General features: G+C 33.7%; 1 long non-coding RNA gene and 1 pseudogene across 1 annotated transcript in view; one reads left to right on the top strand and one right to left on the bottom strand.

Moving 5' to 3' along the window:
• Positions 1-22,613: 22,613 nt before the first annotated feature.
• LOC132027481 (ectonucleoside triphosphate diphosphohydrolase 6-like) lies at positions 22,614-62,526 on the top strand (annotated as a pseudogene).
• A 56,121-nt stretch (positions 62,527-118,647) lies between these two features.
• LOC132027739 (uncharacterized) overlaps positions 118,648-128,078 on the bottom strand; it is a 39,499-nt gene continuing 30,068 nt past the window's right edge. Inside the window, exon 3 of the long non-coding RNA XR_009407181.1 lies at positions 118,648-118,683. This is a non-coding gene — a long non-coding RNA (uncharacterized LOC132027739). The remainder of the gene's footprint in view (positions 118,684-128,078) is intronic.

Genomic DNA, 128,078 nt, shown 5'->3' on the forward strand with positions numbered 1-128,078 from the left:
TAAGTGACTCTTAATCTCACAAAACAAACTGAGGGTTGCCGGGGGGAGGGGGTTTGGGAGAAGGGGGTGGGATTATGGACATTGGGAAGGGTATGTGCTTTGTGAGTGCTGTGAAGTGTGTAAACCTGGTGATTCACAGACCTGTACCCCTGGGGATAAAAATATATGTTTATAAAAAATAAAAAATTTAATAAAAATAAAAACAAGAATGGAAAAGACCCATGTTTATTCAGACTATGAGAACAACTCTGAGAACATATGCTTATTCCATTTTTGGTGTTGGAAATCAATGTTTGCTCTAAGTCATTTCCCCCTAATTGTTGTTTTATATCAAGTCTATAAGTAAGAGTGACTGATATTTTCCGATATAAGAAAAAAAAGAAATTAAGGCCCATGAGTAAATTCTGATTTTAAACATTTTTATTAATAGCATGTTATCTCTGTACAGGAAAAAACAAGTATTTCATTGTATTTGTATGGTAAGCTTAAAACATTTAAATTTAGATGTAAGTTTTTCTTTTCAAGATTTTATTTATTTGAGACAGAGAGAGAGAGAGATCTGAGGGGTGGAGCAGAGGGAGAGGCAGACTCTCTACTAAAGTGGGTCTCCATCTCAGGACCTTGAGATCATGAAGGTCAAAGGTCTGAGTCAAAGGCAGATGCTTAGCTTAACTGAATGAGACACCCAGGCATCCCTAGATGGAAGTCTTTAAAACATAAAATAAACTTGTTAAATTACTACATGTGTGGGTTTAAGTAATGATGAAGCAAATTGTAAGTTTTGTCAACATTTTTAATAATATAAGATTCTTGTTTATTTTATTGATTAATATATGCATGTATACAATCCAAATTTATTTTGAACCTTAATTTTACTGCTTTCTCTCATCCTTTTTCTGTCTTTTGCAATATATTGTGTCATAAATACACACACACACATACACACACACACACGATTTTATGATTGGACCAGATATGCCTACATATTTGATAGTATTCTTTGGGAAGATTGACAAAAAATTAATTTTGCGATATTGTGCAATTTTCCTAGAAAACCCTTACATGAGGATTTTTTTTTTAAGAGCAAAGCATTTTGGGTTTAAAAAAGCAATGTGAAAATGCCATTGAATCTCAGATTTGGACAATTTTATAAAAACAAAATGGAATAGATTGGATCTCTTAATCCCAAAATATCTATTTTTTTCATATACTTAGTAATTTCTTGTATTTTAAGTTTTTGCTAAATAAAAGTAATTTTAGATAGCTTTACTGTTCTTTGAGCATGGATAATCTAGACATGAGAAGTAACATTTATCAAGAGTTCTCTTGATAATATAAAATGCAACTATTCTACTTTTATCGACATTCTTCCTTTTTTTCCCCCAAGACCCAAAAAATGCCAAAGGATGTCACCTGAAGCATAGATCTATAAAAGTTAAGTGCTGATAGCACTATAAATCCATACTTAAAAAAATCTTCATTACTAAAATTAGTTTTCACTGAGTTCTTAATCTCACTATAATGAATGTCATTTAATTATTTTTCAAAACAATATTTAGTCAGTTCTCAAAAAAATGGCATGAAACCAAAAGAGGATTTTATATTTTGCATAAAATTTAAAAGATTCAATATTCCCAATATGTGAACAGAAAAATTCATAGTAGAAGAGCTAAAAAACAAAGAACAGAAAGACAAGAAAAATGAAACACTGTTACTGAAAATTTTAATATGATGATAATGTTCTTTCAGAGATGTAAGGAGACTGTTTGAAAATTTTTGTATATTTTTAGATAATAGTGTATTAAATAGCTATCAGTATTACAAACCACAAAGAAAAATTCATGGTTATAATTATATTACCATATACTTTATAATTACATATCTCTAACTGATGCTTTTAATCACCTGCTGTGGTTGAACTACACCTGAGAAAAGGTTATACTCTGACTTCCAGTACTAATTGTAAGGTGTATTGAATTGCAGAACTGAGTGCAACGTTGATAGAATAAATAACAATTTTGTGAAAGTAATTTCAAAGTTCTAAAGCTATAATTCTTAATTTTTGCAGTATTATCCCAATAACATCAAAGTCTTAAAATTGAAAGGGGATGATTTAGGACTTCCCTGTATAAAAATATACACATTTATATACACATGTATAAAAATATGCATGTTGTCTAACTTTCTATTTTAAATGTTTCTTTAGAAGAATGTGATCACAATGTCTGTCCAATTTATTTGATCTCCTAAATAGTAATTACTTGAAAATGGTAGATTGTTACAGTAGTTTTAATCCAAGTAATACATCCTCCAAATTAAGTCTAGAGAGAATTTTCTAAAACTCACATCTGGGAATGTCATAAAAATTATCAAAAAGCTTCCCATAGTTATAAGGAAAAAAATTCTTGGATTAGTTGGCATCAATCCAAACAATACCAACTCTAATTATAGGTTTCAGCTATTCACCATATATACCCATCACCCCACATATATCAGTTCAGAACTCTCTATATGTCTCCAAACACCTGTTTAAACCAATCTATTCTATTGGTTAATTCTTACTTATTTGTTTTTTCTTTAAGTTCAAGACTTATTTTCTCTGAGCAGTGTTTTAGAACCCTTGTCTCTGCCTTAGCATCTTGTATTGTTACCTCTATTATGTGGCACAGCATCATATTAAACTCTATTTTAATTTATGACATATAGGTGAGCTCTTTGAGCTCTAAATGACCTCTATGGGTGAGACAAGGCCTATCTTTGACTACTTATAAGAGCATGTCAGAATTTCCTTGTATACTTTAAAACATGTTTAAGATAGTTAAACAGAATTATTGAAGACAAATCGAAGTCTTTCTTTGATTTAGCATTTTCTCCACATTCTTAGAAGTAATAATCTTCTCTCCTTTGTTAAAGGTAATAATCTTCCAATGTGACAAGATTTAAAATGAAGCAATACATTAGATAAATAATCATGATATAAGCATATAAAGTTTTGGTAAATTTGTTCAACACATAAATCACAGTTTTTGTCATACATCGAATCTAGCTATTAAAAACAATACCCTTTCGGGGTGCCTGGGTGGCTCAGTGGGTTAAGCCTCTGCCTTCGGCCTAGGCCATGATCTCAGGCCCTGGGATCTGGTCCTACATTGGGCTCTCTGCTCAGCAGGGAGCCTGCTTCCCTCTCTCTCTCTCTCTCTCTGCCTACTTGTGATCGCTCTGTCCAATAAATAAATAAAACTTTAAAAAACAAAACAAAACAAAAAATACACTTTCATTTTCATTGGCATTAATTTTAAACCACTATGTATTAACTAAGTAAACATTATCTAGGAAGCCCTGCGGAGACAGCCAAGCTGGAGTCCCAGTTGAGAGGTCTGGTAGAAACGTCCTCCCCTCAAGCAACAATTCCAACTGACCATCCTCATAAGAGCTGCATTTATAGGACAAATGATGGGTGTCTGAAGTTAAACATTCATTTGCCTACATGCAGTTTGGAGCAAGTTGCATTTCTATGTTAGACTGGGATAGGTGTCCTTGGCTCTCCTCCCAGATTCCACCATCCTGGAGGTCCAACCTGGAGCCAGAGGGGATGTAGGCAAGATTTATAGCTCTTGGTGTCCAGCCCATAAAGGCCAGTTCTGACCCGGAGGCCCCTAATGTCAACTAATCATTCTCCCAAGGTCACTTATGCAGCACAATCTCACAAGAACAGTCTTCAGCCTGCCTGCCTACGTGCAGGTTGGAGTGGTTGGTTTTGCAGAACAGATCACAGAAGCCTCCACCCATACAATACATCTATACAATATAATACAACTGAAATAATCAGTTGATCTAACTAAAAGATATTTTGGGGGGGACAATTTGTTACGAAGCAGAATGTATTTATGACAATTTTTAACTAAACAAATATAATCAATTCAGGTATTTTTAACAATTCACTCAACATGTTAGATCCCATGAAATAAGGCCTTAACTCATAGAATGATAAGACATGAAAACTCAAAAATAATTTTTTAGTAAAAATTTTAAATATAAAAACATAATAAGATGGGCACTGAATCAATTAATAAGATTAAAAAAAAAAACCGGTATCCAATCACTTGATCAAAGCTCCTTTCCAAAGCAGGGCATATATGAAATTCCCATATACAATCATTACCAATTTCCCAGAAGGCAGATTTATTGACTAGGCAATTCAGAACCTAATTCTTGTACACAGAGGGGGACTGGTTAGGAAGAGTTGCAAGTGTTGGAAATATTTAGAAAAAGTACTATTTTCTAATTGTCTTGGATTTTGTCTAAGAAAGAGAATTCTGGAAAAAGTGAGAAACACTGATTTTTTAATGTTTTTATATGTTATACAAAGAAGGAATTTTAATAGGGTAAGATTTAAATTGAGCTTATAAATAAAAAAATACTCTGCCCTAAATGCCAAATCTAGACTCAAACCAAGAAATTTAAATTGTTTGCAAGAGATCGGTTACTTATATTTCATAGGTTTAGAAAAATTCTATTACATCTTGCTGTTCAAAAAAAATATCAAGGTTAGAGTGTCTGGGTGGCTCATTTGGTTAAGTGTCTTCCTCTGGCTCAGGTCATGATTTCAGGGTTCTGGGATTGAGCCTTACATCAGTGTCCTTGTTCAGTGGGAAGTCTGCTTCTCTTTCTGCCTCTCCACCCTGCTCATGCTCTCTTGCTCTCTCTCTCAAATCAATCAATCAATTTCTCTTAAAAAAAAAAAAAAAGACTCACATGTTCTACCAAGTAAACCAGCCAGGCACCCTTATTCAGAAACACTGGGCACCTGGATTACTCACTCTCTCAAGCATCTGCTTTCAACTTAGGTCGTGATCCCAGGATCCTGGGATAGAGCCCTGCATCAGGCTCCCTGCTCAGTTTGATGCAAGAGCTCCTTATGCTTTCTCTGCCAAATAAATAAATAAAATCTTAAGAAAATGAAAAAAATAAGTTTAAAAAAATATCAAGGCAGTTTACTTCCTGAAGAAAGAGGTGTTATTGTGAACACCCAAAACCGTTGGAAACTTGAAATAGTTTTATTGTCACCAAACAGTTTAAATGACTTAGTTGTTCTTCCTCACCCTTTGCTAGAAAGTCTAAGAAACTTTGTTCTGGGAATGATTATGTCAAACCATGGGAAGAAGAGAGAAACATCGACCATTTACTGGAGGGAAACAAAAGCAACAGCAAATATACATGCTTGCTATGGATAAGCTCTCAGTAAAACCATAGACTCCAAGTTTAAAATAATTTAAATATAGCCAAATACATATGTCATTTAAAAGTTATGATTAACTTCTTTCAGTCATAATTTGGTTACATATCTAGCAAGCGTCGATAAAATAGATAATCTCCAAACATAAAATTGGAATAAGATTAAAAAAAAAAACAACCCTAGCTACTCTTCTTTTGGGGCACTTTTAAAAGCATTATTGTGTCTTGGATTTCTCCCTTTTAAATATAACTATCCAACTGTTATCTAATTAAGGATCTGGTTTTCCATACCTGTGGAGAAAATTGTCATGGCATTTTAATGACGTAATAGAACTTGAGGAAATGGAGGCTAGTGTGAATGTGAGTAATGATTATTTCAATCTAGTGCCAAAGCTGTCAATTTCCAATTAAGGGATGTGTTTGTTCCTCAACAATGTAGTACCACAGATTGGGAGTTATGACATTGTTAATTCATCTTTTGCCACCTGATAGAAATAAATCAAATGGCTCCCAGTAATCTCTTCCCTAATAGAGAATTACTGAAGTTAGGCACTGTTGGATATCAAGTTTAAAACCAAAGAAATTATTTTCAGTAATAGAAATATGTGAGAAAAAGAAAGAAAAAATAGTAATCTTTGGTAACATGCCCATGTTATGGTAAAATTGAATGTTAATGAATGTCAGAGCATGTAGTTGTAAGCATTGAATGTTTTACCCTAGAGGAAATTATGATATTTCTTATGTAAATAGAATAGAAAGAAAATGAAGAATTATTATTATTATTATTATTATTATTATTTTAGTGTCCAGTGACAAGAAATCTTTAGCAATAAAATATAAAGTAAATATAAAATTCTTCTCCCAATTAAGCATCAGTCTATGTATTATTTCCTATATAGACATGGGATAGAAAGTTGGAAGGAGTGTTAGTGAAAATATGAAAATGTTGGATCAATAACAAAAAGGAGAAATTTTAATTTATACTTATAACTAAAGAAGCATTATATCTGCTCTATTTAGTAGTAATAAGTACTACTTGTGAATATCACATAATAATAAATAAGTTTTAAGATATGGAACCAACAAAATATATGGAGAAGAATGGATATATTTATCACACCAAAATTATATTTCAGAATATAGTAAAATAATAATAGCTCTTATTTATTAACTGTTACCTATGTGTTGAAGATTGGGATAGGTTAATTTTCACATATTTTATTTAACCCCATGCATATAAATAATGCATATAAATAATCCCACATATTTTATTTAATTCCCATGCAATTTGATTTTATTATTATTTTTCCATTTTACAGATGATAAAAATGATATTAAGAAAAATTAAGTGAAATACCAAAGGTAGCAAACTTAGGAAGGACTAGGGGCATCTGGGTGGGCAATCAGTAAGGGCCTTTCTTCAGCTCAGGTCATGATCCCAGGGTCCTGGGATCAAGTCCCACATGGGGCTCCTTGCTCCATGGGAAGCTTGTTTCTCCTCCCACTCCCTCTGCTTGTATTCCCTCTCTCACTGTGTCTCTGTCAAATAAATAAATAAAATCTTAAAAAAAAAAAAAAAAACACCACAACTTGGGAAGGACTAGGTTCTCAAAAGAACCCTTGTCCTCTGATACAAAAGCCCATGCTCATTTGTGTCAAGACTTTCTAACATTCCTTAAGGTGTTGATACTTTTTATTAATGCATGATGATTCACCTGCAAAGGTCATATTATATGACTGATAATGTTATCTGCTATCTGTTGTCAGTATAACAAACTCATCTTGAATCTTAATGGCTTAAGGTTTTGCAAGTCAGGTCGAGCTTAGTGGAGGTGGTTCACAGCTCCTGCTCTACTTAGCCTGAGCTGGTAGAGCTTGATCTGGGCTGCAGCAAACACTTCCAAGATGGACAACTCACTTTGTTAGCAAGTTGGTATTGGCTAAGGTAGCTTTGGTGGGGCATCGACCACGTATCTGTGCAATGTCTTTCCATGTGATAGCTTGATCTTCCTTATAACATCACAGTCAAGTTCCAAGAAAGAACACTTCCAGAAGACAAACCCTAATGGGAAGCCCAGGGAGCCTCTCCTTTCATCATATTTGTTCGTGCTGCATTCACCAAGCACAGTCACAGAAACAATCCTATTTTCAAAGTGTGAGGTGACTACCCAAGAGCATTAACACTGCGAGGTTTGGATCACTGTCAGCACCAAAATAACGGTTCATCTGAATACGATTCAAGCAACTCTGGTATGAACGTGGAAGACAAAAACCTTTATTTCCTTTATTTGTGGAGTGGAATTAAAGAAGAATGGACCAAATTCCTCCCTTTCATTGTAGTACAAAATAGGCATTTAATAATTTGATTTAGCATCACTAATATTGAAAAGGAACATTTTAAAAATGTATAATCATAAGTTTTAAAAATCAAAGGTTTCTATGTAGCAACAGACTGAGGGCCTTTATTGATAGTCTTACAGGAAAACAAGAAAAACAAGAAAAAAATGAAAGATAAAAATATTTTTAACTTATTTAAGTGTAATTAATGAAATGGCAAAAGAATAAAAAAATGCTTATATATCAAAACTAGTAAAATTAAGCATTCTAAATCTGACTTTTTTTGTTAAAGATATTTACAAATGATGTAAACTTGAGTTCCACTTTTCTTGGCCTTGAGGAACACAGGGGCAGTGGGCAAAACCTTATATATGTTAAGAGGGAAAATCCAATTGGAGGTAATCCATAAAAAGCGAGAAGCCAATTTTTTTTTTTTTTTTTTTTTTTTTGACAGAGAAAGACACAACAAGAGAAGGGAATACAAGCATGCAGAGTGGGAGAGGGAGAAGCAGGCTTCCCGCTGAGCAGGGAGCCTGATGTGGGGCTTGATCCCAGGACTCTGGGATCATGACCTGAGCTGAAGGCAGCCCCTCAATGACTAGTCACCCAGGCAGCCCTAGTAGCCAACATTTCTAACCCTTCAGTATATGAATGTATCACATTACCAGCAAATTGCAAGAAAATGCTCTGGTTGGCAATTGGGGAAGTAAGTGATAATAAAATAATATCTCCTTGATAATTCATAACCATGTGTTTTAAATGTAATATTTATAAGACAAATTTACATCTAAATTTGAATTCACTCCCTGGAAAATCAGAAAGAGTCTTAATACCTGCATTGTGAAAGCACGATTATGCACGTAACAACTCTTGAGTATCTGAGTGAGTGAAAAAAATCTCCATAGAAATGGAATAACTAACATCAAATTAGAGAAAATACATCAGAGACCAAACCAAAAAAAAAAAAAAAAAAAAAAAAAGAAGTAAGTTAACAATTGCTCTTCATGGGAATTGTGGGGCTGGTTTGTATCCAGTTAGCGTTCTTTACTCCTCCATTCTTCAGCATTGTTTACACAAGGGGTTAGTCTAAGTACAGTACAGTCTAGGAATGAGGCATGCCTGCCAATTCTGGGGTTCACTTAGCTGACCCATTTGGGGAGCCATGCTCTCCACAACCATTTTGTGGACTTCCATCTGTTATTTATTTGCTTTCTTTGTTATTTAGACACCAGGTGCAGAGGAGGAATTCTATTAATTAAAGGACCCCTCAGAGACTACAGTAACATTATTAACATCAAAACAATATTAAAATAGTTTTAAATTGAATTTATTATACTAAATTGAATTTATTATTATTTATTACATATAGACTTATCTATGCTTAAGATAGATTATCCATCGATTTGTCAGTTTACATATTACAATATAATAAACAGTTTTAAACCTGTGCAATTTATTTATAGGCATATTGAGATTATTGATGAAGTATTTAAATAGCAAATGTCATATTTTTTATTATCAGCTTAAGAAAAACTTCCGTTTAAATAATTCATATGATAACTTCAAATACTGAAAATAAACTAATGAATTTACCTTTGAAATTTAAATCTTCTAAAAACGTTCACAAAACTGCTTGGTAAAAATAAGATCATTGACTATCTTGTTAGAGTATAAACACTCAGAAATAAGTGATAATAGGTATACGTTTTTCTACTCTTTGTGAAGTTTTTATTTTGTTGCTCTTAGCTTGGTTGATTGAGTTGTTGATTTATTCTTTCATTAAGCATGTGTATCTTTGAGGTCAGAAAGAATGATTGAAAAACTAAAAGAAGACTAGGCATGTTTTCTTCAACTACATGTCACAGTTAAGATCTGAATCAGGAGGTCCTTTGAAAATCAGTGTAGCCTGTTCTGGGCAGGAGATTTGCATCAGAGACATTTTGAAACACTTCCTGGTACCTTCACTTTCCTTGTGATTCAGGTCAAGTACTTCAACCTTTTTTTTTCCTGTTCCTTCATATGTGAAATGGGATAATGTTGCTAAGGAATACATATGTGGAACTAAAATTGAGTAAGACATTTCATATTTAGCTATCACAATTTTTTTTTTATGTTCTTGTATGTGTCCCTTGTCTTAATGAGTGTAACACTTTCATTTTGTCTGAGGGAAGATTAGGAGCCCAGAAATGCAAAAAGAAAAAAAGATGTAGATGAAATTGGGTTATATTCCGAGACTTATGGCCTTCTTAGTCTGGAAAAGATTTTCGGTATCTGTATCTCTTAACTGTAGAGCATAGATAATTCAGAATAGGGCAAACAGGAAATGCATTCAATCTAAGTTGGATGTGAAGGGGCATTCTGATGGAAAACAGAAATACATGTGAGTCGAAAAGGCCAGGTATCAGATGTCCATGCTCCCTCCTCTTTAATAGTGGAAATTCCACTCAATGATACTAAAGCAATTAATTAAGTAAATCACATATTACTTTGTATATTTTTATCCGGTAAATGTGAACATTATTTCTTTCTGGTGGAAAGGAGAACTCCCCAAGTTTATTGCCCTAGTAGGTATTAGTCAGTTTTGCATTCAACAAAGCAATCTTATCGTTCTCTTATTAAGTTCCTGCTTAGTATGTAGCTCCCCAAATGCTTTCTTTGATGTTAGAATGTCAAATGAAAATTTCCATCTAATATATTCCAAAGGACAGAGCAGGAGGAACACATATTCTGAAAACAAATCTTCACTCTATAAAAATACATTAAGCTTTATTTGAGACAAATTAATTTATTTTGTGAAAAGAACAAAGGAGAGAATCGACTAAATCAAAAAGATTAAATGTTAATTCACTTGATACTTAAAAGGAAATTCTCTGCACCACATTTCTCCAGTGGTCTTATTAACACCACTTCAGGCCAAATACAATATACATGCATCATCAAAGAATTTACAAGCATATTCAGTTCTCTGATTTATCAACCACATTTACCACGGAATACTCATTTTTTCATTACACATATGAATTAGTTGTAAGTTAATGTTTATTTTATTTGTCTTTTATTCCAATTAGTGTCCTGATAATTGTTACTTTGATTGCCTATGACACATCTGCTCTGGAAAGTGATAAATAGCTCAAGGTTTTTATAGAGATGGTGATGTTATTTTCCACACCTTGTGATTTCAATCATTACAATTATTAAATTTGTCAAACTTATACACCCTTGTAAAGAGACAGCCAGTTTTATAAGGGTTGTTAAGAAAAAAAAAAAAAACGCAGTCAATGGCCTTCATTTCCCTTCTTCATTTTTTCTTCCCCAGGTAACTATTTTCAAATCTGTTAGCTGAGTTTTTGTGATTTACTTCCATATCTCCAGAGATTGTGCTTGATTGATCCTTTAGGCATTTTCTATTGACTTCCCACCACAGAAGTTGAAGACTAAGCTTTCTTTCCCCAAATCCCAACACATAGACATATATTTCCCCTCTATCATCCCCCAAAAATAAATACATCATTATATTGGTGAGGTCAGTATGGAGTGGTTACATTATCATAAAGAAAATGAATTCTATTCCCAAATGAGTCATACAGTAGACATGCTTACTTACATACTCGTATCTATCTTACTGGATATAGACTCACTTTTCTGAAATACTGTGTTATTATGTGTATCCATGAGAGAGAAGATTGACCCCTAAGAAGGGATAAATCTGACTATGAAAACACATAGGGCTTTGGTTTAAGGTTATAGTTTATCCAATAACATTGGATGATTACAAGAATGGAGAAAAATGGGTTTTAAACTTGTCCAAGTAAGAGATAATGATTTCGTTGAGTAATGTAATAGTAGAGGAATGGGAGAAAAGGAAGTATCCTAGATAATTTAGGAGTTAGAACTGGCAATTTTAATAATTGTTGGAAGGTGAAGAAGAATTCCAAGAAAAATCACGATATTACCACAAGACTAGGAAAGAAAAATATTCACTGTAGACCACAAGTACATTGACAAAATAATCTTACATATAAATGAAACCATTAAACTTGGGGAAATATTTGCTAGGAAAATGTAACTACTTTTAATGAATACATTAAAATACTTTGAGCATATGTACACATTTTAATAAAATACAACATAGAGAAACCCTTCAGAAAGTATTATGTTAATATACCTGTTGAACAATATAATTTAAATACTTAGTACATTAGTTTAGTATAATAATGAAGCATTTTGCTCTTGTAAAAAGGATGAATTATAAGTGGGTGCTGTATAAATATTTGTTTCCAACAAAAATAGATTGAAAGAATAATTTCTTTTGCTCTAGTATGTTTCTAACAATCGGGGAAGGTATAATAATAAATTAGAACACAAAATTCATTATAGGACTTAAGTATAATACAGTAGTTAAGTAAGTGGTTATTATTGTACATATCAATTATGATTATCATAGATACTGAATAATAAATTATTTCCTATGTAGTACTTACTGAACTCACTTGAAATTCTAAACATGTCTCAATGAATAAATTAAAATGTTCAAATTACTCTCAAAATAACAGAGAAATGAAGTTTGAAAGCTGTATTTTTTGTTTAACAGAAGAAATCGGTCAGTTTATGATTACTTAAATAAAAAGATTTGAGGAAGTTTGATTCAATGAGACATTTTGAAAGCCAGTTTCTAGGTGGATGTGTGTGTGTGTGTGTGTGTGTGTGTGTGTTGTTTAAACTTATATGCATTATTTATTGAGTTTCACTATGATACAGAAGAGAAGAAAGACTTAGTGAAATAATCTGTATTAGAACATCTACTCTTATTCTCCATTCCAGCTATGGCCATCTCCTTATCTAGAGAACTCCATAATTTTTCACACACCTCATTATTTAGACAAAAATTCAAGTCGTTTGAAAGGAATAATTAGAAATTATTATCATGCACAATGGTAGATATTGCTAACTTTTCTTTCTGGAGACTATATACTTATCTCTAGGGAATTAGATATTTTCAAACTAATATCAAATACTACTACTACATGAATCAAACACAAACACAATTCATTGGATAAAATTATTTATGTTTACTGTTTATTTCTCTGTCTGTCTCATATTTAACATAGTGAATGAAAGTACAAGTCAGAATTTAAAATGACAAAACAGGGTATATTGATTTGTATGATTATACATTTATATTATATAGAATTATTGGTAGTAGTATTCTATTTCCATTGATACCTTGACATTTCAGGTTTTCAGATAATTGTGCAGAGTAGGGTAAATTCTCAAAATAAGATGTTATTCTTCTAAATGTAAAAGTTTCATTATCCTCCCAAGAAATATTTTCTCTGTAGTTATATATCCCTTTTATAATCATATGTTGAACTTACAACAATTAAGCATTTAAATTTAAATGACTTCTGATATGACTTCAGAAAAAATATAGTAGGATTATGTTTCTGTATAATATGTTGGTATAATATACATTATAACCAAAATTACATTGAACCTATTCTTAGTCGGCCATTACACCAGATAACACACACACACACATGCACACACACACATGCACACACACACAAGTATTTAATATTTGCATATGCACAAAACAAGAAAATATATAGTCCTATCTTTAAATTACCAACAAGGCCACAATGTATTTTAAAGAAGTTAAATTTTTACTTGCATCAAGAAATATTTTTCAGAAAAATAGGACAATAATGAAAATTTGTTAACTACCCTTTTCTGAAACACACCCCCTATACAAAAACAAGTGTTCAACTACATGAGGATGGGGAATAGCAATGACTTCATATGTAAATGAACACTATAATTTATACAGAATAATTTGAACAAAATTTAAAGACATGAAAATTTAACTATTATGTCACATTTAATGTTTCCCATGATATAGAATTCAAAGAAAAAATTTGAAAGTCTCAGTTATTTGCAACCCTGTTGGAAGGATTTGTACTTATTGTCTGGTCTTGCAAAATGTCAATGTAAATGAGAAGAAGAGACTAGAAAAAATTTATTCATGTTAATATTTGAGGATTGCAAACTTGGGGAGAGCTGTCTGTGCTTAAGGATGAGTAAACCAAGGACATGAATCAACCTACAAAGAGGAAACATGTTAACTTTACATAGTTGATCAGAAAAGCAGTGTACTAGAGATAGCAGAAGCATAAACTTTGAAAGGAAATATTCAGTGGAGAAAACGATCTTTATACTTTCAAAGAAGGTGAAGTAAATAATGGAAGTATAGTGAAAGGAAAAAAGTTTTATGTTGTGTTCTAGATTTAGAAAAGTTACAAGAAGTACTTTTAATTTAATTCAGTATTGTAAAATGCTACAGCAGAAAAACTGACTTGTCTCAAATACCAAAAAATTATAGTTTTTTTAATTGAACTACAATTGGCATATAATGGCATTAATTATACTAATTTCAAGTGTGTATTTATTTTTTATGGCGTGTAATAAAAAAAGTTGAGCTGTGAGTAATAAATAGAAAAAAATAATTCAACAAGTAAAATTTAAATTCAGCTAAACCTGAAATGATTGACAATACGTGAAATCTGTGAAACATTACCCATCATGATTTTGACTTCCTATAATTACCTTAAATACATTCAGAAATGATAGCATCTATACAAGATAGGGTAATGTTTCATATCAGTAAAGATGGGTTATGTCACAAAATTATTTGACATGATCCAGAACCCATTATCATTGAATACCACAAGTGTAAGAAAACCTCCTTTACTCACAGTAGAGAAAACAACAAAATCACATATAAATTTCTTTATACTATTACCTCTCCTTAGCTATTTTTTAAAAAATATAATTTTTGTTTAGATGCCTAAAACATATCCTATAGTGTTCTAATCAGCACAGGGACAAATTCAAAACACAGTAATAGGCCAGGTCAATTAATTTTAAGCTCAAGGTGAATCCTTTTGTGATTTTCTTCCTTTCTTTTGTTTCTTTCTTTCTCTCTACTGAAAATTCTACCATAATGTTAAGCAGATATCTTTAATTATTCATTTTATTTTCTTAAACAGGTTCATTATTATTTGGCTTATTCAGTATGACGCTGAAAATATATATAATAAAACACATAAATGAGGAAAGGTGATTTGGCAGAGTTAGTGAAAGAATTGAAAAGAAAATTAAGGAACATTTTAAATGTATGTTAAAAGCATTGTTTAAAAAAAAAAATGATCATGAGACTAGCCTGATAAAGCTATAGTGAATACCAAATACAATAATCCACCCTGGCTAGAATTTAGGTAAAGAAAATAGTTTTCTTTAAAGTTGTTTTTCAAAGATTTCCTTAGTACTTTTAGCTGTGAGGAAACAAGAGAAAAACTTTTCCTCAATCATTTGCTAGAACTAGTAAGTGACTTAAGAACTTCATATAATATGAAGTTAATGTATAAATATTGATTTTATATGTTATTATATATTATATAATTGTAATATATAATTATATTATGCATTTATATATTATGTATACTAAACACATATATGTGTTTATGGTTATATTATATATAATTAATAATTTCAATATTCTAACAAAATGAAATCAAATATGCAAGTATCTGATAAGGAGATTCACAGTGACAGTAATTTTGAGGTTGAATAAACAATTGACCCAAAAATACTATATATGAAATAAAAACTCTATTATAGTCAACATTTGAGTGGTCTCATAGAAGATACATTTAACTGTATTAATCATGTATTAAGTTATGTATATTAGGTTATATTTTTATTTATGAATAGGATACCAAGATATGCTGGTCTGATCAGGTGAACTATGACATCATTTTCTGACAGAGCCTTAGCCACCTCATGATTGTACATCCTTCCTAGACATCATAATTTTTAAATAAGCAATATTTACCAGCTTTGCCTCATTGGTTTCTACTGGTATATTTCTGAAAGCAAAATTCTGAAGAATCTAGCCACCAAATGCCAGCAAGCTTCATGGAATTTGGTATTATGGACTCCCCCACAAAAATATTGCTTTTTCTGTTTACCTGACTCTTGTAAGATTGCCAGCCACGGTCCCCAAATATCTTCTGTGCAGATCTCAGGTACTGGTGCAATTCTGTCCTCAGGATTTAGCTTCTGGATGACCAAGTCTTCTATGTCACGAGCATAATAACAGCTTGGAGATGGGTTAGAATATTAGGATTTGGGTATCTTCTGGAATGTGTCATTTAGGATACTTTGGGTCAATTAACAGGAAAATAGAAATAATTAGAAATGTATTAAAATAAGGCAAATGTATTGTTCCAATTAAAAAAGATTAAGAGAGAAGGCAATTTTAAGTTTAATTAATGAAGGAACTCAAAAATCATCAAGGAACAGATTTTCCTAATTCTTCCCCTCTGCCAACTTCAGCACACTGGCTTTTGCTTCCAGATTTGACTTCTCATGTTAAAAAATAGGCAAAACCATTTTAACAATTCTGTCTCACACAGGAAAATCTAAAACCACAGGAGAAGAGAACATGTCCTCTTTCAGAGAAAAGTTTTTTAGAAGTTTCTCACACCCCAGCAAATAATTTCAACTATTAACAATGCCTGTCAAAATCTACGGAGATATGCAAAATGCCCATAATATGAGAGCATACAGGGTATATGTGTAATATGCTTTTAAATTAGGATAATAGTAATTTTTCAACCATTGAGATATTTTTAAATATGAAAAGATTGAATGTACTCAAAACAATATTTTAGGCCTTTTGTTACATTGACAAGAGCAAAGAAATTCATTCTTTGCGTTTGACATTTTTAACTCCTGTTGTGAATTCTTGTTTCATAATGGTATTTTAAAAGGATGTCAGTTTTAAGTTATCTTTTATTGATTTAATTCAAACCTTCAAGCACTTATCTTTTATATTTGTTGTTCTCTTTTTATATTATATATAATGATGACACTTTATGCTGCTATAGATAACACATTTTGTGTACCCAAAACAGAATAAAAAAACAAAAAAGTTGGTGAATCATTTATTATTATAAATATCCAATCCAATTAAACTCTGTATATTTGATTTTTAAGTGAATTTATAGAAGAGTGACTATGTCATTCAATGATACTGTTCAATTTTATGAATCATATATGATTGGCTAATGTTTAGGTAACTGTTTCAATTTAGCAGGCCCTGGTATGAAATCTGAGAGGTCAGTTCTGCCACGACTTAGAAGCTCCTTTTGTCAATATCTAAGTAATTCTTAAATTAGAAATTTTTGACTATTAATGTATGCTCTTTAGGAAGAATCCAAGAACTCTATGAAATAATAATACATAATAATAGCAAAAATATCACATGGCTATAATGCAACACATGTCCTAAATGTCCTTTATGTATCATCTCAAATAATTTTCCAAAAAGATTCATGCCATGGCTCTTATCTTTATTCTCTTCACAAATGAGGAAACTTGTATGAGGCATTAGGGATTTCTCAGGTGGCTATGCAGGTGGCTCTGTCCACAGGAGGATTTCCCATCACCTGAGTCCTCTGGGGACATTCCATAAAGAAACTGTAGTGATTAGCTGTCCACTTCTAGTAGAAGGTGCCTGCATATAACTCAGAACTCCCTGTAAACCAGGATCCAGTTTTGTCTACCACTGGGAATCCCTAATGAAGCCACAGGTACAGTCTGGAGAGATAAGTTGATATAGCAGAAGTGGGAGACACTGGTAATTTTTCCACTTGCATTTCCTAGTTACTTGTGTCTCTGAGACCAGCTGGAGCCTTATATATTATCTAGCACTTCCATTTAATAATGAAGTATTGCTGGACATGATGATTTATATAACTTGTTTCATCAGACAACATGCTATTCATAATAAGCAACTTAACTTTCAGTCTCTGCTAAATCCCAGTAGCAAACTAAAACCTGTTTCTTAATTGTGATGAAACCACCAGGGCCTGCCATGGGCTCCCCACAGAACTCCTACCACTGACACTGCAAGCATCATTTGATCTGCTATATCATAGGGCCAGGTAGCTAAAATATTTTGCAGACCAGCCAGCCTAAGCCTGTTGCAGAGCCTCCTCTTTTTGGGGGGCCCCACTCAAAGCTAAAAGCTTTTCAGGTCATCCAATAAGTGGATCAGAATGGAACATCCAAGTGAGGAGTATGTTGCCTCCAAAATCCAAAGATACTGCACTAGTAGTGCAACAATTTTTCTTTTGCATTAAAAGAGAGAGGTCTCAACATAGTCCATACCACTGGGCCCTAATATATTTTACAGAGGTGGAAAGACCTTGAATTTTAGTAGGATATATTTTTCGTCTTCTGTACAAAAAACATCTTATGAATGTGTATGGAGATAGTTACTACTTTTCTGCTAAGTCCAATCAACAAAATACCATCAATAACTGGACAAGTGTGATGTCTTATGGAAGGGAAAGGTAATCAAGAGCCCCATGAACTAAATTATTAGGTTGGGCTGGAGAGTTGGTCTAACTCCAGGGAAAGACAGTCAGCACGTACCGCTGGCCTTGCCACTTCAAAAAACCCTACATCTTGTGGCAATTACTATTACTTATGGGGGGGGGGTCACCACATGAACTATTACATATCATATGAAGATGTATTAATTTGCTCAAGCAACAAAATCATATCTGTAAGACAGACACATTAGAAAGTCTGAGTAAGTTTACAATAATCCACAGTCACTTTTCAAGATCCATTTCTTTTCTTTACAGACTAAATAGGCAAGTTAAATGAGGATATGGCGGGAATAATCCCCACTCCCATCTTCCAAGTCTTAAGTGTACTACAATCCATCCTAGAAGGCAGGGGTGCTTTGAGTTAACTATTGTCGTATATAGACACAGTCTTAAGGGCTTCCACTAGGTTTCCTACCACAACATCCTTTCTTTGGGTCAGGGAGCCAATGTGGTGATCTGGCCAGTTGCTGAGTACATGCATTCTGAGTATCTGTGTTCTGGAACAGGAAATAATCATGCAATGGGCTTGGGGACCTAAGCTAAAACCCCATTATCATTGGGCTTCTAGAAGCCTTTACTCTGTCTGGTGGATCATGTTAATGTTCTGGGTCTTCTGAATTAGCGTCGGTTCAGAGCTGTCATCCAGTAATCACTGAAAGATCTGATAATTTTACTTTCCCCAATGACTGTCATCCCAATAATGGCCATGGCTCCCTTTGGAGAGGCTCAGAAAGATTATCAGTATAAATTTGTTTGGGGAATTTGAGTTAGTCTCCTGTTCTAGAACAGACTATTTTCTGGATATAGAATTTAGAATAGCACCCATCTTTCATTTTCCTAGATACAACATCACCAACCAGCCATTGCCACAGGTTTCCGCACTGTCCCCAGCTTTATCACGATCTGTCCACTTGTCCCAATTATAATTTTAGGATCTCTTTCTTCCTGAATCAGTGCCCTTGCTTTAACAGAAGACACCCTGCAAAGCAAAAATAGAATTTGTATTGTAATTCAGCCACTTGTAAGATTAGACTCTAACTTTCAGAAATCTCAGCCCTGTGCCTAAAGAATTACAGGGTTTATTACAGAGGAGATAAAGAATTTTTTTAGGCCAGTCATGTAGAACTTGAGCAAGGAAATTGAGTCTCTGAGATCATTTCCTTTTTTCACGTTGTTCACTTCAATTAGTAGCAACCAGCCAAACGTGTTATATTTATTATTAGTTTGACAAAAATGTTTTGGGGTGCCTGAGTGGCTCAGTTACCTAAGCATCCAACTCGGTTTCACCTTAGGTCATGATCCCAGGGTTGTGGGATAGAATCCTTCAACCGGCTCCATGCTTAGCAGGGAGTCTTCTTAAAGATTCTTTCCCTGCCCCCCACCCCTCTCAAATAAATTAATCAATTAAAAAATGTTCTATGGTACCAAATACATGGTCAGCCAGGATTTTGTATCATGTATGTGTTTATTTTGGAGTATCCAATGGTGATATTTTATGTATATATTTTTCCTATTATGCCATAGGCTACCATTATTCTCTTCCCCACTAAAAATAGAGTAACTGGCATCTCTAAATCTAATGAAATTAAAGAACCAATTTTGTGTCTCACAAAGCCAATTCAGAAAACTTATTGTTAAGATTCTATTCCTCTAAAACTACTCTCAGTACTAAAATCTTTTTCAGTCAAGGTTCTCTGAAGAATCAGAATAACTAGGTAATATATACTAAGATTTTTACTGTAAAAAAAATGGCTTATACAGTTGTGGGAGCTAGGTGTCAAAGTCTACAGGGCATACCATCAGGAAAGGCATGCTTGAGCTTGGGATGTAGGTTGAAAGGGCTGCCCCACTCCTGGGTGGCTCAGATGGTTAAACACCTGGCTTTGGCTTAGGTCATGATCCCAGGGTCCTGGGGTCAAGCCCTGCATTGGGCTCCCTGCTGGAGAGGGAGCCTGTTTCTCCCTCTCCCTCTGCCTGCCACTCCCTCTGCTTGTGCTCTCTATCAAATAAATAAATAAAATCAAGAAAGAAAGAAAGAAGAAAGAGAGAGAGAGAGAGAGAAAGAAAGAGAGAGAGAGATTGAAAGAAAGAAAGAAAGAAAGAAAGAAAGAAAGAAGAAAGGGCTGTCCTTGGCAGAATTTCTCCTTCTTCAAGGAAGCCTCAACTCTGCTTGTAAAGCCTTTCAACCAAATGAATCATACTCACTTACATCATCCAGAATAAAGGATTGTAATGATGTGATTATGGAGTTTAATCACATCAACAAGATACCTTCAAAGAAACACCAAGTTTTTATCTGAAGAGAATTATCTGAGGAGAATTAAGCCTCAGCAGGCAGATGCATCAAAATGGAATCACATTAACAAAACAAACAAACAAACAAAATTACATATAAGTTATAGGCATAGATCAGAAAATGAAGAAATTTGTGTTCCTGTTAAGGAGTATAGGTTTTATCCTATAAAAAATGAGGAGATGTAAAAAATTAAATTTTATCAAGATTTATCAAATTTTATCAAGATTTGAGCTTATTTTATAGTAATTACTTTGGGTCCATTGTGAGCAATGATAGGAGACTTCTTTAGGAAACAGTCTTCTGATACACAGGCAAGAGAGTCACCAGAATGGTAGGAGGTGTGTGCAATCAGGAGTGAGTGAGTAACATCACTCATTAAAGTATATGCCGTGAGAGTAATTAAAATCACTCATTATTCATTTTATTTAAAATTATATAAAATCACTTTTCTGGAGTGCCTAGAATATATTCAGAACTAGGAAATTTATAGTACTAACTTTATGAAAATCTGCTCTTGTCCACAGGACCTCAAATTTTAGAGATACTGAACATGTAAAGAGAAGATGGTCAAAAACTGGATATGAAGGGTTGGAGATATGCCTGAAGTGGTATGAGTATGGGGGAGAGATGCCTCTCTGTGTGGACCAGAAGGAGCAGTACACGGAAAAAATAAGATGACCTGGAGTGGGAACGCTCTTAAGCAAAATAGACAAAATCAAAGAAATTGAAATTCAATATTTAACTTGAACGCCCAAAGGAATGGAGAAAAAATTTGTAGAGAATAGTGTCACAGAAACTAAAGATGCCATTTTCAAGAATAAATTAATGGACCACAAATTAAAAAGTGCAGTGAGGTCAAGTGAGTCAGGAACTGAAAAGGATTCATTATGTTTTGGAACTAAGTGGTAATTTGTAAACTAGGGGAAACACAGTTTTATTAGAAATATGAAGGGTAGAAGCTCTTGTACAGTAGGTTGAGGAGTTAATGGAGGTCAGAAAAATGACTAATATTTTCAGGCTATGGAAGTTTGACTTAAAATAAAATATCTTAGACTGTTAGAGAAGAATAGAGACGTGGGGTATTTTTGTTTTGTTTATGGGCAGTAATTTAACACATTTTATGGTAGGGAAAAATAATCCCATGGTTTGGAAAAGATTAAAAGAGCAGAAAAGCATCCATTTTAACAAAAGCTCCAAAAGGACAAAGAGTTTCCATTTATTTAGTTTACTGCCATATCATATGTACAGTAGTTAATCAAAAATATTTGCCGAATGAATGAATTAAACAAACCTATAAATGTAGGAGGGAAAATTTCCACTGTCCAAAAATGGCTAATGGGAGACGATTCTCATTGTCATCATGTAAGAAGACAACTACTATCCAGGTAAGAAATTGGAGAGAAAATTATGCTTGTAGTTTTTACCCATTTGCTATATTCTGATATATCTTCTCATTTACTTTGGCTCTTGCAAAGTCATTTTATTTAAATATTATTTTTTCATAATCACAAACCTAAAACTGAGGTTTAGAGAATTTCATACACTGGAGAATCCAGAATTTGAATCCAAGTCATTCTAATTTCATGGCCTGTGTAATAGATGATTCCTATATACTGTATAAAATGTACTCTACTATTCCCCCTCATTCTTTTAGGTGGGAAAAAAAAAGTATTGTTATTGTTAAAGGAGTAAAATCAAATTATAATTGTGTCGACAATTTGTTCTGGTTTTGAGGTTATCATAAATCATTACATTGACATACATGTTAAATACTATTGAGTAACCTTCTTTAGATAACCTGCTTTAGATAATGACCTGTCGCTTCCTCTGAGAAACTTTCTCTGACCATCACAGTAGAGTAAGTAATACTTAACATGATCCATAGCACAATTTCATGGAGGGATTGTCTCAGAGAGAGAGAGAGAGAAAAAATGATTCCTTGCCCTTGTGTCTTATATTCAGTTTTCTTTGAAGATTGAGCCAAGACAAGGCTTAAGTATGAATGATTTCTTGGCTGAATTGTTTGAAGAGCAGAAAGAGTGAGGGAAACAGAGACAGGTAGAGAAAGAAGAGAAGCCAGGATTTCACATCAACCTATAGAGAATTTTAGAGAGTTGTGGTACATCCATTTCTTTCCATCATGCAATGTCTTCCAGGAGGCCATACCAAAAACTACCTCCAAACTGACCATGGTAGGAAATAAAGGAGAATAGGCTGTTTCCCGCTTCCCTTACCTCTCATGGAGGAACTCCATGATTCTCCATGAGGAGTTAATTGTCACCGCCATGACCACACCCACCAGAGCCCCCCATCTTTTGCAGCCTTGGGGGAAGCCAAATCCCATGGACCGAGTAATGTTTTGTTGTTTTGTTTTAAAGATTTTATTAATTTATCAGAAAAAGAGCACACAAGCACAAGCAGCAGGAGCAGCAGCGGGAGAGGGAGAAGCAGGCTTCTCACTGAACAAGGATCCTGATACAGGACTCAATCCCAGGACCCTGGGATCATGACCTGAGCCAAAGGCAGATGCTTAACCAACTGACGCACCCAGACGTCCAGATTGAGTAATGTTTTAACCAAATTCCAGCCCAGACCTTTATCGTATTGGCTTCAGATGGGGGATCATGTGGATATGCACAGTGACCTGCACTGCTCATCCTGTGAAGAGAGAGAAAGTGACAAAGAGGCAGGAGACAGAGGAGGGGAGTGAAACCAAGGAAGAGCATAAAATACTTAAAATATAATGTGTCTGGTGTATTTCATCAGCAGTTGTACTGTGTTTTTTTCTGGTCAGAGGAAATATGAGAGAAACAGGCAGATGAATAGACTTCTTGCTGCGAAAGAAAGTACGCTATTAATTTCCAGAAAATAAAAGCACAAACAGATGCAATTAGTTTATAAGGTATTATTTTGTGTTTACCCATTCAAAAGGAAGAAATAGATCTATAGAAAACATTAAAATTGCATAAGAATTTTATTTTGAAATAATTTTCCTTTGCAAAAGCAAAGTGTGTATAAACAATTTAAATACTGAAGCGCTAGAAGGCCAGTCAATGTTCTCTGGACCAAAACGGCCACAGAAGGGATTAAATGCAACCAGGCCACAAGTCACAGTTTATGATTGAAAATTAGATAAACACTCACCCTCTCATATATTTATCTTGGAGGTGAGAATTTGAGATGAAGAGAATATTTTTCCCTTTTAACACAATAAAAGATTAGGGAGAAGGGGAAAGGCACATCACTATTTACATCCTTATTTTTAACTGCATATAATAAACCAGGCTTTTAAAATTTTCCTGCTCTTATTCAAATTAAATAGACCATACAACTGAGGAAGAAGTGAATAAAATAATATATTTTTTCACACCTTTTGCTAACTTTGAGGTTATACTCACAAGATGACACTCCACACTTTTCTCATGTGGTAGGCTGGATACTTTCCGACTTGAAAGAGTTATGGAAACAGAGACATGACAGCTGTCAGGTTCTTTGTTCAAATTTAATCAGGAATCAGCCAGAAAGAAATGTCCTAATCCATCAACACCTGCTTGGGATAAGCAGTAAACCCACCAGAGACAGAGCCAAATATAGTGACTTAATTAATTGAAAGGTTTTGGCAACACATCAACATGTGGTGTTTCAGCTCAAGCTCTGGGCCTCAGCTAATGTGGAGGAGAGTCTGTGTGTTAAGTTCTCTCTAAATTTGATATTTAATATATCAGAAGTTGTTTTTTTTTTAAAATACCAGTTAATTTGGGAAGATTTCAAAGTTCCATGAAAAAACAGAAAAGAAAGCCTTCTTGATTTTTTTATTAAATTGGTATTAATGTCTCATAACTTTTAGATGGCAAGTTATTAAAAATATGTGGAGTTTGGTACAGAGCTATACTTGGGTACAAGCAGCATTCTTATATAGCTAATACGGTGCTGAATCAATTGAGGAGTGAGTGCTCTAGGACAAAGTGATGTTAGTAGCTCTTGTTCTGGAATGCATATGCAATAGTATTAAGAAAATCATTTCACCATTAGTTAAGCCATAAGAATGGAATGTACTGAAGAGGTTTTCTGGGGGGTGACTTTTTTCACTTAACATGCTGCTTTCAAGGTTCACCCATATTGTAGCATATACCATACTTCATTCATTGTTCTTGCTCATAATATATTATACCTATAACATTTCTTTTAATTTTAAAGTGTATTTTGTCAGATATTGTAATCATTCCGGTTTCCTTATTTTTGATGTTTGCATAATGAAGATTTTTCCATCCTTTTACTTTTAACTTATCTGTATCATTGATTTGTGTCTCTAGTAGAAAGCATATAGTTCAATCTTACTTTTATTATCCCAGGTGTCTTTTGATTGGGTAGTTTAATCCATTCATATGTAATGTTATTATTGGCTTTTTTTTTTTTTTAAATAGGCCCTCCAATCACCATCCAAAAGACTAGAAAAAAAGTTAGTTAAGAAGGGGACATGGATTGAAACACTAATATGAGAATTATCCAAATCAGAAGCCTTTTTTATAAAATCAGCAGTCTCTGGGAATTAGTTGAAATAACACATAAGCAATCATTTTTACATGATTTACTGGTTTACATGATACAAACTTTCATTATCATAATTTTGGATGGAAGATTTTTCCAAACTAAATCATACTTCCATTTCTTTTAAAGTAAATCATATTGAAAAAAAAATTCACCAGTAACTTTCCCCAATAGGAATGGTTATATAGAATGATACTAAGAATGTGTAGATTCTTTTAAGGACCCTCCAAGAACTAAGCACACTTCCTCCTGAACAAGATCCTGACAAATTGAGTAAGAAAGCAGAGACACAAAAGAAAGGCTAAAATATCAAACTTATGATGAATCACTGATAAAGTATCTGATGTCAGTTTGTGTGAGAGCCAGTCGGGTCTGCTTTCAGAACCCCAGAATGAGGCATGCTTAATAACTCTCTCAACTAGTATTTTCTGTAGAGTTTCAATGCTCCCAGTGGAAAAGACACTGGAGAAAAGGACAAAACTGAATCCAACGTGGTAAAATATTCTTCCCCAATTTACCAATGGGTAACTGCTGGAAAATAATTCTCCATGGATTTTTCATGTACCTGCATGGTTAGGGTCTCCTCAGCAAAGATGTGTTTGAATAACAAACAGTTTTGGAAGCCAGAGGTTCATCCGGAGGAATCTGAGGACATACCTCCCCAGGAACATTCTAAGATAATAATTACAATCCCCTCTCTTTCCCCTTCCCAGAGACGTTTGTTTTCATCCGAGGGTGATGAATATTCTCTCTTAAGAGCTAAGAAGGGTAGATGTGTTGGCAGCCTCCAGAAAGCTGAGCCTCCTAACATTGGAATTCTGCTCCTGGGTTACAGCCACCATATGCGTAGGTAATACTTGGCCTTCATCACAAAGCCCTTTGGGTATGGGGATCCCATCCATGCAAGACACTGCTCTGGATGTTCTTCTCTCTGTAATAAATGGTCTCTTTCACAAACTCGAATTTCAGTCCTTAGAGGTGACAACCTTGGACTTGCACATAGCCACCTGGGACAGCACAATTTCCCCAGTGTTTCCTTTGAATATATCTATCTCTGATATATCTGTTAATGGACCTACTCCTGTTGATATCACATCCAGCTATTAGACTCCACTAATTGCTAGCTGATTTTCTCTATTGTTTTTGACAATGCCCTCAGGTATAAATTGTTGCACCGTCTGATCAAATTAAATTAGGCTCTCTTTTCAAGGGTATTCCCAAGAAGGGCTGTCATTAGCAATCTCTTTTTCCCTAGTTCTCTCTGGTAAATCTATATAGTTTATGTAGAGTTTAACTTGTTGCCTCATGGAGTTACCAGCCTTCTCATAATTTCTTACCACCGAAATCTCCATTGTGTTCTGAGGTACTCTTGAGCTTGATCTTTCCAAAACCCTATTCCAAATAAAGTCAGTTCTTTTGAGACTGCTTCAGAGAATCCCCCGGACAAAAATCCTGTACCAGGGCCTCAGACCTGAACATGGATATAGTGGCCTACTTTTCCTGGAATGACACCCCTTCCATAAAAGTGGGACTACTCAGCAAAGGCAGTAGCCTATGGTGTTTGGGGCTTGCCTCTCCATCCTTGAAATCTCAAACCCTACTATTGGACTGCAGCGAATTGGGCCCCCATATTCTCAGCCTGACACAGGTGAAGTGGAGCTTCAACATTACAACTGTGTCTAGACAGAAGTAGAAAACTTCAGCTTTCTCAACTGCTCTTGCCTGGCACAGAGCTTCTGCAAAGTGAAGTGGGGGTGGATGAAAAATGCTGGTGGTACATTCCTCTGGAAAGTTACTGTAGTCTTTGGCCAGTTCCTTGAGGTATAAGAAGCCCTGTGATCTTGGCTGTACATGCAAGAGTTTCTGTCATTCTGAGTTTGTGGATAGAGGAGAGAGTCATGGCTCAAATACCATAGATTTTCATTGTTCTTACCAAAATTTGTTAGAATTACTTGATAAATGCCTTTTCATTTACTGTATGCCCTTAGGATAATTTATGGAGACAAAAATTGTGGTAATTTACAATTCTCATCCATTATATTTATTTCACTAGGGTGTGCATATTCAGAAATTTTTATGACATCATTCCAAAAACACTTGTGAAGCTTTCATAAGATTTAAAAATGCATTAAAACTGTTTACTTGAGTGAAGGGTATTTACTGATTTTTAAACATCATATAAAACTAGATTGTGATTTAAAAAAAAAAAAAAGATTATTTATTTGAGAGAGAGAGCAAGAATCTCAAATATGCTCCCTTCTGAAAGGCAGAGCCTGATGTGGGGCTAGATCTCACAACCCATGAGATCATGACCTTAGTAGAAAACAAGTGTTGGATGGTTAATTAACTGAGTTACTCAGGTACCCCAAGATTTTCACTTTTTTTATTGTTGTATCCAATACAACAGTGGTAATCTGCAGATTCTGTACTACATGGAGTGAGGGTCAGAAAATGCTTCACCTAGAAAATGGCACCTGTCTTCCTGTGTTACTCTCAGCTTTCCTGCTAAATAGTTTGTGAAAAGATAAGTGTAATTCTACAGATGCTTCTATATTTCTAGGATGAAGGATACAAATGGTCCCCAACAAATACATGGAGCATTTAAAGAAGATATCTTCTGAGAAATGAAAACTGCATTATTTTATTGAGTTATTTTATTAAAATATTTAAGAATTGACCTTATACTACCATATACAGTCTTTCTAGTACTCCCAAAGTAAATCTATATAAAATATTGTCTATCTAGTTTATTGAAATTCTATTTATAAAATGTAATGACTAATTCTGTATCACCAGTGGGATATAATTTTGTGCTATCTACAAATTTAGAGGATATAAATCTAAGCACATTATTACACAGATTGGTAAACTGAGGTTCACAAAAATGAATTATTTTGCTTAAAGTGGCATAACTAGTTAGTAACTGGAAATATGACCTCATGAATCTGGGTTATGTTCTTTTCCCACTTCATCATTCTGCTTTACCAAAATGTAGAACCACTTCTCTTTCCAAAGAACAAAAAATAATTCTGTCATTGTTGCCTTTTAGAAAATATATGGCTAGCACTAGGTCTAATTTGTGGGCCAAAGACAGTAATCCATCATTAAAAGAAAAGAATCATTTAGCTTCTTGCGATACACATATAGTGATCAATAGCTACTAGCTACTTTCTTTCTTTCACTTTTATTGCCCGGAGAATTACTAGAGAAGTCAAAAGATTGTAATTTATTGGAACAGAGGCGGGACACACCATTCTGCATCTCTTGGTAGTTTATTATGGTATACTATATAACTGAGTTTGGTGAGTTTGAGGGAATTTTAGAAGGAGTAATTAAGTGCTTATGTGCCACTGCCTTTTAAAAGAATCTAGAGGTAAGAATTTGACTATAACTATATTTTCTTTATAGATTTATCCTCATAGACACAACAGTGACTGCCCTATAATAGTTTAATAATATAATTTGTTAAATTATATAATGTGTTGAAATGTTTATATAATTTAGTATATCTGTACCCTGTTGCTTTCTTCATCTTAAGAGGGAGAATCCTAATTTCTTATCCAAATTGAATTTTTAAAAAATCTAATAACAATTCAGTTTCTTGTTACTCTTGCATACTATATCTTGTTAGTCTTCCTCATACACATGCTTGGACTTTTGTCCTCCCAGTAGCACAACATTAAACATCTCCTCTACTTTGATTTCCAAGTCCATTAAGTACCCTTCTTTTTTTTTTTTTCTTTTTTTTTTTTTTCAGTGTTCCAAGATTATTTGTTTATGGACCACAGTGCTTCCTACCACACTTCATGTTTAGGATAAATGCCAAATTTAAAATGATTTTCACTGCTCTACAATATATTTGTTGAGTAAAATCACTTTTGCAACAAGATCAGTACAATGGGTGGAAATATTCCTGAAAGTCAGAAATGAATGTGAACTACATAAATATATAACACTAAATCCAAACTTGATGTGTCTTTTAGCCATCTGCACTTTATAGAGATATCAAAAATGCTTGAGACCATTTCAACACCATCTGACACCAGGAAATAGTGACTGTGGGGGAAAACATTGACAGAGAGAAATAACAATGTTAGTTAATTGCAGATTAAAATAAGTCATTTAAAAATTTTTACAAAAACCACAGGCCCATGTGAAGACATTATTATGCTACTCATGGATCCAGACAAGAGAGTGGTCTTAAAACCTAATTTGCGTTAGCTTCCCGGTAAACCTTTGTTTTGTTTTGTTTGTTTTTGTTCTTGTTTTTTGCTTCCATTTCTTCCTGACACATTGGAAGAAACAGATCTGTCTCATCCCAACCCATCCTATGGAGGATGGAGTCTATCTTCTTTCATCTACTCTTGGATTCTGGCTTCTTCAATTGTTTCCAATCTTACTATATAACCATTCATTCTATTGTTTATTGAAACAATGTATATACTATGTCATATATTGTATCATTTCCTCAAATATATTTTCCAATGTCTTCTGTTGCTAGCAAAAAAAAAAAAAAAAAAAAAAAAAAATGAAGAAAAGAAAAAGGAAAAGGAAAATCTTAAGTCTCTATAAGGGTTTATAAAAGCTTGTGCATGATAATTGGTTTGTCCTCTCCCTACAACCAAATCTAGCTAACGTATCCCTTATTAACTATTCCACTTCCATTAGTCTTATTTTAGTCCTTGAAAACCCTACACATGTTCCAGTTCCTGGGTTTCCATACTTTTTTTTTCTTCCACATCCCATGAAAGCTTTCCCCAGTTATTTACAAAGCAGGCTTCCACCTGTAGTTTATATTTATGCCTACATGTCCACCAGGCAAAGCTTTCTCTGAGCACTCCACTTTCATTATCTTCTACACATTTATTTTAAATAATGCTTATCACAAATTAAAGTGACCTAAGTAGATAATTTCCAGTATACATAAATATATATATTTATATGTGAATATAGAATAGATTCTGTAGGCACCTTATAGTTGTGACTTGAATGAATAATTAATAAATTGCTAAGGCTATTTAGAAGATGAATGGTTAGAAAAAAGATGTACTACTTGGAGAAAATGAGTTGGAAAATGTTAACATAGTTGAGAAAATACTGGACTTTTAAGGCAAAGGGAAGGAGAAATGGATCCTATAAAGGGTATGTATAAATATACTCGATTTTTAAAATGGTAGTTAAATAACATAACCAAAATTTGATATCTTCACCATTTTTAAGTTCAATAGTGTCATATATATATATATATATATATATATATATGATTGTTTAGAATTCTTTTTATCTTGCAAAACTGAACCTCAATACTCATAAATATCAACTTTTGATCCCCCCATCACCTTAGCGTCTGGCAACCACTATTGTTCTGTCTGTGAATATGACATGTAAGTGGAATCATGGAGTATTTATCTTTCTATGACTGTCTCTTTTCACTTAGCATAATGTCCTCAAGGGTTATTTATATTAATTATTGCATGTGTCAGAACATCCTTTTCTTTTAAGGTTGAATAATATTCCACTGGGCATTGTGAATAATGCTGCTATGAATATGGGTATACAAATATATTAAGAGATACTGCTTTCAATATTTTTGAGAGATCATATGGTAATTTTCATTCTATTTTGTAATACAGAGATTGTATATAACAATGTGCTGAACTCACCAATTACAATAATTTTATGCAAAGGATTCTTTTGGATTTTGTTACACAATCATATCATCTGAGAATAAAATAACCTTTTTTTTCTTATTTTCCAATTAATATGTTTTTTTTTTTTTTTTACATATTAATGTGCTGACATCCAGTATAATGTTTAATAAAATTGATGGGAAATAGAAGATCCTTTTCTTTTTTCCCCTCAAAATCTAAGGGAATGCTTTCTTTCTTTCTTTCTTTCTTTAAGATTTTATTTATTTATTTGACAGATCACAAGTAAGCAGAGAGGCAGGCAGAGCGAGGGGGAAGCAGGCTCCCCACTGAGCAGAGAGCTTGATGCTGGGCCTGATCCCAGGATCCTGAGATCATGATCTGAGCCAAAGGCAGAGACTTAACACACTGAGTCACCCGTGTGCCCCTAGGGGAATGCTTTCAATGTATTACTATAGTTAAAAAAAAAAAAAAAAAAAAAAAGATTTATGTATATATTTGAGAGAATGAGAGAACAAGGGGAGGGGCACAGAGAGAGGGAGAGAAATCTTCAAGCATACTCCCCACTGAGCTCAGAACCTAAAGTGGGGCTCGAATCCAGGGCTGTGAGATTATGACCTGAGCCAAAATCAAGAATCAGATGTTTAATGACTATGCCACCCAGGCACCCCTATCATAGTTTTATTGTACATATCTTTATTAGTTTACAAAAATTAACTTTTAATCCTAATTTCTTATTCTTTTTCCCCTAAAAAGTATATTGGGCTTTATAAAAAGACTTTTTCTCTACATTTATTATAATAATTATATGATATGTTTCTTAATTCAATAAAATGATAAATTGTAATGATTCACTTTTGAATTTCAAGCAAAACTTGCATAAAAATCAAGTTGGCCTTCTCAAAAAATCAAACTGGATTGATATTTTTAAAAGTTTATTTCTAGATGGTTTTATTCAAAATTTTTTATTATATGTATTTACCTTCCTTCCTTCTTTCTTTCCTTCCCTCCTTCCTTCTGGTACAATGTTGAATAGGTTTAGCCATCTTTTCCTTTTTTTTTTCAATCGTCCAATAAAAACCTTTAGTCATTCTTCATTAGGCATGATGTTAAAAGTAGATTTATGTTATAGTCAAGTATATCCCCTCCTAATCCTTGTTTAATGAATGTTTTTATTGTGCATGGATGTTGCATTTTTGCAAAATGCTTTTCTGTGTCAATTGATATAAATTCCTGGAATAAACCACTCTAGGTTATGGTGTATTCATTTTATATACTGATAAATTAAATTTGCTAATATGTTTTGAGAAATTTTGCATGCATGTTCATGAAAGACATTAATCTGCTATTTTCTTTTTTCTGCTATCTTTCTCTGATTTTCAAATTAGGGTAATACCAGCCTCAGTAGATGGCCTGTAAAATGTTTTGATATTCTATATTCTGAAAGGACTTTTAAAGAGTTGGTGTTATTTTTTATTTGGATGTTGGGTAGAATTTGCCAGTAAAACCATCTGGACCTGAACTTCTACATTTTTTTTTTAATTATAATTTCAAATTCTTAATAGGAGACTACAGAAATGAGCTATTTCATCTTGAATAAGTTTGAGTATTTTGTAGATTTGAAGATACTTGTCTGTTTCATCTATGAGACCAAAATTATTTATGTAGGTTTCTTCATAATATTCCCTCATTCTCTTGATGTCTATGATATCTTTAGTAATACCCTCCCTTTCATTCCCGATTTTGGTTATATGATGTTGGTCATTCTCCTTATATTGTCAGTCTTGGTAAGCACTTATCAATTGTGGTGACCTCTATCAATAGAAAAATACTAGGTATTTTGTTTTTCTTTAATGCAGTTTTGTTTTCTAATTTTACTTGAATTAGCATATGTTTATTATATCCTTTATTTTGCCCTTGGTTTATTTTGCTCAAACTTTTATGCTTCTTTAGAAGGAGCAGATTTTATTTTTGACTCTTCTTCAAATCAGTGGTGAGCTAAGGAGTTCATAAAAAAATTTTTAGTGAGATCAGTTTTCTGAGACTTTCCCTTCTTTAGATCTCTCTAGTAGTTTTTAGTTCCCATGGTTCCATAATTTATTCTTCTGACCATAAAAGTAGAGCTTGAGTTCTTTTGCTCTGCCATTCACCTCAGCAACTAAGACTCTATCCAGTAAGTGATAGAAGGTCAGTGGGAAAAGAAAAGCAGAGGAGGTTGGCTTATCCTCCTGGACTACCACCCAAAATATTAAAGATGTTTCCAGTTCCTCTAAATTTTAATTTCTGCAGGATCCCACCACAGCCACTGACATAGCTATAAGTTTATTAGAAAACTGATTCCCAGACAATGGAGAAAATGAAAAACCAACTAACAAACCAACAAATAGAATGAATGATTTCTGTATAATCTCTGATGTTAGGAGTTCTCTTTCCCATTCCACAAGGGGAAACTTGGAGAAATCTGGGACATCATTTCTGGAAATTAGAAAGCAGATATAGTCAAAATTTGAATCATGTTGAGTATTTATCTCTAACACAAATATAGTAAATATAAGAAAGACGTTTTGAAACTTGAAAGAAAACAAAATAAATAAATGCATAATAAAGTGGTCTAAGAATAAATTTCGAAAGTGGGTATGTCTTTAAACAGTTAATAGATATGTGACATTAATGTCTACAAATGACATTCAACTTCTACTTAACTAGTGCCCCACATTCCAGACACATAAAAGAGGAAATGTAATCCTAGCATATTATAATTTTCAGCATAGAAAAAATGTGTATTAAGTCAAGGCACTGTACTGTTGGGGGTTTAAAATTTTAGTTCCCTTTGATGAATAAAAACAGAAGACTTGTTTGTAAAGCAAAACTGGACACCTTTGAAATCATAAAAATAAAAATACATTGAATTTAGAGCCCAGTGTGGTAAGGGATTACAAGATCAGGAAAGGTATAAAAAGGATTTATATATATGAATTTGGTATAAAAGTATCATCAGATTTGTAAAAACATGGAATGATGCAAATCATATCAGAAATAAATTTAAACTATCATCAACAGAGAAAAGTACAAACTCAAACAAGAAAAACTGTTAATGTTGTGAAAGAACCTTTGAAACCTAAGATATTCTCCTTAACTTAATAGACAATTATAATGATATATTTTGCAATGTTTAAATTAACACCTGAATGTCAAAAATGCATAGCATCTCAATATACAAAGAGTTCACTCCTAATAAAATCCAAAAACCAAACCAAACAAAAACAAAATAAAACAAAACAAAAAACAATCCCTAGCCACTAACAGGACATTTCAATGATTTACTAATGGAAGCAAATATCCTGAGGTGAAATAGACATGGATATGAAAATGAAAGTAGCTCATTTATAATTATGGTAAAAATTAATGGGAAGAGAGAGTATCTAACTATACCACTAAAAATGCTGAATTTCAAAAGTCACCATAGTCTCTTGCAATCATCTTCAAAAAAAAAAAAAAAGTAGATACTTATAAGAGAAAGTGTAAAAGAAGCTGTGTCCTTAGAGGTCTCAACTCAACAAACCACAGCCATAAAGTGCAGTAATAGAAACAATACCACCACCACCAATAAAAACTTGTTGAATAGTTCAGAACCTTGGGGAGAAAGAAAAATTTCTGAGATGCTCAACAAGTAGAAATCCACCATTCTTAGTGATTTCTTGAAAAATATTATCAAGCCATATCTGGTTAAATTAGAGATGAATAAAAATAATCACAAATGGGAAACTTTAGATTTAAAAAGACCAAGCCATGATAGCAGCTCTCTTAGGCTACAAGACAAATATGCATAGGGTTTAGTAGAGGGAGTGCAGCACAGAAATATCATAGAAGTTGAGGTGCTCCAAAGGCTCATGTGCATGGTCATACCTCAACTGGTTTACTGTGCTTGGGATTGGTGTCTTCAGGAATCTCACCTCCACCAAATTCTGCATATGCTCCAAATTCTGCATCTCCTTAGTGCTGCAGCTGGACTTTAGTTCCACCAGATCCCCTTGTATAGCTTCCTCAACTCCTTGCAAGGTTCATTCGTGGTTCTGTGGTAGAACATACCAGATCTTCTGCAACTTGCAGGCATCAATGAGGTTGAAGGATAGAAGTGATCAAAGGAAAACATGGATTCCAATTAATTTGGTGGATTTCAGCTTACTCTGGAGGGGTCCAGTTTGCCTGGCTACCCACCTGTATGTTCATCTTCCCTTCCTGACTGCCAGATCTGCTCACTTCAGGACCTGTAGTAGATGCTATGTTAACAGATTTATATGGTGGACCTAACTCAGTCTCACAAGTACGTAAGATCATATCAGCAAAATATATCCCTTTTATCACTCATGCTGGCTTTGCTTCTTTGATGAAACCCTGAAAGATATATTTTCCTAAAGTCAAATGGCAATATCATTGTTCTTGAATAGAAAGAATATAATAATGGTTTGTCTAATAATAATAATAATAATAAACTATCCAAATTCCCAGAATAAGCTAACAGAAAGCATACAGCAGGAGAGAATGTAGTGGTAAGATCTAAAATATTTTCCTCAATTTATACGGAGAAAGAATAACATGTAAATACAAATATTAAAAATGATTATCTAAACCATAAGTCATGTAAGGTTTCTGAGAAAGTATAATCTTCCATACCAAGAGAGCTTGGAGAAATCTTTCTGGTGTTTTGACTAGAGCTTAAGAGAGAATAAAGAACATTTAAGTAAGATGATTTGCATAAGGAAATAAAAAGATGGATTGGGTTGGTTAAGAATGCTATCTTTTTAATAGTAGGGAGGGAATAAGATCTCCTGGTTTACATTGATGCTGCTTCAGCAAGACAGATTTGTGCTATGGCAATGTTTTCACTGGTAGCAAGTAATCCATTCTGGGTTGATGAAAAACATAGAGCTGTATATATATATATATATATATATATATATATATATATATATATGTCATATATATCTCATATATATATATCTCAAGAAACACAACAACACATCAAGTAGGTACTTTGAAAATTTCAACATGATTTTTTTTCTGAAATTTAATGAACTAACTTCCCCCAGCAAAAATGCAATATGTTCAATAGAAGAAGAAGGAGGAATTTTGGTATTTTACTAGCTTTGACTTTAATAATGTCATGCAAATGACATTATTTCCTGACACTAATTCCTCAATCCAAATTAAAAAGTAATGCATATCTATTCCTTGATACTTTTATTCATCTTTCAATAGAGAAGGCTTTAAGAAATATGTTCTGCTTACTGTACTTTGTAAATGAGATGAAATATTTAAATTTCAAATTTTTATTTGTTGTTGCCTTTGAGTTAAATGTGTGTGGATAGTTTCAATAAGAAATGTGGTGAGTAATATTTTGGCTCCTCACAGATAAGAGAAGCTCATACCTAAATCCTTCTTATAAACTAAGTTGAACTGTAAAAATACTAGGAAAATACACTTGACTGTAGATGTCTATGGGCAAACTAGCATAAGACAGAGGGTAGTAGAAGAAATAAATTCCAATTAGTATAAAGAGCCAACCTTAGAGATGGGATAAAATGAGTCCAGGGTTTATACACTAACAAAAAGAAATAATGACACATGAATGAGTGAAAAAATCTGTTTCTTAAAATGGTTATTGAGAAGAGTTTCAGAAAATTCAACATCAATTTGCACCATTTTTGTCAGCTGTAAAATCATATGGCAATCAAAGCTTATCTAAAATAGTTCTTTTTTTTTTTTAATCAATCACAGAAAATTTAACTTGCAATGGGCTTTTTGATTTAACAACTTCAGTTATGGTTGTTAGATATATAAAATATAACTTAATAATGAAACATAGGAAAAAGGGAATGCAGTGTTTAAGTCTAATTTTTAAAAAGTTAAAAGTGTGATTCTTATATAAGTATGCTATGAACATGTGTCAAATATTTATTCACTCTTCAATGAGGAAATCAAGAAAATGATAAAGCTGATTCAAAGAACATTTTGAGAAACTGAGCATTAATAGTCAGTTTGAAAAAAATATTAAAAGATGTTAAAATAATGTAGCTAAGATAGATATAAAACTAGTAAACCTCCTTGAGGGCAATAAAACCATCAATTCTGGGGTTGTCTTCTGTCAAGCAAAAATCTGCATGTTAGCATGCACTTTGCATTGTCTGGCTTTAACCCAATAACAAATAGCAAAGGCACCACAGGTTCCTTTTCATAGATAATTAAATAATCATAAGGGGTTCTTGTTAAACAATATCTGGTATGACATTGAAATCATACTGCACATTATTTTGCCTTATTTTCAAATTTTGGATATTTTTCTTTGTAGTTCATTAACAACAAAAGTTACTGGGCGGGACATTTTAATTATTATAATAAATATAATGAAACTATTTGAGTTTATATGTAATTAAAACTGAAGTTACAACTAATGATAATACATACACAAAACTAAATTATAAATTATTAAATAACTTAAATTTCTGTCTTTATATAATAAAGAAAAGCTATGTATTGTTTTATAATGATGACCATTTCATTCCTATATCATATTCTTTACTTAGAGAAACCTAAGTGGTGGTTTTAAAAAGTAAGTTAATATCAACTTTGTAAATGGTTGCAATGTTAACCGTTGCTTTTTATTGTTATCTTGATTCTCCAGTTAAATATTCATTTATAATTCAGTTGTGTTTTTGTCAGTTTAGTTTTTTGGTGTTTGTTTTATTTGTTTTTTTGTTTGAATTAACCTACAGATCATATTGTCAAGAAAAAGAATAGTGACAAAAGAATTGTCAAGAAAAAGAAGTGTGTTAAAAAGGGATAGAGACAGAAACTAAGGTATGTTCCTATAGAAGATAAACTTTTAAGTCAGTAATAATTGGTATGGAAGATGCCAAAAGAATATTAATCTAGGCTTGAACATATGGATATAATGGTTAATAATTTTACAACCCAATTGTAGACATTAGCATAGCTCCACTTGAAGCCAGTTTTGTAAGTTATTTAACAATAAATATAAAGTTGATTTTTAAAGGATTAATTTGGGAAGCTAAGCAGTTTCAGCTACAGCATTTGACATCTGCTGCTTAGCAAGTAATAACATTAATAAAGGAATGCAATTTTCTACAATGAATGGAGTGGATGGTCTAGTAAATCACTGGATAACTTTATCCATCACTCTTTTCTTGCTCAAGGCTGGGGCATGACTGAAAACAAGAATGAAAAAGAAAATAAACAGAAGGCTTTTCAAGGGAGTGGAACATACAAGTGAAGTAAATTTTCCTATTTGGATAGAAGACAAATGTTTCCAAGTCAGGAAAAACTACTCATTCTGAAACCATAGACTTTGGTCCGTTTTCCATTCTTCTTCATAGTGGAACACTTTAGATTGTGACTCTGTGAATTGATACCCAAGGCTAAAAGCAAAAGGAAACATTTGCTCTCAAATGTCTTGATGTGTCTTAAATTTTATCACTGCTGGATTATAGGAGATGGATATCATAGCCACACCCATGTCAGGGCAAGAAAGACGTGATAATGTCTCCAAGTGACATTATTAGTTCACAGACTGAAGACAGATCAGTTTAGAGACTAGCTAGCACAGAAAACATACCAAAGACAACAGTAGAACCAACATGAGTGAGAAACACTCCTTCCACACGTCCTATTTAGAGAATCTTAAGTATTTAAGTTGGGAACCATAATGTTGGGAAATTTTTAGCAATCTTTATATACACAGCTCCCTTGCTATGAAAGACTGAGCTAAGGGACTACATTATGTTATGAATTCTCATTAATTCCTTAGCAGCGTATGTTAAATTCATATAAAATGGTTTGAAGACAAGATAGATTAGCATGCATTAAATATCCATAATAATATTCAAAATTGTCAAAGAGATATTATGAAATAAAGATGACATATGAAAAAGTTCAGAGAATTTCCCTGGTGTCAGTAAATAAATCTCAGCTTTTAAGGTTCATGGGCTCCAATTAAAATGTTATTCAAAGGAACCAAGTGTCAAGTTCAATAGAAATAAGAAAAAAAGATTAATCATGGCAGAAAAAGCATTTTCTTACATTTGAATAAATATTTCTGCAAAATCTTAATAATGTCACTTTCTATTAATGTAATTTTATTTCACTACAGAATAATAAGTTAACTGATTATATCTCCTTGAACCATATATAGAATAACAACCACTTTGTTATGTATGTATATTTCATGATTCTTCCCTCAGTATCAGTAACATTTTAAAAATGAATTATAAAAAACAATTAAAGTAATTATCTCAAATCAAAAAATGATCTCTACATTAAAAATGCAAACAGTTTGGGGTGGGAGAAACAATCTTGAAATGAGCTTGTTTGCCATTTTAATTATTTCTCTATCAAGTGGCCTCCTATGTTTAAATGAAATCAGAATTTTATTCAAACAAATCAATGAACAGTCATTTAATATATTTTCTAAGTAATCACTTAAGTTTATGTTTGCTTCATGCCCTTCTTTTCTTATTTATAATCACAGAAAGGTTAGGCAGTTTGTGGGTGGTCCCAGAAAAGGCACTTCTTATTGCACTTGAATTTCCATTCCTTGGATTCACACTGCATCTCCGTTCTAGCTCACCAGTCCTTCAGCCTCCTGCAGATGGTATCAGGCTCTTCACTGGTGTATCAGGTTTACTGAAGAGTGTGGGATATATGGACCATGTTCAAGTGGAACAGAAGAGCAGTGCAGTCATCTTTGCAGGGAGGTATCATCAACTCAATTAACGTGAAACTTCCTGACCTTTGCGAGACTACCAAAAATCTTAAGAAAATCAACGTTCGGGTTTTTAAACTCAACAGTCTTCCTTAAAACTTCCCTTTATGGGGGACACCTGGGTGGCTCAGTGGGTTAAGCCCCTGCCTTTGGCTCAGGTCATGATCTCAGGGTCCTGGGATCGAGTCCTGATCAGGCTCTCTGCTCAGCAGGGAGCCTGCTTCCCTCTCTCCCTCTCTCTCTCTCTCTCTGCCTGCCTCTCCATCTGCTTGTGAAATCTCTCTGTCAAATAAATAAATAAAATATTAAAAAAAAAAAAAACCCAAAAACTTCCCTTTATGGGAACTCATCTGCTGATCTTTCTACCTACAATTTTACAATTGTCCGTTCTAGCATATTTCTGGTATATTTGGAAACTTACCATGGGACAATCACCTGAGGGTAAAAAAGGCCAGCATACCAAACAGAGGGACATTTAAAATAGAGTATTTAACTGATAAAGGTATTGAAATAAATGGGAAATGCCAAGTCCTGCACCATTCCTTTTAAAACCAGTTGTTGATGTTCTGAGCATAATGGATGGAAAACAAAATTCAGTTCTCATCTAGTAGCTTATTAAAAATAAATTTTATTATAAGTCACTTTTGTCATATTAAGTCAGGAAGTGTACAAGGAGTTGAGTGACATCACTATAAAAAAATTGCCACTTCCATTTACTTTTTTATATCAATAAACTTTCTGAGTCCAGGGCTATAAAAATGAAGACTCTTGGATAATGTTTCATTCCAGCAAATATTAGTATCTCTGTGTGTACATAATAATTTGATAAGCATCTTCTATCAAGTTAAGGAATATATAAACCACAAAATAATATTTTAATAAATATCAAAAGTTAAATATATACATGTACACATTGTTTTGGTAACCATGTACTGATAATAATTTTGTAAAACCAATTGAGGAAAAAACAATTTAAAACTTTAGAGACTTAGGACAACAGGATATTTTGTGAATAGACTTCAAGTTATGTATATACTGTTGTAAGAAACTCTGATTAAGTAGTGAAATACAAAATATTTTCAAGAATAAAATATATTACATTAAGATGTATTTTTTAGGGAAAATTGGAGTGAAGTAGAGTACAATGAAAAATATTTAAACTTTCCATTGAATATTGTAAAGAAAAAATGAACAAATCACTCAAGAACTAGAAAAACATCAGCATTACTGAGGACCTCTTTGTGCTTCTTTCCCATCACCAACCCACTTACCCCAAGTTAAGCCTTATCTTGATTCCCAACACAAAAGAGGGGTTTTTCCTGCCCTAAATTTGGTTTGCACTGAAGATGCTTCTGAATCTGCTCCTCTTACCAACATGTACTGTGATACTCTTTCCTATTTTTGTACATAGTTAAAGTTTGTCCATTTTAATTAGTAAATAACATGTTATTTATTAGTTCATTCATGTTATTATTTTCTTCATGATACTATTGAAGTTTGTTCATTCTAATTAGTAAATAACATGTTATTATGTAACAAAACTCCATTCTAGTATTGATGGGTATTTGAGTAGTTTCTATTCCGGATTCTAACAAATAGTGCCTTCAGGAACATTCTTGTATGTATATTCTTGTAACAGTATTAACTCATTGCTATTGGATTATTTACCTGGGAGTGAAATTGCTTAGTTATAATGTATGCATGTGTTCACTTTTCCAGTTTTTCTATTAATGTCCTCTTCCAACAGCATATTATGATATTTCAAGCAGTTCAAGATATCCCTAACATCTTGGCGTTTTTTAAGATTTTATTTATTTATTTGACAGAGAGAGAGAGACAGACAGACAGACAGACATGCAGGGCAAGAGGCAGGCAGAGGGAGAGGGAGAAGCAGACTCCCCCCTGAGCAAAGACTCCAATGCAGGCTTCCATCCAAAGCCATCCACCACCCACAATATCTTATTTTATTTCTTTTTGGTATATTAGCCATTTTGATGGGTGCATAGTGTCATCTGAAAATGATGGCAACCATCTCTTCCTTTCCAAAGTACATGCCTTTAATTTCTTAAATATGCTTGTGATACTATGTCATAATATCTGACCTTCCATTGTATTGTTTTGGTTTGATTTGGCTTTGGCATGTTGTTCTGGTGTGGCCTATTCCTGTAAAATGTTTTATAGTATTGGTAATGTAAGCACCCTTGCCTCACCTAGATCCCACTGTTAAATTTTTCACATTTTATTATTATTTATCATGTTGTAAATTTTGGGGGTAGAGCTCTTTGTTGAAATAAAAAAAGGTTACTCTATTTTTACTTTACTAGAGTTTATATCATAAATGAATTGATTATTTTATCAATTGAATTTTCCATATCTGTAGAAATAGCACAATATTTTATTTCTGTTAATATTAAAAATTATATTGAATGCTTTGTGGATGCTAAAATCACTGATGTTTTAGGAATTATCATACTTTGTTCAATGTATTTATCCCTTTGTTTACTGCTTGATTTCTTTTGCTAGAATTTTGTTTATAATTATTAAATATTTGCTCATAAAGATGATGGTTCTGTATTTTCTTTCTTGAAATATATTTGTATGCTGTTGATATCAAGGTTACTGAGATCTTATACTGGGTCACCTTGGTGACTCAGTCAGTTAAGCACCTGCCTTTGGCTCAGATCATGATCTTAGGGTCTTGAGAGCCCCAAACATGGAGCCACACTAGGAGCCCTTAGCTCCACATTCAGTGTGGAATCTGCTTCTCCTTCTCCCACTGCCCTACCCCCCAGTCATGCTCTCTTTCTCTCAGATAAATAAAATCTTTTAAAAAAATAAACTAAGATATACAAACAAAAACCCCAAAAAACAAAGTTACTGAGGCTTTATAAAAATAATGCTATGTTTTCCTTGTTTCCCATTAACTAGAGAATTTTGCATAAGATTGCTGTAATTCTTTTTTTTTTTTTTATATTTGGAAGAATTCTGAGAAAGCCATATGGGCATAAGTTTGTATATTATATTTTGTAGGTTTTTTAAAATAATAAACTTTATTTCTTTAGTAGACTTCAGACTTTTATATTATCTATTGCTTCCTTTATTTGTTTTGGTACATTGTATTTTTTTTTAATTACTACTTTCACACAAATTGTCAAATTTAATTGGCATAAAGTTGTTTTTAATGTGTTCTATTTGTCTTCTGAATATCTGTGCAGACTTCTTCCAGGCTAAGAAGAAATAGTATTAGTGAAACTATGATGTGAGATCACAAAAATCATGTTTTGGAAACAAAAACAAGCAAAGCAATAAAATGCATAGAACATATTCTTAAGTGAAAAAAATTTTAAAGTGTTCTGAAATCTTTACTAATTAGATAATTTGTATATAGAAAGAGTAAAATAGATTGAAGCATATACATGCAAAGTACACACACTTAAATCACAACAAAGTTATCACAGGGAAATGAGATACAAGTGCCTATCATTTTGTCCTTAAAGACTTTTCCCTGCAATTTACATGGTTAATATGAACATGAATTGCTTACACAGTGAGAACAATGTTTCAAACTCAAACAGAAGCTTGTAATTTTGTTAGATCTCAATCAAAACTAATTTAATTTTCTAAACCATATCTATAATCACATAAATGTAATTATTTTATGTATTCCAAAGTCCTATTAAATTTATACACATACTTTCACTCAAAAACTTTTTTTGGAAGGTACTATTTCTCCAAATCTGTATTTACTTTTACTCTAGTATTTACTCTTACTAGAAAATATATTCAACTCTATTTATAGAGATAATGACAAGTGCACATTGTCATTTCTCATGATGATGATTTATTAACATAAATCAATTGGTGAGAGTTAGAAAAAAGCATAGACAAACCACTCTTTGTTTCTGCATACTTTACTGAAATTACTGTAAATGAACAGACATAGTATCAGTATCTGTTACATAAATGAAATATACCCAAGTAATACCAGAAAATGGCTATGACATAAAGAGGAGACCTATGTGTACTTCTGAATCTAATTCAATTGGCTGAAATTATTTGAATGTGTTATATCCAGATTCCCTAGGACCACATCAGTTTCAGTGATCCTATAGAAGGTCTCACAATCCTAAAACATGGTTATATGGATGGTCATAGTTTATAATAACAAAATTATACAAATCATAATCAGCAAGGACACCTGGTGACTCAGTCAGGTAAGTGTCTGCCTTTGTCTCAGGTCATGGTCCTGGGGTCCTGGGACTGAGTCATGCATCAGGATCCTTGTTATGTGTACTCAGTTCATCAGTACACACACTTAAATCATAACAAAGTTATGATTTAAGTACACTGAGTACACTGTTTTTACAAGGACTGGTGTAGTCAACTCTGGTTTGATAAGAACCTACAGAGCAGGATGACCCTTACACAAAACTTGGGTTTTATGTCAAGACTGATGGCAGCACATACCCCCCCCACACACACAAAACATGCACACACACACGCACACGCACATGCACACACACCAAGAAAAGTTTATACTCACAAACTGAGAATTTTGGGGGTAAGAAGTACGAGCAAAGTGGGGTCATACCCAAAAGTTCCTGTACAGGAGACTGGCTTGGGGTTTTTATGGTGTTTAGATGATGCACTTCTAGGTGTTTAGAAGAGGGTTGCATAGTTTGCCTCTCCTGCCAGCACTAATAAAGGGAACACCATGCTTTCTTATTAGCTTACCCAAATGTGAGACAACAGAGTAAGAGTGACAGACTTACTCTTAAAAGAGTAAGTTTAAAAGCTGTCTGCCAACCTCAAAATATTGAGCTAGATAACTTACTGCACCTTACTGAAAACAGCCAAAATGCCAGACTCCTAGGTGAAAGCTAATGTTGACCATCAACTACAGTTCTAGCAGAGTAAACCAGTCATGTCATTGAGGAAAGTTTTCTCCTAGAGTATGGAGCTATTCATCCATCAAGCTCCTAAGCACCAGCCAAGGACCAAGGATGTTTCCTAGGATGGGCATCTCCGGCCTGCGACATAAACTCTTTTCTTCACAAGTGCGCCCTGAAGTTCATGTAAACTACCTGACCACTTCAATGTCACAAGATTTCATAGTAGCCTTTTGCAGGATTATTGTCTCAGCTTTGTTCTTCTGTAACATACAGTTAATAGGACATACTCTAATAGAAATGTTGCAGTACAGAGAAAACCAACAAAAAATAATTCTCAAATAGGATGTGATGCACACTATTTTGTCTACTTGCATTCTGAGCTTTTCAGCTGCGCATCAGTTTGTTGAACATTTTCTGCTAACCTTCTGAGCTGTAGAGTATGACTGCTCCATCAAATGATAAAAGTCTGCTTTAGGCAGCAGACCTCCTCTATTGCCAAGGTATGATGTCTTTAATAACAACCAAATAGAGAGTGTGTAAAATAGATTCTCACCTTGGTTTCCTCTCCAACCTGAGTGGTTGGTGTCTGTAGTCCTCTGTAGAAGTAATCTAATTTCTTTTCATGTTCTCTGCCCCAAGAACTACTACATATATTTATAAGATATAGTATCATATAATAGCTATTATCCTAGTAACTATTGTATATATATATATATGTATATATATATATAATTTATTCCACATATTCTTTAGTTTATACTTTTTTAAAATTTATTTTTTATTTATTTTCAGCATAACAGTATTCATTATTTTTGCACCACACCCAGTGCTTCATGTAATCTGTGCCCTCTATAATACCCATCACCTGGTACCCCAACCTCCCACCCCCCACCCCTTCAAAACCCTCAGATTTCAGAGTCCATAGTCTCTCATGGTTCACCTCCCCTTCGAATTTCCCCCAATTCCCTTCTCCTCTCTATCTCCCCATGTCCTCCATGCTATTTGTTAGGCTCCACAAATAAGTGAAACCATATGATAATTGACTCTCTCTGCTTGACTTATTTCACACAGCATAATCTCTTCCAGTCCCGTCCATGTTGCTACAAAAGTTGGGTATTTGTCCTTTCTGATGGAGGCATAATACTCCATAGTGTATATGGACCATATCTTCTTTATCCATTCGTCTGTTGAAGGGAATCTTGGTTCTTTACACAGTTTGGCAACCATGTCCATTGCTGCTATAAACATTGGGGTACAGATGGTCCTTCTTTTCACTACATCTGTATCCTTGGGGTAAATACCCAGTAGTGCAATTGCAGGGTCATAGGGAAGTTCTATTTTTAATTTCTTAAGGAATCTCCACACTGTTCTCCAAAGAGGCTGCACCAACTTGCATTCCCACCAACAGTGAAAGAGGATTCCCCTTTCTCTACATCCTCTCCAACACATGTTGTTTCCTCTCTTGCTAATTTTGGCCATTCTAACTGGTGTAAGGTGATATCTCAATGTGGTTTTAATTTGAATCTTCCTGATGGCTAGTGATGATGAACTTAGTTTATACTTTTGATGAGAAATTAATTAATGAAATTTTAGAGTAAACCACATACAACATGAAGACCATTTTATTAACTTAGATCTGTGTATTTAGTAAGTATATCAATAGGCTTTCAAAGCTGTTAATACCTTTCCATTTAAGTGTCATAGTTTTTAAAATTCAATTATCTTCTGATATGGAAGAATCAAGTTTTTTTTTTTTGTTGTGTAGCATAGTTACAATTCTTGTAATGAATAAGAGATTGAAACTATATGCAAGGTATGGCACATTTATTAAAGTAATTATACTCTGAATATTTAGCTACAAATTTCATACCTCCTGGCTGAGGAGTAAAATTGAAATAGCAAACATGCCATAGTTCAATTTACAATATAATTAGCTGTTGGTAGCATTATGTATTTCAAGTAGTTCCATTATTAAACATTTATAATTTACATAATCACACTAATAATTTAATGAGGTTGATATAGGAGAAATTTTTCCTACATAAAATGAAAGACTACTTACAAATAGAAGTAATGGCCAATTTTAAATATTGAAAATAGTTGAGATATTTAATAGAAATACAATAGAAAGATGCATTTTAAGCACATGTTTGCTTCTTTTATTATTATTGTAAAATATTGTCAGTAAAATGACAAAACAAAATGTTTTTTATAGTTTCATCATTTGATCTATAATATATTGGATATTTATCATAACATAATATAGTATTTAACATACTAATTAGAAATATCTTATAAAGGTTATTTTGCATTTTTTGGAGTTGTCAAAGTTTCAGAATTTTAAAAATTATTTGGTTCCTTCTTACTGTATATGTATAGGTATATCACTGAATTTTGACTGTTATTATCATACTAAAGTTGAGACTTATCTGGGAACATAAGAAACAAAATCAGTAGGTTTAATAGAAATATCTTTATAGAGGAAGAGAGACCCCTACCAGAAGGAAACTCATAGAGATTAGACTAGTCCCTAAAAGCTTGATTCAGTGAGGAGACTTCTAATTTAGAAATAGAATTCAGATGACAAGCAACTGTCTGACACTGGCTTTTTGTTTTCTTTAATTTTCTGACACAATTTGAGGTCAAATTGGGGCTGAAATTACTATATCATGTGAACCTTAAGCAAAACATAAAGTATGTTAGGAACGTTATTCCATTGTCTGGGAACCCTTGTAATTGAATGAACATAATTTAATTTAATGACACCTCAAGAAGGGTTTCCTTGTGCATTGGCTTTAAGACTAAAGTTACAGAGGAAACAATTTCCCCACACAAAATTGGTAAATAAGGGGTCTGGTGCTTTTTGTTCAAGTTGTAACTGAAATATTTTAAGATTCTCACAGAAACAATTGTTCAACACTTTCTAGTAGTCTGAGGTAAAAAGGAGGGACCACAATTCAAGGGGACTGTCGTTTTAGTTAATATCATCTTTCAGTTTGATGTTATCTTCTTTTATTCCTTTTCTGGTGCACCTCTGTTTGGTAGATCTTTTGAGTTAATTCACAGTACTTTGCATATCTCTTATAAGCTTAGCCAACATTTGTTTTATCTACTAAATTATCACCTTGAGTGAGGATCTATAAACCGGGGCCTGTGGGCCAAATCCAACCCACAGCCTATTTTCATACTATCCTACCCACCGCATATGAAGAATTGTTTGTATTATTCTAAAAAAGGCTATTTAAAAGAAGAATATGCAACAGAGACTGTGCATAGACTGTAAAGTCTAAAATATTTATTTCTTGACTATTAAGAGGAAAAAATGTCCACTCTTGATCCAGAGCAGTGCTTTCAAGAGAACTTCCAGTGATGATGGAAATATTAGCACTTTCCAATAGAGTATTTTTTTATTAATTTCTTTTCAGCGTAACAGAATTCATTGTTTATGTACAACACCCAGTGCTCCATGCCATATGTGCCCTCCATAATACCCACCACCTGGCTCCCCCAACCTCCCACCCCCGCCCCTTCAAAACCCTCAGATTGTTTTTCAGAGTCTATAGTCTCCAATAGAGTATTAAACAAAATCTTAATCATTCTAATAAAAAAAAAAATACTTCTTTTAAGCTACTCCAACATTAAGGATAAATTCATTTGGGTAAAAATTTTAAGAAAGGAATTGGAGGCTTAGTATAAAAGAACATATTCTGAAGTTAGGTATGGGTAAAAGTTGAGTGAGCCTCATTAAGAAGTAGCTATTACCCTGTTAAGAAGCTTTGAAGCAGAAGCCAGATACCCACCACCAGTAGTGAAGTTGAGAGCTGCCTGGACTACAAGTGAATGTCTCTTCTAACTGTGCTGTTCAGTGAGTCAATGTGGAATTAACCGGCTCTATCTAAACATTTTAAATGGAGTCCATGAAAATGAATATTCACGCAAAGCAAAGCTATTTAGCTTCTTAAAGGACACTGGGTAAGATTTCAGCAACAATGAAGAATACAAAAATGTTATAAAGTGTGAGAAAGATCCGTGAATAACAGCTTGCCTGGATAACTTGAATGCATTGTTTGTCAAATAATGGCAGGGATCGTCTCCCGCCCCCCCCCCCACTTATGATATAAAGCAAACAAAAGCAGGCTTTCCTCCTAGAGAGAGAGACAGATAGTGACTGAGAGAGGGAAAAAAGAAGCATTTGCAGTAACAAAGCGGTGATTGGTGGTTATTTGTTTTCAGAGTCTTGTATAATTAAATATGCTCAGGAACCTCAATGATCAGCTGAAAACCAATTTTAAAAAAGAAGTTCCTCTGGAGTGTTCAATTTGGTAGACAAAAGTCTTTTAAGCACATTAGGAGTTTAGAAAATCAAATAATATGCAGTAATAACAATACAAAAAAGAAAGGGAGACGTGTTATTTTTGAAAAGTAATGACACCTAATGAAAACACTCTAGAGGACCCAGGACCATTAGCTGTGATAAGTTTCACACACAATAGCACAATTCTTTTACTTCATTGTTTCTTTCTCTTTCAATTTTTATTTTATAACAATGTGGGAACAATAGAAGGAAAAAAATTCATTTTCCAGAACTCAAAATCTAGAAATCTTTGTGTAGCATTAAACGAATGAAAATACGGGGAGAATAAATTATCTTTAGTTCTCAGGGCTCTTGAGAGACAGTGCATGGTAAAATGGGCAGACAGAACCTTAAGGTACACAGCCAGCTCCCATAACAAGCAATAAATACTTACTAAACATATTTTTGTACCAGATATTATGAATGGTGCTCAGTTGAATATAAAAAACAGGATTGCGCAATATTTTCTGACGATATGTTTGTAGTAAAGGGGCAAATGACAAAGTAATCAGACTTGCTATGATAGGCACAGTGCTTACATTAAAGTTAATGCTAATCGAATCTCATAAGACAGATATTATTATTTCTATATTACAAATGAAGAAACTGAAATATAGAGAGGTGTTATTTATCCAGCTCCTAGGTTAATAACTGCTAGAATTTGTTTCCAAATTTAAATATGTCTTACCCTAGACTTAGAATTTTTCGCCGTTGAACAGATTAAAAGTGCTCTAAGAAGGAAGTGATGAGTGGTAAATGAGTGTTGTAAGCCGCGTTGGAATATAGAGAAGACATAACTCTGAATGTGAATGAGCCAGAAAGTTCTCATGCAGAATGGAAAACAGTATTTCCTCTTTGAGAGATAAGAATGATTTAGATGAACTGAGAAGGAGTGGGGTGGAATTTTAAGAATTTATAGAATTTACTGAAACACATATATACAAAAAACAACCATCTGCCAGATCAGTCACAACATTGTTGTAAACATGAAACCTGATTGAACGATATTGCCTTTCATCAATGCTCAGACAGCACAGTAGAAAAGGCTTCCATCTCTATATTCAACAAAACCACCTACTTTCTTCAGACATAGAAATAAAATAACTTTAAAGTTTTGCTTCTCTCACGCAGCTCTTCATTTTACCTGGAAGTACTCTTGTGTATGTTACAAGGAAGGATTACAAATTTGTGTATTTTTGCCCACATAAATAAAGAGAATTTTAAATGTTCCTGCTGTTATAGCATGGGTCTGAGAATCATTGTACGAATAACAGGACACACCTTGGAACATAAGTAGGCCTCATTCTTTGAAAAGAGATGAAAATAGATCTTTGGCTCTTACAAATGATGCATCATGGTTTCCAAAGACAGGCAGTGCTAGGTTTGTATTTGCAAAAACTTAAATTAATTCCTACAGCTTTGAAACAATAATGATCATAACCTTGTTCAATCACTATTAAAATGTATATAATTTGATCCCAGCACCCTAGTATTAAAATTACCCATTGCCTTTATTTATTAAATACTGATGGCTAACAGAGACATAAAAAAATATTCATCATCATTAGCCATGAGGGAGATTCAAATCAAAACCACATTGAGATACCAGCTTACACTAGTTAAAATTAACAAGACAGTAAACAATAAGTGTTGGAGAGGATGTGGAGAAAGTGGAACCCTCTTACACTGTTGGTGGGAATGCAAGTTAGTGCAGCTACTTTGAAAACAGTGCAGAGATTCCTTAAGAAATTAAAAATAGAGCTGCCTTATGACCCTGCAATTTCACTACTGGGTATTTACCCCAAAGATACAGGTGTAGTGAAAAGAAGGGCCATCTGTACCCCAATGTTCATAGCAACAATGGCCACAGTCACCAAACTGTGGAAAGTACCAAGATGCCCTTCAGCGGACGAATGGACCATAAAGATATGGTCCCATTATGCCTCCTTCAGAAAGGATGAATAAATACCCTTTAAAAAAAAAAGGAAGGATGAATACCCAACTTTTGTATCAACATGGACAGGACTGGAAGAGATTATGCTGAGCGAAATAAGTCAAGCAGAGAGAGTCAGTTATCATATGGTTTCACTTACTTGTGGAGCATAAGGAATAACACAGAGGACATTGGGAGATGGAGAGAAGTGAGTTGGGGTAAATTGGAGGGGGATTTAGTAAGTTCATATTTTTTTACTTATTCTGTTAAATCCAGTTTTCTTTTTAAATTTTTATTTAAATGCCCATTAACATACAGTATAATATTAGTTTCAGGTTTTCAAAATAGTGATTTAACACTTCCATACAACATCCTATGCTCATCTCAGCAGATGCACTCCTTAATCCCCATCACCTATTTTAGCCATCCTGTTTTCTCATATCATTATGATGATTACATTGGTGATTATGAAGGTAATCATGATAATTATGTATAAATAATTAATACATGTTAGGTTTAATAATTTTCAGTTATTGTCTTAATACTTATATATATTAATTCAGTTTATCTGCACAAGAACCCTCTGAACAAAACCTATCATTATTATCCTATTCTATAGGTAAGAAAACTGAGGCACATAGATATTAAGTGGTACCTCAAGATTACAAACCCATCACCCAGAACTATTTATTTTAAATATCTGTCCTTTGTTTACTGATCTGCAGAACAATCTCAATTAAATATCATGTCCATATAATGTGGTCTATTTCTGAGGTCTCTTTCCTATTGCTTTGATATATTTTCTTATGATACACTGATGTAGTATTTTTATTATCTGGTATAATTCTTTCTTAATTAGCGTAACTTTATGACAAGCCCTGTAGTTAGGAAAAGTCCATCAACCCTGTTAATCTTCTTTAATAGTACCTTGAATACTCTTGGCTATTTGTTTTTCTAAACAAATTCTAGAAGATTTTGTTAAGTAACAAAAGACATTTTGAAAAATGGCATTTTGAAAAAAATGAGATTTCAATTTATATATTCTTGAATCTATATCTGAATTTGGAGATATCTTTTTTTTTTTTAATTTGGAGATATCTTAACAGTTTTAGGTCTTCTAATCTATGAATATAGGACATCTGTTAATCCATTTGAGATTTTAACCATGATTTGTCCATTTCCCTTGAAATTATTTATGAAACTATTGAGAATAACTAGTCCAAAGATTATGTGTGTTGTAGACATCTAGGTGAATTGACCTTTGAACTGATAATATGATGTGATCTTGGCTTTCGGATCCATGTTAGAATTTGCTTTGGGTTTCAGCTTCTTAGGGAATTCCTCACTCATTAGACCTCCTGCTCTACTATGAACAACTTTTATTTCAATTTTCTTTCTTTATTTTTCTTGTTTTTAAAGATTTTATTTATTTACTTGACAGAGATCACAAGTAGGCAGAGAGGCAGGCAGAGAGAGAGAGAGAGAGGGATAGGAGAAAGCAGGCTCCCCAAGGAGTGGAGAGCCCAATGTGGCTCAATCCCAGGACCCTGGGATCATGACCTGAGCCGAAGGCAAAGGTTTTAACCCACTGAGCCACCCAGGCGCCCCTCAATCTTCTTTAAACGAGAAAGTAGGAAAAGTTGTAGATTCAGTTCTCACTTTCATGAAGATTAGAGCCCCATGGGATTGCAGTTTTCTAGAAGAATGGTCTTGAGCTCAATTTGGACAGGTGTTGAGACTGTGTCCTCATCTTTTTGATGTATACTGATTGTTGATGAGCCAGTACCGGTCAAGTTCATCATTTTGTGTCAATGTCTCCAGAAAAAATCTATCTGATACTGGATTCCCACTTTCATTTAGATAGTCTAGCCAACTCACCAATGGTCTTAAGAATACTTTTATAAATGGGGTTCCTGAGTGGCTCAGTTGGTTAAGAATTCTGCCTTTGGCTCAGGTTGTGATTCCAGGGTCCTGAGATAGAATCCCCTGTGGTGGGCTCTCTTCTTGGCATGGAGTCTGCTTCTCCCTCAGACTTCCTCCTTCTGCCCCTTCCTCCCCCTCCTCAAGCTCCAGAGCCCATGCTCTTTTTCGGCCTCTCTCAAATAAGTATTTTTTTGGGGAAAAAAAAAGAATACTTTTATAAATAGCTTACATACTATTTATTTTTAAGATTTTATTTATTTATTTGACAGAGAGATCACAAGTAGGCAGAGAGGCAGGCAGAGAGAGAGAGGAGGAAGCAGGCTCCCCGCTGAGCAGAGAGCCCGATGTGAGGCTCGATCCCAGGACCCTGAGATCATGACCTGAGCGGAAGGCAGAGGCTTAACCCACTGAGTCACCCAGGCGCCCCTTATATACTATTTTTTAAATAGATTTTATTTATTTATTTGCCAGAGAGAGGGAGAGAGTGTGCACACACACAAGCAGGGGAAGCAGCAGGCAGAGGGAGAAGCAGGGTCTCCCCCCCAACCAGGCTCAGCAAGGAGCCTGATGTGGGACTGATCCAAAGACACTGGGATCACGACCTGACTTGGAGGCCAGACCCTTAACCAGCTGATCCAGCCAGGCATCCCAGTCATTTACAGACCCTTAACTGCTGCATTTTTAGTTGTTTTCTGGATACTTAGCCACTCCTTTACTATAAACAGAGCTCAATTTTATTTATTTAAGTAGCTTATAGTTATTACTGCCTGCTCCTCTTGAATATCTTGTTACAGTTTTCCTTTTATCAACCATGTGCTTGGGATATGACATGTGTTTATAAAACATAATAATTTTACTATTTATCCTTTTTAGGGACATCCTAAGTACTGATAAAGTATTGATATTTTTGTTTAATATAAAAGGTTTTGAGAAAATCAGAAAGATATGACTATGGGTATGAAAGCTGATTTTTAGTAATAGAAAAAAATACATATGGTTTATAATACATGTAAGGAGGAAGCCTAAAAACAGAAACATACTATTCATTCAATGTTTTTTTTTTTAATGAATTAAGAGGCACAGTCTGAAGTCTTTGTTGCAAAAACAAACAAAAGTGAACGACTCCTGCTTTTAATATTTTCAAGGCCAAAGTTTAGTTGAATCATCACATATAAAAATTAAAAAAAAATCAATATACAGGTTGATAATTAAAGAGCAAGCCACTTAGTCTCTCAGAATTTAGAGAGATTGAAGAGCTTACAGAATTGAAAAATGAAGAAAATATTCTGGGTTTTAGGACTGTAGGCAAAGCTACAGTTATTTCAAATATGATGCAGAACAACTTAATAAAAATATATTTTTTTGCCAGCTGTTTGCTGATTTTCTAAATTACAGCAAATGAGTTTTAAAAGCCATGTGCCAGATGGAAAAAGGCTCATATTTCCTAAAGTGTTAATGAAGTTTAGTTATAGCAAGTTAGATACAGGAAAAAAAAAATTGGTATAAGACATAAGAATTTTGTCAAGCCAGCAGCTGTCACAATAAACTAGTCATTTGCCTATATTTGGACATATTTCCCATATTTGTTACCATATTTATTATATAATGAAATACTGAAAAATGTTCACTTTTGATGCAAGTCAGATTTAATGGTTACCATTTATGTATAAAAATAATTCTAATATAATGTGACATTGTATGATTACAATAATTCTAATAATGCATAAATGGTTTTATGGGCGATTTTTTTCCCTTTTTTTAATTTTATTTTTTAAGTTTTTATTTAAATTCCAATTAGTTAAAATACAGTGTAATATTAGTTTTAGGTGTACAATATAGTGATTCAACACTTCCATACAATACCCAGTAGTCATAACAAGTGCTCCTTAATCCCCATCACCTTTTTTTTTTATTAATTAAATTTATTTATTTTCAGCATAGCAGTATTCATTATTTTTGCACCACACCCAGTGCTCCATGCAATCTGTGCCCTCCTTAATACCCACCACTTGGTACCCCAACCTCCCACCCCTCCCCCACTTCATTCCCCTCAGATTGTTTTTCAGAGTCCATAGTCTCTCATGGTTCACCTCCCCTTCCAATTTCCCCCAAATCCCTTCTCCTCTCCAACTCCCCATGTTCCCCATCACCTTTTTGACCTATCCCCAAACTCACCTCCACTCTGGTAATGATCAGTTTGTACTCTATAGTTAAGAGCCTGTTTCTTGGTTTGCCATTCTCTCTCTCTCTCTTTTTCCCTCTTTGTTTGTTTGTTTTGTTTCTTAAATTCCACATATGAGTGAAACTGATTTTGTTTTCACAAATTTTTATTCACACTGATGAAACAGGATCATGATTTAAAAATATTTAAAAGATTCACATAGAAGAACATACACAGAATTCTATTCATTTTTTGTGATATCAGTGTGTTATTTATTTTAATGAGCAAACATTTGAGAAATTAGATGATTTATTACTCAAAAGTAGAAAATTAGTCATTGATAATATTAATATATCCAGAAATTCTATTTCTCATTTTATTTTTAAAGATTTATGCATTTATTTGAGAGAGAGCACACGCAGTCTCACTTGCTCATGGGGGGAGGGTGGGAGTGGGATAGGAGGTGGGCGGAGGGGCAGAGGGAGAAAGAGAATCTCAAACTGACTCCCCACAAAGTACAGAGCCCAACAGGGGCTCAAGCTCACCACCAGGGATCATAAGTCAGTTCCTTGACTGACTGAGCCACCCAGGCACTCTTCTAATTCTCATTTTAAAGTTATAAAAAGTTGTCTTCACAAATACACTATTTTCTTATCTTAAAAATTGATAAGCAAAAATGTCTTTCTGAAACATAAAATGGTCTCTAGTAATGTTTGTAATAAACAGGTTATAATATTTTGAATAAACTTTGAAACATGTAATTATTAATTTTAGTTTTGAAAACATGAAAGAAATAAAAGATATTTTGAATTCTAGTAGAAAAAGTCACATTAATGATAGCATATGAAGAAATGTGTTAAGTTTTGTCGTAATGTTAGTACAAGGGAAAAACTGCTTTTATGCATTCACTTAATATGATGCAAAACCTTTATTAGATCTCATGAATATAGTGTGATTCAAACACTGGCCAAATAGGGTAAGAAACTGGACCAAACTATGTGATTGGGTGTAAACATAGTAATGAGGACTACATGAAGATGATATGGAAACTAGAATATGTTTTCAAAAACCAAGCATAGTAGGATGTTTAAAGTGCTACTGTTAAGCAATTTATCTATGTTATATAATCACTGAATACATGAAATTGATGAATCAAGGGCATTCTGTAATTAGAGAAAAGCACCATTGACTACTGTCAGTAAGATATAAGAATGTTCTTGAGCTTGAGTATTGAGAAAGATAGATTCATAAATCTTGTTTATTTAATATAATTATAAATATATTAATTCAGAGAAATTTGTTAATTTTTTATTTCTATTTTTTAAATCTACTAGAAACACTGAAATTTATTATGAAATGTATGTTTTAACTGAAAACTAAGGATTATACTAGATAAATGATAATTTGTTTTTACTTTTTAAATATATGTTTATGTGAAATATGGCAATCTCTTGAATTCCACATATGTCATCAACCATATAGAAAAAATAATTTTCCAAGGATAAGAGTATATTAAGACAAGAAATGAGGTCAAATCTTGGCACACCCCCCAGAATATATTGTTTGAAATGTGTGATATCTAAATGGGGTACTCTTCTTTTCCTCAAATATTGAGGGAAGAGATTTTATCCAAATTGACTCTTTATCCTCTTTTGGCTGGGTATGGTATAAGGGAATTTAAGAATTATTTAAATCCACTGAAATGCCTAATTCAAAACAATGTTGGTTACATGGGAGACATTCAGAAGTTTCAGTTTTAATTAATGATATACTAGATAGATGATAAACTGTATCTATGATGACGTAGACATCAGAATACCTAAAAATTTCTTGTTTAATAGACTAGTAGGATTTTTGAGAAAAGCTGATGGATTCTGTAGATTAACTGCAGACCCTCAAGTATTCAGTAAAGGGATGCCTATAATACCAACAGCTGTACCTGATAAGTTACTAATTAACTCCATTAAGGAAGAATGGTATTTGTGATAACCTTAACTAACACTATTTCAGAAACACATCAGAGACAATTTGCTTTGATTTGAAATAGAGTGAATTACACATTTATTGTTCTCCTTCAGGGACATTTAAATTTTTGTGTGTATTGACACCACCTTGTAAAACTTAGGTTTGATTTGATTGAAAACTATTGTTTTCATTATATTGATAATATAATGTTGATATCTTAACCCGAACATTAAGGAGAGAATGAATTAAAATACCTGATTATTGATATAACTACTAGGGAGACTGGTTAATGCAAGTGAATTACAGGACCCAGGACAAATAGTAATGTTCTTATTTATTACTTGGGCTACAACAATTAGATTTTTCAATTAGTCAAAAATAAATGATTACTTTTCTTTTCCAGTTCCCAAATCAAAAGAGGATGCAGAAAGATTGGCCCAACTATCTGGTTTCCAGATATCTAGGTATTATTTTAGGGCCAATCCACAAAACTGCAAAAGATCTGAATTTAAATGATGACTTAAGTGACACTAGGTTTCCTGGATGTTCAGAGAGCCATTACTCCACTGATCTTTCGGTAACGTAGCTGGCAGAATCTTATTTCATGTCGAATGATCTCCACCTCCTAGTATTTATGCCCTTTTATAATCTCTCTCCTTTAGATGGAGACTGTGGTTTGCTTCTTATCAATAAAATATGGCAAAAAAGCCTATCACTTAGGCTGTATAACCTCAAGACTTCTGCCTCTTCTCTCTCCTTTGTTGGATTTGACAGAGTGAGTGGCCATGTTGGTGAGGCAATGCAACAAGTTGATGAGAGAAGCCTATGGCCAACAGCCAGCAGGGGACTGAGGGTCTGATTCCAGCAGTTTACAAGGATTTGAATTTTGCTAACAATGACACGGACATGAAAGCAGACCCTTCCCAGATGAGACTTCATTTGAGACTCCCACCTGAGCCAATATCTTAATTACAGTCTTACGAGATACCCTGCACAGAGAACCCGGTAGTAGCAAGGTTCTTGACCCACAGAAGCTGTGATATAATAATTGTGTGTTGTTTTCAGCAACTCTGTTTGTGATCATTTGTTGGATAGTAATAGATAAACAATGCAAGACCATATACAATACTGACAATCAGAAGATATTAGAGGTATCAGCAATACACACTTATGCTGACTGGAGCCTTTAGCAAAGGCCTATTAAGTACCATCTAGTTGTGATGACTGGAAAAATTATCCGAGGCTGACTCCAGGTGTACTCTCTTTGAGAATATAAGGAAAGGCACATTATAACACTTTTTAAGGGCTTAAGTAGTGTCTGAAATACTCATCACCTCAGGGCTTACATCAGAATAGTATTGTAATAGAGAAGATTCACCTCATCAGGTGGAAATGACATATTTAAGAATGTGCATCAGGGATGATCCCTAATAATAGTGGTCACATAAGGAGTTAACATGCCCTTGGCCCGACATTAATTCTTTCTTAGAAGTTACCTGATCCCATTAGGATCCCAAAAGGAGTTAAAACAAATAAACAAACAGCAACAATAACAACAACAACAAAAGCCCCTTTTCTTTATAATCAGTTATTAGAGAAGTCCCAACGAATATCATGGCTAAAGTTGAGAACCAACATTCAATCTGGAAGGCGACTACATTGTGACCTGTGATAGGTTTATTTGGCTGAAAAACAAAAACAAACAAACAAACAAAAAATATGTCCCTTAAACGAACAGAATTAAGAATGATAATTTCTCCCTTTATCAGAAGTATAAATAGTAATGACAATGGTAAGATATGGATTTATATAGCTCCTTTATTTATATAGTAGTTAAGGAACTGGCTATATGATAAGGAAAATAGACTCTAGATGACTAGAGGATGAAAGGAAACCTACACTAGGCCCTGTGTTATTAAGAGGGGGTTTCAAAGCGGGACAAACTTGTATTCATCAAAACAAAGTCCTTACAAAGTCAACAGCAACCAGGAATAAACAAGCAAGGGCTGTTATTCACTACTTGGAAGTGATCTCTTAGCTACATTAGAGGAGCTGTAATAGAGGCATTCAGGTACTACAAACAGGGGGACTGGGGGAAGGGATCCCTTTCTCAAAACCTCACTATCAAGCATGTGCCTTGACTCCTTTCTCATTGCCTTCTGTGGGACAATTGCTGACCTATCAAAAACTTCAACCAGTGGCATAACCTGGAGTTTTATTCCCTCTAAACATATTTTAAAAAATATCTTCCAACCAAAACTATTGTTTTCTCTATTTTAAAGGCATATTTTTAGATGTTTAATTTTGAATAAAAATAATTCTAGGGGTGCTTGCGTGGCTCAGTTGGTTAAGCAGCTGCCTTTGGCTCAGGCCATGGTTCCAGGGTCCTGGGATCAAGCCCCACATGGGGCTTCCTGTTCAGCAGAGAGCCTGCTTCTCTCTCTCCCTCTGCCTGCTGCTCTGCTTACTTGTGCTCTCTATCTCTCTGTCAAATAAATAAATAAAATCTTAAAAAAAAATCCTAAGTTTTAGATGAAAAAATCCTGTATTTTAGATAAAAGAAATTACACTGAAAGTTCTGATATCAGTGGTACCACCCCTGCTATTACTACTATTAGCTCCCATTAATTTAATATTTGTGGTGAATTCAATTTGTTTAATCACTTCACATGAATTCCCTTTAACTCAATTTCACAATTTTTTAAAAGAATATTGTTAATATCAACAGCATAAGTTAACCGACTTTCCCAAGGTACACACCTGGTAAGTGAGAAAGTATATGAACCTAGGCAAGCTGCTTTCAGAAATGGCATTCTAAAGCACTTTGTTATATCAGATTCCATAATACAGAGACATAATTCCTCTATATCTAGGTCACAGAAAATATAATATCATATATTATTATAAGCTTCTCAAGTATCTATGTGTGATTTTGGTCTGAATTTTTTCAGTAGGCATACATAGAAATTATTTCTTTTTAGAATTAGCTGGCCCATGAGGTCATTCCTGAGTATATACCTCTACCTCCAAACATGCAATCCTGCTTAATGCTTAGAAATAAATTTCAAAATGTCATTGTTTCTAATGCCTGCTATCCAATGAACTCTGCAGGAAAATATTCTACATTTTTTCCATGTGCTACAGTGTTTCCAAAAATATTTCCAGGAGACAATTCTAGCTTCACTGGCAGAGAGTGTTGGAGCCAACTTTTCTATAGTGTTTGGATGGCTTACCATATGAGTGTGAACTGATTTTGTTTCTCAGTTTTTATAGTAGAAGATCACAAAAGTAGTTTTTAATTTATTTTTGGCTATGAGTAAGTGGTTGTATAATAACAAATTTGGCTGGCCTTTGTCCCAGTTTCTGGGAAGAAACCTCTACATCGTTGGAACGTCCTTGGTGATAGGATTGTCTTTGTGATTTATGGTGGACTTCAAGCACACCTGATGGCTTATGCTGAGGTGGTTCAGGGTGTACTGGGCCCAGCATAGTTTGTGGTAAGGAGATAACTCAGAATAGAGGTTGGCCATGCCAGAAAGGAAGACCAATCATGTGAGGCTTAGGGCTTTGTGTTACATGGTATCAGTCAGATCTCTAGACAGCCAAGAAGAGCTTGAATTTCAGTTCAATAGCATGACTAATGATTCCATCAGCAATCTACAAGTAATGAAACTCCAACAAAAACCTTAGACAATACAGCCTGGGTGAATGTTTCCGGTTGGCAATGCTGTGTGTTATCACATAGTGATGTGCTGAGAGGTTTGTTACCTGACTCCACAGGAGGACAACAGAAGTTTTGTGTTTGGAATCCTCTAGGACCTTGCACTATGTTCTCTGCCTTTGGCTGGTTCTGATTTGTATCCTTTTGCTATAATAAAACTGTAATCGTAAGTTTAGTTCTTCCTGAGTTCTGTAAATTGTTTTAGAAAATTATCCAACATGAAGAGGTGGTGAAAACTCTCCGATTTATAGCCAGCTGGTCAGAACTGGTTGTTGCCCAGGGACCCTCAGACTTGCAGTTGTTGTTGAAAGTGAGAGCTTGTAGAAGATGATGCATTTAATCTATGAAGCCTGGCCTAAGTTTGGATAGTTAAAGGTAGAATTCTTTGCAACAGAAGAAGAGTGAATTAAAACATATGATTTTACTTTATAATTTAAAAATTTGTCGATAAAACATAGTGAGATATTTAAGATTACTAAACTTTGGTATATTATCTACTATGAGTTTATGTGTGGTGTTTCAATATTGGAATTGTATTAACATTATACACAAAAATGTGTCTATTATGTTAAAATATTTCCATATGTTAAAATGTTGTCAAAATGTATCTTTAATTTAAGGATAATTTGCTTCATTTAAAATTTAGTGTACTTAGGGAATGTAGCAGGAGAACCGGAAGCAGCCTCCACCTCCTTGCACCAAGGGAATGACACGGACAACCGTGGATGGCACAAAGGAGGTCATGCAGGGCTCTTGTGGAAAACCAGAGATCTGAACAACTATTAGGTAAAGAAATTTGGAAGTACCTCTGCTACGACTGAATTCTTTCAAAAGGCTTTGGAAACAATAGTGAAAATGAAACGATAAAGTGCATTTGAATTAGAGAAAGAAGCTGTGAACTCATGTGGACTCTGTCATGTACTAGGTATGCCATCTTAACTAAGGCACCCTTGGGAGCCTGAAGATGATGAAGAAAGCATCACCTCTGGGCCTGTTTGTGTGTCTGTTTATGGATGTGGTGTACCTCAGGAGACAGTGGTCTCTGTCATCCGGGGCTTCTTCAGCATCATCAAGGTGGCTGTGGGGGCAGGGGGGTCCAGTGCACCCACACCAATCTCCCCACAGCTGGAAGTGGTCATGAAGTTCTCTACAGGGTCATGTCTGGCATGGGAATTATTGTACCCACACATTCATCTTCCAGTTTGCACAGTGGCCCAGAGAAGCTCCCAATTTGACCCATAAAAACTTCAAAGCACTGAAGTTAGGCCTTTCTGCTTATTCTCATAATCTTGGGAGAGCAACAGAGATAACATTAAACAGGAAATTCATTTTATCTTCCAGAAGGTCACCTCTTTGTTTCTCGTGAGAACAGCAAATTTATACCTATTACTAGGAGAAAAGGCTCAGAAGCAACCGCCAGAGACCCATGGTGAAAGAAGTGTTGGAGGTGTCTCCTTCCCTATAGGAGATGGCTATGTTTCCATCGTGAATGGGATAGGTGAAGGTATTTCAACATAGATCACAGTTTCTTAGCATTTTAAAGCCCCCAGGAAGAAGTAATACAAGCATGCTGGATTTGGGGGCAAGATCCACTTGGGTCATCTTACTTCTAAGAGTTAAGGGAACCCTTCTGACATGCCCAGTTGGTAGCACAACAGCATTCCAGATGTTTAACACAACCTATAATCTCCATTTCTACATGTACAGGGTCTTGTATCAATGTTGGTAAGAGGTTGGGAGGTTATAAAAAAGAATCTACTAAAGGTAGAAAGGAGTTGGTCAGCCCTGGTTTGTCTCCAGTTTCAAAGGAGAACAGGAACATGCTGAAACAACATATGGACTGTGAGGACAGAAGGTGGGTTAGCCTCCAATAGTTGTGTGTGGACAGAAGGGCAGAAACCCTTTAAAACAAAGTGAGCAAAATGGAAGAAGTAAAGAACTTCAATTTTTATGCATTTTCCTACCACCATGATTTTGAAGCCAAATTTGGCCTTATCAATGCAGAGAAGGGAGGCAGTCTTGTGGTTGGAGACTTTGAAACTTCAATCAAGTGTATGTGTTAGACAATTGAGACTCATCCACAGAACGACCCTTTTATATGTATGCTTGGACTTCCCCTATGTCAGCTTCCTACTGCAAGCATTCATGTTTCTGGGGAACAACATGCTAAAGCTGACTCAGAAAACTGACAATGTTAAGACTAGCTATGCTCTAGGAGCCATTTTTCATTACATCGACTCACTGAACCGACAGAAAAGTCAAGCCTCTTGGTAGCCCAGCTTCTCAGCTTCCTACTACCAAGCTGCCCTATTCCCCCCATCTCTCAGTCAACACTCAGATTTACCTTGGGACATCCCCCTCAAAGTGGTGACAGTCTCCATGAGAACAACAGACATTTTAAAAGGAATAAGTTCTAAGGCTCTAATGCATAAATGTCGTGACCAAAGTTGATAATACTGTATTGTATAATTGAAATTTACTTAGAGTAGAACTTAAATGCTCTCTCACACACACACACAAAAGTGTTAATTAACTAGATTGTGGGAGTCCTTTCACAAGGATTACATGCATTGAATCATCATGTTGTATACTTTACATTTATTCTGGTTTATTTGTCAGTTATACCTCAGTAAAGCTGAAAAAAGTCAAAACCAGAAACTGATATTGCACACAAGAGAGGAATGAGGATGTCTGTTGATACACCCAACCTTGCAGTTTATAGCTCAGTTTGCCACTATCTGCCCACTATATTCTTTACAATGGATTTCAAAGCATTGAAACATGGTTTTGGCAATCTCCCTCAACTTTAACTCTTTAAAATAAACAAACGGAGAAGAACAATGCACCTTTGTGTGACTCCCTACCTAACCTGGTCTGTCAGCTGGTTGGACATCAACCCATGTGATTTTATCCTTGATTTAACTGTTGAGGTGTTGGAAGGGCCCACAACATAGCCAAACTACCTCCTCCGTTCTGATCTTGGGGTGGGCGACGTTTTTGTGCAGACTTGCTCCAGGGACTTGCAAAGTTTGTTTCTTGGGTTGAGCTTTACTTCTTCATCTGGGCAGCACAGCAGCCTCACTGTGGAATGGCAGCTGTGTCTCTTGTGACCAGAAGACCAGAATGTTGGAAGAAGTCCCAGAAGAAGGGATAAAGTGCAGGTCCACAGATAATTAGTTTAGGTTAATATCATATATTTGAAGAATTTAATTTGCTGAATCAAATTTGAGTTAACAATAAGTCAAAATTCACTATTGCATTATTTTCCCATAATCCAAAGTTGTAAAATTTACATGATAAACAATAAAACCAATATCAAGTAATCACAAAGTCTCAATGGTCTCTTTCAATTGGCTGGAAGTGGGCCATGGACCGGACACGGGCAAAGTAAAGCTGTTTAGGCGAGTGACACTCAGCTTCTCCCTCCACACTACCCCCTCCCCCACCCATCCCGAGTCCAGGGTTATTGCTGCTGTGACAGGACCTCCCTGTGATGTAGGAATCTTTTATTGTTCTCCTTGCTACCTGCCTGATTTTTTTCCTGGAGGAGGAGACTCTACATTCTCTGAGTGGGGGGTTTCTATAGACTGTCCTGGTTCTTCTCAGCATGAGCCAAGTAAAAGCAACACACACACACACACTCACACTCACACTCACACACTCACCTCTCTAAGAAAGGTGGACTGGATCCTGGAGTAGACTCTAATGAACTTTGTGACCGAACATGTTTATCTTTTCTTTGGGTGTGGATATGCACAATTATTCAGATGTTTTCCTCAAATATTTGGCTGGTTTGATTTGGAGATAACTGACAGAGCTGTCACTGTGAACATGTGGATCCCAAGGAAGGGGGTTTGGGGTTACAAAATATCCCTTTGTAGACCCTCATGTGCCCTGGCTCTTCAAAACCAGAGCTTTAATGTGAACATGATGTTGAGAGTCGATTGCTGTTAAAAATATGTATAGTTGTGGTGTTTCAGTTTCCAGGTCTTTGAGTGACATCTCTGTAGTGCAGGTGTTGAATGGCTCATGGAAGAATCATGTTCCAACAGTACCCCCTTTTCTGGAAACTGACTCTGTCTAAGTGCGTCACCACCAGGAGCCACCTTTGCAGCCAAGCAATGGCAAAAGATGCTGGGGACTGCATTACACTTCTCATCCATAGATTCCAACTCAGGGGTCTGCCTGAATCAGAGTCCCAAGCATCAGTCTCTCTTTATTCTGTCTAGTGTCTTGAGCCACAACCAATTCACCTGCTGGCACAGAGACAGGCTTGATACTCGTCCCTTCCATCCTGTGTACTGCTGGGTAATCCCCCTTTATCAGCAGGCAGAGGTATGTATGTTCCTTGGGAGAACTAGTCCAGTCATTCTGTGTAAGTATGGTTTAGGGTCTTCTGGTCCAGCCCTTAGAGTCATTCATGCAGAGAAAGTACTGTAAGAATAAGCTGAGTCTTGTATGTTCCATCCAAAATAAAAGGTTTACAAGGGAAAAGAAATCAAATGTTCTCATAAAATTTTCTCAAGCAAGAGCAATACTTGTCAAAAATATATTAAATGTTGTTTAGTTCTTCAGTGAGTAAATTACAATAAGACCTTTAACCAATATGTAAATGTCTACAGCCTGAGAGTTAAATATATATTTTTTGTGCCTCAACTACATAAAACATCAGGATCTAACCCTATTGCCTACAGTCTTATGTTTCAGACAAAATTTTTACAATTAATAGAGTAAATTACAAAGGTTTCAAGCTATCAATTAATTTCACTTTCAATAATATTACATAAATATTTTTATCAAAAAGAAAGCAAAAGTTAGAGCTATACTAATTGGGTCATGCTTCGGCAAAAGAGATGGAGAATGGGACCATTTTGAACAGACAGAGGGTATATTCTTAACCGCTATAAGGTGAACTATGAGAAGTTAAACTTTTATACAGTGAAGAGAAGTAAGTTCTCAAATTTTAAAGCTAATGTAATTCTATAGTTCAGAAAAGTGACGTAGGAGTTGTTCTTCCTCCGTTCTGTTTACAGACCACTGATGCTGTTAAATTTTGCTGAAACATTTCTGCAAACCAAAAAACATAAATGATTCAAAGAGGTAACAGAATAAGAAATCTGTTTCTCCTCCCAACATTAATTTATCTATTTCTTAGTAGAGTTTGTTTTTCTTGTTTTGTTTTGTTTGGATTTCAACTAATAGAACATTAATGAATGGAGTCAGATCAAACAAACAAGAAAAGGATTCAGTCCTCTCTGAAGCTAGAGTTCGGAGAGCCAGTGATCAGAAAGGCTTGCAAACATCCCTGAGAAGCTAAGTGGCAGTTTCTCCTTCTATATCTTATTGATCACCTCGATATTATAAAGGCAACCCAGTCCACACTGCCAAAGATCTTATTCAGATCTTACTAATTTACAAATTAAATCTCTATGTGCCACGAGAAACTGTTTCTGACATCACCAATTAAAAATTCCTTGGGAAGAATTTCTTACTGTTTTTGTGGAAGGGAAGTACCTGCTTCTTGTCCTGTTAGGTAGGACAGAACAGACCGAGCGCGGTCTCTGCAGCTGATTTCCATCCTAGCATGACAGCAATGTTTGAGGCCAAACTCATAGTCCCCTTTCAAAAGAATTCCTGGCAGTCATGTATGGGAATTTGATTAATATAATTATGTAATTGGTAAAGAAAGGAAATATTTTTTATTAAAAATAGAGTCTAGTGATTAAATGATTTTTTCCTCTTTTCATATTTTAGCTATATTGCCTCTAATCATTAATCTGTAATAACAAAGAGGATTTAAAGTGAATCTCATATAATCATAGATTTCAATAGGGAATCTGGTATTCTGTATATTCCTCCTGTAATAAGATTTCATTGAACTTTCTTAAAGCTTATTCTCTTCACTTAGGTCACATCTGCATCACCAGCTTGTTCCTTTCCCTCAGGATTAAGGATTGTTTTAATAATAGGCCCTCCAAATCCCTAACACAATGTGCTTAACAAAATAAAGTGAAAAGAGCAGATGAAGTAAACCCTAGAGAAAGAAAACAGATTTTCCGATGTGCCTTTTCTTCCCACCATGTGCTGATGAGCTGGATAAATAAAAATGTGTGTGCATGTGTATGTGTTTGTTGCTTTTAAGACTGTTTATTGAATACTAACGTTTGACCTTTGACTTTATCCTGTCCTTTACATATCTTTATAAATGATTAGTTGGTGTGTGTGTGTGTATACACATTTATATTGTGATTTGATTTCATTTAATAGGTCATTATTAGGAGACCAATATAAATGTATCTAACAAGGCTTCAAATGATTTCTGAGATAATGTGATTTAAAAATTCACATGTGTGGAAGAATCCTGAACTCTTTCTGTCATTAGGGTAGCTCTCGATAATCTAAAAAATAAACCCCCAAATTTCAATGACTCAGCATAAGAGAAGTTACTTGTCACTCATATAGCTAGCTAATGTGGGTATATTCCTGTTTGATGTGAGATTGTCTCCTCTGTGGGGTTACTTAGGAACTAGGTTACTTCCAGACTGTTCTGCTGTCCCCCAGAAACTCAAGAGTCTTCTGTTCTCAGTCCTCAAAAGGGTAAAGAGAAAGCAAGAGGAAACCTCCTCTGATTCTTAACTAACTTCACCTAGACACATTTCACTTACTTCACTTTCATCTTCACTTTTATTGGAGACAGCCCTTATTACCACTCCAGGAAGGGTCTTGGTAATGTCATCTCTAGCTGAGAAGCCACTTCCCAATGAGAGCTGTATGACATGAAAAGGGGAGAAAGATTTTGTTGGAAATCAACATGTTGCATCCTCCATAAAAGTAACCAGGAAAGTTAAAAGAAGCTTCCCACCTTGAACAGAGTTAACCAATCTCAACTTTGTACAAAGCTCAGCGCTCACCAAGTCTGAACTCTGACTCTAAATTTTCTCTCTGATAAGAAATTGTAATAAAATGAAACAGATAATGCATAGCACCATTAGGAGTCTCTTAACTAGGAGTTGTTTTGGACTGTAGACTCTCACTCAATGGATAGACATGTACTTCATTTTGCAATTATATTTGTGAACTAGAACTTACCATATATAATAAGAGAATACAGTACACAGTCACAGTACACTAATTAATTAATATAGTTGATATACAGGTATTACTTGTGAATTACAGTGTGTTGACTAATGTCACAGAATTTGAAATTAAATAATCTATCACACAGATTATAGTTTATAAAATTAAGATAGTTTAAATTTAACTGCAGGTTCATTAAAATGTCAGTTAAATAACTATTGCAAATACAGTAATATGTATATTTGGGTCATTTTTATTGAATTCTATACAAACATTTCTATTTTGATTTTATTATTTTATTATTTTAGTGCTTGGTTGTATTATCTATTTATATGCTTTGTTATATACTTGTTCTTATATCTTTCCTCATTATTATTATCTCCTGCTTCTATACTTCACCTTACTGTTACCATCTCTGCTATTGATTAAATTCATTAAATATTATGATTGGGCTGATTTTCAGTAGAAATGCTTTGAGGTAATTTGAAACCCACTAGGATTTTGGCTTCTAAACTACAGTATGGAAAATGGTAAACAGACTGCTAAGGAGAGACATAGCAAAAACTCATTAAAAACGCTAATTAGCAAGCTGAATCTTTCTGACATACCCACTTCACTAATCTGCTAGCTAAACATATCATAAAAATGTGCCTGTGTTGGAAGTGAGCAAATATCCAAAGGAAGGCTATTTTGAATTTCCAGATTACTTTCAATTAACTGGATGCAGAACAATCTAGAATATGAACGGCTATGTTATTGAAATTGTATTATAATGTCTTAAATGAGCCATGGAGTCCTGTTACTGTTCCCGAGGCAGAATGACTGTTTCTGTTTCTTCTCACCCTTCTCCTTGCCCTCTTTCTACAGAACCAGTTATTTAATTTACAGGTTCTGCTACTTTTATTACATCATCTTTCACATTTTTAAAAAGATTTATTTATTTATTTTAGAGAAGGAGAGAGATAACTGAGAGGAGGGAGAGGCAGAGGGAGAGAGAGGATCTTAAGCAGGCTCCCCAGGGAGTGGGAGCCTGACATGGGGCTCGATCTTATGACCCTGAGATCATGACCTGAGCCGAAATCAAGAGAGGGACGGTTAACTAACTGAGCCATCCAGGTGTCTCTCATATTTTGAATTTGATTGCATTTACATTATTATAAATTTTATCTCTTTACTAGATTAAAAAGTTCTGTGAAGTCAGGAATTAATTTTTTTTTTTCTTATTACAAGAAACCTGTATTGGAAAGTGTTGAATCTGAGTACAGGTATAGATGCTGCACTAGGCCTTTAAAAATTTGTTAAGGAGGTGGAAGATGGTATCTGGCTCCCAGTCCTGTTGAACACAGTTCTCCCTTCTGTGTGTATGTGTGTGTGTGTGTGTAAAAGAGAGAGTGTATTGAGGCAGCTATAGCTTCCTAAAATACATTAGATGAATTTCTTTAATTTCTTAAAAAATGATACAAAAGTATAAAGAAGATAATGATAAATAATTTAATATTCTCTAAGTTGGGAATCCCATGGTTTAGATAGTGAAGATGGCAATTCATAGGTTTTAGTCAGTCTCTGGCCACAAAGCTAAATCTTTATTATTAATAAATCTAAATGTTTACTATTTATTAATAGTGAATTTTATATCTTAAATTTATATATCTGTGTTCTGCTTTATTTCTATGTATACATTAAAAATAAAGAAATTAATGCATTTTAGGAAGATATAACTGCCTCTGTATACTCTTTTTCACACACACAAACAGTTTTAAGGCATTGGTATGTGTCTCTTTCTCTGTCTCTCAAAGATATATGTGTGTATATATATACTATATATACACATACATATATATACTATATATATATATATATATATATATATATATACACACACACCAGTGTCTTCGAAATTTTTGCTGTTTAGTGAATTTTCCTGAAATCTTGAAAAAAAATGAGACATGGAGTGATCTGAAACAACCCACGTGTGGGTGACTTAAAATTTTAATTCTGGTTAATTAAAGGACAGGATCTTTAAAGCAGTAAGTCATGCGAGATCATGGGCTCCACTATCTGGAGTTAGGAGATGGAACTTCAACAGGACACATGAGCACCTTCATAACTAAAACTATGATGAAATTTCCAGCTGACCATGACCATTTATGCAAATGTTTTTATTAAGTTGGCATTGTGGGAAGGAGCAACGACTTCTATAGAGGAAAGGAGATTCATAACAAAGCATTTTCTAGGTATTGCAAATTTAGCCTACTTGTTCAAGAAGGTGTGAAGACTGAAATTTAGACTGCAAAGACCTAAATTCTGGGTGGACCACAGGACAGTAGGGTGTGCACTTCCTGCAGCTCAGTGCTGAACAAGATCCTTCAACTTCAGTCCATGAGTATGATACTCTTTGGTCAGGGAGGAAACTATAGAAGAGCTTGTCTCCACCATCCATGTGGCCTATCCTTGGACATAGCTGTCACCTGACATTTATGTGACATATGTGCCATATTATATGAATTACATAACTCGCAGATTTAAAATATCTGCTACGTGACTACTTTCTTAATTTGAAGCATGCCAGTCTTTGCCCAACACCCCCTAGATATCTACCTGACGTTCTGCCACAGGAAATGGCAATCTGTTCATTTGACCACCTTTCCCTCACCAAAGGATGAATAATATTCCGTTGCACGCTTTTATTACATTTTCTTTATCCTTTAATCCACTGATGAACATTCAGGTTCTTTTCATGTCTTGGCTGTTGTAAACAATGCTGCACAGATATTTCTTAGAGATAGTGACTGCATTGCCCTCAGATAAATAATCAAAAGGGGATGGCTGCATCCTACAGTAGTTCTATTTTTAAATTTTTTGAGAAACTTCCATAACTGTTTTTCATAGTGGCTATATCAATTTATATTCCCACCGACAGTGCACTGAGTTCCCTTTTCTCCACATGTTCAACAATACATTTTATCTCTTTTGATAAACTCTTGTCTTTTGATAATAGAGGTACTAACATGTGTGAGGTGATATCTCATTGTGCTTTTGATTTTTACGGATGATTAGTGATACTGAGAACCTGTTTATTTACTGAGGAGACAAACCCACAAATACATTGTTAAGGCTGGTGTCCAAAAGATTACTGACAATGTTTTCTTTTAGTTTTGTTGTTTCAGGTCTCACATTTAGGTCTTTGTGTATTTGTATTTTTATCCTCTTTTCAATTTCTTTGAACTTTTTCTCTGCTATCTGGTAAGTACCAAAATTATTTCTTATATAACACATTGCCATTTTGGTGTTTTATCTATCATCTACCTACCTGTCTTTTATTTCTATATTATTTATTTATTTATTTACCTATTTGTTTATTTGACTTTTTTCCCTATGTGTCATGAATGCTGTTTCCTTTTATCCACTAGATTGCCTTATGTATTTATATTCGTTGTCTTAAATACAAACGTGATAATTCCGAGATCTATGTTATCTATTCTCTTTTATTTACTGTTTTCTTTCTTGGTGATTTGTCATGGTGTTTTGCTTCTTTAGTGCTTTGTAATTATCTTTTTCACTTGAGTGCCAAGCATTTTGGAACTGATCGGTGTGCAACAATTTCAGGTATTCTCTTCTGTCAGGTTGATTCCTGTATGAGGCAGTCAAGTTCATGCTGAAATAGCTCTATTCAATATTATTATTATCGTCATCAGCAACATCACTTGGCGTGGGTTAGATTCAGGTCATTTACTGCATACTTCAAATTACTTGACTTTAGGACAATAAACGTTTATTTTTGCTGGATATCTAATTTCATTTTAGCCCTTCTTTGCTTTATCTTCCTGCTAGTCCTGGGCAATTACAAAGCAGAAGAGAGCTCTCTCTTTCTCAGTTCTCCCTTCCTCAGTGCTTCCGCTTCTCTTTCACATGCAGATTTCTAGGATTTAATACTCACTATTAAGATTCAGAGAGACATTGTCTGTTCTTTTTTTTTTTTTTTTTTTGGAAGATTTTATTTATTTATTTGACAGAAATCACAAGTAGACAGAGAGGCAGGCAGAGAGAGAGGGAAGCAGGCTCCCTGCTGAGCAGAGAGCCCGATGTGGGACTCGATCCCAGGACCCTGAGATCATGACCCGAGCGGAAGGCAGAGGCTTAACCCACTGAGCCACCCAGGCGCCCCACATTGTCTGTTCTTAATGGGCCCAAGACTGGTATTTAGCAAAGTCTGTCACCTCTTCTGCTATTTCCCCACCTGTAGAGGGCTGCTTCTTTGGTTTAAGTATTTAAAGTGTCTATAGTGTTTATCTCAGTTTTCTGCCTTGCCACAATAGTTCTTCAGGCCTGATATATTTATACCTCATGGGGAGTTCTCTCTTGAGGTCCTTCTTTGCTTTCATTTTTTCCGTGAGCACTTAGTGAAGACCCATGGAAAGAACTATCTCATTTTTAAAGTCTTCCCTTAACTCTATTACTCCAGAGAGTTTTCACTCTTAGGATAATTCTCACTTTGTCATTAAAAGGGTCATTATCATTCTCATCTGATTTCTTCTTATCCAGGTCTTTTTTTCTTCCCTCTGTTGGTCCACCAAAGATAAAAGCTGCTATTGACAAGGCATATTCATTGAATTGCACATTAGTTCACAGGTTTTTTTTTTGTTTTTTTTTTTTGTGGCATGAGCTCTCTTACATGCTTTAAAAATGGTTTCCTTGGTTTTCTAGCTTTTTTGCCTTGTTAGCGAGCATACATAGTTCTGTTGTGACTACCTACATGATAGCAGGATGTGAACTTTCTCTCAGCTTCATTTGTGATGAAATTCTTAAGATTATGTTGTAATTCACTAATGTGTTTTGTGTAGTCTATTGTTTCTGAAATTCCTAATTGTATATATTATATAGCTTTATCCAATATTTCTAATTTTTCAAAATGTATTTACCTACCTCTGCTCATATCTGTATACATTTTTGATTAATAATACCTGTGTATACTCTTTTAAGACAGATATTTTTAATTTTATCTCTGCAAATATCTTCAATAATCTTACTTAATATCTTTTACAAACTGTTAAGTAACATTATTATTGTCTGTTGTGAATTTATATTTTAATTATAGAATCCATTAGCTATCTTTTTTAGAATTGGGTTTTGCTCTTAATTATAGAATTTTTTGCCTTTTCTCATTATTTTAAATCTCTCTCTCCTTAGCATTATCTACTCTCCCTTCTCCTTCCTTCTCCTCCTCCCTTCCTCGGGTTTTCTCCCCTAAATTTAATCTGTGAGCTTGGATCCTGTTTCTCATCAGTGTATGAAATGTATTTAGTGCTTATTATGCTGCAAGAGCTAAATTTCTGGCTACCTTTGCATATGGGGGACTGACCCCTCTCTAGACCATGGCATAAGTGTGCTCATTATTTTTTTTAATTTTTCTTTTGTTGCTGTAGATATTCATCTGTTTTTATGAGCCTGGATTAATAATTTTATTTTATGTATTATCCATCATTTTAATATATTGACAGGAAAAATGATTATCAATGGGTGAATTCACAGCACTATTTTGGATGCACTAACTATCCTTCTTTTTTTTTAAACCATCCTTGTATTTTTTTGTGTATTTCTAATGTGCTTTTTCCAAGAAGCTCAACAGAAATCTTCTTAACACAATGTAATCATATATATATATATATATGTATATATGGCAGACACAGAGTCTGAGCATAATAAACCATAATGCTCTAATGCCATAGAAAGGTCAAGGATCATGGAAAAAGCAAACTAAATAAATGCTGATTACACAAATGTTTGCTCTTCTCTCTGACTTTTTCTTCACTATGGTCATATGCGAGAGCATGTGGGCAAAAAGTGATAGTTAATTTCTTTACTTTGCGTCAGACTTTTGACTTAATGTTGCTCCAGTGTCTCCTGGATAATTTACAAAAGTTTTGCTTAATAACTCTGGCAAAATTGGCATTTTAATTTTCTGAGGCTTCCATTAGATTGAGGAAGCAATTTAAGAATACCCAGGGATAACTTCTCAAACTGTCAAAAACTAGTGTGAGATATTAAAAAAAAAAAAAAAGAAAAAAACTTAAAAAGATGTATAGAAAAGTAACATTTACCAAAATAATTCAAATCTACTTATACACAAATGCTTTCTTGAGGTTTGGTTGCTTTGATTTTCACACTGAATCTTATACTATTGACTGAATTGAGTCTCTGAATATGTTAGCATTTGTATTCACTAGGGGATGAAATAACTAAAAATAAAAAAAAAATTTTGAGCTAGTAAGCTTATGAAAATTCAGATATCTTACAAATCTTTAGAAAAGGTGGCACATGTTTCCAGTAAATAGGAGTGAAAATTTATAGCCTACAAGTAGAGAAACTACAAAAGGTCCAAGAAAGTAAATAAAAATCATAATATAAAAGAGATAAATGTATATTTAACAAGTGAGAAAACTGTAATAACACAGGCTTTTCATCATATTTTTTCCTTTTTATCATCTACTCTGAAAAACAACAAAAGAAGATAACATCAACATTTTAGACTTTATACTCCAATACCTACTCAAATTTACTTATTGTTCATTAACATTCAGCTGAATTTCATGCCAAATAAAATCTAAATCATCCTTAAAAACCAGGAAAATGCACTCTAGAATTAATTTTACAAATTAAGACCAAACATAACAGTTCTAAAAACACAGAATAAAAATGACAAAAAAGTACTTCCATTTTTGTTCTAGAGTAAATTTAAATTATAACACATTTTATTTTATATTAAAACACCAAAATTAGATATTATGGGATATTGCTGTGGTAGCAGTCCCCAGTTTTTTGAACCCTGTCTTTCTGTACAGTTGTGCTGTCCTCTGCTACTCTGATCCTAGGTTTGTCTGTGTGACTTGTTTTGACCAGTGCCAGTAGCATATCCACTGGGAGCAGAAACTTTGAGCTTGCTCACTGGGGCTTGCTGTCTCAGTATTCACTCACCGCTTCTTCCACCAGGTATAAACAGCCCAGCTAATCTGCTGGAGAATGAAAGACATTATGGAGAATAAGCAAAATCTATATTCCTGCCCAAAATAAAATATTCTGTATCTCATTAGGCATGAATGATCAACAGAAGATGGTTGGTAGAGTGCCTAATATATACCCCAAGTTGGGCTAAATGCATATTCAAATATTCATTATCTGGAATTTTTAGTGTCAGGAAAATAATAAAATGGGCTTTAGGATATGTATGATATTTGGGGAGAAAGAAGAAGCACACATTGTTATTGATTTAAGAAAAAGCAGAATATAAAAGTTAATAGATTCCTAAATTCCACATATGAGTGAAATCATATAGTATCTTTCTGTGAATGACTTATTTCAGTTAGGGTAATACACTCTATCTCCATTCATGTGGTTCAAGTGATGAGATTATATGCCATTCTGTATGTGTGTGTGTGTGTGTGTGTGTATACACACTTTTCTATCCATTTATCTATCGATGAACAGCTGGGTTCTTTCCGTATCTTGGCTATTGTGGACATTACTACTATAAACATTGGGGAGCAGATGCCCCTTTGAATCGCTATGTTTGTATCCTTTGGATAAATACCTAGTAGTGCAATTGTAGATTGCAAGGTAGCTCTATTTTCAACTTTTTGAGGAACCTCCATACCCTTTTCCAGAGTGGTTGCACCAGCTTGCATTCCCACCAACGTAAGAGGGTTCCCCTTTCTCTGCATCCTCACCAATATCTGTAATTTCCTGACTTGTCAATTTAAGCCATTCTGACTCATGTACAGTGGTATGTAATTGTGGTTTTGATTTGTATTTCCCCAATGCCAGTAATGCTGAACACTTTTTCATAGGGGAAAGGAAGGAAAATTAATATAGGATAAAAACAGGGAGCCAAACCAAAAAGAATCAACTCTAAGAAACAAACTGAAAGTTGCTGGAGGGGAGGTGGGTAGGGGAATGGGATAATTGGGTTATGGGTATTCAAGTAGGCACTTGATGAAATGAGAACTCAGTGTTATATGCAACAAATGAGTCACTAAATTCTACCTCTGAAATTAATAATACATAGTATGTTAATTAAATTGAATTTAAATTTTAAAAGATGAAGAAAAAGTAAAATCATTCATCAAAGCTCAACTTCATCCCTCCCAGGTGAAACTAAAACGGTTTTAAAAATAATAACATTCATGGGGCACATGGGTAGCTCAGTAGTTAAGCCTCTGCCTTCGGCTCAGATCATGATCTCAGAGTCCTGGGATGGAGCCCGCATTGGGCTCTCTGCTCGGCAGGGAGCCTGTTTCCTCCTCTCTCTGCATGCCTCTCTGCCTACTTGTGATTCCTCTCTCTCTCAGCCAAGTAAATAAATAAATAAATAAATAATAAAAATCTTTTAAAAATAATAACATTCATGATTTCTATACTGGCATTATAAAAATTGCTTTATACATCTACATTGTACCAAAATTATATACTACAGAAATAGAAAAACCATATTTTGATGAAAAGTATAATCTTGTTGAAAGTTCAGAGAAACTTACTTTGATAATTATAAGAATGGAGGATACTGAGAAACATTAATTCATCAATCAAGTATTTGTATTTTCAATGAGTCATCTAAAATAATAGAAATGATAGCTCTCGTGAAAATGCAAATAAATCATAGAGGAATATATATTGGTGCTGAAATGGGCATTACAGGTTGTCTGGTTTCATACTATCATCTTTCATATACAGAAATCAAAGCATAGAGAATACTGGTGGATTTTTCAAGCTCGTATTCAAATAATGGCAGAGCCTGTCTGCTTCCTTCCATCAAATTTTGTTTCAGATTTCTTTAATGTATAAACTTTTAGTAGCCCAAAACCTGAACAAAGCCCTTTAGAATTTGGGTGGAATGCCCTAATCTCTGTAATTTAACTGTTTTAATATTTTTAGATGACTTTTAGACACCAGAAATAGATTTTAAGGCTCAAGGAGACACTTTATTTTAGACCAGCAACTTAATCTCTCTTGACTTTCATAGACCTGATGAGTACTCATATTGTAAGTTGTTTTAAATGCAACATTTTGAAATGAATGGAGAGAAGAAGCCAGCCAACTGCTCTTAAAATATCTGCTTTTGCTTTTGACATTCCTCCGGCAGTTTTTATGCCTGCTTAATGCCTCTGAGGTCTGAGTGACAATGACCCAGACTTTTCTAAACCAGTAAAAGAAATTCAGTTTTCATAATGAGAGAGCCCAAGTGCTCTCACATAGGATTGTCCTACTGCCTACTTTAGATGTGGCTTTGGTGAACCAGTTTTATGTGTTAGTATATTATCTGTAAACACAGCAGTACAGAGAGCAAAGACAACACTTACCCAGCACCACAGCTGGAGCAAGAGAAATTCTTTGGACAACGAATGTACTTGTAGCGTAAGTATGTGTGTTAGAAATAGAAAGGCATTAATTCTACATGATGGTTTCTAAGCAAAGGTGACCAGACATTCTATTTTGGCTGATCAGTTTATTTAGTTAAATATTAATTGAGTGCTTCTCAATGTTTATTTACTCCTATTTTTTGTTAATTTACTTAATGTTTAATATTTGAAATGAAATAATATTAGTTACTGTATTATAGTTTATATTTTTACTTTCCACCTCCTACTTATCTAGTAATCACATGAAATCAGCAGGTGTTTTGTGGAGTTTTTTTTGTTCCTTTGTTTGTTTTGTTTTATTGTAAATGAGATGCTTTTAAAAAATTACTGTGTAAGTTATGTTTAACTTATGATAATACTTAATAGGCAAGCTCAAAATTTAAATCTGTGTTGCTCTTACAGAAAAATCTTTCTCTTTACTCACAAAAACTAACTACTCTCAGGAAGTGGAATTTTCCGTCAATATTTGTTAAGTCAAACTATAAGCAAAGTACACAAAGATAGAAAAGTTGATGTTGGAATTGTTAAACTGAGTGAAATCACCAAATGATCATTCTTATTTATTTATTTTGTTTAAACCAAACAGATGTGTCTCCAATGTCCAACAAAACAAACAAACAAACAAAAGTAGAGCAAAAAAGAGCAGGTCAACAAAATATGTGATTCATAAAATAAATTATGTCAGTGGTCTTCAAAATGTAAGGCGACTAAAATGCATGACTCATCTCTTGAAAAGGTAAACAAAGTTTCATGTTATTTGAGAAGTTAAACTATTTAAGATATGTATATAAAGTGCAACATTAAATAGTCATAGAGCTGAAACACTTGGACCTATATTTACTATTCCATGATCACAACAAACAAAGTGAGAACTACAGAAATACACACACATTAAATGAATGTACATTATATGGTTCCAAATTTAAGGTGTAAAACACTGAAGATTAACAATGAAATGTATAGAAGAACTTCAGATTATATTTCAAATTCTTTAATATCCTCCCTATTTAGTTTGCAAATTTCAATATTATTTCTTACCACTTAATGAAACTATAATGCCTTTTGAACCATAGTGAAATGACAAGACAGATACAAATAATACAATGACTAAGATAAATGTGTATTTAATTGTCAATGCAAGAAAGAAAACAATGAAAATTATATGCACTTTTTTAGTTTTAAAACTAGTATTTTTTCTCCAAAGCAAAGTTATTTATAGCTGTCAAGCTTTTTTTTGGTTTTTATTTTGGTTATATTTTTATTAAGCTGTCAAGCTTAATGTTATCTAATTCACACCAAAGATGCTTTAGTATATGTACCCACTTCAATAATAGGAACCAAAAGACAAAGACTCTCATTTACAAAATTTATTAATAGAAATTAAACATGGTTAATAAAGAAACAATAGGTGTAAAAAGCAAGTATATAGCTAATACTCTCTGAGCTGGCTATATAACAAAAAAACCCCTCTATAAAATTTTATTGTAGGGGCGCCTGGGTGGCTCAGTAGATTAAAGTCTCTGCCTTGGGCTCAGGTCATGATCCCAGGGTCCTGGGATCAAGCCCAGCATTGGGCTCTCTGCTCAGCGGGCAGCCTGCTTCCCTTCCTCTCTTTCTGCCTGCCTCTCTGCCTACTTGTGATCTCTGTCTGTCAAATAAATAAATAAAAATCTTAAAAAAAATATTGTACATGTATTCCATTAATTTCTGCATAACAAACCTGGTCACTATATGCTAGTATTCATTAAATAATGAGTAAAGCAAAGGAAAAAAATCTGTATGTTTAGATACCAAATAGTTTTCTTTTAGTAGTGGAAATGCTAGGTATTATTACCATTTTATTTATACTTATCTATATTATCTGACGTTTTTTCTTATAAACATGCATTATTTTTATAATTTTAAAGTCTATTTCCAATTTATTTATTTTTTTTTTAAAGATTTTATTTATCTATTTAAGAGGAAAGCACAAGTGGGCAGAGGGTGAAGGGAAAGGGAGACAGACTCCTTGGTGAGCAGGTAACCCTGCAGAGGGGTAGGGGAGAGAGGGGCTAGATCTCAGGACCCTGAGATTATGATGCCAGCAGAAGGCAGATACTTAACCAACTGAGCTGCCCAGGTGCCCCTCTATTTCCAATTTACAAGAAACATGAAGTGAACATCTTTTAATCTTAAATAATGTTCATTGAATTATTGACATATTCAAAATTGAGCTGAGTAAGATATTCTTAACACTAAGGTATAAAGAAGTTGAAATAATAAGAGGTTAATTATATGAGGTATCTATCATAAATATAGGTTCATTTGTGAGGACTTTCCAAACTTCAAGATTAATTCAAATTTTTACAAATTAAATTATGTTTTATTCTTCAATCACATGTACAGTTTGGGGGTGCTCTCTCTTAATTTCTTCTTGGTATAACGTTAATACTGGATATTAACACGTCGACTGTTTCTCAGTTTCCTTTCTTTGCCTTACTCACTACTTAGAATGCATCCTTTAAGAAATCAAGAACTTTACTAAGCAGCTTAAACAAAAGTGTTACATTATCTCCAGAAAATATTTGAAGGCATGTGACTCATTCTTTTTAAAATACTTTTATTGAGGCAACTGATGAGTTAAGAAAGCTGCACATACTTAATACACAGAATTTGATGAGTTTGGACATATGCAAACAACCAGGGAGACCATTACCATGATCAAGGTAAAAAGTGTATTTATCACCTCCAAACTGTGTTTCCTCATGCCCGCCACCTCTTTTTGAGAGGGGTGGAGAGATAAAGAACACTTAACATGAGATCTATCCTTTTTACAATTTCGTAAAGTATTAACTATATCATAAACACGATGTTGCATAGCGGATCTCTAGAACATATTCATCTTGTGCTACTGAATGATTCAGCGCTCCGAGGGCAACAACCCATGATTTCCATGGCTTTTCCCACATCTATACTGCAACGTCAGTCATCCTATTCATATTCAACACGAGAAGAATGGAAAAAAAGGATGGCACCAGCAAAATCACAACCTCGTATCAGGAAAGTAAAAGCTTTCCTTGAAGTCACCCAACAGCTTTGCTTTTGTTTTCTACAGTAAAAATTGTTCTATTGGTCATTTGTAGCAGCAATAAAGGCAGGGATATAAATATTTGGCTTTTCCAGGGGTGCCTGGGTGGCTCAGTGGGTTAAAGTCTCTGCCTTTAGCTCAGGTCATGATCCCAGGGTCCTGGGATCAAGTCCTGCATGGGGCTCTCTGCTCAGCAGGGAGCCTGCTTCCTCCTCTCTCTCTGCCTGCCTCTCTGTCTACTTGTGATCTCTGTCTGTCAAATAAATAAATAAAACCTTTAAAAAAAATATTGGGCTTTTCCAATCTCTGGAGTGAAGTTGGCAAGGGAGAAATCATTTGGGAATGGGTGTTGAGTTAAACAACTATTTCTCTAAAGTTGCATTTCTTATTTTTTTCTTAAACTTTATTTATTTCTTCAATTTTGCTTTTTCTAGATTTTTTCATCAGTTCTCATGTGGTACAACATTCACTCTTCAAGCAATCTCTCACGTAATCATCTACCTAATGTTACCTTTTCCCAAAACCATACCTCACCTCTGAGTTCTATGCCCATATCCATGTATGCTAAAAACCAGAGTTCGTCCTCTAAATAGTGTATATATTAGATACACCAGATAACTCAGTGTGCATTATTTTGAACAACTGCTAACAAACAACCATCTCCCATCTCCCAGCACACAGGAACACAACTACAACAACCAAAAGCAACCACCACCCACAGACAATAAAACGATCTAATCCATGTGCGTTGTTAGGTCAGAGTTAGAAATCAAAGCTTTGACCTTGACTCTTCTATGTTCCTTACCACTCATCATTACCCGCTTACCCTACCTCTCAAGATATTGTTTGACTCTGTCCTTTTTTCCTATTACAGATATAATTACATTAATTCAGGTTCTTATTTTCTGACAGTTGAACTATTGCAAAATCCTCTTGGCTTCAAACTTCACGCATCTCTATTTCCCAACACCTCTTTGAGTAATACCATGCGTGTTATTTTCACAGTATAAAAGGCTAATAATGCTACTTTTTGTTAATTGTTTCTTTGATTCCTAGCATTGAGTACAAATGCCTCAACTGTCATTCACTACCCCTTTTTCTCACCTATCCCCTTCATTGATCTGCTCATACTGAACTATTTGCAAATACATCCAAGTTTGTGCAAATTCTAATACACAGCTGGACATGGACTCTAATCTTCCACCTGCCTGTGAATTCTGGTTTAATCTGTATGAACCAAATATGTGACTTTTTTAAAAACATCATGTTCTCCATGAAGGTTGTAACTGTCTACCCTACCTGGTCAGATTTCATCATGCCACAGCATTTCATCATGCCATGCTTTTATTATGGAACTGACTTATTAATTACCCTGTTTTTCTCATACTAGAATGTAAGTGTCTTGGTGGCAGTAAATCTTCTTTTCCTCTGAATCTTCAGGACCTAGAGCCTTACAGAGCATGAAGTTCAATAGGACTGGTGCCCTTATTTAAGAGAGAGAGACATCAGAGGGTGCTCTCTTTCTCTTTCTCTTTCTCTCTCTCTGCACATGCACAGAAGAAAAACTATGTGATGACACAGAGAAAAGGTGCCATCTGGAAGTCAGGAAGAAAGCCCTCACCAGACACTAACATTGTTGGTAACCTGATCTTGGACTTCCTGTCTCCAGAATTTGAAGAAAATCAATTTCTGTTGTTCAAGCCATCTAGTCTGCGTTATTTTGTTATGTCAGCCTGAGCAGACTAATATAATTTGTGAATCAACTGCCCATTTAACCTTATTTAATGAGTAGTGTAGAGTGTTAGTAAAATTCATCAAAGACTTGCTTTCTCATGAGAAAGTAAAGTACACCAAGATTGAGTTTATAGCAGTTACAACATAAGGAAACTTGTGTTACATTCACACTGCAAGTTTAGCAAATTGTCAGGTTATCGGATAAAAATTATTCTGTCTGAATCATTTAATTCAAAGTTAAATTCAGAATCTATATCAGAAGGCACAATGTAAATTAATTTCCAGAATCAAAAACTTTTTTATTTTAACATTTTGTTTTCTCTAAGTGTCTTATACAGCAAAGGACTCAGACAGACTAAATTTATCAGTAATTCTTATTTGCACTGTAGGGGGTTTTCTTTTTTGGAATAGTGATTGATAATATGCTTTATGTAAATAACTAAATTTAAACACAGTTGATTACTTATTAAATTACTATTTTATACAGCCATAAATATTCAGTTAAACTTTCTATATAGTGAGTTTGAAAGTAAATAATTTTGTTATTTGTATTGACTTTTCTCTTCCTTTATAAGTATAATAAATTTTAATTACATTGATGAACAAAAATAAAAGCACAATGAATTGAACAGGTAAAAAAATTCTTAAGAAATCTGTACACTAGGATAATAAGGGATTTTAAAAGATTCCAATGAGAAAGAAAAAGAAAATTAAGAATTTGCAACATTTTATCTATATGGAAAATTACTTGAAGTGCAGTTTTATAGTTATTATTGTTGCTTGAAAATTTTTTAAAAAGCTTGAAGAAATATGACAATTAAGTGCTAGAATTTCAATACATTTTCTGGGATTAAATTTCGACTTTGTTGTTTTTTTTCCTTTATGACTTTGGACAATTTATTTAACCTCTCTGAACTTTAATTTCTTGCACTGCAAAAAAGGAACAATTATGGGACTCACCTTCTAAGGTTGATATAAAAATTGCATGAGCTAACATGTAAATTCTTTGGCATAATGCCTAACATCTAATAAACACTCAATGAGATCTGGCTATCTAATAATGCTAGTAGATATTCATAACCCATTTTGTATTTGATAGTCAACAGACCTTAATACATTTATATTGTACAAATAAAGGCATACCTACTTGATATATAATAAATTCCAGAGATCTATCTAGTTCACTCTACCACTTATGTTCATCTGGAGTTTTGAACTTTTGACCCCTAATAAAAGAGGTTTTACCTATAAAACTAAGAGTAGATAACACCTCTCTGATATTCTGTGAGGAGGAAAGAGTTTATTTTTTACCAAAATGGAAAATACTTTGGAAATATACAGTTTCTGTATAATACAGGGGTCATTGAAGTAAACAGGTAATTACCAGGTTGTCTTGATACCAATTTACTTTTTTAAAAACACGTATACACACACAAACATATGCATTCAATATCCCCCAGAATAAGCAGCTAACAGGTGAATCACAGAGCAATTTAAAAATTAGTAAAAAGATACATAAAATCACCTGTTCTTAAAGGGAAAGCTCAAGGGTGAACGTCATTTGTGCTCCAAAAAATAATCAACTTATTTTCTTCTTAATATGTACAAACACTTTCTAATTTGACAATAAGAGATGTTTTGAAATTCATAAAATAGTAAAGTGATTTAGGGATTAATAAAAGGGAAACTTCTAATTTAAAAAAAAAAACATCATATAAGTGCCTCAGTCAAGAACAACAACAACAACAAAAATAATAATAATGGATAAAAAATGGCAACCATAGTGGTGAGGAAAAAATATTATCATTAATTGCTTTTCAACAGCAGTGGCAGTGTTTCCAGGTTGTCTGCTGCCTGCAGATTTGTTAGCTTCTTCATGGAATATGTCACAAGGGAGGTATTTTTGAAGCAATCACAGAAGTGTGTGAAAAAACTCCATATGATGCATGAGTGTAATCTCCTCCTTGCAGATGTTAATTCCCTGTTGTTGCAACTAGGAAGCAGGTGTCAACATATTTGTGAAGGCTCTTTCCTGCTGGACACCACACAGGCAAGTTTGGAAAGAATCCTATAACAAGCCACATGCCATTGATATGTGATAAATATTAATAGTTCAAAGTCTTTCCAAATGCATGAGTGGTTTTAATAATATTTAGTCTCCTTTAAGTTGAAAGATGAAATGCAGTAATTGAAGCTGACTGTGTGCCCTGAGCTTGGAGAGGAGATATTTTCTCATCACATGTTGTCTCTGATGAACTCTCAACAAAGGCAAATCATAGGTGCTTTCAAACACTTTCAAAAGTGAATTCTGTGTCAAAAATAAAAAGTTGCTTTTTTTCATAGAACACTTGTTTTAATGAAAAAAATATGATAGGAAAAGAAAATTGAGGAAAAAATTTCAATCTTGAAGGTCATATAGGATAATTTTTCAACCTGAAGATGATAGAAATAAGTAAAATGCATCTGAAGAAATATAAAAGTTAGAATCAGAAAAATAAAGTTTATATAGGACAAATAGATAGCAAAAGTATGCAGCAAAAGATGTTTTTTTCTTAATAGAAATGAGTTTTCAAGATCTATATAAATTTTCAAACTGACATATGGTGGACTATAGTACTTTGTTTTTAACTGTAGTACTTTTTTAACTCAACAGATGAGGTCATCTATATATAGATATATATATAATATACACATATTTATATATATGATTATTCTATCTTAATATAATGATTAATATAATTATAATATAATGATTATTCTATAATGATTATTCTATCTGAGCAAATGTGGATGAAAATGAGCTTTCTAAGTGTTGAGATGAAATTCTAATTGTCCAAATACTAACTTAATACATTTTTCATGTATTGACAACTTCTATTTGTATCTTCTAGAATTGTGAACGTAAGATGTAGAGAGGACTAATAGCTATTTTTTAGCATGTAAGTGACATTTTATAAACTTTGGAAGTGTAAAATAATTTAATTTCTAGAAAAACTCTAAAACACTCTTATTTTCCTTATTTGGCACATCAGGACACTAAAGCACAGAGGAATCACGGAATATTCCAAAGTAGTTAACTTGTGCCACATCTATTTGTCTCCAAAACTGCCCTCTGTGTGTGTGTGTGTGTGTGTGTGTTTGCGTGTGTTGTTGTTGTTGTTGTTGCAATAGAAAGTCCTAAAGATGGATAAATCAAAAGAAGAGTTGTGGGTTTTTTTGTTCATTTGTTTTGTTTCCATTTGTTTGTTGTTTGTTTGTTTGTTTAGTTAAGGAAATGCACCCAACCCTTGGAGCTGAGATGAGGAGAAAGAATAAGAGAGAAGCAGCAGAGGGATAAAGAATAAAAGAAAAAACAGCAACAACAAAAATGCATGAACTTTTTTTTTTAATATACTATTAAACCTGATTACCTACAAATGAAATAAGCCAATATTTCTAAAAACCAAACCAAATAAAAAGCGTAGCTGGGAAAGAGGGCATTTGTGTGAACAATCATTTTGATTAGAGCTTAATCAGTTCCATGCAGGTCAAATGAAACCAATTTGATTTTAGGATGATAATATTGAAAAATTGAGTGAAATAGTTATATCCACATCATACAATAATGAGATGAATGCCTTTAATACAGTGAAGATCAGAGGTTAAATCCAGCTATTTTTTTTTCTCTCTCTAGTAATACTACGTCCTTCAAAACTGGGAAGTTTGTTTTAAATAATTTCATAGAAAGAGACAATGAGCTGAATGATTCCATCTACTTAACAAATACTGTTTAGCAAAGTTTGTTTCAGGTGCTTGAAACACTACATTGAAGAAAACATTAGGAAAAGGAAGAGGAAGAGAAGGAGGAAGGGGAAAGAAAGAGGGAAAGGGAATAAAAAAGAAAACATTCTCTTTCTTTTCCTTTTTTTTTTTTTCCTAGAACAGAACATTCTCTTTCCTTTCATTGAGCTTGCATTGTATCAGTGGTAGACCTACAATACACTGTTGATACACTAAATAAGCAAAATATTTGGTATGCTAGAAGGTGGCAAGAGCTTTGTCAAAAGAAAAGCCTGGCAAGGTTAGGTTATGATAAGGATTAGAGGTGTTGGTATACAGTTGATGCTGAACAACACTGGATTTAGGGGAATCGAACCCCACATAGTTGAAAATCTATGTATAACTTTTGACTCTCCAAAAACTTAACTGCTAATAGTCTACTGTTGGTTGGAAAGCCTTACTGATAACATAAACAGTTGATTAACACATATTTTATATTTTATATGTATTATTTACTGTATTCTTACAGTAAAGTGAACGAGATAAAAGAATTTTTTAAAAAAGATTTTATTTATTTATTTGACAGACAGAGATTGCAAGTAGGAAGAAAGGCAGGCAGAGAGAGAGAGAGAGAGAGAGAGGAGGAAGCAGGCTCCCTGCTGAGCAGGGAGCCCTATGCGGGGCTCCATTCCAGGACCCCCGGATCATGACCTGAGCTGAAGGCAGAGGCTTTAACCCACTGAGCCACCCAGATGCCCCGAGAAAAGAAAATTTTATTAAGAAAATTATAAGGAGGGGCGCCTGGGTTAAAGCCTCTGCCTTTGGCTGGATTGAGCGCCACATCGGGCTCTCTGCTCAGCAGGGAGCCTGCCTCCTCCTCTCTCTCTGCTTGCCTCTCTGTCTACTTGTGATCTCTGTCTGTCAGACAAATAAATAAAAATCTTTAAAAAAAAAGTATAAGGAAAATTCATTTACAGTACTATACCATATTTATCAATACTGTAAGTTTATATATTTATTGGAAAATATCCAGTGGGCTCATGCAGTTCAAATTTGTGTCTTGTTTTTAAGTGTCAACTGTCATTTTGAAAAGGGGTTCGTGTTGGTCATCATAAAGCACTGAGCTAGTGAAAAACTCTGTGGGGGTATTTTCCAGGCAGAGGGACTACCAGTGCACATGTCCTCAAGTGGAAGCATGGCTGGCTTGCTCTAGAAACAGCAAGAATGCCACTCCTACCACCCTTGCCTCTGCATGACTTGAAGGAATGAGCTATGGGAGAGCAACAAATGAGATTAAAAACAGCTTGCTGAACCACATAGAGGCACCTGCAGCCAATGTAAGGACATTACGTTTTTACTCATAGTTTGATAAGAACATTTTGCAGGGTTTTGAGAGCTAAAGTAATATGATTTCAGATGTGTTGAAAGAATCTCTCTGGCTACGTTGTTAAAAATAGACTGAAGGAGCACGAAGGTAGGAACAGAGACAACCAGGAAGCCTCTGCAGTAAGGTAGGTAGTAGCAGTGATGAGAACTTAAATCAAAGAGATGCTCAGTGAGATATCAGTGAAATAGTAAAACGTAGATGGAACCTGTTAATACTTCAACAGCAGAGCCAGAATTGCTTCCAAATGTCTGGTATAAGGGGGAAAATAAAGTAAAAAATGACACCAAGTATCTGGTCTAAAGATGTGGGGAAAATAAAATTGTCAATAACTGAGACAGAAAACGTGGTAAGAAGAATAGATCGGAGGCAGACTATGAAGGATACACTGTTAGCTATGTAGAATTTTAAATCTCTGTAGGTACAAGCTGAGACATTTAGTATGCAGTTGGACTGATGAGTCTGAATTTCAGGTAAAAAGTCTGGGCTTGGGATTGTATTTGGGAATTACTGGCCTATAAATCACGAGGCTAGATGGGGTAAGCCCTCTAATGAAAAATGGGAAATAGGTCTGAAATTCTGTGGAGCCAATATTATGCAGTCAGACAGAAGAAGGAGGAGAAGGAATGTAAGAGGAAAACAAACAAGAAAAATAGCGCCGTGGAAGCAAAACTGAAGAAAGCACATCAAAGAGGATACAAAGGCCAACTGAATTTTGTGCTGCTAACGGGTCATGTAGGATAAAGGATGAAAATTGCACATTGGATTTGGTAATGTGGAGGTCAGTGATAACATTGACGAAAGTACTTTTGCTAGAATGAGAAAACATGGACGGTCAGTGTGGCTTCATGACAGGATATATAAAGAGAATTTGGAAACTGTGTACATGACTCTTTCAAAGAGTCTGAATGAAAAGGGAAGCAGAGGAATGGAGTGGTAGTTGATAAGGGAAACAGAATCAGATCAGGATTAATTATATTTTTAACTGGGAGAAATGTCAGTATGTTTTTATTCTGTTGACAATAACCAGATACGATGGTTAATGTTGGGTGTTAACTTGGGTAGTCTGTTCTGCCCACTTCTTGATCAAATGCCAGCGTTGATATTGCTGTGAGGTATTTTTCGGACATGATTAATACCTAGGTCAGTATATTTTGATAAAACATATTATCCTCCATAACGTAGGTGGGACTAATCTAATCAGTTGAAACAAACCAAAACTGGTCTCCTTAAGAGAAAGGAATTTTGCCTCCAGACCTACCTTGATACTCAAGACTGTAAGATAAACTTTCCCTGGGTCTCCAGCCTGTAAGTCTGCTGTGCAAATTTTGAACTTGATAGCCACCATAACTTTGTGAGCAAATTCCTTAAAATCTCTCTATATCTATTATCTGTCTACTTATCATCTATCTATCGTCATCTCTATGTATCTATGTATCTATCTATCGCCTATCTATTATCTATCTATCTATCATTTACCTATCTTTATCTCTTAATCTCTCCTACTCTGACTGGTCTTCTCTCTGGAGAACTCTGCCTCCAAGGTGTGATATGATGGTAAGCAAGAAAAATTACTGGGTGATGTCCATGAGTGGGTAAATAAGAAAAGATCTAACATATATATAAAGGGATTGGCTATAGATAAGATATAGTCATTTCTCCTAGAGGATTTCTTTAATCTTTTTATGCCATGGATATTTTTGAGAGGCTGGAGAAGACTGTAGACCCATTCTAGGAGTAATATTTTAGGACTTTAAATCACTCATATGTAAATGCATGCAAGTCTATATTGCTTAAAGATAAAATTTTATCAAGATATGAAATGCTATCATAGTAATGAGAATTTATTAATGATTTAGATAACAAGTTCAAGTGGTGACTTTGTAATTGTTTTTATAGTTATAAGTAGTAGAATGAATATTTTACAATGCTATAAGGACTGTAATGCAATATAAAAACACCTGTGCTTTTTAATGATGATGGAGTTAACAAATATTGCAATTTAATTTTTTCCTGTATTCATATTTCAAATAAATATAAAGGGTGTGGAATCAATAACAATAAAAATATAACTTTTTTTCCACCCAAGTACATGGATCCTGTTATTTCCAACCATGGGGAATTTCGTAGTGGTTGGCTCCTAGTTTAGCATCTGTGTTGTAGTGACTGAGGGCAGTTAGAGCCTATGGGGCAGATGCTGTAACTGTGTAGATTTGGTATTGGAAGTCTGAAAGCTTGCCTCTAATTGAACCCAGTGTCATAAGACATAAGTTCATCCTGGCAGGTGAGGACTAGGAGGTGTGGAGGTTTGGAGAGAGATGATGGGTAATAAGTGTCTGAAAAAATGAATGTCCTAGCATAGTCTGATTGTTGAATTATGTTAAGATCCCACTTGAGGTTCACATCATAAATGGAAAGTAAGATCAGTCATTGTGATTGTGTACTTTTCTCTATTCATGTTAAACTTCAAGAATGCAGATAAATGGTAGCTTGAGTGTTGGACTTAGTCAAAATATGGTTTTGTCAATAGAGTATGAGGAAGCAAGTAAGGGCACAGGAATTAAGTATATGCACTTGACAATGGAATTCAAGCCGGGTAAAGAGGCAGCAAGTTCATTAGGAGATAAAGAACAGTGAAAGTAACAGAATCAAAAGATTGGTGGTTTTTATATTTGTGATTATTGCAGGCTGAGTTAAATGGTGAGCTGTAAATATAGGAAACTAGATGATATCACTATGCTTTTTTTTCACAGTGGGACAATATTTGAAATAACTGAGTGTTTCTTTTAATAGGTGCTTTTTGTGAAATACCTGAGGAAAAGATCTTCACAGAGAAAAATTCTCAGAAGGGAACATACTTTTTTGATCCAGAGATTGCCATGAGGTCCATTTTGCAGGCCCTGGAAAACTAGTCTGGATCACATAAAGAGTATTCTTTATTTAAAATACACTGCATTTAATTCTAGCTCAGGTGTCCTGCAATGGACTCAACACTCGTGTTCCCCCCAAAATCCATATGCTGACATCCTAATCCCCAATGTGATTGATGGCACTAGCAGACAGGGTGTTTGGAAGGTCCTTAGGTAGTGAAGAGAGAGCCCTCAAGACTGGGATTAGTGCCCTTATTAATGAGACACCAGAGAATTCTCTAGCCCTCTTTCCACCCTGGGAGGAACAACCAGAAGTTAGGAATCTACAACCCTTACAAGTGACTTCATCAGAACCAACTATATGGACATTCTGGTCTTGAACTTCCTCGTCCCCAGAACAAAAAATAAATCTTTGCTGTTTTTAAGTTAACATAGCCTGTGGCACTTTGTTACTGCAGCCCAAATGCACTCAATTATGTCCATGCAGAACACCAGAGACACTAGATCAAGGAAAGATGTGCCTATATGCCTAGAGGAAAGCGTTTTTACCTCTTCTTGACAGAAAATTGTAGGAAAAGCTGGGATAGTCTTTTTTATTTTTTTTTTTCCCCTCTCCAAGCTTCATCATTTTATTTAGCTTGAGGAAGAGAGAAAACAAACATCATGGCTGATGGACTCCTGAGAGTACTAATTCTAGGAAAGAAGTAGAACATTTTCCTAGAACACAAGGCTCAAGTAGTATCCTTGATAATTAGTAGAATATCTTCTAGCTTGGTTTCAAAATGCAATATAAAGCCTTGATCTATCTTTGTTGTATATTAGGTAAGGGGACAGGCAGTTAAGAAACGACAGGCAACAAAGTCTCTTCCCAGGCCCATGAGTAAACCTATGGTTATATACTTACAAAAGATATTCTGGACCCTAGATGTACAATGTCCACAAATTATCAGAATTTCAAAATAATTTTTGTTTGCTTTTTTTAAAGAATTTGAAACCATTGCTTATTTAGTACCTAATTAGTAACACAATATGAAGAAGAAATGCTTAAAATCCTGGTTAACAAAACCATATCCAAGAAGGATAATACTATTGTTACATGTCATGCAACTCAGAAGAAATTAACACAATAAACTTTTGCATCACATTTTCCACAGGACACTAATAGTCTCTAAACAGTGGGTTCTTTCCCGTGTTATTTGCAAATATTTTAAGCTAATGAGTTTGGGTTTCTAAGATTCAACTTTGTCTTCTTTAAAATAGCAGTAAAGAGAACAGATCTATAGTACTAAAATGGATACAATAAAGATCAAAGTATATAATATATACGAACAAAGCAAAATAAAAATATAAAAAACCTGCTGGTGTTCAGCAAAAATTAAATTAGGATAAGTAGTCACTAAAAAGATAGATGACAGATGATAGATGGAAAGATATTAAATAGCTAGAAGATACAGGTAAGATAGAATAAGCATAGGTAGAGCTATACAGAGTATCTTCAGTTAAAATTTACCTAAACTAATTCAGGTACACAAAAGGAAAATCAGTCAATAAATATGTCAAAGAACGTTTTAAAAGCACAAACAATATCCAATCAAATAAAACTCTGCCTATTGTGTGTTTCATAAAATAAATGATTTTTTAATAAATTGGTGATTTCAGGAAATTGAAAAATGAGCAAATTTATTTTTATCAAATTATTTAATATATATCATTTCAATTACAATACGTATGTATCTATGTATTCTTATTTGAGTGGGCCATCGTATACTTGTTCTTTCAACATCGTTTACCAGCTTCTACTCCACTGTTGCTATAACCATTTTAACTCTCCTAGGTAAGTGGTACGAAAGATGTAAAATATGGTATAGTTTGTACAATAACAATCCAAAGTGCATTATAGCCTAAGGAGTGCCCTTTAAAAAAAAAAAAAATCTGGAGCATATGGAGCAAAGATGATAAAATTAAATGATTATACTGAGTGTAGCTATCAGAAAAAATATGCGAGGGGCTCATTATATTTAGCAAACTTTCACAGGTGTTCAGAATTTAGGGAAAACACTAATAAGCTTAGCTCCTGACTTTTGGTGTCAGTGAAATTCAGTCACGTGTTTTTATTTCTAAATGAAAAATAAATATCTTATTCTCGAGCAAGGTCATGCTACTGAATAGAGAGATTCAACCACAAGACAAGAAATCCCTTTCAAAATCAATGTTCTATCCTTTATTAAAAACATAGTCCTAGTAATAAAAATATACTCCAGAAATGTACATATTTATAATATTAATAGGATTATTTGCACACTTTAAATTATAATGATTTAGCATATAGATCATTTACATGTTTAAGAAATTATCTGAAATTATTTTACATAACCAAATACAAATTAGAGTATCAGAGAGTTATGATTTGTTAGGAAAATTGCCTTTGAGTACATAAACAAATTGCACACTTAATGTACAGGCAAATAGGCAAATAATGAAATATCTTTCTAAATATTACAAGAAAGATACATTCATTTCTCAATAATAAAAATGTGTTTACTATAGTCCCTTATTCGCTAAATTCAAAACAATTGAATTTAATATCAACTTAGTTATATTCCATATTTAAGGTTTTAAAATTCAGCACAGATGAGAAATCTTATGCAGAAATAATTGCAAAACAAATTAGGATATTATAAATTTTAAAGAAAGTAGGGTGCACAAGAAACCATACTCATTATTAGCCAATAAAAGAGAATGCTAGTCTCAAAGAGCTTAAGTTCACTAATTTATTTATTCCCAAGTATATACTGATTGCCAAACACATATCACATGCTATGCAAGGGGTTGAGTGTAAAGTAGTGAATAAAACAGGTATAATTCTTGTGTTATTGATAGCTATAGCTCATTCAGAAACTATATGTATATATAAGTATATATGTGTGTTTGCAAATGTGTATATATGATAACAAATGATGTAAATACTATGATGGAAAAATACCAAACTCCTTGCTCAGAAAGAGACTGAATAGTTAATGTAGTCTTATAGTAATGTAGTCTTTCTTTCTTTTTTTTTTTTTTTTTAAGATTTTAATTATTTATTTGACAGAGATCACAAGTAGGCAGAGAGACAGGCAGAGAGAGGGGGGGAGGCAGCCTCCCTGCAGAGCAGAGAGCCCTATGCAGGGCTCGATCCCAGGACCCTGATATCATGACCCGAGCCAAGGCAGAGGCTTAAACCACTGAGCCACCCAGGTGCCCCTAAGGTAGTCTTTCTGATCAGTTAAACCTACTGCATGTCAGAGCCTAGAGGGAGAAATAAACAAATCACAAGTGATGGGAAGTAACAAACCAAGAGTTCATTTTTAGAAAGATATACTACAGACACTTGTAAGACATCACAGAAATATTGAGGAGACAATAAAAAATGTGAAGTAAGGATAAAGGGTTGAGATAAATTTGATATTCTTTTTTTCTATAGCGATATTCTTAAAAACCAGGGTTAAAAGATAAGATTATCTGTTTTTAAAATGTGTTCCATTAATACATATGTAGTGCTTAATAACTGCCAAGCAGTTGAAATTGAACTGCAGTAGTGCTCTCTGATATCTACAGAAAGATAGGGAACAGAAGGGATCCCAGCTTGAGTCCCAAGTGACACCAAAATGAGATGTCTATTCAAAGGGAAGAAAGTGGTAAAGGCATTAAGGAAAAAGAAATACCTTGGCAGGGGCTCTTGGGTGGCTCAGTGGGTAAGCGTCTTACTTTTGCTCAGGTCATGATCTCAGGGTCCTGGGGTCAAGGCCCACATAGGACTTCCTGCTCAGCGGGAAGCCTGCTTCTCCCTCTCTCACTCCCCCTGCTTGTGTCTCTAGCTGTGCCTTTCTTTGTCAAATAAATAAAATCTTTACAAAAAATATCTTGGCATAGGAGGGAGGGGAAGAAGAAGGAGAGACAGAGGGAAAGAGAAAAGGGTTGAGTTAGAGAGAAAAGAAAAAGACAATGTGGTCTTACAATACATAGGAAAAGCAGATACTACTATAGAAATGAAACACGGGCAAAAAATCTAGTAACGTATGGTAGAGTAAAATGTATAGAGTTTCTCTTGGCTTTGGTATGTGGGAATCAATGGTGACTGCAAGAGTATTTGGTTTGAATCGTAGTAGCAGAGGCAGATGAGAAGTTGGAATGGCTTAAAGATTGACTGGGATGTTACAAAATAGTGGCTTTATATGAAAATAACTCTGGAGTAACTTACAATGATGGTGGAACATAGCACAGTAGCTCTAGTCAGATGTGTGCCCAAAGAGCATTGCTGCCGTGGTGCTCTAAACCACTGCATTCGGCAACAACAGATCTAATCAAAACAACACGTTGCTTTTGCAATAAAATTCTACACATTTCATAATTCATTTATCAAGATGTATTTTCTGTTAAATATTGCATTTGAGCATGCATTGATTTTGTGACTTTATTAGCATACAACAATACTATTGGGTATTGTTTTACCGGGAAATAGAATTATGTAAGATAAATATCTTAATGCAATTAAATTTCTTATCTATGTAACATGAATCATATTCAAATATTGTCACTTTCCATTCGATATGCTACTTCAATCTGTAGAGCAATATGAAAAAACACAGAAATAGCTTTGTCACTCCAGTCATTTTATTTTTCAAGGGAGAAAGCAAAGGTTATTAGACAAGTGGAAAATTCTAAACACAAATTATTAATTGTATTAGAGAAAGGCAAAATTGGCTCTGTGTTTTATTAGAGAACAGATATTCTAAGTACATTGCACAAATATGATATTTTTATCAAAATCAAGTTTATTTTTTGCTTCACATTTCAAACATGTAATTATAGTCTTTTTAACCACTGAATAACATCATGATAATAATTCTATTATACTGTATATTAATCATAATCCACTTTTGAATTAACAACCTGTTTCTGTGGTGGTAGTTGTTATTTGTTTTGAGCATTTGCCTAAATATTCACATGAACAATCTTTTAAAATATCATTCCCAATTAGATAAATGCTCATGGTTTCCTGAAGGGTTTTGTTAGTCTTTCTAAGATAGCAACAGTTTCCCCATTAATGATGGTGCAGAATCATATTCATATTCATATTATATTATATTATATTCATATTCATATTCATATTATATTGGTATATCACACACATTAGCCACAGCTTTAAAAAGTGTACTGTCTAACTTCAATATCAAAATTGTGAGATTTTTCTGTTGGTTTTCAGGTATTTGGCTTAGTCTTTGACATGTTTGTTGTTTGTGTGTTTATTCACTTACTTGTTTTTCATTTGAATGCTAGTTATTGGTTATGCAAAGTGTCAGTTTCTCAATAACATTTCTTTTCTCCAAGTGAGGCTTACAACTTTTTTCTGTTAGATTGTTAGTTTAGGGTCAAATAATCTTACTCCATACAGAGACTGGGAATATTCCACTAGAATCACACTTTTGTGAGGAATGGCCTATGGCTAATTTCTAGAACATAGCAGTTTATAATTGAAACTCTGAGATTTTACCCTCTGTGTCAGTCTGCAAACTCCATTTTTGTCTCCCCAACTCCCTGAGCCCATAAAAACCAAACTTCGTTTGGCTTCTTAGTTTATTAGTCTCCATTTCTTAACCTTTCCCCATGAGTCACTTAGAAACTGCAAATTACCTCAAAAGACAGAGAGCATTGTTGCATGAGTTTCAGCTAATTTCATTGAACTTTCCTTCTTTTTGGGATTTTGACCCCCTAAGCCCTTGTTGACTTGGTAGTGTTAACATGCCTTCGAACATTTTTTTTAACTGAGCCCCACTTCTCCAGTTATTTCTTATTATTTCCTCTGCATCTATTAGTCAATGATAAGCTTTCATTTCCAAAACATAAATTTTATTTATTTCTTCCTGATTCAGTTCTGCCAACTCAAATATGATGCCATGTGTTTCGTTAAAACCCCAAATCTCTCCCTCCCCCTCTCTCTCCCTTCTTCTTTCTCTCTTTCTGTCAAGATTTTATATGTTTATTTGACAGAGAGCGAGGACACAAGCACAAGCAGGGAGAGCAGCAAAGGGAGAGGGAGAAGTAGGCCCTCCTGCTCATCAGGCAGCCCAGTGATGGGCTTGATCCCAGGACGGTGAGATCATGGCCTCAGCCGAAGGCAGACACTTAAGCTATTGAGCCACCAGGCACCCCTCCTCCAAATCTCTTTCCGAATGTATTTTACATTAACAAAAGTATGCACATCCAGAAAATAAACATATAAATACAGATATACACATATTAACTTACTCTTTTCCTTTCTTTACCATAATTTTAGCTCTTCAAAACAAGCTTAGTAGACTAACAAATCCAGATTATACATTAAAGTATACACAAACACTAGTTAGAAAACAAAACACATGTGTATTTTTAAGTCATGAAAATAATGATTTACAAAAAAGATGAAGTCTTTGTAAAAAAAAAAAGATGAAGTCTATATTTAAAAAATATGAACTCTATTAAAAAACGTCATGAGAAACACTACATTTTTTTCATACTAAACTTCAAAATAGAGTTTGTAAGTTATATTTAAATGGCACATCTCATTAGCCACATTTCAAATTCTCATTAGCTGGGCACCTGGGTGGTATAGTCAATTGGTTGTCTGACTCTTGGTTTCGGCTCTAGTCCTGGTCTCAGAATCATGAAATTGAGCCCTGTGTCAGGGCCCACACTCAGCATGGACTATGCTTGATATTCTCTCTCTTTCTCCCTCTGCCCCTCCCACTTGAGCTTATACATTGTCCCTCAAATAAATAAATAAATCTTAAAACAAACAAATAAACACAAATTCTCATTAGCTACTTGTGGCCAGTAGCCACTGTATTTGAAAGTGTAGTCCTAGTTCCATTTTAATATTATCTTTATAATTAACAAAGGAGTGTGTATGCATATATATATACACACACACATATACATATATATGTATATATATGTGCATATACATATCATTTAATTATATGTATGCAATTTAATATAACCTGGATATTTGTAAAGTACTTGATAAAGGAAAAAAAAAACCCATAAATCAAAAGGGAGAACATTCTAATATCAAGGTCTATTATGTTCAACTTTTCTATTTTATTTTCTTCCATATTAGTTATCTTTATTAGAATTAGGAAATATTGGTTGTTTTCACCAAGTACTCCTTATTTGTAAATCTAGATGTGTTACAGTTGAGGTTTTCTGTTAAAAGGTGTTTATTTCATTAAATTAAACAGCCTGTAAAGGAATAGAGAATTACAATACAACCACATATTAGTAGTTTAAATTTGGTTTCTTACAGATTTTTGTGTAGGAGGTGTTTCTAGACTGCATGGTTCTAGGAAATACTGTAAAATTGGGGGAATCATAGGGCATATTATATTCATCTCTTTGTCTCAAAGCTATAAGATTGACTGGAATAAACAATTATCTTACTTCATAAAAAATAAAATACTTATTTTCTCAAGTTATTTTTTATATTTTCAAGGTATTTTTTAATTTTATTTTGCTGAATGGGTGTGGGTGGACAATTTCTGATCTGATGTCTGCATTTGGAGAATTTCAACAGCACATGCATGCTCGGATGGTAATAATCTTTTATTACAGAATGGTTTCCAAAATGATTAGAAAAGGCAATAAAATTCTAATTTAATTCCAAAAATATCATTTGTTTTGGTACATTTGAATCATATAATCTATGCTTCATTTTATTCTGTGCCAGCAACAGCTTCTACTAAATTACATAATCATTTTTTTCTAAGACATTCAGTTTTTCTGAACTAGTACGTTTCATGAGAGGTGGGTTTGGAAGAAGAGAGATATATTGGGGAAGAAGTTTGAAAAATATTAAAATAAATATTTCTTCAATATAGGTTGCCATGAATTGATATTCAAAGGTTATAGTACCAGGTTTATTATCTTAAAAATAAGATCCATCATTTGTAAAATTAGGAAAATATTATGGAACATACAAGTGATTGTATGACCTACCAACATTTGAATACAAAGCTGAAACTGTTCTTGCTGGTGGATTTCTAGTTTCATTAAATCATAGGAAATGAGTTTTATGAACAATCCTCCAGATGGGCAAATGTTCACATGCCACATAATGTTCACAGATTTATATGGAAAGCAATCTATAACCATATGCAGATCAGAAATGAGAAAATGAATCTTCAAATATACATGGATTGCTGTTAGGTGTACAGCTGTACGAACTTAATGTTTTCCTTAGAGTGGGTTTACCTGATGCCCCCTTACTTTTTGTCAGCTAGGATGATTAATAGTGATTAACCTTTATAAGAAATTAAACTGCTAGACATAAACAGTCCCCCCCCCCTTGCATTAGCAACATAGGAGAATAACCTATGCACTTAGTTTTATCTAAAACGAAACATTAATTTTGAATTACCTGCAATTCTCATATCCAGAAATACAAGGGTATTACAAAATTATCTATTTATCTTCATATAGTAACACATAATTTCTTTGCTTATTCTTTTGTGTAACAGAAGTGTCATTAACTATAAGAATAATGTCTATCAAAAGTATGTTGTCAAGATTAAAATGTTTTGCTCTCTTGCCTAATCAAAGATAATTTACTATCTGCGTGCTTTACAAATCTTCTTTCTTAACCTTTTATTGATAGCACAAATATAATAGATATAATACCACAAATAATGACAGCATAAATCCTACCTAAGCTTTCCCTCCCCCCCACCTCTCCCACTCCTGCTCTCTCTCCCTTCTACTTTTCAGAATTTAATGATCACCTAATTTCCTCATGCATGTGGTTAATTGATAGAATGCAAAGATGTATAAGAAAGAACACGTAACATTTTTTCTTCTTTTCTTTTATAATAAAATAAGGTTTTGATAGAATACATTTAATATATAAAAACAGTCTTAATAGCTTGATTCAAGTCTCTTAAGGACAGAGAATTTCATATTTGACTTAGTGCCCACAGATCTTGGAATTTTGCCTGGCATGTAATAAAGTTTCACAAACTAGTAAAGTAAAACTAAACCTATTGAGTCCATGTGTATTCTATTATAGATCTTTAGAAAATCAATTACCATTTTAGTGTAAAGTATATGTTTATAGACTGCCTTTCATACTTTCCCCATAAAAATTGTATTTAATTAAGTGCTTAGTTCCACACATGAAATTATATCACATGATGTGAAAGTAATCATCTCTTTTGAGTAAACCTTGCAACAAAAAAATAGTCTACCATCACTTTTAATACATTACATTTAATACATTTACATTTTTAATTCTCTGGATCGTTCTGAGCTACTCTTGGATTTTCTTAAATTTATTCAATAATCACACAGATTATGCACTATCCTCTCCAGGCTCCTCCAGACCAATTAAGTCATTAATGTATTTTTCCTTCTTAGTAGCCTCTTCAACAAATTTTTGAGCAGAATGAAATCCACCAAGTGTTTTCATGGACGCATAAACTGGATATTTTTAAGGTTAAAGTTTGGTAGTTGTTATAATATCTTAAGTTCTTTTTTTTTTTTAAGATTTTATTTATTTATTTGACAGACAGATCACAAGTAGGCAGAGAGGCAGGCAGAGAGAGAGGAAGGGAAGCAGGCTCCCTGCTGAGCAGAGAGCCCGACACGGGGCTTGATCCCAGGACCCTGGGAACATGACCTGGGCTGAAGGCAGAGGCTTAACCCAGTGAGCCACCCAGGTGCCCCACTATCTTAAGTTCTTAAAATGGAGTTTTTTTGGTGCTAAATACGAAACTCTGTGTAATAAATTCTTAATTATGATATCAAACAAATTAGTTTTGGTAAAGAATGGCAGCATGTAAATCATTGCTGAAATATACCAAGTAAAGGCATCTATAACCCGGTTTGTTTACTACTACTGTAAATCTTTACATGTAATTGTCATTCATTCATCTACTGGTTTAATATAGAACGATGTAACAAAAATTTAATGTTATTTCACACATTTCCAGCATGCATTGATTTATTTTTTAAAATTAAAAGAATAGGGGCACCTGGGTGGCTCAGTGGGTTAAAGCCTCTGCCTTCAGCTCAGGTCATGATACCAGGCTCCTGGGATTGAACCCTTGTGCATGGCATTGGGCTCTCTGCTCAGCAGGGAGCCTGCTTCCCCTTCTCTCTCTGCCTGCCTCTCTGCCTACTTGTGACCTCTATCTGTCAAATAAATAAATAAAATCTTTAAAAAACTTAAAAGAATAAATTAGAAATGATATAGATTTAAAAGTTACAGTTCAGTCCTTCATGTTCCCCCAAATCTGAATTTTAATAATCAGGTCTCACTCCACCCTATCTGGCTTCCTTTCCAGAAGTAACTCCAGGCCAAATATTTACCTATTGCCTTTCACATCCTTAGGTTTCTTTTTGTTTTCTGAAATGACTGGACTGGCTAACCATGTCGGGAAAATATTTCTAAAGTGCCTAACTAGACCTAACAACACCACAAAATAGAGATAACATAAAAGTGGGGACCCAGATATTCCTAGTTTTATATCGTAGCATTACCATTCACTTGGAAAAAATAATTTAATTTGGCCATGCTTAGTATTTACAATATAAAGTGGCATTTTGAGGTAATTTCAAAAATTGCAATGTTCTTATACAAAAGCTAGCACACAATCTAGCCAGAAACTCTCCTTTCACATTTTTTCAAGATATTCCTTTCCCCTCTATTCTTTCAACCCTTCTCAGAGACCTTGCATTCTTTGACAAGCAAGACCAGAATCTCTATAATCACATAGGCCATTTGACTCTAAACACGATTGTGATAATTATGAAGAGTGTTTACACTTTCTTTCCAAATCTAGCCTCAAAATAGAGAAAGAAGAATATCTTTTACATTTTATACACTGTTAAATGTTTTAAGGCAAATTATAACCGCCATTAACAGCCAGCCTCTAGTAATTCAACCTAACTGGAAAGAAGCTTTATCTAAATACATAAAAATATTTCATTTATGTATGATGTGAACAGTTGTTGCTGTTTAAAGTAGACATCACCATGAACTAGTTAATGATTTCTTGCCAAACAGAACCTTTAAAATGGGTAAATGACATGCACTAATAAACCACTTACCAAAAAAAAAAAAAAAACTTGCATATAATTTAGTGTTTCTAAATGCAACTTTTCTTTTAAGTAAGTTAAACATCCTTCTTGTAATTCAAGTTAAAGCATCTAATTTATTAACTGCTTTCTCATATTAGAGAGAGAAACCAAATTTTGCTCAAATCATATTTATTTCAAATGAGACTCATCTAGATGAATATTTTCCTGTAATAAGCTCAAATGCTTATTTAAATGTTTTAAAATACAAAAATAAAAATAACATCCAATATGTCCCTTAGTCATCTCAGTATGAAAGTGAACTATGCCAAGTATTATCATCATATCCAACCCTTTTTTATTGCTATTCCTGATCCAAGTAAACCTACAAATTCTCCTGGGTCCGATGTTTATAATGCCCCATTCCCTTAACTCCCAAAGAAATAATAGTCTAATGCCCTGCTTCCTTGAGAATAGGACATATAAAAGATCTATTTTTGTTTAATTTGCTGAAGCCATGCAATTCTTACAAAGTCAAAACAGTTAAGACAGAAAATATTATCATGCTCATTTATACATAAAAATCTCATACATTTACTCATATGGAAAGCTGCCTAGGAGACAGATGTGTTCAACAACTTCCTTGCACTACCCTGAAAAATCTGAAATCTGACTATTTTAATAGCTATTATTTGTAATGACTTTAACTGTTCATTTATCCAATTTCCACCATCTGCAAACATCACAGCCCCAAAGGCTATTTTAACCTTATTGACAAAGGAAAGAAAGGACACTTATTAAATATCCTAACATTGAAATACTTACTTTATGTATACCTGCAAATATTCTTAAGTGTTAGGAGATATATTTCATCCATTTCTGTATTCCACACAGACCCAAACATGCATATTTTCCATAGAAGCAATTCCACATATTTTATTTTTGTTTTCTTGAATATTTAATCTCATAAACTATACCTACTCGTAATAGACTAAATCCTTAGTCACAGAGCTCTGTTACATTAACTCAGACCAAACCAATCCTATTTACTATCCTGCCAGCAGTAATTCTTCAAGGGATACATATATAATCTTAGGCCAGACCAATGAGACCGATGACAAATACTAGGGATACATACTTAGAGAATTTTAAGGTGCCCCTAAATTAGTGTCCGTTCTGAGTCAAATGAAGAAAAAGACAAATGTAGATAAAGAAATAAACATATCATTGATATGGCTGATACTGGAAAATATGGCACGAGTGGGAATAGGGCTTTGATTCCACGCTCTAGAACTGGATAGACTTATCCTCTTGGTCAGAGGCTGTGCGGGACCTTCACATCTTTCTGAGCGGAGGCTGTCTTTATAAAAGTTACATCACAGAACAGACTAACAAATAAGAATGTGGCGGGGTGGGGGTGTATAGTCTAACTCTAGATAGACAAGAGGGAGGAACAGACTCCCCACTTTCTCTCCCAAATGCTCTCATAAGGCAAATATTTCTTTCTGCCTGGAGGAGGAAACAGTGAGGTAATAAATAAATAAGAAACCAGAAGTGTTACACTGATGGATGCCCCTCTTCATTGATGAAGACATCAGATTGCTAACAAGTCTTCCCTCCTAATGCCTAAAGACAAATACAGGCTATTTTTAATTAAAAAAATAGATTTGGTGTTCTTAGAAGGATCATTTTCGAAAAAAATCTAAAATGACAGGCTATTTCTTTCTTTAAAAAAATTGCTGTTATATAAAATATAACATTTGCTCTGTTACAAAATTCTACTCCTTTTGCAGTCAGTGTGTCTGGTGTAATTAATTTCTTAAACATGCATCTGCATCTGAATTTTATAAAAATAGTTTGATACATGAACTTTAAGATAGGAATGAACACATTTTAACAAAAAAATCAATATTCATCTTTCTTTTATATCTCATTAGTGTATCATCAACAAATGCTATTTCAAGGATGTATGGACTCTAGTATAACCTTCAATTTCATGTAATCTTTAGTCATATAATTTCTCTTTTCTGCTACAAAGAAGTTACATTTGTATCTTTTAGGCCTAGTCCTTCTCTTTGTGCACATATACCCAGAACTATAGAATCGAGGTAACAGGTGATAAAATAGATGTTACTGCTACAAACTGGGTTTTCTAAGACAGCTAAAATAGGACCGGTCTTGCTAGGATTCAAAATGATGGTCACTTTCATTCCCAACTGCAAATAGGAGAAAATCTCACCGCTTGTGCTGTTGTATTTTCACCACTGCTTTTTCTGTCTCTGTATTAATAATTCAACATGAATACATTCAGTAGGATGTTTAAAATTTTGTTGCAGTCAGCAAGTGCAAAACTAAGACAAGATGAAATAATTCTCATAAGTTTCTCCTACATCTAACAATCCTTAGGCAACATTCTTCAGACATTTGACCTTATGCATTTGAAGAATATTTTTAAACTACAATTTCAGAAATTTAAAAAATTGAAAATTGTATCCTACCATTTTGTGATCATTTAGCTGCAAAACAATGGCAAACAGTTATGAATGAAGTCTTGAGTTGGTAAGAAGTTAAATTTATTTATGCAAAAGTCACTTGTGAATTATTTATGAAAAGTAGGATCAAAGAAATAGATATTTTAGTTATGACGCAGGTGCTAGAGTTCCAAGCAAGTAATTCCTAGCTAGGTGGTTAATCAAGGCGAGGTGACTAAATTATTTTAGGAGATGATTTAAAGAAAATATACCCATATGTTTACATGGACTTGAGTTTGTCCTGAATTAAAAATTACTTTACCAAAGAAAAACCTCTATCTACATTATTGTATTAATAAAAATTGCCAATAGAACACCTTCAATTGAACTTTCAATGTGTTGTTTTCTTAATTTTGTATTCTGTATATCTCTACTGTATTTGTTGTCACTTATATATTTAAGTCAAGATTATTTCCTGGGCATATGGCAAGAAAAGACACATACCAAATCATTGAAATTAGCTCTTAACTCTTCCACTGAATAAAGGGTTTTTTTAGGAATTATTAAATTCTCAAATTTAATAAAATAAATATATCATAAAAACAATAATTTATATGTGATTTTGATATAACTATTTCATATAATATACTTTCTAGTTATTATTACTACTCGAAATATGAACTGAATTGGTCCAATGGTATGTTATGGGAGTAACCTAAAAGATCTAGAGACTAACCATAACTCAGTAACTAAGAGGTTAAGACACAAGCATGTCTCTCTAAGTAGCTCTGATAATCATATTTACTGGAAATTTCATAATTGTTTCTTACAAGAAGAGACTTTCTAAAAGATTCATAATTCTTTCCAAAGGAAAATTTTATGAAGCAAACTAGGAAATAAAAATAAAAACTATTGAGTTTTGTTTGTTTTTTGTGTTAACCTCTATAGAGTATTTCCATTTGGTACTTACTGTCTCATTCAAATACTGTTCCCTTATGAAGCTCCTGACTTCTATCTTTACCTCCTATTATGGCTAGAAGCAAGAATAGGAATAACAAGAGCAATACTATATATACAGATTTTATGTATATACAAGGATGCATGTACACATATTTGTTCTCTATCACTACAGGTTCTATACTTTCATTTAGAAGCAATCATTTTAGATTTTAGCTGGTGTCCTTACTGAAAGTCAGATTAGGCCCTACACTGATTTGTTCTTCATTATAATATAGATTTATTATTAAAACAAGTTAAAGAAATGATATTTCTCACCAAGCTTTAAAATATTAGTTTCCATTTTGCCTCAGAATAAGATGTTTTATTCATTGGCAAAATTCCCAGTCCAATAATATAAAGGGAATAAATTATGTACATTTGGATGGCACTTTAGTGGATTCTTAATTAAGAAATGGTAACCATCATCTAAGGGGACACATTTTATTTAGCAAGTAAAAGAACAGATCCATTAACCCCCATAAATTCCAATATTTAGCACTAGGGATGAATTTAAAATTAATGTTAATTTTTTCATTGTGTAAAAAAGATATAACCTTAGGATATTAAGAATAAGGAATGAATAAAGTCTCCTAGCTATATAGATATAACAAACCTTTTGAATAGTTAATATAACATGTAAACATAATCTTTATTTAGCATGTTTTGTTATTAAAGAAATAGTGGATTTCTAGCATTTTAAAGCAGCTTAACACACTGTAGTTGTTTAACAGAGATAGCTACTGAATGGGCAAGAATTTCTTTAAGGACATGTGCCTCATTGTAACTATAAACTAGTCAATCGACTAGATATCAGGTGCTAAAGAAAACCCCTAAAATCAATGGAACATGTTAAAATTTTACTCCAAACATTTTTTGGGTTAGATAAAGGTATGTTTTTGAAAAAAAGGAAAACAGAGAAGTAAGGAAATATATTTTTGAAAGGGGAAGGAAAGAAGCAATCAATAAAATACTCTATATTTGTTATATATCAAGATAGAATTAAAATGAGTAGAAACTGATACTTTCCTAAAATAGTAATGGGTTAAAATCTCTGTGTGTTAAACACATACATAGAAAAGATTAAAAATAATGGCAAGCATTTTTGGAAATTTCAGAAGAAAAAGTTCTTTATAAGTAATACTTTCAAATTGAAAAGCCAGGCGCGTGTTTAAGCCAGCATGTGAAATATTTATTGATTTCTGAAATTCTGGTACAAATGATTTCCTTTCATTTGTATTTGATAAAATTCATTAATATTTCCACACTTTCAAAAGATATGACAGCTATTTATTTAATAAATTGATGGTTTTAGGACAAATGGCATGGTATATTCCACAAATACCAGCCAATTATTTAAAAGCAGAGATAGTCACTTTTGATGATTTAATAGTAGTACTATCACTGTCAGGGAAAAGTAAAGAAAATGACAATAAAGATCAATTGTATGTGATTTTTTTCCTTGGTAATGAAAAGTATATTGACTTCAGAGACAAAGTATATTTTAAAAATAAAACCAGCAATACCTATATTCCCAAAACAATTTAAATTATATGTAAGCAATTTTTATATGCATATTTGGTTAGTTAGAATAATGGGAAAGAACAAAATTGGTTCAAGCAAGCTACTTTGTTTGTATTTGCTGCATTATAATTGCCATTTTTTTTTTTACTTACAGTATATAAAGGCTCTCAATCTTACTGTTACTCTCGTAAATAATGTAACACTATTATAGCATCTTTTCAGATTTTCTTTTCATATCTGGTATCTTCATTTTAATCATGTTCTACTTGGTGTGAGTTTATTTTTTGTATCCAGTTAATTAATTGGATGTGAATTAATTTGAATTAATTTGAAAAAACACTCATGTTTTTCTTTGAATTAGAACATATCCTCAACTGCTATTAGCTCAAATAATTTTTTCTTTACTATTTACTTCATTATGTATGTCTGAAATAATAATGCTGATGTACATGTTTCATAATAGTTTTTGATACTTTTTTATCGCTTTCAACTCTCTCTTTGAAGAGTCGTGGAGTCCTAAGTCCTAAATTCTCTCTCTCTGTCTCTCTCTCTCTGTCTTCCCCATTTCTCACTCCCCCTGTTCATTTATTCTTCTCCTTAGTTGGCTTTGTGATGGTTTCATTGAAATACTAAGACCTCAGAATAGTTCACAGTTCAGATAGTCACAGCTCAGTCAACATTTACAGTGTTGACTTCTGGACCTCACACAGATCCGCCTGATTTGGATGTAATGCTCACTGTAAGGCTCAATCCCTGACTATGTAATCTTACGGCAAATATGGTCACACATATTTTGAAAAGATTAAAAACATCCAATATACAGATTATTTTCACCTCCTTTATTAAATTTATTCCTAGGAATTCAGTTCTTTTTGATGCAGTTGTAAATGGGATTCTTTTTTTTTTTAATTTCTCTTCCTGGTAGTCTATTATTAGTGTAAAGAAACACAATATATTTATGTGTCTTGATTTCTTATTGTGCAAATTTACTGAATTCACTTATTAGTTCTAATACTTTTTGCTTGAGTTTTTAGAGTTTTCCACATATAATACCATGTCATCTACAAAGAGTGACAGTTTTACTTTTTCCAGTCCAATGTGGATGCCTTTTATTTATTTATTTATTTATTTATTTATTTATTTATTTTTTAACATGATTGTTTTGCCTAGGACTCCAGTACTATGTTAAATAAAAGTAGCTAGTGGACATTGTTTTCTTGTTCCTGATCTTAGAAGAAAGCACTTTCTACTTCTTACTATTGAGGATGCTGTTAACTGTAGGCTTTTCATAAATGGCCTTTGTTATGTTGAGGTTGGTTCCTTCTATATTCATTTTGTTAAACTTTTATCAAAAATGGATGTTGAATTTTGTCAAAAGCATTTTCTACAATATCAAACGAAAAACTTTAAAAAGGTCTTGGGTCTTAGTTAGACTAATAATACTGACCCTCAGTTATTCTCTAGAGCGAAATGACCACCTTATGGTCCATTCTCCAACCAGAAGTAAAGAATGTTACCAATATCAGCCTGAAATTTTTACTTTGAATTTATATTTGATTTTTAGTTTATAGAGATCTGTTCCTTTGTTTTATCTTTTTTTCTTTTTTCTTTCTGACAGTGTAACTGTGGTATTTATATCTCTTGCTCTGTACTTATAATATTATGGAGAGTTAAAATAGTCAATGCCCACATTGCTAGATTACCTTTTTATAGGTATGTTTGTAATATATTTTTTGAATCGTATGTGTTCATGTATTTTTCCACTTATCAAATGTGTATATTCTTTTTTTTTACTTTTATCATCTTCTCTTTATATTTATTAATGTCTTGAGATTTTGTCATATTTCACAAATATTTCCAGCTGGTTTGATGCCTTCAATTATTTCTAATGTTTATGTGGAAAAGTAGGTAGGTAAAAGCACACAATAACTGATCTGCATCTTTATCTGGTTCATTTTATGCAATCCCTATATGACCTTATGTTTTATTTGTTTGCTCGTTTATTTGTTTTGCTATGTATGTATACAGGCAATATTCTCCACACTGTGTACTGTCTGGGAGTTTTGTCATTAAGACCATAGGGATAAACACTAGGGAACTATTGAACTTCTGAACAAGCAAAAGAAAAATGATCCATAAAAAATTGCATTATTATTACAATTGTAACCTCCAGATATTTTGGAGTGAAGCAGACCTTTTAAAAACAAAGTTAAAGCAATCTGTAGCATTTCCTGAGAGTCTAGGACTTTGCACCATAGTTAGTAAATTGATCCATGTTTCCTTTGTTTCTCTGGGCCAGAGAAGTCACAGAGCTTATTCTTGCCTAAGGGATAGATTTGTACTCATTTCTCCTCTGCTAAAGCACAGTGAGTGATAATGACATACATTGCTCCCATGGTTCCTGCTAAAATGTCTTTAAGGTATAGTTCAAGAAAAAATGTCTTTGCCCATACTGATTTAAACTTTGTGTCACCCAGTCATTTTGAGTCATTCATGAAATTTAAGCAGTTTTTATTTTCTGAAACTTAAAATTATCTTAAATTTTTAATACAGTACAGTAATTAAAACCATCTATAGTAGCTCTGTTCTATTAAAATGACATTCATTTTGCATGTATTTTTCACATATTTGCATCAAGCTTTACTTTTTTCTTTTTCTATTATACCTATTTTATTGACATATAATTAACATAATGTCATAGTAGCTTCAGGTGTACAATATATTCAACATTTCTATGCATTACTCAATGCTCACTACAAGTGTACTTGCCATCTGTCACTGAACAACTTTATTACAGTATTATTGACTATACTCTCTATGCACACTTCATCTCTGTGATGATTCATTTTATAACTGGAATAATATAACCTCTTAATGCCCTTTACCTATTTCACCCATACCCACCCCCCACCTCTCTAGCAACCATCGGTTTGTTCTTTGGGTGTAAGAGTCTGTTTGTCTTTTCTTTCTTTTTCTTTCTTTCTTTCTCTCTTTTTTTTCATTTTTGCTCTACTCTACCTTTTTTCAAATAATGTTAAGACAGTATGTGTGAAAAGATCAACCCCCATCAAAACTAACACCTTCAAATAAAGCTTACCTCAGTATTTATATTTCTAATGTCTATCATGACATATTTCATGCCATAGTGGCTTCAGAGGTTATAGTATAGCTCCGTGTGAGTTTGCCTTTAGCTATATTTCTATACAAAATGACTCTGATTCTCATGCAACACTTTACAGCTTCAATATGCTTCAATACTGCACTTTGCTTTTGTGAAAAATTAAAATCAAATACCTACTTCTTAAGTAAGAATAAGTTTAAGAAGCCTTTTGTTTTCTAACTTCATGAAAGAGAACTAAGATAAATTTAAGTTGTCTTATTTATGAAGCTCATATTTTTTTGCAAAGTAAATGTAAATTACACTTTGAGTTTATATATATATACATATGTGTGTGTGTATATATATATATATATATATATATATATATAATTTTTGTTTTATTAGCTAAGGTAAGTGGAGTTCATGTTTAATATCTCTACCCAATACTTAGACAATTTTTCTGTGATCTAATAAATTATTGTTTAGAATCTTTAGATTATCTGCTTCAGAACATAAAGATTCTTACTAACCAAAATCAAATGTTAATGAGTAAAAATTTTGCCATTACATATCTTCTAATGTGTATAATACAATATATTATTATTTTGTTGATTGAATGTATATTACTTACTTGTTTTAAAATGTGTATACTTATATATAATACATGTGAACACATATATTCCCATTTTTATTTAATGTATATAATAAAACATTTTAATAAGTGTAATGAAAATAATTAGCATATTGATAATATTATTCAAATTTAAATTTGAATTTCAAGTGTTTAATTACTGACATTTATTTATTATTTTTGTTTTTAAGATTTTTTATTTTTAAGTAATCTCTGTACCCAATGTTGGGCTTAAGCTTACAACTCTGAGATCAAGAGTTGCACGTTCTACCCATTGAACCAGCAGGCCCCCCTGACATTTGTTTTTTGTTTTCTTCCTTGGCTTAGGTGGGTTTTTTTATTTTTTATTTTTTAATTTTTACTTTCATTAACTTAACTGCTATATCAAAGAGCTATTGGTCTAAGTTCACCTGTAGAAAAGAAAATCTCCATTGTCATTGGTCACATATAATAAGATGATACGCAATATTTTTTTAAATGTTTATTTTTTATCTTTTAAAAGTTTTAATTAAATGTTTTTATTTTAATTCTAGTATAGTTAACACACAGTGTTATATTAGTTTCAGGTATTCAAAATCTGTGATTCAACAAGTCTATACTTTAGTCATTGCTCATCATGATAAATGTATTCTTTTTGTTTTGTTTTGTTTTTTTAGTTTCAAGGTTTTTTTATATTTAGATTCCAGCTAGTTAATACATAGTATAATATTGGTGTCAGGAGTGGAATGTAGTGGTTCGTCACTTACATATAACAACTGCTTGTCACAAGTGCCCTTCTTAATGCTTACCACCCATAAAACCCATTCCCCTGCCCACTTCCCTTCCAGCAACTTTCAGGTTGTTCACTATAGTTAAAAGTCAGTTTAATGGTTTGCCTCTCCCCAGCCCCTCTGCCATGTTCATCTGTTTCAATTCTTAAACTCTTCATATGAGAGAAATCATATGGCATTAGTCTTTCTCTGACTGACTTATTTCACTTAGCATAATACACTCTAGCTCTATCCACATCCAAGCAAATGGCAAAATTTCATTCTTTTTGGATGGCAGAATAATAGTACATTCTAAATATATACCATTTTTTCTTTAGTTATTCATCAGTTGAAGGACACTGGGGCTCTTTCCATAGTTCGGCTATTGTTGATAGCGCTGCTATACACATAAAGGTGCATGTACACCTTCAAATCTGTATTTTTGTATCCTTTGGGTAAATACCTAGTATAGTGATTGTTGAGTTGTAGGGTAGTTCTATTTTTAACTTTTTGAGGAATGGCTGCACCAGTTTGCATTCCCACCTAGAGTATAAGAGGGTCTCCCCTTTCTCTGCATCCTCACCAACATCTGTTGTTTCTTGTGTTGTTAATTTTAACCATTCTGACAGATATGAGACAGATGTGAGGTGGTATCTCATTGTGATTTTGATTTGTATTTCCCTGATGATGAGTGACATTGAGCTTCTTTTCATATGTCTGTTAGTCATCTAGATGTCTTCTTTGGAAAAATGTGTGTTATGTCTTCTGCCCATTTCCTGACTAGATTATTTGGGTTTTGTGTGTGAGTTGGTAGGCTGTTTATAAATATTGGATACTAACCCTTTTGCAAATATGTCATTTGAAAGTATCTTCTCCCATTCCATATGCCGCTTTCCAGTTTTATTGGTTGTTTTCTTCTTGTGCAAAAACTTTTTATTTTGATGTAGTCCCAATAGTTCATTTTTGCTTTTGTTTTTCTTGCCTCCAGAGATACGTCTAGTAGGAAGTTGCTATGTCTGAGGTCAAAGAGGTTGCTGCCTGTGTTCTTCTCCAGGATTTTGATGTTTTCCTGTCTCACATTGAGGTTGTTTATCCATTTTGAAGTTATTTTTGTGTATGGTGTAAAGAGTGGTCCAGTTTCATTCTGCATGTGGCTGTCCTATTTGTTGAAGAGACTGTCTTCTCTCCATTGGACATTCTTTCCTGCTTTGTTAGTTGACAAAGCAGGATTAGTTGACCATATAGTTGTGGGTCTATTTCTGGATTTTCTATTCTGTTCAGTTAATCTATGTGTCTGCATTTGTGCTGATACCATCCTGTTTTTGTGACTACATCTTTGTAATACAACTTGAAGTCCAGAACTGTGATATCTCCAGCTTTGTTTTGCTTTTTCAAGATGTGGAGACAGTGTTTCTTTTCACATCTAGAGAAACTATTGTAACTATATTTTCCTAACAACAATAAAGAAGTGTCCCAGGAAAAACAAACAAACTTTTTTTGTGTGTGTGGAGGGGGGTCTTTTGCAGCTCCATACAAATTTTAAGATTGTTTGTTCAACCTCTATGAAAGATACTTGTAATATTTTGATAGGGATTGCATTGCATGTGTAGATCGCTTTCAGTAGTACAGACATGTTGACAGTATTTGTTCTAACTGTGAGCGTAGAATGGTTTTCCATGTATTTGTGTCATCTTCAAATTTTTTCATAAGTGTTCTATAGTTTTCAGAGTACAGATCTTTTGCCTTTTTGGTTAGGTTTATTCTTAGGTATCTTAGGGTTTTGCTGCAATTGTAAATGGGATCACTTCCTTCGTTTCTCTTTTTGCTGCTTTATTATTGGTGTGTAGAAATGCAACAAATTTCTGTATTTTGGTTTCATATCTTGTGATCTTGCTAAATTTGTTTATCAGTCCTAGCAACTTTTGGTGGAATCTTTCAGATTTTCTACATACAGTATACAGTCATCTGCAAAGAGTGAATGTTTGACTTCTTCATTTCTGATTTGGATGCATTTATTTCACTTAGTTGTCTTATTGCTGAGGCTAGGACTTCAATTACTATGTTAAATAGCAATGGTGAGAGTGGACATCCAGAACTTGTTCTTGACCATAGAAAAGTTTTCAGTTTTTCCCCATTGAAAATGATGTTAGCTGTGGGTCTTTTGTATATGACCTTTATAATGTTGAGTTATGGTCCCTTGATCCCTACTTTGTTGAGGGTTTTTATCAAGAATGCATGCTCCACTTTGTCAAATGTTTTTCTGTATCTTTTGAGAGGATCATATGGTTCTTATTCTTTCTTGTATTAATGTGTTGAATCACATTGATTGATTTATGACTATTGAATCACCCTTGCAGGCCATGAATAAATCTGAATGATCACGGTGAAAGATTCCTTTAATAGCACATTAATGTGTTTATATTGATTATGAAAGCATAAACTGGAAAACTGACATGATAGTTCTAAAGGGAATAATCTATAATTCAATTTCAGGCAACAATATTTTTATTATGCTTCCTTTCAGGTTCTTTTATATTTGTATTTGCATATAAATAAGTATTCAGTGTAATCATAAAGTTCTCATATTTGTGTAACCTGCATTTTCCTTTAAGAACTTATATACTATTCCACTATATTAAATCCCATATTTTAATTGGTTAATTTCTTATTATGTTTAAGTTGTGTTTTTTTTAAATATAACTGCAAATTATGGGTACTAATTGTTTACTTAGAAAAAATAAATTTCAAAGTGTTTATTAATTCAAAATATGTATTTTACACACTTTGAAAATATATTGCCAAATTTTACTTCAGAAATTTTGCATAAATTTATATTTCAAATATATATGGCAGAATGGATATGTTGCTTTTTTACCAACACATTTAAAAATATATACTAGGTAGGTCATATCTTTTTTTTTTTTTTAATATTTTATTTATTTATTTGACAGAGAGAAAGATCACAAATAGGCAGAGAGACAGACAGAGAGAGAGATGAGGAGAAGCAGGCTTCCTGCTGAGCAGAGAGCCCGATGCGGGACTCGATCCCAGGCCCCTGGGATCATGACCAAGCCGAAGGCAGAGGCTTAACCCACTGAGCCACCCAGGTGCCCCGGTAGGTCATATCTTATTTGCATTTAAATGATTTTCAGCAGCCATAGGAATGGTGGTAGAAAAACAATGTGAAAAATTCACAGATACCATCTATGTAAGAGAAACAGACTGAGGGGATTTAGGAAGAATACAGAGAAACACCAAATGACTATAAGGCCAAAAATCTTTCCAAACTATAATGAATTTTCCTGTGTAATATTCAGATTCCTCACTCCCTCCCTCCTACTTCTGGTCTGATACATTCATTCTCCTAGTGCTGAAAATGTGGGCATACAAAACTCTCTGCTGAGTTACTTCCAGGCTTGGCCATGGGCTGAAGAGAGCTGTGTAGGCAATGTCATTACACCCTGCTCAGAACAACCCATGTCCAAGGACTGATTGGGTCGACAGTATAAAGGCCCAGATACCTTGCTCCAATTTGATTCCACTCTGAATGCCATTCCAGTTCTAGTGCTCCTTTGGGTGGGATCTTTGTTAGTTGAACTTCTACTACTACTCAATTCTATTTATTTACACTTACTAGAAATGTTGATTCTTACAGTGTTTGCCAGTACAATTCCTGCATGTAAATCTCCGTCTCAGAGTCCTCCTGAAAGAAACCAATTTGTGATTCTATAGTAATCCTAACACAAATAAAGGAAATGAAAGCAATATCACCTTATTCTCTTTTCCTTAGGTGACAGTTAGGAAGACACTAATTAATCCTGAATCAGCCTTATTCTTCAGGTGTTACTAGAAAGCTAGGAAGAATCAATTACATATTCTGTACGAAAAATATCTCCCTTATAGCTTTCAGTGGCAGAAAGTCTTCAAGAATAATATTTACAGAGCAATGAAGGAAATCCAAACAAGATGTCATACAAAATCAGAATTACACTGATCATATTCCTACTCTACCTGAGCTAACTGCTTACATGCTCACACTCAAGAGATTCTCAGCATTGATAACTGCCTTTTCTCTGAAATGTGTATTTTAAAAAGATTGTCCCCCAGATATCGTGTTTTATCCCCCTAGTTCACCTATTCCAAGTGCTATTTTCTGTAATCCTTTGACTCCACTGAGAACTCCTACATATCAATGTTACAGTTTTTCACTATGTATGATTCCTTATCTCTTTTTGTAACCATGGTATTGCCTAAATTCTTATGTTACTCTTCCCATCTTTCACTGCAACTGGACAAACGCATCCCATTATTAGTCCATTCTGGGTTCATACCCAACTTGGAATATTAATAGGAAAAGCACATTACAGTGTTACATGATCCCACTTTATTTATGTGCACAAATCCCAAATGGAATTACTATATGTATCTATTAACTTCTCATTCCCATGTTCCTATATAGCTTCTTTATATCTCATCTTCTTATTTAAAACTTTATCCCTTTTACACACTGTACCCATATACTTATCAGAAAACATTCCATAACATTTCATTTGAAAAAAAAAAATTAAAGCAGTCAGAGGAGAAAACCTCATACTTCCACAACCGGGTTTAACAATGCTCTTCATTTGAAGATTTATATTGACTTTGTCCATATCACAAATTAAGAAATGCTCTTAAGGGTGCCTGGGCGGCTCAGTTGGTTAAAGGTCATACTCTTGATTTGGGCTCAGGCCATGATCTCATGGTCATGAGATAGACCTTGCATTGGGCTCCACACTCAGCGGGGAGTCTGCTTGATATTCTCTTTCCCTCTCTCTCTGTTCCTCCCACTGCTCTGTTTAAATAAATAAACAGATAAACAAATAAATAAATACCTCTTTTTAAAAAGAATAAATTCCCCCCTTTTTTTAAGATTTTATTTTTTAGTAATCTCTATACTCAATAAGGAGCTTGAGTTTACAACCCTGAGATCAAGAGTCATATGCTGAGCCAGTCAGTCACCCTAAAATACCTTTACTTTTATCTAAGTTCTTTTATTTGTGATCTGGATGCCATAACCCTCCATTATCTCCAGGATTTCAACACCAAAATCTTCCTCTCTCACCTTTTATGATCAAGAATTCTTTCTCTTGTATTTCATTGGTTTTATTCTAAAAATCCATATTAAACAAATTCTCTTGATCCAATTCCCTCTAGGAAATTCTTAGTTCTCTATTGTCTATTGTAAAAATAGTAGTCTAAAACAAGTGTCTACATTTATATTCCTTTCTATTTCCACACACATTCTTCTCATGTTTTTTCATGTGGACTACTATATCCACCTAGTTAAAAAAAAATACTTCTAAGCTAGATACTAACATATATTTGCACAACTATTTTTTAGCTGATAGTTATATATTGGACTATGTTATAAGGATTGCCACAAGTTTCCTACTCTGAAACTCTCATTTACAGAATACAGGTAACCAGATTCTTAAAGATATGAATAAGGAAAATAAATTTTAATTGGATATCTTCATTTTTAATCTTCATAAATATAAAAGATGGAGGTACAACACACAATATTCTCAAGAGAGAATATTAATTAACCATAGAGTTTAACTATCGGTGTAACTTTGCCCTAACATCCAAGCAGGTGGAATTTGGTGAGTTCCTGTTTCCATACAAACATTTGAAAGAGATGAAGTAGTATTAGTCATAGTTTCCCATAGAAATGCAATCAATAAGATGTATGTATCTGTGTCTAGAAAGAAACTTCTTCGAAAGTATTGCCTGGCATGATTTTGGAGGCTGAGAAGTCTTACAATCTACCTCTGCAAGTTGGAGACTGAGAAATGCCAGGGATTTAGTTCCAAGGCTGGAGAACCATAGAACTGATGATGTAGATTTCAGTGTAAGTCTGAAAGCCTGAGAACCAGGAATGCTAAGAGAAAGAGAGAATCACTGTTCCAGGTCAATCTGTCAGGTCAATCTGTTAGAGAGAAAGCACAAATTCTCCTTTTCCCCAAATTTTTAATTCTACTCAGGCCTTCAAGGGAATGGATTATGCCCATTCACTTAGAACAAAGAGTTGATCTTTGGATCAACTTTGGATCTTTGGATCTTTGGAGGGTAGATTCACAAACAGATTTCTAAGCAGAAGTGTTTGGTCTTTGCAGGAAGGAGCACTGCTATTCTAACACTTTCTGAAAATGGGACTCTCTCCATGTTTGCAAAGGTCTTACACTTTCTCAGTCCCAGAGACACCTATCTGTTCTTGAACTGAAGTAAATTATGTTGGGACTTAATAAAAATAGACAGTAAGAGTGTCAAATGTGACAGTAAAAGAGAGCTGGTCCATTCTTAGCACATTAGTCGTGGTTTTGAAAGACACATGCTTACAGGGTAGTACTTCCATGTTTGATAAGTTCTAATCTTTTGAAGCAGGTTTGCTTTGTTTCTTGTTACTTGTTATTAAATACTGCATTCAACGTTTCTTAGAACACTTCACCATTCTGTATATTTGTAATCAACAATTGCCAAATGTCAAAATAAATAAATAAATAAATAAATAAAGGGCAATCTATTTAATTCATTCTACCAGTTGAAATGCTAATCTCTTTTGGAAACATTCTCACAAACGCACTCAACAATAATAATAATAAACAATCCAGATATCTGGCTATCCTATGACTCAATCAAGTTGATACATAAAAGTAATTGTCACAAGGTCTATGTTCAAAAGACTGACAAGCCTTTATATATATGAGCTAATCTAGGAGAAACCCATGAAGATATTAGCTACTATCTATTTCAATAATACATATACTATTTGACACATGTGAAGCATACCAAGTTATAAAATAGAGTCTTCTAACTGAAGTTTGTTCTTGGACTCTGAACCTTTCATTCATTAAAAAAAAAAAATCAATAGATCTATTAATTGAATCCTAGCACAGTAGAAAGTGTTTATCTCCTGATATTTGACATATATATTCTTCCAAAAGAAGGCATATTTTTTTTGAAAAACATCAAGACAGTTCAAGTAATTAATGTAGAGTTATCTGCCTTACAAATAAGAGACCTAGCCAATAAGGTTTACTAGAGAGTTGTTTCCGATATATTTAAAGAAATAATAGTTCTGATCTACATTATTACAGAACATAATCAAGAAAGAAACTTTAATGTGTTTACTGAGAATCTAGGGAAATGCTGATCAGAAAAAGAAACTGGCAAACAGTGTAGCAGCAGGAAAGACCAATTACACTTCTGAATATTTACTCACCATTTAAATAGTAACAAATGTAACTCAGTAACACAATAAAGAAGCAATATAACACAGCAACATTTCATCTTTGAAGTAAATCATTTTTTAATATAGGATATAAGTATATTTCATTCCACATGTTAGGGGGGGAAAAAGTCATTTCCTTTAGAGATGTTGAACCCTCATTCATTTCTGTGCGTTTGTCTTGGCCACCTTACCTGTATTTGCAAACTTCCCTCCTATCCACTCTCCATTTTCCTCCCCCGGTTTATTTTTGTCTTTACCACTAAACACAATTCACCATAACACACATTTTAACTATTGATTATTTTTACCATTTTTTATAGTCTTTCTTACCCTAGTAGAATGTAAGGTCCACAGGGCAAGGAATTTTGTCTGTTTTTTTTTTTTTTTATTATTGTTTTCATTTCCCCCTACAAATATAAATCTTAGTAGGCCCTTAGTAAATATTGATTGAATAAATGAGTGCATGAATCATTCCAATAGTTTTCAAAAACCATTCAATAATATTTAATATCTACTCTTCATAAAAATCCTCTGTAAAATATAATTAGATTTTCTCTTGATATGGAAGATATCTACATAACAAACTACGAGAAAAATAGAGAATACCCATGTATGTAGTGAGAGACAGACAGACAAAGAAAGGTTCTTATTCTAGTCCTACATTTGAGGGAAAATATTTTAGTAATTTTCATTCCTTTATCTTCTGCATGGGGACAATGAGGGAGCTAGGAGAAAAGGATAATTTTGGGAGACGAACAGATTGAGAGCTATAAGAGAAATTTATTACTGACACTAAATTTTTATCCTTCCTGGTAACCATGCATCCTGGCATGTGATTTTGTGTCCCTCTCACCAACAATAAATGTATGTATGTGAACCTTAACTTGGGCCTCGCCGAGTGACCTGTTTTACCAGTGATATACATACTGAAGTGATTGTTTTGATTTTGAGCTTAGGTCTAAAAGAAACCTCACCTCTCCCGTTTGTCTTCTTGCAGCTGTCTTATCTGCAGGAGACTCTGTCCCACTTAGGTCTGTGATCTCAGAAGGAGAATGAGATCCAGCACAACATGGAGCAGTTGGTCTCCGGCTAGTTGGTAGACTATTGTGGTGAATTTTATGTGAAAATAAACTATAGAGAGATTGACTTGAAAGTCTAAGAGATCTAAAGATAGAGGGGAACAGCACATGATAATAGAATACACTTTTAATAAAGTGGAAAAATGGCTATTTAGTGACAAATGTTAGAAGGTTAGCTTTACCTGAGTGTGGGCCTTTTAAGCTGCACTTGTTGCATGCCTGGAAAAAAGAAATGATGAAATTAAGTACCAAGTCCTTATCTGTGGAGTCCTCTAGACACATAGTTCTCACACTTTGGAGCAAATAAACAAGAAAATTCACCAACGGGCTTACTGGTTGTCAATTTTCTCATAGATAAGATATCATACCTGAAACATTATTTTTTTCTTGATTTCCCTAGAGTGTTGTTAAGAATCTAAAGAGTGGTCAAAATATGAAAACCAGTGTAAGATATTTTCTCACATCCAAGCTCCACCAGACTTCCTACAGCTTTGTGAGTAACAAACGGTTCACCCTTTGTCAAGTAATAGAGAAGATTCTGGGTTTTGTTTTTTTTTTTCATTTTTTGTTCTGTTGTTTTTTGTTTTATTTTTTTCCCAACCACTGCATCCTCTGAATAGCTCTCCTTATAAAAGCTTGTTTATTACAAATCTGTTTCATATAATTCAAATGGCATATAGGGCAAATTAAAAGTGGTAGAGAAAATAATCTTTTGGTGCAGCTATTATAGTCTCATATTGATCTTTTCCAAGGCACGAATTAAATTCATAGAAAGATGCCCTGGTGAGTTTAGAACTGTGGGAGCTCTAAATGCATCGAAAGGCTATGTTGGTGGGCAATCCTTCAAGCTGCTAACATTACTGCAAACAACTGGCATTCAGGCTGAGATGTTATATCAAACAAGCAGTATAGAGAAAAGATATTTGAGCCTGTTACACATTTGGTGATGGTCTTTCTGAAGTTCACTATGCCATATATCCCTTGGACAAATCTGTACTCTCTCCTAAGAGTGTCAACTCTGTCTACTGACTGTTATCTATTTGAATGCATTCCACAATCCAACAGATTTTATGCATCATTCAACCAACTCCAAAACCACATTAGATTGTGATGTTCTCGCTGCTCATATTGGAAAGTTAAGGAAATCAAGACTTTGATTTGTAAAGACTTTTCAGTTTTTCTAAGTTAAAGTTTAATATTTTGTACCTACTCATTTTTCTTTTCATATTCTAACTTGCACATACATTTTTACACATAATATAATGACTGTGATCCAAAAAGGAAGAAAAAATTAAAAAAATAAAAACCTGAACTGTGTCTATTTCAAGAACAATTAATCCAGGTAATTCAGTAACCAAGAGGGGTAGTACATACAGGGAATATCTCTACTTTGTTGGTCTATTGCTATGTTAATGTACTAACAGTTTTATGACATGTGATCACTTAAAAACTTTCAATTAACTTGCAAAAAACAAATTTTAAGATACATAAGTTTTGTCAGAAAAGATTAAATAAATGAATTTTAAACTGTGACCTTCAAGAAGGAGTGTTATAACCAGCTGCTCTTCATTTCCAATGAGAGTTAAAGACATTTTTTTTTTTTTAATCACAGCGGGAGTGAGTTAGATTGGACAACAGGAAAATACACTTGTCAGAAATTCATACTAGACCCTAAAAAATATTAGCAAGGGAGATTTGTAAACTTCTTCTCCATGAAAGTCTGCAAATAAATTAGATTCTACAACCAATGTGATGACCATGAATTCTTGCAAATGAGTCAAGGTGGTGAACAGTGGAATGCTAAAGTAACAAAAAGTCTTTTACTGTTCTGTATTAAGATGGTAGAAGTCAAGTAACACAAAAGTCATTTCTTTACCCCATACATGGCTTCCTTTTTTTCTCCCTATCTCCTAAGAATTCATAATAAGTAAGAAGTTTAAACTGATGAATTCTCTGTTCCCAACATGGTGCTTTGCTATGAACAATAAAGGCCTATCACACAACAGAATATACAGACACAACTAAAATTATGTCATTTTTTATTTAATTAAAAATTAAATTGTTGTTTTTTGTTTTATTGTTGTTCTGTTGTTTTTTGTTTTATTTTCTTCTCTCTTCATGCTGAAAGACGCCACATATTTTCTACTGTGAATGTTATATTTTCTTGATATTATTTATTAATGTCTGGATATCCCTTTTTATCTGTACTTGCAAAAAAAATAGAATGAATCAATAAGATCTTTGTATTCAGAAAACATTCTGCTCTATTTTTGAAAACATATTTGAATGACTTGGGAATAAAATGTCATCATGAAAAAGAAAAAGCAGTCAAAAGGGTACTCTCCTCTCATTGAAATATTCATCTAGGTTTTATTTTACAACCTAATGTACACTTAATAGAATAAAATAATTTTTTGTAACTAAATGAGCCATTTAGGGGTGTCTGGGTGGCTCAATCAGTTAAGCATTTGCCTTCAGTTCAGGTCATGATCCCCAAGTCCCAGGATAAGGCCTTGTGTCCTCGGGTGGTGCTACTCCTACCCCTGGTCTTGGTCTTGTACTTGCCCCTGTACTTGGTCTCTAATAAAGAAATAAAATCTTAAGAGTAAATAAATTAACTATATTCTTTTTTGTCTGAGGCATTGGGGTTGATTTTTTTTTAAATGGGCTCAATAATTCTTCCTAATGCTATGTTTATGTTCTTTGGCAATATCTTTGCCATTCTCCATCAAGAGGCAGGATATATTTCCTCATCCATTGAATCTGGGCTGGAAATATGACTTCCATTGACCAAGAAAATGGTTCACAGATGACATCTTGAATATTCAGGAGATGATCCAAACTAACTTCTTTCTTTCCCTCTTCAAACATTGCTCTGGGGCCACTATCTAAACCTTACTCCTTGCAAGATGAGAAACCACATGAATGAGAATTGAGGAATCATAGTCCCCATGCAGCACCCACCAACCACACGTTGGCCTTCTTCGTTGGTTCTTTATCTATTGGCCATCTTTCAAAGCCATGAGTAAATATCATTCAGTAGGATACAGTGAAGTCAAGAGAGAAAATTAACCGAAAGTTGTTTAGTGGAGCTGTCTAGCCACCAGTGTTCTAAAGCAGTGAATATGTAGCAATACTGGCTTAAACTGTTTCTGTGGAACGAATTTTGCTATGCCTTGTCTTTCTTAATTCCTGTAAGATTCTGGTGTTTCTGCTTTCCACTGGTTCAGTGAACTTTTTGATGAACTTACGTTGCCTAATCAAAAGTGGTTTCTATTGCTTACAGCCAAGAAGTAACAATGTCACAGTACCTGAATGACTGGAAACCACAGATTTTCACAGAAAAGGGGAAAACCTGTGGTGGACACCTAAGTTTGTCAGCACCAAAGGGAGTGAAAAATCAAGAGATGAGTATCTGGTTATGCAAGGCACATAATAGGCAAAAACAGCTAAATAAATTCTTATCTTTTATCCTCTGGACAGTAGTTCTTACAATGTAAGGGGGTCTTTTAGGGTGATTAAGAAGGTACCTCTATGAAGGAAATAAAAAATTCAAGATATACATTCCTTTTAATGGCATTGGATACTTTTTATGAAATAAAACTCAAGTACATATTAAGTATTATACATTTTAGTCAATATAAACTATAGCTTGGTGACAAACAACTTACCAAATTTTTATTTCTTCCATTCTTCCTGCCATGGCCCTTTCAATCATAGCTAAGTACCTATTCACTTAAATTAAAAGGATCCACAACTTAGTTTAAAGAATAATTTTGATTTTTTTTTTCTGTATACTTCCTAATGATATCTCCATGTAAAAGTAAGTTGACTACCATCCAGGTAAGTTTATAGGAAGTTCCATAAGGTCATCATAGCCTAGCCTCTTCTATTATTCTATAACAACAAAAACAATAAAATGTTGCTCTTTTCAATCATCACTGTACATTCTGGTGAATTCCTGAAAAGTCTAGTTTTTAAATATCTGTTATTTCAGAGAAGTTAGAAGTGCGATTGAGAGAATGTGATAATTAAGATACTCCTAATTAGGGTGACAATATCATTTATTGTTTAAGCAGTGACAACCTTATAGTCAAATGGGCAATTATTAATAATTATGCCTGGGTAATGGACATAAATTAAACTGTTCCAGGCAAAATGGGATGTACAGTCTCCTTTCCTTAAACCATATTAGGGATGCATTCCTCTGGGTTTTCTTAATTCAACTTGTGGTATTCTTTTCTTCAGTAATGTTCAGCATACTTGTAAGTATTTTTTTCAAGGTTTAATCTTACTGCCTTCTTCAGCATCTAGTGTGGTATATGGCATGCAATTCTATCAAATATTTAATAAAGAGGTTATTAAATGCTACATTTCCAGCATTAAGGGTAGAAAGAAGAAAAAGTCCAAATTAAATTGTTCCAGAAAAAAATAGTTCCTTATTTTGTGTAACCATATTATAGAAGGCATTGTCTATTATGTTATTTTAAATCTTTATTTTAGTGACAATCATTTTATACTTCTGGAATATAATCACAGAAAGTTACATTAATTGAAGAACTTAATACTTCCTCCCATCCATAATGAATGTGGTACAGTTCTTGTATTTCTAAATTGAGTACGGATGCAAAAATAGAGAAATATCATAGGTAAGTGAAAACGTTAATATCAGTAATTATTTTACTATATAATTGTGTGACAACTTTTTATTTTCAAATTATGGTTTGGGATCTATTGATTTTATGGATTTGGGGTATAAACATAATTACAACATATGTATAATTTTATAAGATTTCAGATTACCTAAAATGTTTGAATATGAACATATATGAATTAGAAATATAATCAAATGGTAGTCATTTGTCACTCACTGCACTCCTTTTAAGTATTTTAGTCAAATATGCATTCAGTGTTTCTAATGCTATATGTGATGTAAAAGTTATTCTTTCAAAGAAGAATTGTTTATAGATAGCTCAATCAGTAAATGTTTTATTTTTCACAAAAATCATGGAAGATAAATAAGTGCCTTCTTTGCTTTTTTATTTTCACACTTTTCACTATTAAAATTCATCTATAAATTATTTTTATAGTTTTTTTTTGCAACAGTTTGCGACTATGAAGTAGAATCTTAAGAAAGAAAAAAATGCAAATAAATTTTGAATTATTACTTGAAAAGGTAATATGAGAAGCTCTTATTTAAAATTCAAAGAGTTGCTTACAGTGCTATTGATATGTCAACATTTTTTATGCCTTCCTCTTTTAAAACACACACACTATTACATTGTAAAAATCCCCAAATATTTTAAAGATATTTTATTAAGTAAAGAAATAGGTTAAGATAAATATGTTATAGAAGGAAGTGTATGTTTCATATTTAGAAATATGTATCCTTGCTATAGCCATGTTATCAATAATTAAATTAGAAGTTAAAATAATATGAAACATGAAATTAACTCTCCATTCTGGTCTAGTTTCTGTGATGTGGTACTTTTTTTTTTTTTTACTTTTTTGTTTTAAATTTCATTACTTTTGAAAATACTTACACATCTTAGTCAAAACAGTATTTTAGAATCCTCACTTGCTTGGCTTCATCCAATTTAGAAAACAAATTTAATTATCAATTTTGAATTCTCAGTTTTATCAGATATAGAAGACAAATACATTTTCTAATATACATTCTGCTTTCAGCTACACAAATCTTTGACAGCATGATTGAGTGTTTTTTTTTGACACATCCCCTACCTTGAAAAATAACCTTTACAATCTTCTTGAGTTTTGAGATAACAAGATCTTTCTGCAAAACAGACACTGAGGAAATAATCACGGTGGCTCGCTCTGCCTGGCACCCCCCGTTTTATCAGCTCCCTGCTCCTGCTGTCCTCGTTGACCTCCAGAGTAGAAGCTGAAGAGCATCTTAAGGCTTTTTTCAGAATTGATTAGAAAATAGGCAGAGGAGTAGCATGAAAATTAAAGCCTGAATGCACACTTTCCTTTCCATATATATTTAGAGTATACTTATTAATGGAATTTAATAACAAGTATGAATGCAATTATAGGCAATTTACTTGACATTTGTGTCCTCAGAGCATTTTAAATTAGAGAACAAAAAGTCAACACAAGGAGGGAATGTTATTAAAAAAATAGGGTTAACTATAGAGAAGTTTACTTGGTGCTTCATAGAATATATATGTATTTTAAAGCTTAATAGATACTACTAGATGTGGTCTTTAGAAAAATAACAAGCTTACTATATAAGAGGTCTTATCAATTTCTATCTCAAAATAGGTTATGCTGTCTGTGAATTATTATTTTTTTTAATTCCAGAATTCAGTCATTTTGTAATCACTTGATAGGGAAGGTGAAGGTGAAAAAGGAAACCTATAAGTCATTTAATCTTAACTTTAAGATTTTAAAATTTGGATATAAATTATTTAAACTAAACATCGATATTTAGTTTGATTTATCAATGAGTCCTTTCAAGTGAGTGAGACAATTGTGAATCTTAAAGACACTCAAAGTACAATCAAATGCATGCGTGCACCCAATATACATTTGAAAGTGCACATACATACTTAGATGACAATTATGAATATATTGTCTCTAATACTACTGAAACTGACTTAAACTGCAAAAAGGAGTAGTCTGCAAAATTATAGAAAAACAGCCTCATTATTTAAATAAATGCAATATTTCTGGCTTCTTTTTTTAATTAAAATAACCCTTAAGATCTGTTAATAATGATAGCACAGATAGGGGATATAAAATAAACTATAATTCAGAAACAACTTGTATGAAATTGCAAGAATGAGTAACACCAACACACCTCCTAGATCAGTTCCTCTGTTGTCTTCTTTCCCTCAGTTCAGATCTATTTCATTCTTTCAATTGTTATGACAAAACCAAAGTTTGTGCTGGCTGTCTCCTTTCTTGCTATCACATTTCTTAGCCACATTATGACAAAACCCAGTCTGTTATGCCTTCAACAGCCAATGTTTAAATCCCTCACCACCTTGATCTAGAAATTACTTCAAGCAGGACTAACTTCTGCATGAATGACCTATGCAGTAGGTCCCTGTAAATAGAAGGACCCTCACCTTGATTTAATGCTCTGTTCTTTGTTTTCTTTAAATTCTTAATGTTTTAATTAAAATTGAACATATTCCTTTGGCGCTCCACTTTTAATATTATGTAATGAGACCTGATTGTAAAATTTGCTTAAATGGATCCATGCTTCTGCTTATGTTCCCTCTAGACTTGGCAGGACAGCCAAGGTGATCTGTCAAAATTGAAGTTAGGCCATATTGTTCCTTTCTTTAAAATACTCTGGGGGCACCTGGGTGGCTCAGTGGGTTAAAGCCTCTGCCTTCAGCTCAGGTCATGATCTCAAGGACCTCAGATCAAGCCCCACATCAGGCTCTCTGCTCAGCAGGGAGCCTGCTTTCCTTCCTCTCTCTGCCTGCCTCTCTGCCTACTTGTGATCTCTCTGTCAAATAAATAAAATCTTAAAAAAAAAATATTCTGACTATGTCAAAACTAATTTTTTGATTAATAAGGTCATATATGATTTCTCCACTCTCCTTTCTCTCTTATTCTCCTACAGTTCTCTCGCTAATTCTTTCTGAATCAGGCACAAAATGTGTTTTCCTAGGCATGCACTTACTCCAATATAATGGATTTCAATTTTTTTTTTCATTTGTTGTTTCTAAGACTAGAGAACATATTCTTAATATGGTCGACACCCCCACCCCACAAGAGAACAAGAATAGACTCTTCAATGATAAAACAATCTCAGATATTAAAATTAGTTTTACTCCTCCAATGTTCAGCCCTACTGGTCAAAATGTTATTCTTTGGATTGGATTTCATGTAGTGGGACAGCTAAGAAATATCTGAAAAAGGCTCCTAAGAAGGTAGATAATGATATTAAAAAAAAAAAAAAAAGTTGAACTTTAGTCTACAATATTTTCCTACCAGATACCTTAAATTATGTTAATTTCACTTTTTTTACTCAATGGGGTCTTCCCTGACAAAGTAGCTCAATGTTCAAAATTTGCTCTCCTTTCCCCCATCTCCCAATAACTAAACTATTTCCCTATTACAGATACACATCACAATGCAACCTGTTTTATATTTTATTTATCATGTATAGTGTCAGTTTCTCTCACTGAAACATAAGTATCAATAGAGGTGAGCTTTTTGTCTGTCTTATTTGCAATTGTATCTCAGAGCCTAAAATAGAACTTTTCACACAGTACGAACTCTCTGGGCAAATCTGTGAATGAATAAGTCGAACAACTTGAAAAGAATAAACTGCCTAATGTGCAATGAGTTTATTGTAAATAGTTAACATACAGTTTGCATCAATAAATTTTATCTGTAGTCCTTTAAATATTTGGAAAAAACATGAAAATGTATTATACACAGGGATAAAGCCTCTAACTGGTAAAATATTCAAGTAGAAGAATGTATTTAAGTTTAAGCTCTGGCTTTCAGACAAATGACAGGAAGTCAAAATATTTTGGTACAGAAACAGCAAACCTCTTCATGCTGGAAGCACTTTTCTTTTACTGACAGTATAAGATATCTTATTATACCTCAAATTCAAATCCACATAATAAAATTGTAATGTTTCATTCCAAATGAAAGTCATTATTGGATGCATAAGACTTTTATAATAGACTTGTAGGAACACAACTAGTCCATAAATATGTTTTGACTACCCTCATATTTGAAAATCAAAATACACATCGAAATCTATTAAAAATCAGAATAATAGGTAATACCAAGCTGTTCCTCCCTCCTAGCAGCAATGACCTGAAGCTGAGTGGCCTCTTGAACTTTTAGAAGAATTACATGTTTCTCAGTTGACTTCAATATCTGATACTCTAGACAATTTTCTACCTCTGGACAACTGGTACTAACTCTCCCTCTCTCCTTGGCTCTTTCATCCATCACCTTTATCATAAAGTGTTTAATATTTATCTTCAACAATTAATAGCAAAACCATTTTCTTAAAGGTATTAGTCTAAGAAAAGACTGAGAGGCACGTGAGATGTTGATTTGGAGCAAAGGTTAAGTACAAAAGCCTTTCCCAAAATTTAATTAAAAAAATACAACTGTGCACACATATATTCTAAATCTCAGAAACACATTTTACCATATTCTTCCTCTACCTGTAAAACATGCATCTTTCACAGTTAGTAGCAATATTTATAGAAATGTTAGTATACTCATTTTTTCCTATTAATATTTGATCTCAAAAATACCTATAATCCTAATCAATTATATTTAAAAGTATCATTAACAAGTGTTTTAAAGCTACTTGCTAATAACAACAGCTTTTATATATTCTTTTAAATAATATTTTATATCCATAGGTTATTTTTCCCTTTAATTATTAATTTTGAACCAACAATATCCTGAAAGTTAATTAAAATCATAATGTTGGGCGCCTGGGTGGCTCAGTGGTTAAGCCGCTGCCTTCGGCTCAGGTCATGATCTCGGGGTCCTGGGATCGAGTCCCGCATCGGGCTCTCTGCTCGGCAGGGAGCCTGCTTCCTCCTCTCTCTCTCTCTGCCTGCCTCTCGGCCTACTTGTGATTTCTCTCTGTCAAA

The sequence above is a fragment of the Mustela nigripes genome, chromosome 12, assembly GCF_022355385.1.
Source record: "Mustela nigripes isolate SB6536 chromosome 12, MUSNIG.SB6536, whole genome shotgun sequence".
NCBI lineage: Eukaryota > Metazoa > Chordata > Mammalia > Carnivora > Mustelidae > Mustela > Mustela nigripes.